This window comes from Diplotaxodon limnothrissa, linkage group LG11 (genome assembly GCF_057381915.1).
Source record: "Diplotaxodon limnothrissa isolate DT_005_m linkage group LG11, D_limnothrissa_male_GT1.1, whole genome shotgun sequence".
NCBI lineage: Eukaryota > Metazoa > Chordata > Actinopteri > Cichliformes > Cichlidae > Diplotaxodon > Diplotaxodon limnothrissa.
The window spans coordinates 19,210,432-19,354,610 of NC_140606.1; the positions used below are offsets into that span (position 1 = coordinate 19,210,432).

At 41.7% G+C, this 144,179-nt stretch overlaps 5 protein-coding genes across 6 annotated transcripts; 2 read left to right on the forward strand and 3 right to left on the reverse strand.

Moving 5' to 3' along the window:
• Positions 1 to 13,824: 13,824 nt before the first annotated feature.
• Positions 13,825 to 15,723, reverse strand: LOC146622616 (endothelin-2). The gene is made up of 5 exons (XM_085365281.1): positions 15,606 to 15,723; positions 15,018 to 15,174; positions 14,688 to 14,801; positions 14,015 to 14,068; positions 13,825 to 13,903 (listed from the first exon to the last, which is right to left on the reverse strand). The coding sequence occupies exons 1-5, from the start codon at positions 15,721 to 15,723 to the stop codon at positions 13,825 to 13,827; spliced, it is 522 nt and encodes a 173-aa protein (XP_085221407.1).
• Positions 15,724 to 21,328: 5,605 nt separating this feature from the next.
• Positions 21,329 to 58,141, reverse strand: hivep3b (HIVEP zinc finger 3b). Of its 2 annotated transcripts, XM_085366300.1 has the most exons (10): positions 57,903 to 58,141; positions 44,179 to 44,349; positions 31,626 to 33,975; positions 31,000 to 31,286; positions 28,835 to 30,868; positions 28,352 to 28,500; positions 23,955 to 24,130; positions 23,697 to 23,798; positions 22,267 to 22,934; positions 21,329 to 22,082 (listed from the first exon to the last, which is right to left on the reverse strand). In XM_085366300.1, exons 3-10 carry the CDS (start codon positions 33,622 to 33,624, stop codon positions 21,423 to 21,425), a joined length of 6,075 nt encoding a protein of 2,024 aa, XP_085222426.1. In that variant the 5' UTR covers positions 33,625 to 33,975; positions 44,179 to 44,349; positions 57,903 to 58,141; the 3' UTR covers positions 21,329 to 21,422. The 2 variants fall into 2 exon arrangements, with proteins under 2 accessions (XP_085222426.1, XP_085222427.1); XM_085366301.1 differs by lacking the exon at positions 44,179 to 44,349.
• A 3,930-nt stretch (positions 58,142 to 62,071) lies between these two features.
• serinc2l (serine incorporator 2, like) lies at positions 62,072 to 73,345 on the reverse strand. Its single transcript, XM_085366302.1, has 10 exons — positions 73,228 to 73,345; positions 72,320 to 72,481; positions 68,521 to 68,708; positions 68,320 to 68,399; positions 68,050 to 68,184; positions 67,641 to 67,810; positions 65,820 to 65,910; positions 64,588 to 64,738; positions 64,296 to 64,505; positions 62,072 to 63,808 (listed from the first exon to the last, which is right to left on the reverse strand). Exons 1-10 carry the CDS (start codon positions 73,264 to 73,266, stop codon positions 63,670 to 63,672), a joined length of 1,365 nt encoding a protein of 454 aa, XP_085222428.1. The 5' UTR covers positions 73,267 to 73,345; the 3' UTR covers positions 62,072 to 63,669.
• Positions 73,346 to 79,735: 6,390 nt separating this feature from the next.
• stmn1b (stathmin 1b) lies at positions 79,736 to 81,652 on the forward strand. The gene is made up of 5 exons (XM_085365282.1): positions 79,736 to 79,785; positions 80,831 to 80,874; positions 81,042 to 81,214; positions 81,320 to 81,511; positions 81,593 to 81,652. The coding sequence occupies exons 2-5, from the start codon at positions 80,859 to 80,861 to the stop codon at positions 81,650 to 81,652; spliced, it is 441 nt and encodes a 146-aa protein (XP_085221408.1). The 5' UTR covers positions 79,736 to 79,785; positions 80,831 to 80,858.
• An 8,203-nt stretch (positions 81,653 to 89,855) lies between these two features.
• Positions 89,856 to 90,914, forward strand: paqr7b (progestin and adipoQ receptor family member VII, b). The gene has a single exon (XM_085365283.1). It carries the CDS (start codon positions 89,856 to 89,858, stop codon positions 90,912 to 90,914), a length of 1,059 nt encoding a protein of 352 aa, XP_085221409.1.
• The last annotated feature ends 53,265 nt before the right edge of the window (positions 90,915 to 144,179 follow it).

Below are 144,179 nucleotides of genomic sequence, written 5' to 3' on the forward strand. Positions count from 1 at the left end.
CTCCTGAGCAGAGCATCAGCGGGGAAAATGGAGTTCCAGGGTGTGAAACAATTGCAGCAGGAGCAAAGATGTGTGCTGACCCTGTGGCACTCGCTTTGTGCAGAAACACAGCACTTTCACGCGCAGCATCGCACTGTGAACGTGCAAATCGCTTTCTGAAAACGGCTGCTTCGCACTGACCAACTTGAGAGCGCAACTTGCAGGTTATTGTCTGTGCAGACATCTCTGCAGCAAACTCACCGTGTTGTACTCGCTGCTCGGGAATCAGCAGCCCTACATCCCTCCTGACGAACGTCCCTCCTCCGCCGCCTCCTCTTTTGAAAGTACTTACAGCCGACTTAAAAATAGCAGCCCGGTCATTTCCTCACCTCACACTTTCCCCTTCTTCCAGTGCCCGGTCCAAACATTTTGCGCACTTACCGGAAACCATCGCGAGCTGCGCATCTCGGTACCGGTAGTCCTCAGTGGGAGCGACAGCGCCGCATTAGCCGTTGAGAATACGGCTTCTCTCTTTGTTGTGAAGACTTCAATACCCACCAGGCTTTGCAGTCCACAGCTCTGGGGTGGGAAGGGGGTGGAGGGGCATACCGTTATGTTGTCCAGCTTCACACTCTCAGGATGAAGACCCTCTCTTCCCTTCCTTAAAAATAACAAAATAATAAAGGCAGCCCTGACGTACAGATTGAGCCTGCTATCATTTTAACCCCCATATGACATTTTATTAAACACACACCCTGAGTTATAACGCTGTAAGAATGAGACTGATGCCGAAAATAAAATACAACCATTTAAACATTTAATAATAATAACAGTGACAACAACAACAACTATAATAATAATAATAATAAACTACATTAAGTTATTGATGGGATTGTTGTAAAGCAATAATCTCAGTGTATTATATGCTCTGTGAAATTCTGTATTGTTCTTGTTTTTCCAGTATCTCTTCATAGAGACCATTCTCACTAAATCGATTGGCTGCTTCCATTTTGGGGGCGCTTATGTTTGATGCTTTTTGAATTATTTGATGATTTGTCACAAAAAAATATCAAAAAATCTTCTTTAGTTGAGTAAATGGGAGGAGTAAAGCGGACCAATTAACCAACAGTGTGGGAAAAAAATCTTCAAAATTTTACTCCCAAGTCATAAAAAAAGAAAACGAAAGAAAAGAGCATTCTTTAAACAATGTATTCCTCTGAGCTAACAGATGTATCCTTTTTATTCCTGCTCTTTTGGCCCCATAGTGAAAATTCAGAATCAACTTTACTTAACTCTGTTTCAGCAGTAATAAGGATATGAAATTACAGTCAATTCTCTACTGAAAACGGGGGACTGTGTATAAAATGATAGTAAATAAACACTTCATTCAAAATTCATGTCAAATTCCTTAAATAAAAGCTTAAAGTCTTCACTTTGCTCAAATATTGATTTTTTTGATCAGTTGTGAACAGAGTCCAGCAAATTATGGACCCAGCTGAATGGCAGTCTGACAGCAGCTGTTCAAACTCTGAAACAATGACGCCTGCATCATGCAGAGGAACTGGACACACTCTTTCAATTTCAAGGATTTATCAGAAAATTTAAAAAAAAAAATGATTTAAAAGCTTGTAGATCCACCCTAAGCAGCAATAACCTGAAGTAACTGCAGAGTTGCTATTGTCTTTCCTCCTTGTTGATGACCAGTTAATGAAACATTTAACTAGAAGCACCTGGCTGCTACTTACCCTCTTAATTACTATGGGAGCAATAAGGGTACCCTTCATTTTCCACACACTGCTTTTCGGCTTAGTTGTTATAAAATAGATAATGATATGGTGCAACACATCACATATACTTTCAACATCAGATTATTTTTTGTCCTGATAAGTAAAACCTTAGAATTGAAAGCAGCTATACTTTCTTTTTCACATGACTTCATACACATTTCGATATAAAACAGCAGGCATGTTGAGGGATGAAAAAAGTTCTGGGAATGGGAACATTTTCTTCCAGTATTGAAAAATGGCCGTTACACCTTATTCTAGTTTCTCAGGCATCTGGGGAAGTCCTGTTCTCTGACTGCAATTTTACCACAGACCTCAAACTACACAAAGAGAATAAACATAAATTTCTGCTCATGGAGAAGTGAAAAAGGCTTACCATATTGCTAATAAAGTGTCCATGAGAGGATCTAGATCAGTTGACCTGTCAGTATCATTAAAACTGTACTTGCTAACTTTCATGCATTCCATCTGGATAAACTTTGAATTGCGTTTAAAAATCAGAAAAGACTGCAGGGTAACACCTGCTCATGGCACACCCACCAAACTGAGGGTAGAGAAGGCTGTGAATGCATATAACAACACCTCATCATTTGCTGGCAGCAGTAAACACACAGCATGGGTCATTTAAACAGCTTCCCCAGAATTTCCACAAACTGTCTTTTTCAAACCTTTGGGTATCACAGGTTACATCCCCAGATCAAATCTCTATCTGAGTGAGCGGACCAGCATGTTCTGCTGACAGTGAATCAGATAAGAACACTGTTGTTTCCCTAGAGGAGGCACCAAGTTCACAAACTACCCTCAAACAAAGTTAGACATGAGATTGCGCTCAGTTGCTCAACTGTAACTGAATAAGTACACTTGGCAGATGTATGTGCATTTGTTCTCTTTTGAATGTAGCTAGTGCCACATATGTAAAGATAGGTCCACACAGCCACAGCATAATGCAGTCTGGGCCCTCATGCTAACTGTCTGATGAAAACAGATAAATTAGTATAAAGTATAAAGTAGTGAATTCGAGAATTAATTCCTTAACAAATCTTTCAGTTTTAACTGTTTATGTACTGTGTATAAAAGCTGTCTGTGTAATGGGAGCATTTTAGTATATAGTGCATATATATTTCTCGAGGTGGGATAGAACTGTTATCAGTTATCTCTTAACATCCACAACCTCACCAATACAGTTGCTTTACTTGTTAAGGACATTTTTTTTCTTTTAAAAAACTAGATACTTTTACCTTTAAAAAATGCTCTGAAATATTTGTATTAATGGGACCTTTCACTTCTTTTGTTTTGTTTTTCATTTTGGGTGTGCCAAATGGATAAACATAACCCTACCCTTAACCATAAACCTTAACCTCTAACAATGCTTCTCTAACATATGGGGTCCCACAAGGGTTAGTTTTGGGACCATTATTATTTTCTTGCTTGCTTGCTTCCATTAACTGTCATTATTTATTGTTTTAATGACATTTCTTATCAGTTATATGCCGATGACATTCAGTTGTATATGTCTTTTAAGCCTCATAAGCTGGATAGGCTGTTGACCCTAGTCCACTAAAAATCCAGGTTACTAACTGGATCTGTTACCTTTTTTCAACAAGATGGAGACCACGGTGGTAGCTCCTCTTGAACTGCCAAAAAGCTGATTCAGTTCATCTGGACGTAGCGTTTTCAGTGGGAGATACATTTCGTCACTCATCCAACTGACTTCTTCAGTCTCAGCTGACTGCAGGTTTCCTCAGCCTTATAAACAGTACGTTTGCACAATGAATGAAACTAACACCACTGATGAACAATGGTCAGTTTCTTGATCATTAATATGCAAACTGTCATGACGATTGATCATAGTCCTACCCTGGAACACCACCAAGTCATTGGTTCAGGTATGTGGATAACACCTGGGTGAAAATCAGATCTCAGGATGTACCACTATTCGCTATTCACATTAAGTCGGTGGACCAACACATCAAATTCATCAGGGAGGATAATGAAAAGGCAGGTTAGCCTTCTTAGACTGTGAGATTTCCATCAGTAATGGGGCACATTTAAAAGTCGATGTTCACCGTAAACCTACGGGTGTCATCAGGACGCTACAACACAGAGTAAACACCATCCCCACAGATACAGCGACCAGGGAAGTAGAAGAATCATATCAAGAAGGCCCTGAGTAAATGAGGTTATCCCAGCTTTGTCAAAGCTAGGAAGGCACCTACAGAAAGCTCCAGACAATCCAGGAGAGAAGGACAACTGTTGTTTAAACGAAAACCCTTAGCGATCCCTTATGTGTCAGGAGTATCGGAACAGCTGAGACGTATTTTTCTCTAAACACAGAGTCTCTGTGGCTTTTAAACCCCAAAGCACATTGAGTCAAAAATTGGTCCACCCCAAGGATCGGGTCTCCTGGCACAAACAGAGTAATGTAGTGTACGCTGTTGATTGCCAGAAGGATTGCCGGGATTTATACATCTGGGAACCTAAACAACCTCTGGCGAAGCGTATGACACAACACAGAAGAGCTAACTCGTCAGGCCAGGACTCCGCAGTCTATTCACACCTACAGGCCAGTGGACACTCTTTCAATGACGAGGATGTGCACATCCTGGACAGGGAGGAACGCTGGTTTGAGTGCGGAGTCAAGGAGGCCATTTAGGTGAAAAGGGAAAGACCATCTCTGAATCGAGGAGGGGGCCTAAGGGTACATCTGTCGCCATCTTACAATGCTGTGATTGCAGCCATTCCCCAACTCTCTGTGAATGGTACTCATGGCCATTGATCATTGATCAATAGTCTTTGATCAGTGGTTGTTGATCAATGGTCATGACATTTTGCATATTAATGATCAAGAAACTGACTTCACAGCCCGTTGCTTGCCAGTGATCTGGTTTCAGTCATTGTGTAATGTACTGTTTATAACGTTGAGGAAACCTGCAGTCAGCTGAGACCGAAAAAGCCACTTGGATGAGTGACGAAATGTTTCTGCCACCAAAAATTCTACATCCAGATGAACAGAATCAACTTTTTGGGATTTCTTTACCTGGATGATTGAGCATCAAGACACTCCTCTTGAACTATATCCTAAATCAATAAGGGTCTTGCTTCTTTTTGTTCAAAAGCTAAATCCAGCCATCAAAATAGAATATTTAATTCTTCTCTAGAGTCTCCTCAGCTGAACTGGAAAATTTTTTTTCATGTTTTTTATATAAATAAGCTAAAATTGATAATTTGAGCCTGGCTACATTTAGCATTGAACATAAATTCTAAAACTTAATATATTGCATAATGTTACCCTCCCCCCAACCCCATTAAAAAATTGTTGAACCCATAGCATCCAAAGCTGCTTTATTTCTTGTTTTCATAACAAACCAACACCAGAGCACATTTTGAATCAATCATGGGCACTTCAGATTTCAACACAGGTTTTGATTGTTACAATGACAATGCCGTGAAGGTGTGTGTAATTAATGTTAAAAATTCTGGTGAAATATACATCCATTTTTTTCATGACAGAGCAGATCTCTGATTATTTCTTAAAATGAGCCACTTCATGTTGTGTTGTTTTCTGGATTTTACTGAACTGAAATGTTTAATTATTCAGGTTAAATCCATTAGGAATCATACAGACCATTTCTACATGCAACATGCATATACTTGCTGCATTTGATGCATTTTAACCATATAGACTACAGAATGTAACACCTGCATACGTGTAAAGAAATGGCTTTGATTTTGCCACCCCACCTGATTTCCATGCCACCCAAAGAAAATTCCTCTAGAGCCGCCCCTGCTCCCAATAGATCTTAGGAATCGTTTCAAATATTTTTTATTTTATTTTAATATCCATTTTACAAAACACACTGCTGCTCACTGCTGCTCTTTGTTCACAGGCTCAGAATTTGTTAGTTGTTCCTCAAACCTGACTAAAGACCAGGGAAGACAGAGCGTTTTAGTCTGTGACACCAAAGCTCTGGAACAGTATACCAGTACATTCAGCTGACTTTGATAATAAATAGTTTAAAACCTTTTTGATTAAACAATCTTTCTGTTGAGAATTTTTATTGGACTATTATTTATTTATTTTAAAAATTATATATCTTCAATATGAATCAAATTATCAGCCAATGTGTGTCCCGGCAGTGTTCAAATACTCTGTGTTTGGGGTGGGGCAGTTTTTTTGTTTTGTTTTGTTTTAATGACAAACTTTTCCAGATTTACTTTCCCCTATTTTTAATTGAAAGCACAAGCTTTAAGTCTGAGCAGTAAGTCTCAATAGTAAGTACCTGTTTCTTATTATTTTCTCAAGTGAAATAATGATAACCAGAGGCCATCTACTGGTCAACTGCAGTGATGACATGCTTCTTCACTCCAATCAACAAATACACAGTTTTCACTTTCACTATAACTTTATCATCACAATGCAACTTGGTTTCCTTGAGCGTATTCTTATGTCTATTTTGTAAAAGTGTGCCAACAATTTAATAACATAACAACAGCACGGTTCAAGGCTGTTATAAACAACAACAAAAAATAACTATATAACTATATTATTATAAATGTCTTAAATCCTCTTTCAGTTGTTTATCTAGTGCGTGCAATCAGCAAAATCCTCACTGTGTAAGATAAGAAAGAAAACGAAAATGAGTACAGTTTAGGAGGGGAGTGTATGAGGTGTTATCTCTAATTAATATAACCCCAGCACTGCACACTTTGTGTGGAAAGTCTGACTGTATACCACTGTGGTCACATCAGCAAATTCTGAACTGTTTATACATCCCAAACACAGGTATTTATGACATCATGATTGCTTTAGATGTTTTAGGTGTTCCTAGTTAAGGGAGTGCTGAGGGCGTATCTACAGCAATAAAGCCTATCAAGAAACAGATGACTAAGAAAAGCCACATTCTGTAATGTTCAAATGATCACTGAGAGATTTCTCAGTGTTTTTCACTGAGAAATCTCTTTAGAGCCTCTGTAGAGGCTTTAATCTGCTAATATTGCTAAGGTCTGCTATCACTGATAAACTGAGCATAAAATAACCAATGGATAACCTTCCTTGAAAATGGCTTTTCTTGGATTTACTCCACAATCATGACAAGATCTCGTAACAACTCAAAGCGAAAGAGTCGTTGAAAAAGTCAACAGAGCACATTTCTGCTTTCATAAAGGATCAGTTTATCCTTCTCTCAAACAGGTCTTTGCATTTTGTCCTTTATCCTAATTTTTTGCTGATTTCTCTGAGCCAAGTTTAAAAAAAACAGCTAGGTACTGCACAGTGTGGAATCCTCCACGGGTTAAGTGGTGCATATGTTGACATGAATGGGACAGGCAGCTGTTTCAGCCAAAATACAGAAAAATGATCCTGTGCTCTGGTGGTAAAGAATGACTGCAGTGCACAATGGAGGGTAAAACTCACACTTGATTTACTGTAAAGGTTATTTTGTGTTTTTGATCGCAAGATTCAGTAAACAGACTGGAAATAAAAACAAAAACAAAACAAAACCATCCCTTATAAAGGAACAGCTGTGTGCATATATGAGCGTAATGTGTATGTGTCTGTACTGTATGTGGCTAACATACTGGGCTATTGCTGTGTATTTTATACATATATGCAAATTGTGCTTTAATGTACTTTTCCCCGTTTTTAAATATATTCTTCTTATTCTTATTATTATTAGTAGTATTAGTATTAATGTATTCCTTAATGTTAAGCACCTTGGTCAGTGCTTGCTGTTTTAAAGCTGTTTATAAATAAAGTTGGCTTGACTTGTCTACATACCCAGAGAACAGTTGTGTATGTGACAACATCAGTCTGTAGTTGTTGATAAGAATTTTTATGAATACCTAATACAGTCCTGTTTAAAAACAACAACAACAAAAACACAATGCAGTTATTTGTAAAATCGTTTAAACTCCAGATTTAATTGAAAAGTGCACAAAAGCAACACATTAAAAGTTGAAACCAAGAAAAACAAGAATATACTCATTCTGAATTTGATGCCTGCAGCACATTAAGAACTTGAGATGGTATACTTCCTATACAATACTTAGTAATGCTTAACACGCTGGAGTATGTGAAAACTAAGTTATTTAATAATGTGATCTGAGAGTGTATCAGGTGAAAAGATGGGAAGAGGTTCACCAAGCTGTGAAATATTTCACGCATGAGTGGTTCAGCAATTTAACAATAACATTTCTCAGTGCTATTTGAAATTGGTGCTTGGGGTTGGAAATACTTCTGAATACAGTTCTTGCACGCTGAAATGCTTCTTTGCGATACATTTTGTAAAATAAGGTTTAAGCAAGAACATAACACGCCACCTTTTGTGTAACAGAGATCATTTAAAGTGGACTGAAGTCCTGTGGTCCAACCAAGTAAATTCAGATTTTCTCCTGAAAATGAAGGAGACTGTGTCCTCTAGACTAAAGAGAAGGGCCACGTGGTGTGTTCTTTGCAAACAGGTTTAAAGCAAACATCTGCAACAGTATTATGGTGAAAGATTTTTACAGGATGGACCAGCATGGCTCAGTCATAAAAAAAAGTTTAGGAGCTAAAGCAGTCAACCATTGACAAAGTATGACAGACGAAACTTGCTACAAGAAGATTTGATGCAACACAGTGACAAACATGCTCCTCTGCCAGCTTTTTCCAAGTGATGCATTCTTTCCAAAATGAAAAATGTCTTATTTTCAACATCTGCCGTCAGCACACAGTTCAGCTTGTTATGTTGTATTTTCAAAGTCTTTAAATGATTTGCAGATGACTACATTCTGTTTTTATTTACACTTTAAACAGAACACTAGCTTTTTCTTTCTTTAACCTCCTAAGACCTGAACTCTTCCATGGCATGCATTTTTAATTTCTCTTTGATATTTGGGCATATTGAGATCCGATGAATGCAAAAACAAAGAATCACCAGATTTTTTTTTTAACTTAATTTTTGTTTCTAAGAAAAATGAGAGCCACATATGAGGATGTTTGTTTTAAATTTTGATGAAACAGAGGCAGTATAATGTCCTCGTAAGTGGATATCAGGCACTTGTAGAGCAAAATTTAGTATTTTGGTCTAGACAACCAAAAATGTGATGTCCACATATGTGGACGCCAGGTCCTAGGAGGTTAAATCAAACTGACAAGGTTGCACTCCTTTATAGTAGCAAACACCATTAAACGCACTTAATGGTGCCCAGGATGAACAGAAGGAGGACAGAGGGCTTTTCAATTCCTATGCAATTATCTTACACATTTAACATGTCCACATTTTCTTGATTTACTGCTGAGCTTTTATTCTTGGTTAAGGATGGGTGATACAGCAGGCTATTTTAAGAGAGGGAACATGCTGTTAACGATCCTGATCAATGCCAGTTGGCTGTGACCCAGAAAATGCCTTCTGAAGTAAAGCGGAGTGCAGAAAGCCAAAGCATTTCAGGAATGTTTACAGAGTGTGCTGAATCAGTAGGGGCTGTGTGTTATGTTATGTGATCATTTGAAGCTAATTAAACTCCAGGGTCACTGCCGGTGCGGTGAATGAGTCATTTGGAGAATTCAGTGTTGTGCAACTGCATCATGCTTACCATATGAATAAACAAGATGGATTTTCAGGAAACCGGTGTTGACTGTATGATGTCTGCCTAGTTGTGAAATATACACAGACAGGTATGAAATATTTCAGCTGACAGGTCAGCGTCTGTGTTTGCTGAGAAAACAACTCTCACGTTACAAAAGCATGAACCCAAACACAATCTGTCACTTACATAACTCATATTAGGAGAGCTGTCAGCTGAAAGTATTGGTATTAGGAGAACACAAGTAATAATTATGACTTTAGAGGGGTTTAACAGCTTCGTCACATACCTGCAGGTGAAGAAATGCTCTGTATCCCAGACATGCATTTATTCTGATCAATTATTGAGTCATCATTCCACGAACTACAGTTCCTCACCAAAACTCTGCATCCCATGAAAGATGATTAAAGGAATAGGCAGGAAATTATATCTGTGGAAAACTATGGCTCTGAGAGGTACTTATGTCAAGCCTGAATTCTGCTGTACGTTGCGTGTTAGTGGAAGGAGCAGCTTCACAGACAAACTGGCTTTTCAGAAAGAAGCACACTGTAGAAACTATTTGTGCTCTTGTGTTTAATTAAAACAACGTTTCAATATAAAGCACAAACGTTGCAGCGCAAGCTAGAATCTCCCACGCCGCCGTGACAGTACGGTCCACATCTTCACCACTTTGTCAAAGGTTAAAACACAGCTGTACTCAATCAATAAACCAGGTGACCATGATATGTAACTCGTACTGACTTTAGGTGTGTGTAGCCTTCAGTCGTCAATGGGCAAATCAGTGCTCATGTATGCAACACAATGCTGAATGTGACACAGAAGGAGTGAAGAACCGGGAGAATAATGGACAATTGGACTTATCACTGAGATAAAGAGAGTTTGTCTGATTGGTAAAGAGGAACTTCCTGCATTGGAGATGGCTGAAGATGGCAGAAGCAAGACCTTGGTATTTGTATTGTATATCTCTGTGCACAGCATAATCATGATCAATAAGTCACAATAAAGGCAGAAGAACTGGCGATAAAATACACGGTACTGCCATCATTTTTCCCTGACCCATCCAGGTCACAAGTGTATAACATCAAACCACCAAGCCTGCAGGCTGCTTCTACAAACATTTGTGCATTGTACTTTACACTTGTTTTACAATCATTTTATATTTTTGACGCTTGAATTCACAGGAGCTTAGTGAATTCAAGCGTGGTACCGTGATAGGATGCAACAAGTCCAGTCATGAAATTTCTTCACCACTAAATATTCCACAGTCAGTTGTTAGTGGCATTATAGCAAAATGGAAGCAACTGGGAACAACAGCAACAAAGCAGTAGTCCACGGAAAAATCACAGAGCCAGCTGCAGTGAGATGTGTTCTCTGGCCTTGAGGCAACTCTTATTGTAATTTGTCAAGATATAAATAAAACTGAATTGAACAGAACTGGAACAACGAATCACGCTGGCAATCCAGGGTTTGGTAATTGCTGGGGGGACAGTATTTGTCTGACTGCACTGTGCCAAGTATAAAGTTTGGTGGAAGGGGGGTTATGGTGTGAGCTTGTGCTTTAGGAGTTGGGCTTGGCCCCTTAGTTCCAGTGAAAGGAACTCTTAATGTTTCAGCGTACCAAGACATTTGGGATGGCCCCTTCCTGTTCCAACATGACTGCGCACCAGTGCGCAAAGTCCATAAAGACATGGATGACCAAGTTTGGTGTGAAAGAACTTCCCAGAGTGTTGACCTCGACCTGATGGAACAGCTTCCGTTCAACATCAGCGTCTGACCTCACAAACAGACTTCAGGTAACATGGTCAGAAATTTCCATAAACACTCCTGCACAGTTTAGGCTGTTATAACTGCAAAGGGGTGAACATCATAATAATCCCACTGGATTAAGAATGGAATGCACATCAAGTTCATATGTGTAGGTGAGCAATGGCAATATAGTGTATTTGCTCAGTGCACTATGAGCTATTACCTATAATTTGATTGATTGTAGATGAATTGTTTCTTCTCTTGCCACAGCTTTAACCACTTTATCTATTTTATTTTAAAAATATTCATAAAATAATTGGAAATGAAGGGCAATCTACCTGCTCACCATTATTAATCCCTGTAGTGTGGCTTTATAGGACTGAAAAAACAGCATCCTGATGTGGTTACAAGTGCAGTGACGCTGTACTAAGACACTGAAGTTGCAGAACAGCTACACAACCACTACAAAGTTTCACAAAATCAAAGGTCAGGTGTTTGTACATCGACACATGATTCTTTTTTAATCATCATTTGACACAAAATTGGAGAAACATTGTTATTGTATTATTATTGTACAGCCACTTGTCTATTACACCTCCCACAAGGTATCTGTAAGACACACCACTGAAACATAACAGCTACACCCAAACGGCTTTTGTCTTTGTGGAAACCAATTAAACACAAAATTGGCAAGTGCATAAAATTCAGTTTAATGTTTGTCAGACTTTCTTTTTTTTTTAGATCAAGAGATAACTCACTCACGTGCAATTTAGGGCATAGTGCATGTCCACTGTTTTGGATTTTTCCAGCCTGTTTTCATACACACATTTCAATTTTACATCTTAATTTACTAACTTTTTTATTTTATGCACCATGCTTTTATTTTCTGTATCTGAATGAAATTGGAAAGCAATTTATATTGAAGGACAAAAGCTGATCATTTAGAAAAGGCCTGAGTAGCGCACTCTCTACTGGCAATGGAGAAATACTGCCAGAGTGTTGGTGGAAACCAGTAAAGCTCATCCATCAGCAGTAACGTGGTTTACTAGAGCCTCTCCTGTTCCAGCACCATGGACAGAGTTCTGCACTGAGACAGCCTGTGCCCTCTCACAGCTTAGCTGACACAGTCATATTTCTTTGTAAGTTAATTATTAATCATGTGAATGTGTTTTTTTAATCATCTTTATCTCTGTATTGCGTTACAGCAGAGTCATTACAGTTGTTTATTACTGCTGTTGGTCCCTCTTGGCAAGCAGAATGAGGAAATGCCCTAATTTAAAATGCATGACCACAACATCAACCCCGAATGAACGTATATAGACTTCCTGTCATTTCCCTGCTCTCACTTCTTCTTTCATGTATTGCAGGTAGCTTGTAAGGCAAGGATAAAGCAGAGTATCAGAGCTGTGTGAAGCGTTGTGAAACTGCATCTGAAGATGTCTGCTATTACTGTGTCCACTGTGGATTCAGGCAGTCTGTTTGTGAGGAAAAGCTGAGACTGTGTTCAGGCCTGTTTGGAAAAGTGGGCTGCAGGGGGTCTCCCCAGAAAGCGTTGAAGGGAAGTTATGACCTGAAAAGAAATGCAGTCAAGCAGGAAATCCTACTCCAGAAATAAAAAGGCATACTATCACTCGTGTGTAGCTGTTAGTGTTTTTTGATTAGAAAGTGAGGGCCGGATAAATCATCTCTGATAATCGCTTCCTTTGGGACTTTGACGCTCATCTGCCCTCTTACATATTCACGTGTGAACGGAGAGTATGTGCTGTACAAACAGTCGGTAAGGAACACGGAGCGAGTGGGAATTTCAAAGCGTGTTCTCACCCTCTGGTTTACAAAAACATGCATTCTTTCCATAGATCCTTATGAAAACAAAGCCTGTGCTGCCTTTGAACAGCAGGTAAACTTATAACTGATGTGAAGCGCAGATTCCTGAACCATTCACCCATGTCAGGCCTCTGTTTGATCTCTGACAATATGTTTGATCCACACACAATTGAATAGCAACAGCTGCTAAATATGGTTCCCTCAGATCAATTTTCCCATGTGATTTATTAAGAGTAATCACCTCTCTGCTTTCCTGAAGCAAACACAGGACGCCACAAAGTGAAACGTAAGAGACATAACATAAGACAACGCACACAACGTCATGTGCATTTTCTTTATTGTTTGATTAAAAGAACTGACAGCTTTATAAATGTATTTACTTTTACACACAATATGCTTTTGTACAGAAATCTTGTAATATCCTTGAAAAAAAAACTTCATTTAACAAAGTCAAAAAAACCCCAATGATAGTGAAAAAGTTAATTTTATAAGCTGTAGTATTAGAGCTCTATAATATAGTAAATAGAGTCTTATGCAACAGCAAAAATATGACTCGTACATACGAAGTACAAGTCTCCTCTTCCTCTTTCTGTCTTCTTAGTCGGTGCTGGCCTGGCCTGTCTGCACAGTCACACAGCTCTGACACACCAAAAGGCAAAAGTCACACATGACCTGATAACTCATATCAGCTGCGATCCTCTTCTTCTGTTTCCATTACGCCTGCAGAACTGGCGGCATATTTTCCGCCCCCTAATTGCAGGTACGAACAGACGATCTTTGTGGCGCTTTGGCTTTTCTCCATGGCCTTTCTGTGTGGGACTCATCTCTCAGCCCTTTGTTTCCCCTCCTCTGTATCAAAGGAGGGTAATTTGTTCAGGTGCTCACTGCTCTCTCTCTCATTTTCCCCCTGCTCCAGTAGCTCCACTGTTTAGCCAGCGCGCTTCACCTGAGCCCACGGAGACTTGCCTCTGTCTGAATCATGTGCACCCTGCGCCCTCTTCACTCTGCTGCACACAAAAAAGACAAACGTCAGCCACCAACTTCAAATATCATCATAATCATCATAATATAACTTATATATCGGTTTTAAAGGCATTTTAAAAACTTTCACAGCTCACCTGAGAATGCTGACTGAGTGCCGTTTTTGTCTTTGCAGAGATTTGATTTCAGGGCTGCAGAGAAAGAGCCAATAAAACACCAATAGTCATGCTTAAGCTGAAGGTTGTCACTTTAAAAACTTTTATTGATCATGATCCAGCGCTGCTTATTTTTTAGCACTCTGTGTTGACCTAAAAGACTCTTATCTTTACAGGCTCACTAAATGTTTTATGTTCCAGGCCCACAATCAGCAGTTATCGTTTCTGTCAAGGTTTGAAGAATGCTGCCATTCAACCATGCCTCTTCTTGTGTTCTCTGTTTAGCGCTTCACTGATATCCAGATCCAGATACATAAATCACAGGACAGGGACCAGGCCGGCTTTATTACACGATCTGTGTAATCTGCACATCTAAGCCGATCAGAAACAACCTGCTTGAACTTTGTACGCTTACTCCACTCCCTCAGCTCCAGCTGCATTGTTTTGACAGTCACACCCTTGGACAAGTGGGACTCAGTGAAAACATATTTAGGCTAATAATAGCACGAGCTGTTTCCTTATACCTACTTCTCCCTGTCATCCTCAAAGGGAAATATTACCTGCCTTTACCTACAGTGAGCTAAACATATATTCTCAGCTTTGCCTTTAATCTAGTGCTTTACATTGAGGTTTTGAGGCTGTATGAGGTGCTCACCTGAGATAGCAGAATTTGGTGCAGGGTTGGTCATCGCGATTGGCACATGTGCAGCGGCCAGTGGATCGTCTGCGTCGAGAAAAAGCACCACCAAGACCATAAACTGTCGTCTTGCTGTAGAGAGAAATACAAAGTCAGTGCCTTGCTCGTGATACAACCAGCCTGCAGACTTTGCTCTTTGATATCTCACTGCTGCCGACTACAGTGATAATGACAGCAAAGTTGTTCTGCAGCGTCTGGGCTGCAAGGCTGTGAGATGTGTCACTACTATACAGGAAAATATGCTCAGAGCCTTCAGGCATTTTTCACGGCGCTTCCTTTTAAGCTCACCTGGGTGTGTTGATCCATATGATGTCCAGGTGGCAGAAATAGTGACACTCTGAGTCCAGCGAGTTAGAGCAGGCACAGCGTTTGGTCCTCAATCGATGTGTTGGGACTCTTTCTTGAACCTCCACCTCCATCTGGTTCATCACTGGTAGACCTAAACCTAGTCAGAGATGGGAAGGGTTAACCAAACACAACATCAGCTCCAGCTAAGTAACAATACCTGTCAGTAGTCTGGCTCACTTTCGTTATTTTCCACATATTTAAAAAGATATATATATAGAGAGAGAGAGAAACACCGATCTAGATTCAAATTGATTCTGATCATTTACAATGACCAAGCAAATGAATCTATGAATACTTTGGCATAATAAGGACTCACAAACACTCCAGTTTCTCTTTGTGATTTTAGGTTTAAAAACAGCAGCAGCTTTAAAGGTGTTACAAACAAGCTGCTGTATGTTGCATATTTAACATGTCACTGCGCACAGTGTGGCTGTGATTAATGCCAGTGTAAATATTTGATTGTAGGCTGCTGTCTTACAAAAAACTGTGCCATGAACACCCCACTGAAAAAGAATATATAGCACTTACCATCTTGCACTGAAGCCCAAAGAGTGACGAGAAGCAGAACGCTGCTCTGAGCAGACATAGTGGACGGATGGAGCTCTGCAGAGACTGTTATCCATACAGTTGCAACTGTGTTCTTCATGTGCCGGCAGTGTCTGGTCTGAAGCTGTCTGAACTGTGCCACTCTTTTTTATACATCTCCTCGCCCCTCTCACTTGATGACACATTGAAAGCTCCACCCACATCTGCCTGTCATGGACTTTCAGTGTAGGACCCCAGGATGTGTGAGCTTGTGGCACATTTTCCAAGTATCTGCTGCTCTGGAAGTCATCTGTAACAGAGGTAAATGTCATTTAGAGATTACATTTGAATGACATTTATGATACCGGTCTGATTTTGAATGAGGGATTGCCTGGCTTTGTGCTGGTGGATAAGGTGAGAGGTGGAAGAAGGGGATGGAGGAAGACGTGAGGTCTGAAGAGTTGTTTATCTAATAAAGCGGAAACACGGGGAGGAGGAACAAGACAATGGATCACTGTGACCACTGTGGGAGGGGAGATGCTGCGATATGCTGGTATGCAATGGAGACATTTTAAATTAAACTAACTTTGTCTTCTCAGTAACAGTTTCTGTATTGTATCAAATGATCAATAGAATAAAGGTTAATTGATTTCCAGAATCCCAGCACAATGCTTTTTGTTTCCAAAGATTAACATGCAGATATATCAGAGACACTGTGACCCTTTTTCTTGAGTAATCAAGGCTGTAACCCTAACCCAAAGAAGTATAACATGAAACCGTGGGTGTGCTTTGAAAACTTGTGACACCAGATCAAAATCACGCCCCTCCATCCTCAATCCGTGGTGAAGTTGAGCACACAGATAGTGTGGCTCATCCCTGCCCACATGCACTTGGTCTCTCGGTCAAGTCAAGCCAAGGCAGGTCAGCCGTGCCAGAGTCACGCAGATAGCCAAATGGCCGCCTTCAAACATGTAAATACATTAAGTACACGTTGGATTATCACTATTGCGCTTCATTGCTGTCATTTCCCAAATGCTCATCAGCTATCTGATAGGAAAATGAAGTAATGAATAGCAAAATTTTGAGTACGTCAAGCTGTTATGATGAAACAATACATTTTAGCCATTGTTTTTTCCCCATTCTAATGACAGAGGAAGCATGCAAAGCTGCCAGTGACAGATGGACATGAGAGGATGACAGAATCTACTGTTTGTTTGCTATAAGAGCTGATGAAAGCTTACGCATGAATGTGCAGAACAAGCAGGAAGCAGACAGCACTTTTCCTCTGTAGGGCAGGCATGCCCGGAAAACACTTGGATATGGAAAGTATGCTGGAAAAAACACAAGACAGCGACTTAAACATAAAATAGGAAGAGGTGAACCTACAGTGGTAGCCACAGACTGACAGAAGCGAGGCTGCCATATCGCGCCAACACCAGTAGGTGGTAGGTGAAGTGTCTTGCCCAAGGACACAACGACCAGGACAGACAGAGCAGGGGATCGAACCAGCAACCTTCCGGTTACAAGACGAGCTTCCCAACCCTCTGAACCACAGTCGCCCCAATACATGGTGCACTCTACGGCTCAGCCTCTTTTACACCAACTTGGCACAAGTCTATCAAGTGTCTAGATGTAATCTGACAGTCTTGTTTAGGGGAGGGGAACACATTTTCCTCTTACATAAAAATGTGGGGATTGTGTGATGTGGTGTGACCGCTATCACTGCTGCTTTGTGATTGGGGGAATTCTTCACATTTGTCTCCCAGAGGTTAGTAGTTCAGCTCCCTGAGAAACACAGATGTGTCCTCCTAAAGCACACCCCCGGGGATCGACGTGTCACATTAGGCAGCCCTCTGCATCACTGCATGCAAAGCAGTGGAAAAGACAGCAAGCAAGAGGAATAGCCAGAGAGTGTCTTTATATTAAACCACACAATGATGTCTTTGCAGGCTTCTGTCCTGGAAGCTGTTTACTTTTAATTAAAAATCCACCCTCCTCAGTTGACTCCTTGATAAAACTTCCTACTATCCCAGCAGGGCTCCGTAAGGCGTTGGCATCTGCAATGTTTCGGAGGAGGAAGACGAATCTGTTGCTTCAGACTGCTTTTGATGGACTAAGTGTCTAAAAATAAAAGTGCCCCACTGCTGCCTGTTTTTTAATACTTTCTGTGCAACATTTTATTCACACCAGCTCTCAGGTTTTTGGCTCCTCGTCAAAAAAACTGGCGTGTAACGGCTGAGTAAGCTTTACGTAATCTCTTGCTGGTTGTGTGATTAAACATTGCTGTGCAAACTAAAAGTAAGACCAAAAACACCGGATGGCCTGAGACGCGATGGGAGAGATACTGTTTATCTGAATATTGCCCTGTGTGTTGATCTTGTTTTACACTGCCCGACGCACACCGAGAGTTGCGCGTGCCAGCGTGATCAGAAGATTGTGAGGCTTGATAAAGCTGATCTTCATAATCTCAAACTAATTCTTTAGAAGTGATAAATATATGTGCTTTCATAATAAAAAAAATGGGAGTAACAGAATGACACATATAGACAGTCACAGTTCTTGGAACTTATAACTTCTGGTTAAGAATTAGAAGGTGTGTCACCTGCTGACCCCAATGAAATCTAAAGCCAGTGAGACCAGGAAGCAGACTTGCTCCAGTGGTTCTGAGCTGAGGCTTAGGAGTACGCCCTGATTCTAGCATAGCAGCTTCATGGAAGAGAAATATATTTTTCATCTGAAACTGGTGACATCTAGTGGGGGTGCTGAAGCTGTACAGCTGCCTGGCTCGCTGACAGAAACATCTCGAACACTCAGTTTGATTGTGATTACTGTGCTTGCTGCTTTACAGGCACGAGAGCTCAAAGGATAATCTGCACGAACATATTGTGAACAAACCCTAGATCTTAACACACCTTAACACATATTGAACTGTGCAAAAGTCTTGAGCTTTCTGAAGGTTTTTTCAGTGGTTTTCTTTGGAAGTTGGCTGCTTTTTCACTCATTTTCAGTTTTAAATATAATCTTTACCTGTTAAGAGGAGACTGTCATAAAAAAAAACATCATTTGTTCCCATTTGTTTAGTTAAATCTGTGGCACATGCCATAGGTTATCTCAGCACAGTGTGCTCCATTGAAACTTGAGGACACTTGATAAGTGCAAGGCAAACACGGGTTTCAGGTCTAAAAAACAACCTTCCGCAGATGAACAGTATCTTAAGTCATGTCATTATAAAACAGAAGAAAACTGGAGGAGATCCTAAGTGGGCCAGACCAGTGAAATTCCCCTTTCTGTCAGTATAAAAATGTTTAACTACACATTTACTCACCACATCCTCATCTAGGTTTGACTGCATTTCTAATAGATAATGGCACATGGTTTGAGCACAGATTAAAAATGCAGTTTGGGGAAGGCCAGGCAGATCCCCACATATTAAAGAGAGGTGAATGAATGTTTATTTAAAAAAGGAGGTAAGGTAGGGCATTAAAAACGAGAAGAAACGGCTAGTGGTGCAGGGGACATGCATGAGGTGTGGGCCTTCTGTCTGACACCCCTGGGCTAAAGCATCTGTGCTGAAGGTCTATGCTCTATACTTACAGAAATTACAAGCTTGCCTAAGAGCGTCCAGCATGTCTTGATGAATAAAGGTTAGATTGTACAAGCTCTGTTTGTGCCTCATGCACTGCATGTTCCAATAAATCACTGCATCCATTTCCCATTTTCCCATCAAAATAACTTCAATTGCATTTTATTTATATAGCACCAAATGACAACAACAGTCACCTCAAGGCGCTTTTGTATTGTAAGGTAAAGACCCTACAATAGTACAAAGCTAAAATCCCAGACAATCATATGACCCCCTCTGAGTAAGCACTTTGGCAACAGTAGATATTTATCATATGATTTTAACGTTTTGTCTGCTTTTCAACTGAAGCCAATGCTGATAATGTTAAGAAATCATCAAATGTGTGAAAACAATTTGTCCTAAACTTGACAAACTGTTCTGTTCAAAATGTTCCGCTAAGGCCAAAAAGAAGAAAGTCACGACCTCAGAGTCTGGTGCATTTTTTGTTTTTATTTCTTTAATGACTAGAAATTTTGCTGTGTGAAATCCGCAGGGCACTTGATCTTCTGGTACCAGCCGACGACTCGGCGTCTTAACTTTTTGTCACCAGTTCAAGATACAAGAACATCATGAAAAAGACACACAGATGTAATAAAAAGTTTCTTTCCCCCCCCCCCAATAACAAAAAGTTTTAAAAAAAACCCCCAAAAAACAAAAAACCTTGAAACAATAATAATTATCATCAAAGAATAATAAATAAGAAGCACTCTTCCCTGTACAGACATATATTCTAGTCTAAAATCTCTTGTAATAAAAATAGAACTTCAGTGCATTTCCTTTGACACATTTCTGCTGCCCCTTCAGCACGTCTGCGATACAACTCTTAGTTATCCTGGCATTAAAGCAATGGCCTTTACAAAAGAAACAATCAAGGGACAAAGTATTAACCCTCCAGAAGAACATTTTTAAAAAAGCTGATATAAAATTTCACAGCCTTCTCTTTACTATACATCTCAAAAACACAAACCTGGACATAAAAGGCACAAGTAACTACAATTTTCAGTAATACTGGACAAACAAAAATGGAATTCTTTTTGATGAACAATTTTGGTCATTTACAAATGTATTTCTATTCCTTTCACATTGACAGCCCTGTTTCCAACAAAGTCAGGACCTGGATAAAAATGTGCATAAAAACAGAGTGCAGTTAAATGTGCACGTTTTGTACCCTAATATGAGAATAGCAAAACTTTTATTACTTTATATTCTTACTGTGGTTTTTGTTATGCTAGATAAAAGAAATCAACACACAGACAGGCAACCATGACGTGAAAAACTGGTGCTATGGTTCGAATACTCAAAAACTTCTTTAAATTCTTCTGTAAATCATGGATGCTGTGTCCTGCAGGCTAAAGACATATACATCTGGCTTGTGCTAAATCAGGTTTAGGATCAGCATGTGGTGCTATGTGGATTGTCTTTTTTTAGGCATGGTGATATACATTCTGCATATGACCATGAAGGCACCGAGGCTCCATCCAGGTGCCAGCGCTGCCCGCCTCTCACTCAGACTGCTGCAAATATTTTTCTTAAGAAATGTAGAAATAAATATAGCAAAATTATCCCAAAATGTTCTGAGTATTAAAATTGTGTTTAAAGCAAAACTAAGAAAAAAAGGTGCTCTCAGAGTTATAGAACGCGGTGCCCTCCTTTCCACAACACTTGGTGTTTTAAAGGGTTGTGCTGCTGTCCCGAAGTTCTTTAAAGATGGTGCTTAACATGACTTCAACTTAAAAATGTGCATATACAATTCAAAAAATTAATGTTTCTACTTTCAACATTTGTTATATTGTCACCAATTTTCAGTTTAATGTGAGATTTAAATCATTTGCAAATCACTGTATTCTGTTTTTATTTTACCGTACATTTTACAAAGTGTCAAAGTGTACCAGCTTCCTTTGGAAACAGGGTTGTATTTACATTATTACCATATATATATGTATATATACATATACATATACATATACACACACATATATATATATATATATGCACAAACATTGTTTTCATAAAGAAAAAAGTGCATCTTTATAACAAACCTGAATATTGCCAAAACAAACATTTAAATGAACAATAGTATTGAAAATGTATATAAAACCCAAAGCAATTACAAAAAAACAAACAAACAAACAAAACAGACTAGTGTAGCAAACAATAAAGCAAAATGGGATACACGATGCATCGAAGTGTAGACGCTGTCAAGTTCTCTGGTCTCTTGTGGCGGAGTCTCCTTTAGCTCCTCCCGCCACCATATCACTACCAGATGTTCGTTCCTCCCTCTCTGGCTGTTGTCCGATGACACTCGAGGCTACCGGGGGTGTTAGACTAGGGGGTGCTCTTGAACGGTCGTCACTGGCGCAGTGCTCAGTGGTCTCAGTAGAGGACCCGTGGGTGTGGACGGAGCTGTGCGAGCTGCCATATTGCTTTGAGTCTGTGGCCTCCAACTCTGGTTTGGAAAATGTTAGTGCTGTGCTAAGACCTTGCTGCCCTGACTGGCTGGTTCCTGCTGTCTGGTGCTCTGACCAGTGGTCTCCAGGAGTCCTAAGCCCTTGAGTCCTGGGGGTCCCGCCCCAGTATGTTTCAAACCTGGCCAGTGATGGCCCCTCCATTGGGGGTGATGTTGGGGACGTCGGGGTAGTAGCGTGGGACCTTGGTCTTGCCTGTACAATTTGGATCCCTCCTATTGGGATCATCGAATAAGGGACCTTGGCTTGCTGGGAGTGCATGGGAAGATGGCTGAAGATGTTGTCTGTTGTCTGGAGGCCAGGATAACCCTCACAAGTGGAAATGCGAAAAGCAGGTGGAAACAAGCTGGTGTCTGACCATGTTGGCCCTTCTCCTGCTGTTCTGCTTTTCTCCTGTAGGTGGAGCAAAGACTATGTTATTGCTAGCTCATGAGCCTGCTCCTCTAGTACACAAAGTCCTGAGAGCTTTTTGAGAGACAGTGTAGAGAAGACATATGGATTGCTTAATGTTTCTCTGGTTAAAAGTGCAGCCACATATCTGTGACTCGTCTATGAACTAATTAGAAAATCGACTTACCACTCTCATGTGACTACCTGATGTACCAGGGTTCTCCCACGGTAAGTACCCAGGGGTTCTGTGCTGCATCCCCAGGGGCGAGGGAGGCGTTGGAACCTGTGACGATCGGTAGCAGCTGGGTGAAAGGGGAAGGAGAGGAGAAAGGGGTCTGATGGGAGAAGGTCCTCGTTCGGGGGAAGGTGAGACATGTCGGCTGGGTGAGGGGAGCTCTGTCCTCGGAGAGAGGCTCTGGATGGGTGACGAATACTCCAGGCGGGGGGAGAGGCTGCGGCTGGGGGAACAGCTCTCACTGCTTGGGGAGAAGGCTCTTGGAGATGCTTTCCAGCCTCGCCGGGAGAACACTGCTCTCCTGCTCCCCGGCGAGGCAGCTCTTCTGCCAGGCCAAACTCCACGTGGGGAGGGCTCCTGACTGGTGCAGGGAATGGGACCCGGAGGCTCGGGGTCAGGAGTGCCTTGCTTCGAGTGCCTGCTGGAGCTTGAACGCCCCCCTGTTGATGGGTGGGTGTCAGACGATACAGAGGACGGTGGGTTCTCGTGGGACGTGGACTCCTCTTCCTCTTCTTCGTCATCGTCGTCGTCGTTGTCTTCGTCGTCATCCGACTCCTCCACGTCAGAAAACTGATGCTCCTCCTGTTCCTCCGAGCCGCACACACGCTCTTCACTCCCTGCTGTTTGTGCAGACACAGAAAAACACGCAGACTTTAGATATCTATTCATGCCAACACCATGGGCCCTAAAATCTCATTTACTGGATGCGCAAAGTCGTGCAATAAATCCTCACACAAAAGTCACAAAACAGCGATTTACAGGAACAAGCACAAAGCGTGAGGACAGTCAAAGCAAAGGACAAACCAAACCCGGCACCCTTCAAACGCACTTTATAAATAGACTGAGAATGAAAAGGAATTTAATTGAAAAGCGCCATGCCTCTATTCACAAACTATCTCAGCAACCTTGTGAATGGAAAGACAGTTTAAATGGCGCATCCTTGGCTGTGATGAGTGTAGTCTGTTGGCAAGAAAGAGACAGCGAGAGAGAGGAGGGGTTGCAGAGGAAGGTTAGGGAGGAGATCGTGAAGGCTTTGAGGCTTTTTTTCCAGCTTTGACGGGGAGGTGTCAGCTGTGGCAAAAGGGCTCAGCTTTGTTTCGTTATATACCAAGAACTCATCCTTAAGGACAGGTTACAGCAGCCAGACTGTTGCAACAACATCAGGACGCTGTGGCATGTTCTGTATTCTTCATTTATTTATCTTATACTTTTTCAAATTTCTTATGCAAGGCCAGAGGGAGGAGAATAGAACATCGTGTTGCATAAGCTGTCAGTGCTGAACAGCTACTATTCTTCACAGGCAGGAGTTCATCCAGCTGTGTACCAAGATTTCTCCACAGGGGGAAGGCAAGTATGTGAGATTCATCCACCACCTGAAGTACCTGTTTCCTCGCTCTCCGGCTCATCCAATGATGACTCAGATACACCCATTGCCTGGCATTTTTTCCCATGAGCCTTTGACTTCATGTGTTTTGTAAGGTTTCCTAGGAAGAGAAAAAGAAAGAGAGTTTAAGACAAATGAGATGATCATTTTAGCAGCACAGCCAATAATGTGATCACTGGGCAAAAACAGCATTTTTACATTTAGGACCAAAGAGCTCATCACGTTTTAATAAACAGAACCCAAATTTTCCATTCACCTTTGGTTTTGAAGGCAAAGTTGCAGTGTTTGCAAATGTATGGACGGACATCGGTGTGCGTTTTGATGTGCTTTTTCAGCATGCTTGGCTTCTTGCAGCGGATGCCGCACTCTCCGCATATGTACTTTCCCCTGCCGCGACCTCTCACGTAAACATACTCCTCGTTGGACTTATACCTATGAGAAACAGACAGGTAAGAGATCAGAGACAGCAATTTTAAAGCTGCATTTATTAGATTTTAGGTCACTTGAGGAAAACCGGAACAAGCTGTAAGCACAACATTCACATTACCCCATTTGCAAATTTATCACGGTTATGGTGAGCAGATGCAGGGCAACATAACATTTAAGTCCAGTAATACCTCCTCTTTCTGATTTTATGTCTCTGTCTCATCTCGAAAAAACATTTTCCTCTTTATCTTCTAAACTGGTGCAGTCCCTGAATGTGTCGCTTGATGTGAAAGCGACAAGACCGGTTATTTCTGTACTGAAAACAGCACCACTATAAGCATACATTCACTGAATGAGTGTGTGTGTGTTACTGCTAATAAATACTCATAAAGTGAACTTGAGACCAGAACCAACCGAGGCAGATGCAAAATAATCAAACAGGAAGTCGACTTGTTTAGATGTTTGCTTCGACAGTCACACTCTGACAGACAGAAAACACTTAAGCATGGAAGAAATGAATGAGTGAATGAGGCATATTGCATAAAGCGCTATATAAGAACCAATTCATTTACTATTTGCCATTACATAACAACTGGGGACTAAGTAATCAGTGATGAGAGCCATTTTTTCTGAAACTGTGTCCAAATGTTCAGGCATTTCTACAATATATACAAAGGTCCGCTAAGCAGGGTGTGAAAGCATAACAGAAAACAATTATTAGCAAAAATATTAGAATGAGAAGGGTTAGATTAGAATCAGCAGTTAACCTAACCCCACTAACTGCATGTCGTTGAGGTGTGGGAGTACCCGGAGTACGACTGTGGCCTCACAGCAAGAAATACCCATCTTCAAACCTTCTGCTCAACGTTCAGTTTGTGTGTTTTTCCTTCCTGCGTGATTTTAAAAAGCTTTTTTTATTTTTATGTCAATATAATTCAGCTTTGATCGTTGTTCATTAACACTTAAAAAACATAAAAACTTCAGACTGTGTATTTTTTTAACCTTTTAAAGTCGATTTGGCACTTAGTTGTGATGTTTTAGCTTTGCGGTATGGGCCTTGAGATTGCAACAGGGCAACGAATGTATTCACAATGACAACCCATTCAGCACAGAGCAGAACGGCCAACCTGAGGAAAACAAAGGTAATAGAAAACCGCAGATAAAATATGAGACCCGCTCATCCAGATAACCTCAAATTTGGCACTGCACTTACTCGTGTCCTCGGCAGCGCACCTGCCAAGTTTAAAGTGGATCTGATGAATGTTTGACGAGATAGGATGAGATAAGACAGCCAGACACACATACACATATTTCTTGATTTATCTGAGAGACAGAGCATTATGTTCGCCAGCTAGTTTTCAGTTAAACCCTGAAAACAGCTGCTAGGAGCCCAGAAGGTGATAATGAAAGCTGCAAACCCCAAAGCCCAAAATATGCACTCAAAGATACTTGGAGGATTACTGCAGAGTGCAGTCATCATTCTTTCTTCTTTCACATTGCACTGCGAGCAAATTCAGTGATAATAACAAAGATAACTGTGGAAGTTAGTGATTGCAGCACAGATACATGCACAAACACACACACACACACAAAACTGAGAAACAAGGCTTTCTTTATGGTGCAGGTTGGGGAAGCCCCACCAAAACCCCTTCAGCACTGAGTCCCTCCACTACACCCTGGTGCAAAGAATAGCAGCTATTCTGCTCTGAACGGGTGGCCCTGCCAACAACATCAGCGGCTAAAGAGAGGGAAGGGAAGCCTGGCTATGGCCACCAACCTAAAATAGATACTACATATAAAAATCAAGCAACACATTTAGGTCTACTCTATAAAAAACATTGTTTATGCACAAACTTCATGTTTACCAAAAGGCTATTTGTAGACACGGCGTGGCACAGAGGTCTTATATCTGAATGAATTGTCCTCTATGAAAAATCCACTACTCATGGGGAAACTCACAAATCATTCTGAATTGTAAATATCCAATCTGTGCCAACTGTGTCTAATTACAGGATGTCACGACATCTACGAGACACCAGGCTGTGAATGTTCCCCGTTGTATAACAGAACCAGTAACGGCAAATCATAACAAATTGTTACACAACTGTAAAATAGCCTCAACAGTGAGAATGTGTTGTGTTCATTCAGGAGCTGGCTACTGTTTACCTGCCGTGTATTTCTTGCTACTGCTAAAAATATCCACCCACATATCCGAAAAGAAAAAAAAGTAAAGTAAGAGAACTTCACTTCAGTTATCTAGCATTAAATCAGCAGCATATCTCTCGGTACATTCAGTCAAAAATCATGTTTTAGCTTTATGAGAGCCTTGTTGGATGCTGGGAAGAATAATGCTTCTAACCAAAAGGAGCTACTAAAGATGATTAAAACATATTTAATCCTCATTTGAACAGAAAGAAACAGAATAAACTAATATTTTTGTCCTCAGTCTGTCTGAGTGGCACGGGTAAAGTGTTACAGGGTGTAACAAAACATGCATGGTTAACCATTTGCACCAGAGAAAACAATCATGTTTTTCACTGAATCAGTTCAGCTGCTGCCCACATAAACTTCCCCAGACTTTCACCATGACTAGTAAAAAGCATTTATTGTTGCCCATTTCCTGAAATCGATTATTGAGATGACAGTGTGGTACTATTAAACTCCAGAGAAGCCTGGAAGCAGATAAAATCTGGCAAGCCACTGGAACATAAACAAAGCTGCATGATACATATTCATAAAAGACTGCTTTCTAGAATGAAATGAGTGGCACACAGCTATGATTTCAAAGTCTTGACAAAAGGGAGACAGGGATAATGAGTCGGGATGAAAAGCATTCTGTTCTCTTCAAGATTGAGTAGCTGTGACCATTTGCATGCATGGTGGAAACGCAGGAGAACATCAAGGAGCAGGGATGAGAGACAGGAAGGACACAGAGGAGGTTTTGGAGGGAATGAAAACAAAATAATGTGCAGGTAAGTGAAACTGGAAGAGCTGCCAGAGAGAAATGGGCAACACCTCTGGGGTTTTTTTGTGGATGAAAGTGCACTTCCTGAAGTTCAGTGCCTTATCTACTGTTACACGGACAGCTTCTTTACACCTGACATTCATGCACCTAAGCAGGAAATGCAGGGTGTGCCAAGTGTTAACACTCTGGAAGAGAAAAACTCAAAAATAGAAAATTTACCAAAACCAAACCAAACCAAAAAGAATACCAGTATCATAGGAAATTATCCACGTAAGGCAACATTGTATACCTTCCTTTTATTCTTTTCCACTCAATTCAAATTTTAAAAAAACCCACGTTTTTCAAAGTGCTGTACAGAAAACAACAAGGGAATAGATAAGAAGTACATAGATATGAGATATAGTGGGTGCTAAACATGCAGTCACAGTCAAAAAAGGCACGGGAGACACAGTGAGCAAGTAGGCAGACTCGAATGACATTACGTAAAAACAAGTTTTAAGTCTAGCTTTCAAAATCTCAGTGGAGGGAGCAGATTTGACTGCACAGTTTGGGGGCAAACACAGAACATTCCCAGACTCCTCTGAGTTTAAATCTAGACCGAGGGACGGTCATCAGCTGACTGGGGGGACCTGAAAGCTGAATAGGAGTGTAAGGAACGAGTCAAACCATGAAAGGCTTAGTGGACAAACAGGAGGAAATCATAAAATAAAGATTTAATCAGATACATTTAATGGGGAAACTTTAGCTCGGAATACTCAAACCTCGGGAATAAAGCACTTGGTGCTGGAGGAAAAATCACTCAGACATTTGTGGAAAGCATTTATGTGTTATCCTGATCTGGTCTGTAGACAAATATGACAGCCTCGACTGTGACTCTGACTGCTTGCAGACTGCTTCATACTGTGCCTCCGTGTGACTTTTTATAGCCATAAAAATATTAATGAGAGCCTCACAAAGTTGGAGACAACCTTTTCTGCCCTCTCACACACACAAACCCACACATACACACACAGACGCTGCTAGCTCTCCAAATTAACACCTCTAAAACACAGACATTCGTGCCAGCAGTGAGAGGAAAAAGCTTGGCTACAGGTACAAATGAAGTCCCTCTGGACTCATGGCCTCCCATCTGTTATTGTATTTTCTCCATGCACTCTTGTCAGCTCTCCATAGGCTGTTTTGCAGTCAGCGGGCATTGGTTTATGAAGAAGTGTAATGAGGAGCTGCCATATTTTGAAACTATAGAATTAAACAATTCTTACCCTCCTTCAAAGATGCAAACCCGAGAAGGCTCGCTCTGCTTGGAGGTGGATGGTCTCTCCACTTCTCGCATCTCTTTATTTTCTTCCTTCTTTTCAGGCTGCTGCTGTTCCTTTACTTCAGTGAGGGTGCTGGGTGGGGTGGCATGTACCTACACTCAAGACACACATGGGAAAAAAATTCAAAACAACTTATAATAAAATGTTAAGTGCTGTTAAAGCAAGATTCAGTATAATTCCAGTTGTTTATCATTATGTTTTTCTAATGGCACAATTGGTGACCATGTTAGAAAATACTAGCATAGTATGCTACTATGCTAGTATGCTACTATGCTAGCAACCTAAAGAGATGAAGACCGCAGAGCTTTGACTTCTAAGATGTAGAAGTATTCAAGAGAAAAACAGACCGTGAAATGTTCTGATGTAAGCAAATTAAACATGGTCAACATTTAAGTGGAAATGTATGTTTATTGTGTTTATGTTTACCTCTGACACATGCGGCGTCCTGCTGTTTTCAGGGGCCACTTTGACTTCGGCTGGAGTAGGGGCCGTAGCCATGGTATAAATCTCAGAAGTGTGCTTCTGTTTAGAGCAGAGCAGAGACAGGGCGACCTTTGTGCTGATGCCTGGCAAGTTGGGGTTGTGAGCGCTGACGCTCCAGGTTGAATAAACTGAAGTGCGGGGGTCCCTCTGGGCAGATGGGTTGGGTTTAACATACTTCTGGTAGCACCAGTTGACTGAGGTTGAAGTGTGGAGGCTGGGGAACGAAGATGCGCTTGCGCCCACCTCCACAGCTGACACAGCTTCCTTTTTTTGGGTGATCTTCTCAGTTGTTTCCTTCTCTTCCACCTTTTCTTCCCTGTCATTTTTCCTTGGCTGGTCTTCTGGCTGCCCATGCACATCCACACTCGTTACTTCTAATGTATCCGATTTCTTCTTTTCCTTTTCCAGCTTTTTCCCAGTTGCCTTCCTTTCTTCTTCCTGTACTACCTTTGGTTCCACACGGCCCTCCTCCTCTTCTTCCTTATGGTGGCCCTCCTCCTCTTCCTCCTCTTCTTCCTCCTCTTTAACTCTTTTCTGGTGACGCTGGGCTTCTGTGCTGAGCTCAAGACTGGCTGCAGGGGACAGCATGCGCTTACTTCCTCCTGCCCCTAGTGGACCGTATCCATCTCCAGATCCTGAGGCCAGCTCTGATGACAGAGACAGAGGAAGAAGGCTCTTGACATCTGGAGAGGGGACTTTCAAGTAGCTCCTTTGCAGTGTCTCCCGTTCCACCTGGCCCATGATGACCATAGCCGTGCAAGAAACTGGTTCCTGTGAGCGGGTGGAAACCAGAATCTGGGAAAGTGTGGTATACATTGCACTGGCATATGTGGGTATATGAGTCTGGAGGCGTACTGGCACCACGAGAGACACTACTGGTGCAAGCTGTGCCAGGCATGTGGCGATGACCGGCCTCGGGTGGTGGTAGGAGATTGTCACAAGGGACTCCTGAGTCAGTGAAGAAGACACAGAAGAAATGGGGGGTCTGCTTTCTGTAGTTTGAGGAGAAGAAATGTGTGTGGTAAATCTTGGAGGAACGGGCAAGTACATGGCCTGGCTCGATGTATTCCTGGAAGAAAAATGGCGAGGAAAAGGGGGAGGAAGCTGATGGAGGGGTATTCCCAACCTTTCAGCCATGTGGATTTGTACTGGATGTATCTGTACAGGCGGGGATTCTGTGTGTGACTGTAGAAATGCTCTTTGAATGATTTGGGTGGATAGTACTTCCGATATGGCTGTGGTGACCGGGAGGAGCTGGGACAAAGACCCTGGGGGAAATGCTTGATGCCCTCTGGGGTGCAAAGGAAGCACCTCCTGAGAGGATAAAGAAATTTGTGGCTGTAACAGCTGCAAAGCCTTTCCAGTGGCATCGAGGCTAAACTGGGAGCTTACTCCAGTGGAGTACAGAGGAGAAAGATTAGAGTAGGAAGGACCAGGTTGCGGACTCTCTGCTCTGGGCAGCTGACTAGTTCTGCCTCCTACTTCCTGTTCTGGTTCCCCTAATGGAGCATGCTTCACTAGAAGACACTTTCTCCTTTCCTTCCAGGAGGATGCAGACTGCTGAGGAGACAGGGATCCATAGTCAAAGGACTTACTTCTGATCTCTGGGATCTGCTCCGTTTGTTGTGGACTAGCTGGGGCCTGCTCTGAGGCTGAGCGCCTCATCTCCTTGTGGCTTTGGTGGTGTTGGTGAGAAGCAGATGGCACCATCAACATCTGGGAACTTTGGCTACTGGGAGCTCGGGCAGCTTGCTCTGATTGTGCTACATCCTCAAAAGAAACAGAAAAGTTTGAAATGTTGCTTTCTTGACTGGGGCTGCGAGGCAAAGACATAGACTCAAAGCTGGACTCTCCAGAGGACTGGGCAGCTTCTGCCAGCCTGAGTCTTTTCTTCTTTGGTGGCAGCTTCTCTGCAGGGAGCTGGGCCAATGTCTGACTTCGTTGAGGCCAGTGGAACTCCTCTACTCTCTCTGCCTCCTAGGACAGATACATTTTTTTATAAATTTAGTATTTAAGTCAATGGTAATGATGCTAACTTGGACAAATGCATTGTATGAAGACTGTAAACAAGCAAGAAAAAAAAACATAATTCAAAAAGGTACATTTACCTTTGATGAGGATGCTGTCAGCGGGGGTGACACAGGTGGCATTTCAGCATCGGGCTCCACAGTAACAAGTATCTCCGGCACTTGAATATTTGGCTGGCGGATGAGGCGAGATGTAGAGGGTGATGGTTTTGGCTCAGGTTGTGTTTGCTGACTCTCTCTGAGGTCTGGATCTTGACTTTCCATAGATATACTCTCTTGCTTCTCAAAAGAGCTAGTGTGTTGGATGACAGACACACCCTTCCTGTCCTGCTGCTGCTGTTGGTTTGGTTCAGTCTGTAAGGAAACACCTAGACACAAACAGTAGAAAAATTAGCTCCCATTATAGGGCATCAGTATTGTGCTTTTGAGTGATGCAACTTAGCATTTTGTGGATTCTATTCCCATCTACTGTACAGTGCTACGGGTTACATGGTAGTAGTTTTTCCCGCTTTCTGTTTAACTATGTTAAGACAGTGATGTAGTTTTAGATATTCACTGCTTTAACTTTTAGGTATATGATAATCTGCATGTCTCAGATGCTAAAATGGCATAGAAAAGGTCTTCAAGAGAATAGCTGTATCGATTATGCAACTTAACATAATGATTTTAGCTAAAAAAAACATATTTTGTATGTATGAGAGACAAACCTGAGAGGGCCTGCTTCTGCTCTGGTCTGCGTGGTACTGGAATGAGGCCTCCAGAGCTGCCAGACACAGCTACAGATCCAGGACTGGGAGGATCCTCCTCCAGACTCTCCTCTTTCCTCCGCTTCCTCACAGCCATGGCTAACGCTCGAAACTTATGGTGCATCATCAGCGGGCGATCTACACTGCACGCTTTGCTTGCATCCCTGCTCTCTTGCTCCTGCCCTGGGCAGATGCTTCTGTGGGCCTCGAAGACTTCACTCTCTTGAAAGCGGGCCCCACATGTTCCACATTCAAACACGGCGGGACTCTTTTGCTGTTGTTGTTGTTGCTGTGGCTGTCTGGGTAGTTCGGTGCCTCTTGTTGAGGAGGAGGAGGATGTGGTGGGACTGGGCTCCTCCAACATTGACTCGGCTCCCAGGGGAACCTCTATGGCAGGCTGGCGCTTGAGCATACGCTGCGCATGGCCGATCCTCATCTCTGCGACCACTGCTTGCTGCTCATCAAAAGATTGGCAGAGGCGGTAACCTCTGGGTGACATGGTGCCAGAGGCAAAGGGCTCTCCTTGGCTGGTTGATATTGGCATTGAGTGGCTTCTAAGCAGAGGCACTGCTGACTGGTCCTGCGTACCCGGTGGATCAGCGTCAGGATTATGGATGTGCCTCAAACCACTGGGGCCTGCGGCTTCTCCTTTGGGATCAAAGGCATAGGGGTCTTTGGGGGCAGTAAATTTGGGTGACTCCATGCTGCTCTTCCGTGACAGGGAGGAGCGTCGAGGCTTAACGCTGTCAATCTCACTCGTGTCTACTACTGCTTCATTGATAGTGATGAGCTTGGTAATGTGTTCTATTACTTGGGTTTTGGGTACGGCGAAGGAGATGTTCTTCTCCTCGGTTCCTGAGGGTGAGGAATGTGAGGGATGAGGCTGCTGCTGGTGGGGACTCCGCTGCTGCCCTCCCAGCCTTCCATATTTCCCTAAAATAATTTCTGCGTAGGTTTTGGCACTGGAACTAGGAGGGCTAACTTGGCATATGTCAGTACTGCCTGATCCGGAGAAGTAGCCCGACTCTGTGCTGCCTTTACTGCCAGGCCCAATAGAAGAAGATGATGTGGAGAGGGAAGAGGGTGGGTCATCTGGAGAAGCCATGGGCCCACGTTTTCTCTCACTAAGCCTCAGTGCAAGTCTTTGCTTGACAGCGTGGGAGTCTTCAGGCCTCTGGCTCTCCTCTGAGCTTCTCAGGCGCTCCTTACCTCCTTTCCTATGCTGCCCCAGCATCTCTTTAGAGGATTTTCTGTGCTGGCCAGTCTCGTCCTCAGACTCAGTGCTTTCTCCCTCTGTGTGTTCCTCAGGGTCTTCTCCAGCGCCACTGCCTTCTGCACCACTCAAACTGGGCTCATCTCGACTGGATGCCAGACCCGCTTTAATACGATGGGCATGGGACTTGCGGTGTTTGTATAAGTTGCTCTTGGTCTTAAAGGAAAACCCACAGGGCGCACATGGGTAGGGTCTTTCTCCTGTATGTGATCGTATGTGTTTCTGAAGAACGCTTGGCTTGGCACATGGACGGCCACAGTAAGTGCACACATATTTCCCTGGTTTTTGTGGTTTCTTCTCCCCTTTCCTAGGTGAGCTAACCCCTTCTAGGCCCTGTTGACTGGAGTGAGTTGGAACGCCGTGAGCATGCTCACCCTGGGTGGAGGACGTAGAGGGGAGGGATAAGGTTGACGAGGAGCTTGTAGAGAAGAAGCTGCCTCCTGAGGGACCTGGGGTATCTGAACGCTGCCATGCTACTGCTTGCTGCTGCTGTAACCGAAGCAGGTCAGTGCGCTTGGGTTGGCGGTTTTGTAGGCGGCCCAAGGCTCTGTGTACAGGACGAGGATTAGAAGGCTGCTGGGGTTGCTGAGGTGGACAAGAGCCCAATGAAGATTCAGATGTCACATGCTGCTGCGCTTGCCTTCCAGAGCGCTCCCCATCAGCCGGATGGCTGGGCTCAGCCTCCATAGAGTGGGGAGGAGACCTCACAGACTCGTAACGAAAGGCTCTCGGAGCCTCATTGGTCTAACCGCATGGCAGCAGAGAGGTCAGAGGCATAGGAACATTGACAGACTAAGTTGTAAATCAAAATGGAGCACCTTTTTCAGAGTGGGCCAAAAGTTATGCAAGAGGACAAAATGAGGCATCATTAAAAGGTGCCCTGGAGCCACATGGATGCAGGTAAACATGGATCATTTCTCCGTTCAAAGCAGCTCTGCTTCTATCTAGCCTCAGCCATTTTAAAAGTCCTCCCAAGGTCTTTTTTGCATCTTTTTTGTTCGTTGGCAAGACTGTTAGTTGTTCGTCTTTTAAATGGGTCTAGAGAAACAGAAAAAGCAAAGGAAGCAATGAAAGCACTGAATGAGAAAAAGGAAAATTAATCAATCATCAAGCAGATTTCTTTCAAAAAAGGTCCATGTGAAAATACTGTAAACATAACATTTCCCTTCTTCACTTTCCAGCAAAGTTCCTCTAAATAAAACCAACAAAACAAGACAAAGTAGCAATTAAGGTCCTGCTGTTTTGACTGCAGTCAAAAGTAAGAAATCAACAGATCATATTTAGAAACAGAAAACACAGTGGGCCCTGTGAGGAAGACTTAGTGTGCTTTTAAAAACCAAAAGAGTTACACCGATAAAGGGGAAGGTCAAAATCATTGGTGTCTTATTAGCAAATGTCATATTAAAATATACTTCCACATATCATATTATGAGAAATTGGGCTACCTTTCTTGCTACTGAATTGGGTCAGTGTTGTCATGACGACACTGACAAGGTAAGTGCATCAATAAGTTATTGCTCTCATCTGTCCTCACTTAAACTCTTATTAAGATAGTGGGTACTGCAAATCTATATTAAAATGCAAGGTCAAGCTGTTCTACATGGGAAACTGAGCATGTGCTCATCTGATGTATGCACACAACCCCAAGGTGTGTGCACAGCTCTTGAGTTCCTTAGACTGTGACAAATTAGAAATTAAGACTTCTACTCCAAACAGTGGAATCACAATCATATCTAACTGACGGCCTGCTTACTGGGCAGGAGTCTGAGGAGCCCGAGGCCAGAAAGTCAACATCCAAACTACAGGCACCAGAAAAGGAGACCGCAGTGTCAGGGCAAAGAGTCAAAACAAATGTTCGAAATATAGTCCTTGCATATCTGATCTGGCACCGAAGCTCAAGGGTGTAAATGAAGGGGGTTGTTTTCTAGTGGAGAAGAAGAACTTGACAGCAGCTGGGTGTCAGTGTTAGCCTCTCGCACTACACTGCCACCAGGGTGCAGTGTTTATGAGTAGTGTCTTCACACAGAGTCTACAGTGACACGGTCCTGTAAGACCTTTCATCTGCTCTTTCACACTTACACTACTAAAAAGCTGTGTTTATGAGGAGCCAAGTATAGCTCATCAGAGAGTCAGAGATGAGGCTATGATGAAATTTCATATTTTATCAAGATGTATGTACTGCAATATTTCCCCACTTACTGCCAAGCCTGCACTCCATCTCAACTCAAGACACGGGATTCTTGTACCAAAGCCAATCAAAACACACTGTGGGAATGGATTGGGTCAATCATAACATTATTGCTGAGCAGCCGTGCCCAACTGCTTACAGTCCCAGCACAGTCACGTCCAGAGTATCAGTCACCATCTAAGACGCTGATAGTGCTTACAGCTCCCTGTGTCGGAATCTGCGCTTCACTGCTCATTGAAGGAGAACACCACGTGTGTTCACTTCACAGCTGCAGACCTCTGCAACAGTGCAGACAGCATGCACCTAACGTGCCGCACAGATACCGACTGAAAGGGGGTGAAAATGTACCTATTTCCTATTATACATGCATATAAAGTACTAGGAAGGAGAGAGCTGAGGAATGAGGAAGAGAGAAAAGACTGAATCAGTGATCCAGTGGCTGAATAAACAGACCCTGCAGAAGACTGCGGCTTAAGGTGCAAGGGGTGGCAAGGCAGCAATGACAGTTCTTTATAACGAGCTACGCTTTTACTCTCTCCATATGTCTAGAAAAACACAGCACAGTCAGCCTTCATTAGAGCCAGTTTAAAGTGGAATAAAAAGAAAGTGAATCACTCTTCCTCCTGGAAAAAAAGCTCGCCAGATTCTCAGCTCCATTTCCACGTTTCCACACATCTGCTAAGGGCCCATCATCTATCTGTACAGTGTGTGTTTCTCTAAGCAGACTAGTGCTTTGATTACAGCAGACTTTCACCATCAACACTCAGCAATTACACGACATAACAAACCAAAACAGCATTAAAATTCTCCATCTTCACTTTTCTGGCTTCCATATTCTCAGTTTTACGCGAGGACTTTGTCTAGGGTTCAGCAATAGCTTTTGTGTGTTAAGTCATGGGGACACATTACTCCCCAGGCCCAAATTAAAATGAGTTAGATTGTGAGTAAATGAAGAGTTGACAGACTGAAGGGTAAATACCGACACGCTTAAGAAAAGAAAAATGACAAACAAATATAGTGGGTTAAAGAAAAGAGAAAGAAAAGGACAAGGAAAAATGTAGCCAGACAGACAGTTAAAAAGAAAGTGTGTAGAAGGACGATTCTGTGCAGTGAGCATGAGAAAAGCAGACAAATAGCCTTCCTTAACCCTGCCGTAATAAATGTCTCTCTTCATGTAGTCGGCTATCAGGGTGTAATTTTAATGATCCCAAGCATAGCTGTTGATGCAGCCCTTAAACAGGGCAATTAGAAGGCTTTAAGGTTGGGAAGAGCACTGCTTACATTATTCATGGCAGTCTAGACTGCCAGGTTTGAATGGGGAAGCACACAGTTAAGGCCTTCCCAGGAAGACGAGGGAAAGGAATGCAAAAGTCTAGGCGACATTAAACCCTAACACACACACACACACAGACGCACAGACTCTTCCGCTTACAGAGTACATACAGTGAACAGCACTAGCCTCCTCACAGCAATGCCTTATAATACTTAGTAGCCCCAAATCCACTCTGACAGATCTGACCGACCAATCAGCCGCAGCGCCCCGAGGTGACCTACCCCCGTCAACCGATCCTCCTGTAGTTTGATGAGGGGTTTTCCTTCCTCATGATTCTAATACATACACTAGTGTACTTAACAAAAAAAAAAGATCACATTAAGACCTTGTATCATACTGATGAGGGTGAAGCAAGGTCGATCTTTGCTCTATTTCTAGACTGAGGTGCGAGCAGGAAGTTGCCAGCGCAGCTGTCATACAGTGTTATATTCTTTTTATCGGTGATGTCAGATCAAACCCCACCCCCCAAAAAAAAAAAAGATTTCATCTGTCCTGAACCATTGTAGCAGCCTTATGGTGCATTCAGAGATTTGTGGCGTGAACTAGTTTTTTATATCTGCTCCAAAAATGCGATAACCAACCAGCTCAAAAAGACGAGAGGGCAGAATGAGTGAGCAACGAGTGCAGAGTGTGTGTGTGTGTGTGCGTGCAAAAGGGGCTTTGTCAGCAGAAACAGACGTTACTGCAGGTACCCAAGGGAGCCCTGACACACGGAAGAGCTCACACTCCATCTCTTTCACACACACACACACACACACACACACACACACACCCACGTGCTGTCACACACCGTCACACCCTGTCTCCACTCATCATCTCTGCCCAGCAGTTATACTTCTAAAACTGTAAAACCCTCACCAGAAAATGCATGTACTTAGCTGTGGTTACACATTGCAGCTTTACCTTTTTTTTTATCTATATATAAGTAAATGCTAAAATTCCAGAGAAAAACATTATTTCAGATAACTTGTCTTTCAAATAACGCTAAATATCTGCAAAATAATATGTTTGGCTGTTAATTACTTTTTTTTTTCCTGTACTGGTTTCGATTAACATGTACAACAACGCAACTAACTTTCATTCTGACTTTCAGTATATCCGTCACTTAGCTCAATAACCACCACAGGAGCTTTGTCAAAAGTTCAAACTTGACCCACGAGGAGGGTTTTGTGTTCCTTCGTCATATCCTCATCGAGACTCTGACATATTCATGTAGCTGGTTATGACGGATAAGATTAATGCATAGGAATACTTTGCACTCTGATAACTAATAAACCTTTTTACGTGCTGTCTAAAAAAAATCTGCTGTCATACCCTTCAAACACACAAACACACAGATCTCACCCCATCCCATTCTTTCTTACTGGCAGCAGCCTGGTGCAGGTTCCCATGGAAACCAGCCTACTCTGAGCAATGGCAGATGGAGAGGGAGCTGGAGGTCTAAATTTATCTCCCAGCATCCTCTCTGACTACAGACGCACACTGGCAGCAGGAAGTGAGGAGAGGTACTGCTTGGCCTGTGCACGCACTGACAAGTTGGCATGACCCTTGACATCTAACTCCACCCCTCCCACCCCTGACCCACCTCTTTTTAATGACAGCTTGAACCAATAATTGATCATTTTCAGCATTCACAGACGTTTTACTGCATTCCTAAAATTGTAAGGTAACTGGAAAATGAGAAAAGTCCTAATACCCCTGCCATCATCGCCAAAAACTGTCGATCAAACTTGGACCCAAAATGCTACAATAGTCTGAAACGTAGGCAGGAATAGTTTGATTTGATAGACAAGAGGGGGAAAAAAACCCACGGATGCTGAAAATCACACTCGCCAAGGGATATCAGCGCTGTCAGCCGCGTGGTAAGGAAAACGCTGTCTGACAAAACACCACATACCAGAGTCCTCACTCACTCACTCCCTCCCTCGCTGAGCTCTTTGCGGGACGCGCTGGGATCTCCGTACCTCTGGGTGTAAAGAAGGATTTCGCAGGGCTTCAACAAGACTGGCAGTTCACAAACTGTCGCCGTGTTCATTTTGATTAAACACAAGCCAGCGAACTGCAGGTCAATACCGGTCTTTAAATCAAACAAGGGAGAGCTCAGCTGGGTAATGCACACCTCCGTGTTTGAATTACATCTCTGGCAGCACAAAATCTGCCGCTCTGCTCACAAAAATCAACCACAACAATTAACTGACTACAACTTGGGCTAATTGCAGGCTGCCAGGTTTGCATTGTTTTATTTATGGCTGACACCTTCTCGGATTTAAATCATCTGTTTCTTTTGTAGCGACTTAGTTTGAATTATAACCCAGAATTTGACTCAGAAGTCTTCACCTTTAATTGGCGACAACCTACACTTACATCCACTTTTCCACAAAACTTCCTCAGAGACTCAGATGGTGAGGGAGACTCTGACATTAACTAAATCTGTAAGTTGTATCGTAATGTCTGCATACTGTAATTTGCTTAATGAGAAACCACAGAAAAAGACTTATTGACAACTACTTGAATCCTTCAACTAAAAAAAAAAAAACTCTTCTGGTTATTGACTACTCAAAAATAAGAAACTAAACTTTTAAATTTCAATAAAAAATATTTCAAACACAATAACCAACAATGTGACTCTTAATAACTAACTAGCCTGTTTGCTGTGGCTAACAAGTACACTAAAGTAATGATGAGGGAAAGAGAAGGTGAAACGAGGAAGATTAAATGGATTAGATGGATCAAAATAAGAGAGGAAGGCTGGAAGAAAAGGATAGGGTGAGTGGGGTGCAAATAGAGAAAGAGAGAGAGCGTGAGAGGGAAAGAAACAGACAGAGTTTAGATTACCTGACAGAGCAGTCTGGTCTTCCCCCTTAGAGACGCTTCACAGGCACTGTGAGACAGGCTGGGAGAGCCAGAGAGTGAGAGCGGATATGACTGTTTGAGTGGGTGTATTGCAGTGAGAGACGGAGAGAGAGAGAGGGAGAGAGGGAGAGGCTTGGGGTGAAGCAAAAAAGGAGAGATGGAGAAAGAGGGAGCGAGAAAGACACTAAATGAATGTTTCCACTGTACAAATGCAAAGGGAGGAGGAAAAAGATGTGGCGAGAAGAAAGTAAAGGCGACTCACACTCACAGAGCATCTGAAAAAAAAAATCGCCTCATTGCAGTAACATCATTAATTGCCACATTTCTTAGTGCCAACAGAACCGTCACAGTGAAACCAAAACCCTCCGGCTTACACGATCAGGACAGGATCGTCGGCTGCTGTTTCTTTAACTCGTCACATTGCGCGGCTGTGGCACACCTCGACAGACAGGATTACAAACAGGTCTTGCACGGGGTTTTCCCTTCAACGCAGAACCCTGGAGGCGATTCCTTGCAATTATCGCCTCCTTATCTACAAACTTATCTTATTGTAGTGGCAACTGTGCCACAGCAGCAGCCTTCGTTCCTAAGTGACAAATCTTTTGCTGACATGGACGTGTCTCGTTTACGTAAACCTTCCAGTTCCAGCCAGAGTGCCACTGTGCCGCATCTGTAAATGAATTCCAGAGTGGCATCCATTCAAGCAAGCCCCCGCATTACGCAGAACTCGGGCTAGGCCTATCAGCAGTGCAACACGAGGGAGAGAGAAACAGAAAGAGAAAGAGAGAATTTAGAATGAACGGAGGTCCTGCTGTTCCACAGAGCTTTGCCTCACTGGCAGAGCACAGGAAGTGTGAGTCACACACTCTAAAATAAACACACTCGCACGGCGTCGAGCCGGCACACAGAACGAGCGGATGGCTGGCCCGCTGATCAGAAGGCAGGCAGAGAGAACATGGATCCATGCAGGCCAGCAACACGTGCTGACCTGGTTGGGATTCACCGCCTGGAAAAAGATGATTGTCTCCAGCTCTAATTGCTCTCCATATTTCTTTTCATGCTTCTCTTTTCAACCTTCTCTGCCACACACCATCTTTTTATTCCCCTCTTCACGTTTTTTTTTGCTTACGTCACCTCTTCCACATGCACCACGGCTGGATTGTCCACATGTCTCCCCATTCTTCCTCCTCTGGTTCGTGTTTCCTCTCTTGTTTTATTTGGTCGCATTCAATAGCAGTTTTGTTCAGGACTTGGTGATTACCCCTGGCTCTGTGCGGCTGACTGCTGTAAGGGGACTGTGCTAGCCTGATGCTGGGCTACTCTCACAGGCTGCTGGCCGAGGCACTGTATTGTGTCTCCCTGAATGTGCTCATTGTCACCATTTACAGCACGCACCTTCTATACTGTACTTCCCTGTGAGGGACCTTCACCCATCCGTCATCCCTTTGTCCTCTGTTCCTAAGACTGAAGACTTCTGACGGGAAGGTGGGGATGTCGGGGGTGGAGGCTGACGCCTGGGAACAAAACTGCCACTATGGCAGTGATTGACAGGGAAGTCGCTTTACGCAGACCTAATGATTAGTGAGGCCAGGGAACGAGCAGCAGATAAACAGTCGGATTTGGAGCAAGAAAGAAAGCTAGGATGGCTTAAGGAGAACAGGACAGATCATATTTTGAAAAGTAAATTAAAATGGGAAGTGCAGCAACTGTGAAGGTGGGACATAAAGCTTTCATTAGGCTATAATAAATGGTAACTGTATACTACCCACTGGCCCAAAGCAAGCAAGACTTACAGTATGCAAAGCTGCGCTCATTTACAGTAAATGGAAACAAAGGCTCCCCTGTGGTACGGTCACACGAGGCAGCTTCATGTGTACTGCAGACACCTTCATATATAACATAATGCAGGGACAAGAAACACCTAAAATGCAAACATTGTATTATAAGAAACACTGTGCCGTTTTGAATCGGCCACAGACTATAATTTAGACCAAATGAGTGGTTTGCGCATTTACAGACAACCATACAGATGGCATATTTTTGGACTTTCACCTCATAAACTGCAGACATAGGCAGTAAAGTGGGCAAACACGGTAGTATGTAGAGAGGGTTCTCTCTGTTCCACGGGCAGATTATTTCAGACTTGTGGTCTTCCAGTAAACTGAACCCCTCTGTCCATAAAGCTGTGGTATTATGATAGAAATAAGAGTCATTTAAAGAGGGAGCGTACCTAGTCTACAAAAGCTGCAGTGGCTCGGTGTTGATCTACCTGTTTGTTTATATTTGGAAGACAAAAAAACAAAACAAAGAAGAAGAGTGCCTTTTGAGAACTAAACCACTAAATCTGGTCATTAATCAAAAAAATACACTCTGACTGTGTCACTGTTTCATGCTCAGCCTCCACTTCAGAATATAAACTTTGTATGACAAGTTTAATCACAGCAATATCTCTGACAGGCCACACGTCAGGTTATACTCCTGACTGTAGGACTCCAATAAACAGTGAGCACTGCTCAGCTGAGGTCAAATGGAGTCATTTTAAAAGGAAAAAGGATTGCTGGACAATCCCTTGGCTTAGTGTAAACATGCATCCATTCTCTGAACTGCTTATCCCACTAAGGTGGCAGGGGAGTTAAACCTTTCCCAGCTGATGATGGGCCAGGGGTTGGGTACCTCCTGGGCAACGAACACTGGCTCATTATAGAGCAGCACAGTCATTCAGGCTTACATCCACGCGTATGGCCGATTTAGAATCTTCAATTAACCTGAGTTAAATAATGTTATACATGCTTTGTGACGATAATCTGCTGCCTGCCCTGTTCACTGCTCTGACATTCAGGGCTGCATGCAGCGAAAGTAACCTGCATGTCATTAAGCTGGAGGGAAGCAAAGGAAACTGTACCTGGAGAAACTCCACATGCAAAGGCTCCAGCAGTTAATGTGATACCCAAAGTTTAAAATGCAACATCCATTTCTAAATGTCCATCCATCCATCGCAAACTAAGATGCTGATGCGATGTCGAGATGATATTCGGATGTCGAGGTCAGGTTGTAGGCACTTCCTGAAAACGTGAAATTGCTACATTTTAGCACATTTGGTACTATTTTCCAGACGATGGAAGATTGGAGATTTGTGTGCCTTCCACCAGTGGCTGCTAATGTCGCCTGAAGCAGCAAAATAAATGTGTGGTTTAAATCAATAAATATCTGATCGATGAAAAATATCCATAAATCTAAAACAAACTGTCAGCATAACTATTTTGGACATGTTTTTCCCGAGGGTACCTGCTTGTTGGCATTCAACAGGATTAAGGAAATAAACTGTATTGACAGAAGTGCTGCTCCACCTATAGGAGCATGAAAGTCACGCCATGAAGCTCCCTGCACTCAGTTTCTGTTCTGATGTTAATGTCAGAGGAGCTCTGGACGATGGCAAAAGAACAACAAACGCTATATAAATATTGAGAACTCTTGCAGAAATAGCAACTCAAGTCCAAAAAGATCTGTACTTGTGTTTTGATTATGTGAAGCCATAAACATTTGATCAAGTTATTATTAGCTTTGAACGATGATGGAAAAGACCTCAGAATTATGGAGAAGTTTTACTAGGAACAAAGTCCGGCAATCAGAAGCAACAATGAAATTGGAGAATTTGTCAACATCAGAAGAGGTGTACGGCAAGGGTGTGTGCTGCCACCTGGCCTATTTTCTCTGTACAGCGAGCACATCATGTGCAAGATTGAATGAAGCCAGGAATTGTGGTCAGTGGCGCCTAATTAATAACCTGAGGTATGCAGACGACACTGTAATCATTTCAACATCTAAAGAAAACTTGAAGAAAATGATCAGTTTTATGCCACCAATGAACTGAATTGAATCCAATGAGCTCTTTAGATTGACCTATCCTTTCACAAATGTTTGTAAAGACACTCAGTGGCGATGGGACTGAAAACACCTGACTTCAAAGATTAATAGCTGTACTTTTGTCCATATAGTGTAGCAAAGCCAAATTTACAAATCCAAAGCATCAAAAAACCCCATTGATCTTATAATGACCAGTTACAGAAAGGGAACCAAGCGGCCAGCTAATGGAGTTGAACATGCAAGTCTTTTGTTAATGCCGATCGATACATACCCAGAGCAGATGTGATATCTGACCCTGCAAAGCATTCATAGCCTTTTTTTTTTCCACTCAGCACCTCTGCATTTTATTTTTTAAACAAATAATCTAAATATTAAATAATATAATGCTAAATCCCTTTCTTGCTGGCTATTCCTCTAACTTTTCTGAGAAACAAAAGAAGGTAAACTTTAGCCACGCACAGCATACTCATTATCTTTTTCTTTACCACGCTGCTGTAGCATCATTAAGTGCCAGTGTCTATATATCTGACAAAGTAAGCTTTATATTGTGAGGACAGCTACCAGGAAATCGCGTCCGCATGGCTGCAGAGGGTAGTGATTATGGAAAGTAGCTTGGTGCTCATTGGTAAGTGTTACCATATATAGAGGCAATATATCATTTGCAATTTCTAGTGTAACGGCTAAACCCGGTTATTATATATCTGCACAGTATTAGTAAAAGTCTTCTGAGATCATTTTGACTCACACTTCAAAGGCAAAAAGGGTCTTCTGACATGTAACAACTTCAAAGTGAGCAAACGCATTGCAGCTGAATGGGGAGTTACTGTAACAGAAGTGAAACAAACGGAAAAAAAGAAACAAAACCTGTCTTCGGACAGCTCAGTGCCACACATCTGAATGCATAACTTGCAGCATGCAAATGACATACAAGAGTGACAAAGCATTGTGGAGGGAGGGAGGGAGGGGTTAGCTTGAGCAGATAAATATAGAAAGAGGAACTGACATTTTCAAAAGCTGTCCTCCCAGCGCTCGCAAGTTTCAGTGATGCGTAGATGTCAAGATCACAGTGCACAGTCTCCCACGCAGCCCACCGTACCCGCCGTTCACACTTGGCTGCTTTAAATTTGCTCTCTTAGTTGTGGTGCGAACTGAAAAGTGTTGGCTCGAGGCAAACCTGCGATGAGATGAAGGTGTCCAGTTAATTGAAAGGAAAGGGGACAAAGATGCAGCTCTTGGTATTAAAGCCATGTGACGAGCACGTGAAAAGCATCCACCTGAATCTCTTGGCAGGTTACCTGTATAAAAAGGTTAGAAAGTTCTCAGATTACCCAACAATGAGGGGGGAAATATGCTATAGTCAAAGAGCACCCTGATTGCGTTTATAGATTCCCACATCAAGCGATTTTTTATCTTGTGACAGCGATCCCTTGGTGCGGTTACTTTTGTTTTTGCTGAATCGATCTATTTTTCTCGATGAAGTCACCCAAGTGGATTGCTCCCCAGCGATGGAAAAGCCGGTGCTAGTTCCTCTTTTTGCAGCTGCTGTACTGCATCCTGTGTGAAGCTGCAACAGGTACGACTTAGCGCTGGCTGCTTGGTGTGTGACCCGGCATCAAGCTTTATCTGCACATCTAAGTAAGGGGTTATTTTGTTAATTCACGCCGCCATGCTGGAGCTGCTCGTGCTTTTACTGAGGCCTACACAAACACAGACACGGGGGAAGAGTCAACAGGTGGACGCTCACCCTGAGTGTGTTCAAACATGACAGTTGGCCTACAGAAAGTATCAACACAGCAAACCTCGGTCCCCACCTTCCTGTTGCTCGGTTGGCAGAAGGGCATTCTTCTGATCAGGGAGTTTACTCAAAGCTAGCCCAGGCCAAGTAATTGCTACCCACAGTGACAAACAACTCCATTCAGTCTAAGTGTCGGTTTACAGTTTACTCTCCCTCCTCCACTGCGAGGCCCTGCTGACCATTCTGCTTGGTGCCACGCTGCATTAGTGGCCTGTCAACAGAGCCTCTCCTGACGCATCAACGCCTCGTCAGCCTCCAGACCCGATGCGCTTAGATACAAACGCCGTGTGCCACAACCCGTCTGTTTGTGTGTTTATTTCTCTGAAAGTGGAGGTGTGTGTTATGGAGAGAGAAGGAAAGAGTGCGAGACGCAGAATAACAAGACAGAGAAGAACAGAATGTGCAAATGCGTAGGAGAAAGGCAGGGACAGAGAGAGAGAGAAGGCTCTCGCATGTGGTCATTTCGTGTTTTCATAAAGTGCCTACAACCTGTCCTCAATGATCCATTTGCCATCTGAGACCAACTTTAAAAGGCTGTCAAATGCATTTACAATATTCAGCCTCTGTGTCTTGAGACCAATGCCCCCGGTCTGAATGAAACAGTTAGTCAATCACGCACAGAAATCGAAACAAAAAGTCAAACTGCACGTTTTCTTTGTGGAGTCATGAACATGTACAGATGCAGAAAAGTGTTATAAGTTTTTACTTTTCCCTTAAGCAATTATGAATGACAGTGATGAGATTTTTAATTTTCCCAGCTCCGTGAGCATTAACGCTGTCAGCATTGCACCCCATCCTCAACATCTGCGATCAAATGCCACAAACCACCTTTCCAAAACCTGGAAACTGAATGATGCCCACAAACATCCATCAGTCCATCCAGCTTCAGCGTATCCAATTTAAGGTCCGAGGGAGGGTAAAGTTATCATAGGGTGAGACCTTGGGACAGGCTGCCAATCGGCCGCACTCCTTGCACACTAACAAGGTGAAAAACAATTGTCACAATGAATAAATACAGAAATATTTGACCACCGTTGCGCTGAAAGTAAAGAAATGTATTCAGATTGTATTTCAACCAAACCAGAGCATCAAATAAAGCATCTACCTGCCCTGATATGTTTTTATCTCACTATACTGTAAGTTTTCAACTGGAAAGCTTGTCGTTTTTGCTTGATGAAATCATATCCAGTCTGATAACACAAGACGGATGGAATATGGATATACTGAAGGTTTAATGAGAACAAACGTGCATAATCATCGTGCTGCTTTCCCTGCGTTCATCTCGTCTTTCCAGCTGAAAACCCTAGAGAGCTAAAGAAACATAGCTTCACTGTACTGTAAACACGTGGTAGGAAGAATTAAGATGTCAAGATGAGTGTGTCAACACTTGCACGCTGCTTAGAAACAAAGTGCCAGCATTGAGCAAACACTTGCACTTGTCTCTCATTCCAATACCAAAATCCGAGTGCTACTTTACGGAGGTAATTTGCTATTAACAAGTGTGTGAGAGATCCAGAATTTATGTGTGATGCCTTTGTTTACGCTTTAGATGAACCATGGCAAAAACTCCTGCAAACCAAATGCCCCAGACAGACAGAAATGTGTCACTGGCTACACTCACTCACGCTGGGATGTACAGTCTAGTTTGGCCGTTTGGGATGGTAACGCTGCCGTATCACTACAAAGACACGCTGCTCATGAAGTGTCATATTGTGCGTTTACGGTATGTGACACACGCGCTGTAGATGAGCATTATTCTCTCTCCTGACCACCCAAACTAGAGGTAATTGAGCCCAAAGGTCATGTGACCCGCTTTAGGGGTATTAACTGTGCATTCCTCCATTTGTTATCGGCCCGTAAAGATCTCCTCTAAGGGAAACCTGACTCCAAAAGCCAACTCGCCACCTCTTCTCCCTCCTCTCCCTCCATCCCTCCCGTCTCCAGAGTTGCATCCTTCTGCCTGCGAGCCTGATCATTTGAATACAAAGCAGAGAAACAAAGGTGTCCTTAAAATAGAGATGCTGTCTGCAGTGTGCTTTCAAAGAACCACACTGCAGAGAGAGCGAGAAAATAGAGAGAGGATGAGAGGGGGGGGGGAAAGGGAAAGAACAAGAAGGAGAGAAAGACAGCAAAAACAACAGGCATATGGTGAGCAAATGAGACACTGTATTGATGTAGGATAGGTGGACAGACACATTGATTTCCTGCTAGTTCTTCTCTGGTTATGTACGGCTGATTTGTCATCCAATCCAGGTTGAAGCACGGTCTCTGAACTTGCCCTAAGCCGGGCTTCACAGGCTTCTCTGTCTCAGTATACACACAGTGGATCATTATGTTACCGCTCAGAATGTTTTCTGTGAGAATCGAGCATGATAGAGTGCATGACGAAGCAAAAGTATCAATTCTATCACCGATTAATTAAATGCTATCCTAACCAATACTCTTACTGCAGTTTAACACAGGCACAACAACACCTGAAAACAACACCTTGACAATGCAAGTCACAAAACTCAGACTCTTACATCTCCCTGTTTAAATGTGGTACTCCGGTTCCACCGGAGAATTTGGAAGAAACTAGCTGCCTGGCACCATTTGCTTTGCGTACCGTCCACCTTTTAAATAAGTACATAGATACTTAGTGGCATGAACACAGAGGCTTTTCCAACCCTGCAGATTAAATCAAAGTGTTTAGGGACAAAGTCTTATAAATAGCAACCAATCAGAGATCCCCTTGGAGTTTCACAGACCAGGTGAAGGAGCAAAGCTCTGTGCAGCATAAACTGTAGAGACAGCAGTGAGAAATGAAGCAAATAAGGTGGTTAAAATCATCACTGGATGATGGGGAAATCCTGCACGCTCAACAATAATTGGATGGCAGGCTAACTGAGAGGTGAAGCTCAGCGTGATAAGCTGACAGGTGTCTTCCAGACTAAACATGCGGTTAAAGCGGTTTCAGGGAACATGATACCACGCTCATATCTAACCATTGAACATGAGGCTACAGCTTAAAGCCAATCAGCTTAAAAGGGTACGAAGGTCGGATGGGCTGTTTCAGTTTCGGCACCTCTCACAAAGCTCATAAGGCATCTCCTTAAAACAGTGATTTGTTTAACCTGTTTAAAAATCAGGCAGGTTTTTATTACTGGACAGAGCTGTGACTGACTGTGTGTCTGTATTATACTAAAGCATTTTACCATAACAAACGACTCCGACTTTAAATATCCACTGAAGGCTCATAAGTGTGTTTCCAAACTGCTGAACTGCTCTTCTAAGGAAAAGAAAAGCTCTAACTGGATGGCTTCCATGTAACAAGCTTACATGCTAAGCTTTTATATCATAGTTGGACAGGAGGAGATGCCTTTTCATGCACGCTGGACAGATTGTCTGATTTAATTTTCCCCATTCTGGGAGATCGTGGCTCAAGAGTTGGGAGTTCGCCTTGTAATCAGAAGGTTGCCGGTTCGAGCCCCGGCTTGGACAGTCTCGGTCGTTGTGTCCTTGGGCAAGACACTTCACCTGTTACCTACTGGTGGTGGTCAGTTGTCCGGCAGCCTCGCCTCTGTCAGTGCGCCCCAGGGTGGCTGTGGCTACAATGTAGCTTGCCATCACCAGTGTGTGAATGTGTGTGTGACAGGTTGTGTAAAGCGCTTTGGGGTCCTTAGGGACTAGAAAAGCGCTATACAAATACAGGCCATTTATTTACCACTGCTGGACCCAGAGAGCACTTTTAGATGAACCTCTCAGAAAACTCAACAAACTCTAAATTTACAAAACAAATCTGTGCCCTTGATTTGAGGAGGAGCTATTTTTGATATTAGATTTAGATCATCTTTTTTTTTAGTCATCATGCAGCCTTGAAGGTTTACTGCATGGTGTGAAGGTTACTCTTCTAGCTGAATAAAGTATTTACGTATAACGCAGTAAGGCGGTGTTTGCCAGAGTGTCAATATTGTGAGGTAGGAGAACGTGGAACAAAGATTAAAAGATACAGACTTGATTTTCTGTCTTCTTTTCAGTCTGTAACAAAGACAAGTGCAAGTGTTTGCATTCACACTACAAGCTAAACAATCAATAAGTCACTAAAGTCTGTTCATTTTCTAGAAAGCTGAAAAATAAGGGAAACCCTGATGAAGAGCATGTTTGATTCATTGGTTTTTATGGTCAGCTTCTACAGATCCAGTCTAGTTTCAACTAAAAGAAAGCACATGAATTGAGAACAGCACCAGAGTTCAATTAAATGCATTTTTAAAACAAATCAGTTCAACCAAAATAAGGTTTATTTTGGTTGAACTGGACCCGAGTGTTTAATGTCATCGTGAAAAGAGTAAAAGATGAAAACAGGCCGTGTACTCCGGTAACAGATAGACAGAGTTTTCTAAAAGTACGGAAACTTGTTTAGAGACCATGTAAAAAGCTGATGAGCAAGTCATAAGTCTGAACCCACAAAATTCAAACAAATGGCAAGATGTGCCCTCCAGTGAGCCGCTAAACTGAGAGTGAAAATCTAATCTAAAGACAGAAAATCGAATCTGCCGACTCTCAGATAGGATAACTTTCATTACTGTAGCAGTCTGACTCAAAAAAAAGAAAACATCGACTGTGCATACCGTCGAAGTAAAACAGTTTCTCTGCAAAAACGGCGAAATCAAGGAGGCTCTGATTGAGAAGATGGAGCGAAAGACAAGTGGACGAGTGACGACTGATTGAAAGTCAGCGAGAACACTTCCTGTACCGATACCATAAACATAAACTGATAGATTAAAAAAATGAACATCAGTTTGCAGACCTGCCCAGCCTGTGAGTACAGCAACTGTGGTTTGGCATGTGTTGTCAGCTTCGGCATGAATCTTAACTTAAATCTTAACTAAAATGTGAAAAAGATTACTGAATTGGACGGTTTCAGTAACAGGGTGTTAAGCAGTTACAGTAGAAAGTGTGTTACTGCACTCCCACCCATAGAAGAACCTGCTGCATTTTACAACCTTTGGCTTTAAAATGATAACGTCGCTATTTGGGCGCGTTTCGATGACACACAGTCAGCAGGCCTTGGCAAATGAGAGGCAGAATACAATGCAGCACACTAGTCACCATGAAAAACTGCACTGGGGATAATCTGATAACACTGTAGTTACACAGAAAAGCAATAAACTGTGCATTACATAGATTGATGGGGTAAAACACCGGTACCCTCAACAAAACAAACCACAGCTCCTGGGTTTAGTGCTTCATGAGCAAAAAAAAAAAAAAGGAAGAAAGAAAGAAGAAAAAGTTGAGGAGAAGAAAAAAACGTTTTCAACTTCTTGATGAAAACAGCAGTTAACCTATGACACGTGTTTCACCATGCTCCCCGTGAACAGTAGTTACAACTGTAACCAGTGAAAGAGAGTTTCTATCCTTGCAACACGCACAGCTCGCACTCATAAGACAGTGCACGCCATGCACCTAACCATCGAATCCTGCAGAGCAATTTCAGTCCGGGTTTACAATCTCAGTGGAGAATGCAGCTCTCCATTCTACACCCTCCAGCCCCCGTCCTCTCCCAAACCCTCACTAGGGTTTCTCCTGATCTCCTTCTTCTGTGTTATTTAGGCACTCCCACAGTAATGGACACTCTACTTAGGGTGCTGCGAGTGGGAATCCAGCCCCTGCCACTCCAGCTCGTGAATATCAGCTTCTCAGATTTGCTGTGAGCATCCACTAAAACCTGGAGGCTGTTGAGAGAGTGCGAAACAGAGACTGGGCCTGGCGAAACAAAGAGAAAAGGACTCTCCCTCTGTCTTTTACTTCAACGCATGCTTCCAGCCGTGCATCTCAAGCGCTCTCTGTGGAAGCTGGTGTCAGACTGAGCCAGAGGACCCCTGTGACGGTGTAAGACTGCTTTAATGACCCAACTTTTCCTTTAGCTCTGGCCTCTTTCCTGGCTGGGAAACCTGTCATTAAGCAGACATAGAAGGCACGGGGAGGAGAAGGTGGGGGTCCTCAGAGGAAAAGGGCACTACCATTAAGCATATTAGAGTTGCAGAATGTTGATGAGAAAAAACAAAACAGCGTTTGCAGTGACTAAGCTGGGGCTGCTCCCTAGCACTGTGCTGACGGAGCAAAGCTGGGAGAAAAAACAGGGAGGAGGTGGGGGACTACCTGGGTGCAAACATTGGGACTGCTGACTGTTTGAGGTTGTTGAGGACAGCAGGATTACATAATAAAAACCACTGTAACATCTCAGACTTAGGAAGAGCTTCCTACAGCAATCTCTGTCTTTTCCCTCCAAAAATAAACGCTCTCATGTCTCCTGCAGTCGTCTGCTTTTGTTATGGTGGCAAATCCTTAATTATGACTTGACTTATAACACCCAGTTAATTTAATTTCACCGCTGCGTGCCGCTAGCTGAATAGTACTGCAAATCCTTTAAAAGGGGCGAATAAGGAATGGATGGATAGATTTATTTTGCAGGATTTTCAGCCTCCACAGTTTGCCCTGTGTTTTGGGAGGGGTCTCCTCCCAACTTTACCCACATCTCATTCATCTTAGCTCCCGGGAAAGCCAAGACTTTTAGCATCCAGTTGTGGATAAACATCCACATGCTTTTTTTTTTTTTCCCATTTTCTATCATCTGTTTATTTTCCCAATTACACTGGGTGAGTCTGTGTCAGCAGCTCTGGGGTTTTGCACTGGCAGGAGGCGGAGAGAGGGAAGGGAGTATCCTCTCCCAGGGTGAGGAAGTTTCTAGAGGAAGCATGGTACAGACAGTCGTGTGCGTGCGTGTGTGTGTGTGTGTGTGTGTGTGTGTCAAATACCTCGTGGTCATTATGATAAGTGCAGAAAGAAATATATTTACAATTGTGTAACAAAAAAAGAGCCAAAATATAAAAGACAGTTTTCTTCCTTCTTTCCACACATCCCCTAATAATGGGGCTCGTGCTTTGCCTGCTGATCCGCTCAGATTGTGTCACAAATGTGTCATGAGATTACTTCACTAAAGCCACGGCGTGTTGTGGACATCCTTCACATACTTGCAGGCCTTCTGGTTAATTCTGAGGCTGATGGATAAACTCGTCTCAGTAAGGATTTATGAGGCTTTTCACACAGACAACTAAAAAAGCAAACGTGGTTTTGAGACCTGAAATTTAAAATTTAAACTTAAAAAAAAACAAAAACAAAAACAAACAAGAAACTAAAACATTATTTCAGGCTAAGAAGACAAACAGATTTCTGTCACAGCCCAAAGTTTTCAGGGCCAAACTGCATCCGTCTGCTTCTAAAATGAGGCAACAAAATGCAAGCAGTTAGACAATCAGAGTGTCAGAAAGCCCACTGTTTAGCTCCCTCCTCATTTAGAGGCCAAGCCAGAAAGTGAAGCACACCTATAATAACGCTAATTCCTCAATAAACAGGAAAACAAGGGTCTGTGGACTGGTGGAATTTTACAATGACAGCCAAGGTGATAATTTTTCTGTTTGCCTGTGAAAAACACGGGTTTGTTGATCACATGGAGCTATTTTAAAAGCTTAACTCGACTTAGATTGACTATTAAAAACAGTGACTCAAAGCTGTGCTACAAAAACAAGTTTTGTTTTTACATTTTTCTGGATTTATTTCATTTAAAGCCTGACAAAAAACGACATCAGATTAGGGAGACTGCCACAAGTTGGTGAATTATCCGAGTGAAAAAAAAAGTTCCTCTGAATCAGTTCCTGGACATATTTAACAAAATAACCTGTAATCTTTGCAAATTTTAGACCTTGCCTAAATAAATCAAACCTGTTCGACAAAATCAAACCAGGAAGATTTCCCACCCCCCGTATCCCCTGCACTTATTGCAAGCAAGGAAAGACCTTTTGCTTTGGAACGGCACCAATGTAGCGTGAAGAGATACATCTGACAGTGTTACACTGGAATATGACAGGCACTTTGATTTTATTGAAGTACAGCAGTCGCTCTGTCTTCTGTCTAGGTCAAGCTAGGAAAGTTATCTGTAGGAATGCTCATGCAAATATTGACCTTCAATTAGGTGAAACAGACACCCGCGCTTAGGGGCTGCAATATGGAGACATCAGCAAAAACATCGTACAGGCAAACACGTACAGAATACATCTAAGTGTGCAGAGTGTATGTAAACACATCGTGTGTCAATACGCCTCCTTTTAATGCCAGTGTACTGACAACTGCAAAATCTGAAGACTTATAAAGGTAGTTTTAACCTCAAACAGGATGTCAACAAAGCATCTGCAGCATCACAAAACCACAAAAAACACGAGCTATTTGGTGCTAACACAGAACAAACGCAGACCAAAATGTGGGGAGTTTCATGACCTTTAAAGTATAAAGAGAGAATGACCTTCCCAACTGACACCAGTTGACCACACTCTTGCATAATTAACAGCATCTAAAGTGAGGTGTTCTTTGCATGACCTTACCTGACAACGTCAGGGCATAGCTTGCCTAGAAAGACTGTGAGAAACAGCAAATAGATGCACGTGTGCAGCCCACAGCCCACATGTGCATTTTTCAGATTAATTATATTTTTAATACAGCATCGTATTCACCGGTTCGACCGATATATTGGATCACACCGCAGGGCATGGCAAATATATGTAAAGAAATAAATAAATAAGGGCATGCCCCGGAGTTCCCCGTAAGCCAACACAGCTCACATCATGTAAGGCACAGCAAGTAAGAAAGAACGGCGCACTCTCCCTCCCTCCCCACTTCAGTGACAGTGACATGGCTGGGGAGGATTGTGCTGGAGCATCGCCTGCTGTCTTGATTTGCTCGGCAGATCCACGGCAGGGTTGGAAGGATTCTGCCCTCCCAAAGCCCTCTTACCCTCCTGCGGAGCAGAAATCCCCTCCAATCCTCACTTACTGCTCCTGCAGGAGTGCCTTACTCACTGAGACAAAGGACTCCATTAGAGGAGAGGAGAGAAATCAGCTCTAAAGAGAGGAGGGAAAGCTAGTATGAGGACATGCACACACACATATAAATATAACTATATAAGTGTTCAGCACTGTGTCTGCATCGCCTGCATAGTTTACACACTCTCATGGGACTGATATAAGATGAGACAGATTGAGAGCCTGCATCTGAGGACACAGCAATAGGATTTCAGAGAAGTTAAAGCAGAGGTAAACACTAGTTATCTTTGCAGGTGTCAGTTAATGAACACAGATTAGAGCGGTGAACAGGCATCATCTGGAGATTGCAATCTGTGCAGATGCATTGCACGCTGAGGGGTGTGGTCAGAGCGGTGTCTTGGGAGTCGGCGAGTGAAAGCGAGAGATTTGGAAAGTGGTGGAGATATCTGGTAGTGAAATATAATAACTTGCCTGCACCATCGATCAATACGCACACTGGGTGCGTTCTCTTTCTTTCAAGCCAACAGATGCAAAAAAAAAACAAACAAACTGGAGGATTATATGCCTGACCTCCAAAAAGTGCGATTTAATTCTTTCACATAACTGCTAACTCTAAAGCTGAAACTTTATCGTGCGTGTTATCACTTTTGCTTTTGTGTTTTTTCAAGCACTGATCAGCCTCGCCCCCAGTATTACACAAAGCTCAGCAGTGATATCCTGGCGGAGCCCCCTTTCAGACATACCTGTGGTGTGGAGCACAGAGGCTTACAATCATACTACAACAATAAGTATTGCAAAATGCCGGCCGCTGCAGACAGCGAACCCCGTGCACAAAAATGCCCTCCGTGTTGATATAAGGAGAAAACACACAGATTGTTGCATATCCTAAAGACGACAACAGAAAATACAAATCTGGTGATAATGGCAATTTATTGGGTCTCGAGAAAAGTTGGGAGTTAGGATGTAATCAACTTGTCGCCTATTTTCGAAGAAGGATTGTCATTACGTGCAGCAAACCTCTCGACATTCCACTTGGCTACCAATGGTGCTCGAGTGGGTAATGATTAACGCTTACGGAGGGAGTGTTCGAGCGAGTAACCACTTTGTTGCGCTTTCTCTTCCTGTAAGAACCTTCACTGCCTGCACGGACATCACCGTCCAAGATTATCATTGTATAACCTGGACGAGCACACCTGGGAGCGGGCCAGGTGGCGGCACTAACACACATACGGCACAGACTCTGGTCCCTGCCTGGCAAACACAAAGAAACTCCATTTGAAGGGGCCAGCCAATACACAGGCCCGGGTAGGAGGCTGAGTGTAGGCCAGACACTGATAAACAACTGTAACCCCTGCAAACAAACACAAACACACACACTGACCTAAATGACACCAAAGCAGAGTCATGCACTACACAGAAGGCCACAGGGCTAGATAAGTGAAGAAAATGCTTTTTAATATTCAGAATGCATTACAGTGTTACTGAATGCCTGCAAAAGGATTATTGGGCTACTGGGGCATTTGTGAAGTTGCCAGATTGGCACTCCTGACCTCCATTTTACTCTGTGTGCATTTGTGCAATTTGTGTATCCAAGACTTGTTCCTGGTTTACTGTTTACTGCCTCTGAGCACTACAGTGCATCTATTCTTCTCCGGTGCCTCGGAGGAACAGGATTAGTGACCAGCCACAGAGAGATGAAAGATGTGCCCTCTTACCACACATCTTCAACATGTGTTCTTTTTTCCCCCATGAAGATCCCAATAAAACCCCTCAACATCCTCTCGAAGAAAACAAGACTTAAACCTGCTCGCACACACCAACAGCACCAGAGCCAACGCTCGGTTTGAATTTTTGTAGAAAGGTGTGACGCCGTCCGTGAAACATTTCGCGTTAAAGGTTCAGTCTAAACTGCCAAGCTCGCTTTGAAAAAAACCACACATGCTCCCCGACCTTCCTGCTCCGGTGCTACAGTGCTTATCAGACCTTGCTGTCTGCAGGGGATGCATCTGAAGGTTTGAGCAGGAACTCGACAAGACCCCTTGCTGCCAATGGCATTTCATGCAGTAAATCAACACGTTGCCACCTGCAAGGTTGAGTGAGAGTGCGAGAGCTGCAGAGGGTATGCCAGGTGACTGTGGGTGCACGTGAAAGTAGGGACATGGGGTATAAGCTGTTATTAATTGACCAGAACTGGCCTGTTTTCTCAAGTGGTACTCGTGCCAGTGGGAGAGACACCAAGACATAGAGCAGAGTCGAAGTTCTTTAGTAATCACTGTTACTCCTGACACTTATATTTGCTCTTATTGTGCCTGATCAAACTTATTGCTCAAGACTTCAGCTACGACACTGAATATTTTTTATATAGTGAACTGGCATTGCTAATCCGTTGACTTGTGTGTATATATACACACACACACACACACACATATATATAAAAACAGGTTCTGCAAGACCTTCGTTTCCAACTTTAAGACGTAGTAATCTCTGACAGCAGGTATTTTGTCCAATGACCAAATCCTCCACGACGCGAACAGTCTTGGAATTCTGCAAGGAAATGGAGCGGCGCTCTCCTCAGGTGCCTGCTGAGCTAGCGCCTTCCTTCAGCCAGCAACACCACAAACTGGTCTTGATCCAGGCCAGAGTGGAGCACCGTAAGTTCGCCACTTTCTGCTGATTCACTAAGAAATAATTGCATATAGGCCTCTCTCCCTTTTCACCCCACACCACCTTTACCACTATGGTGTGACATCTTACTGTATCTTTGTGGTGGGACTTAAAAGAGTACAGCTGGCAGACGTCGCCAAGGACGCTGCAGCATAGAGGCTGCTGTGTTTGTTTCCTTTTCAAATGCTTGCACTGATGAGGTACTGAACCTCATCTCCTATGTAAAACACAACAAAACAAAACAAAAACGAGACAGCATCAGCTGGCTGTGGTCTTCATCTACACAGAACAACAGATTTCAAGTGCTATGATTTCAGATTTCAATGCTTTCCTCCCCACTGCTGTCAGACTCCATAATAAAGACTTTAACTGATCAAGCACACACATCCATACATATGCAATAATACTAAGTGCAATAATCCTTTCTGTCATCGTTGTATTTTTACTCAGTTGTATATAGTACTTGTATTTGTATTCTATTTTTATCTTATTGTATATTTATTTTATTTTATTCTACTGTATATAGTATTTTATTTTATTCTATTCTGTACAGTTGTGTACTGTATTTATTCTTATTGTATTCTAATTTTTGCCTCATAACTTTTGCACTGTCCACTTCCTGCTGTGACAAAACAAATTTCCCACGTGTGGGACTAATAAAGGTTATCTTATCTTATCTTATCTATCCATATCTCACTTCCTGTAAAAGTAACATCAGAGGTGCAAAACCATGACTTTGCCTTATGCCAACTTCTGATTTTACACAGACAGAGTTACACTAAAACTCAATGACACAACTTCAAGTAGATGAAAAGACCAACAAAAAAAAACCTGTTTTGTTAACTGAGCCCATCTATCATATAAAAGCAGATCAACAGAGTACAAAAGCATGATGTCATCGTCCAAAAATCTGCCAAGTGTAGGTGTAGCTCATTACAAATAACTTCACAGGCCTGATCGTGAATCGCGTGTTTATGCGTAGCGTGCGTGTGCTAGCCCCCCATCCCCACCACTCCTGCTCTCCTCAGCCGGTTAGCTATTGAGGACAGCCGGGGTGAGTGAAGGTGCATGATGAAGCATATGCTGTCAGCTGTATATGTGCAGCGCCCCTGCCGCTACTTCAGCGTACAGTACTTTGGTGAAAAGGGGGGGAAAAAACTCGCTCTGCTGCTCGGGTCCGCTACACGCAACACATCTTTAATCATTTATCACCAAAACGCATCGCTCAACTTCATATCACACTCACGCTTTTCAAAATAAATAAACACCAAAAATAAAATAAAATACGGCCGGGATCAGCTGTCAACTTCACACCGTGTACCCCTCCCCTCTCTGTCTCTCTCGCGCTTTCTTTCTGACGAGCACCACAAGCCAAATGAAAGTAAGTAACAAACAGCCGACACGGTTCATATTTACCAGCTTGCTACAGTGCTGGCGCTGCAGCCATTTATCCCGTTGCGAAGGAGCCAGAAGTCCGCATTTCCTGGATTGTGATGCGCCGGGATCAGCTGCTGTGCGCCCGGGTTTCTGTGCAGGGAGGACCGGAGGGGCTGGTTGTGCTTCCCACTGTTGTGTCAGACCGGACAGCGATGCCAAGTTCAGCAGATCGCCACAAAAAAACAACATCTCGCCCTACGCAAGACACACTCCGCGGTTCCGCACCACCCCGCGCGGTAGGTCCGGTGGGCACCGCCCTCCCGTCAGCCTCCACCAGTGGGCTGGCGCGCCGAGCCCCGCCTCATGAATAATCATAAGCTGTAGAAGGACGCCATTGGTTGAGAGGAGCGGTTCCTGGTTAATGCTGTTAATTCTAATTAGCTAGACAAGCTCGCGCAGTGAGCGTGAGAGTTCTGGAGCCGTTTATCCACTTTGTTTTCCTCCGTGGACCTACACCATCACCGCACACCTCCATCCTGTACCACAACAGTCTACTTGAACGAGTGACTGAGATGACATCACACAAAAGATCTTAACAATGATTTGTTATGAGCTGAAACCATAAATGAATTAACTTCAATTGCGCAAGGGTGCTGTGCCATTCTGCAGTTTTAGGACCCGATACCAAGTAAATACAGGGCCAATGTAACGATATCCCTAAGGATACTTTTAACCTTTAAAAGGGAGCTTATGTAGGGAACCGTGTTATGTTTATGAGATGAATGATCATCAGTTAGCCAAAGTTGAACCCATTTTAATGGCCAATTGATTACTGATTTTTACTTTCCACAATAATTGCTTGATATAACGTTATAACAGGCCTGGTATGTAAATGTGTCTGTCTCTAAATCATATTGGGTATGATTCAGAGACAGACACATAAGTATTAAGCCTATCCTGCTATCGTGCTAGTACCGTTCCAATATCAATACAAGTTTAGGGATGGACACTATCGATATTTGGATCGATCTGCTCACTTCTAGTTTGCAGTTTTTGGCAGACACCTGGCTGCAATGGGTGCTGATCTGTTGACCATGGCTCTCTGACCTTCTCCTATTTGTGGGCCCATAAGTAGGGACTTATGGGAGGTAGATGCAAAAGGTCAATGAGAAAGGCATTCCTGGAGATCAAATGGTAATCAAAGGCCAGTGGACATCAGAGTGCACGAGTTGTGGTAACTGGCAGCCGGAGCTTATCTCTTCACCTGACTCACCCATCGTCACTGCCAAGGCATCCAGCAACTGAATTGCACATGTCCTGATGTTTCACTGGAGAATGCACTTGTGAGCGTACAGTTAGTCCTGCTCTTTTGTGTCTCATATTTTCTGAGCTGTCTGTGCATCTGCATCCAGCACAAAAACTCTTTGTTCTCGTGGCTGAGAACAGCTCTGCAGCGGAGAGGGGAAAAGGAAAGGAAAAGTGCGAGGGAGGTTGAGAGGGAGGGGTGGGTGCGAGGAGAGGTGTAGAAACGAGAGGATGGGAAAGCAAAGAAAAACGGCGTTAGGAAGTGAGAGACGGAGGAAGAGACAGTGAAAGGAGCGGGGACACGCTGTGGTGTGAGCGCTCCGGAGTGCTACAATATGACTCTGACGAGTTTATGTAACCAGACCGGCCTGGCATTTGGCTCACAGCAGACGCCGGGTGCGCTAACTATTATATAACTGCATTAGCTGCTCCTCTGAGCTGAGGGAGAGCATGCGCACACACTCAGACTTGTAGACTTCCAGCTTAGAGCAGAGGGACTGCTTTGCACTGTAGCCTGTGCTGTGCGAGAACGTGGAAATACAGAGGAAGTTCATCAGTTCAACAGGAACGAGCAGAGCTGTTAGCGGACCATACATATTTAGTGGAGAGAAACTGCACAGCGCAGTCTGTCGGGCATCAGCATCTTCCCATCATCCAGCAACAAGTTTCCAATCCCGAAAAGCCTAATTGGGGCTTAATGTTGGGTAAATGTTTCCAGTGCTCGTGCAGTATGCCAGCAGGGTCCAAACTCAATTAGCTCCCCTGCATGCAGTGCATAATCCAATGGGCCTGGATTCCACTCTTAAAACCCAATTACACCTCAGACAGGCATTTCCAGTCATTCCGTCAAAGAGGTGGTCAGGGATGCATAACCCCTAACAAAAACGGTACTTATCTAAATCAGCATCAGGAGAAGTCAACACCGCTCACTGTTCAATATTTGCAATATGAAAGTGCGAAACAAAACTGAAATAGTCTCATGCTTTAGTGCGGAGGCGGAACTCGTTCTTGACTAAAATGCGGCCAAACACTGACATTTGCAAGCCGAGATTAAGGTCAGGGCTAACACTGCAAGTGATAACGATTGTCTGAATCAATCTAAAATTAAAAATCCCAGCAGGCCTAACTAAGCATGGCTGCAGAGCTACACTAAGTGGCTCATAATCAGCACATTACAGCTCCCGATTATTACGGCGACAAATTGCATCTGATGATAACAGAGGAAATGAAAGTGAGATTTATGACGCTGGAGCCAATGGCCGAAGACGAGGAGAGTCTTAAATCTACTCAATGAGAAAACCAGATCTCACATTTGTACACCTGATGATAGCAGGGGAAATAAAAGTGAAATTTATGACGTCTGGCTAATTTGTTCTCGGGTGCTGGTGCTGCCTGAATTCAGAGGCTGTTACATTTCAGATGGGGCTAATGAACGAAGAGTGTTTGTTTAATAAGTCTGATTGTTTTATAATGTAAACGCTCCAGTCAGTGAGGGAGAAATGAAGAAATAGGAGATAAAACAGTTTTGTGGGGTCAAAGCGTCAGAGATTTGGAGGATGTGCTGCAAGCCTGCTCCTGTCAGAGGACAGACATGGCTTCTTTCAGTTTTGGTAGTTTACTACAAATGCCTGTGCGTTTGACAGTGATTACACAAGACTTGACATGCACTCTGTTTCTCCATGAAGTGAAGTCACATGTCAGGCACAAGTATGCAGACAAAAACTGCAAAAAGCCAAAAGGAAAGGCTGGCAAACATGCATGCAATGCGCAGTGTTCCAGCATCACCACATCACAACAAGCCAAATGCAGAAACAGAGCATTGGATATCACGCCTGCAGCTGCAGTTAAAAATTGTTCAGTTTTTCAGTAAAGTCCTTTACGCAGATGTTGCAGCCACACAACTGCTGTCCTCTCCTGTGGCAGTTGTGTTTTCCCGGCTTGTCCAAATTTAAATCTGTTGAATAGTCATAATTGGACTCCAACAAGTAACGTACATGTTTACAGAAATGGAAGAATGCACTTTGCACACCATAATATTTTCAGAGCTGTTTTCTTTAAGGATTTAGTGAAGTGTTGTCATCTTCCCCACAGTGTTTAGGAAGTCTTTGTTTCCTCAGCTTAAAGTGAAATAAATCAGATTTCAGTCTGTCAAACAGGCACAATCCATCAACTCAGGATTGAAATGGATAGGCTGTTGGAGGGGTGTTGCTGCAGGAGGGTGGAGGTCCACAGGAGGCAGTATGTCCTGAATATTTCCACATTCAGAGCCGACTGGATTGAGTGAGTGCAGCAGCCAAAACCAACATGTCCTGTCTACCAGCCAGGCAAGGAGGAAATAACACAGCGGAGATTGGCACACACTGTGCTGTCTCTGTACCAGCAGAGAGGAGCGATTGCACACATTTTGCTGCTTTGATTTCGAGTTAAGAACAAATGTGTAAAACATGGTGAGAGCTGAACCCTTTTATAGACTGGAAATGGTTCACTTTCAGTTTAGCGTTGTACTCGTGTGACAACAAGATAACTACAAGTACAATCAGCAAAGCATTAGCAGCTGATGAGTGTCCCCCAATCACACAACTGATGGACAGATAAAAATCAGCACATTAGCGCCTGTGAGCTCCTTCTCAGTCCCAGACTCTGGTGCCTCATCACTTTAATCTACATGTTAGGAAAAGAGTGCAATCAGCCTGCGTCCACCATTAGCACCCATAAGCATGAAGGATTCATGTCCAATCTATAACACGAAACCTGAATAGCCCTACAATGGCAAAGCCACCAAAGAAACAAGCACAGCTCTGCCCACAAACAGGTTTTGGTGTAAAACTCCACGTTTGTAGTTGTGATTTATTTATTTAATCCAAAGTTTGTATTGAGACTCATTTAAAACAATGAGTGGAGAAGCGTTTCATCTTTATTAAAAACTGAGTCTATACATAAATTACGTTTACAGTTTATGTTACAGACCAGTGCTTTATGGCATGCAATGACCAGATCGCCACGATGTAAGGCAAGGTGTAGTAAGCACATCAGCATTAGTGATCTATTAGGATACTTTTTGAAAAGTGGAACTACAGAAAGGCACTTAATAGTGTTATGAAATTTTAAATCATGATCCAACATGAAATTTATCTGTAATATTCCCCTTAATGTGACAAAATATATAAACAACGTTAAAAAAAGTTAAATCAATCAGAAAACTTTTGAAAAACTGCATTCACTACACTCATATGCAGCCAAAGAAACACAACATCCGATTCATGTGTGTGTCCAGCGAAATGTCTGAAAATGACAACTGCAAATCAGGATTGTACCAAAAACTTTTTCCACAATTACAAAATATACTCACCTTATTTCAACTCATTCCAGTCAGACTGAAATTGAGGTAACAACTATATAATGCATATGTAAGAGTACTGTATCACCATTACAGCCATCGAATCACTACGAAAGTCAATACCAGCAATAAAAATCAATAACAGCAATTTGAAAATGCATTATTATTGTTTTGTACATTGAGACATTTAAAAATCCAGTTTTTAGCCTAATAATTCACGGTGCAACCTCCTTACTATAATGGCATTTGTAAATGCAGGTAGGGTGGGATTTATGCTTCACCTCCTGAACCATACCACTGCACACTGCATGACGCTGACTGCTACGGATCAATACAAGAATCCTTGCTGCAAACAGTTTGCTATACATGACATAAACACTGTTGTCTGTGGCTGTCAGAGGCATGGAAAAGCTTAGCACCGGAGAAAAATCATCTTAGCTTGGAGCAGACGAGGAAGAGCTGAGATTAGACTGGCTGTCTATTAGGACACTCTTGCTCAAGGTGCAATCACATGTATTTGCTTGCAGCCTAGTAGCCGCGAGGAAGCCCTGTTATGATCTGAAGGGCGTGCCATATTAGTCTTATCTAGTTTTCACAGTCACCTCATTCTGAGGCTCCCGATCAGGGCTCTCCTCGGTGCCCCCTGCAGTAAAGGAGTACAGCTAATCAGGGGTATTCCAGATTGAGCCAATCAGAGAGCTCTGATCTGAAAGACCTTTAAAAGGGAATCTAACTGAAATGTCTGAGGTATTGAGAAAGTGCCTTGTTGCTGAGTCGTTGTTATGGAATTTAAAACTTAGAACGGAGGTACTGGTGCTTATATGCTCACACTACAGAAGGTAGGGCGGCAAGCCTATTAATGTGAGTCACTGGAAAATGAAAAATTCCCATGGGTAAGTAAAGACTCTAAACTTACCAAACATTTAAAATCTTCTTAAACAATATCTGTTTTAATTATTACACCAAATAAGCCAACCAAGAGGTGTAAACCAACACAAACACAATAACAACACATACAAATGTAAAAACAAAAACAAAACAGAAACATCAAGAAATAAAAATTCTTAATAACATTCTTTCTGTTTCCTTCTTAGCAACTTGACTTCACCAGCCGCCAAAAAACAGAAAACAAATAATCAAATATAAGTGAAAGATGATGCACGCTCAGCTGAAATCCCTGTCAGGGAAAATAAGAGGGGCAATGAGGGTCCAAAGGTAAAGCCCGAGGCCCAGCCAGCTGGAACTCATCTTCACCCAAACAGCTGGCATAGTGCTCTGCATGACCTGGGTGTTGGTTTCTGGTCTGTTGGAGGACACAGAGTGAAAAGCAGCAATTTAGTTTACACCAACTCAACCTACCACATGTTTGGAAATTCATCCACACTTCCTCTACATACATGAATTGGTCACAAAAGAAAGAAAAAACAAAGATACTCTGGTGGTGGGTGAGGTTCATCTAAACCGAGATGATTCAAGAGGCTGCCATTCAATCTGTGCTGAAAGAATGAAGAACTTTCAGGTGAACTAGTCTGCCCTCTGGTGGTTCGATTGGAGGGTGTCAGAACTTTAAACCGCCACATAAACATTGAAACATGTTTTATCCTTTGTTTTGTTTTTTATCTTTAAATGTTTTACCAAGGAGCTCCACTGCTACTGTGCCGCGATCACAAGTAGCTGTATGTAAGTAACTGATAAAGGTGAAAATTATGGATTTTAAATTCACCGTCAGGGTCAAAAGTCTCATATCGTACCTGTTGCTTCATGTCTGTCAGTCTGCTGTGAGTACTTACTTGTACCAGTTGGTAAGAGTCATCATGATGTACAGAGAGGCCAGACAGAGGTGGAAATGGAAAAAGGAGTAGTTGTAAGTGACACTCTCCTCTTCATTGTCAACAGCCCTGCGGATACCATCCTCTCCAACCACACCCTCTCCACCTGACCCTCCCCCCTCCTCTGTCTGCATCAGCTTGTTTACCTGGGTGTTGCTGGATGAACGGATACTGAGGGAGAGACAGAATGAGGAAGTTTAACAAAAGCAAATAAAACAGAACATATATTATTTTCCGGCACTGCTAATCCTACCTGGCATAGAGAGTACAAAAGAGGAAGATGATCAATCCCACAATGCCCTGAGCATCCCACCACTGCACCTGTCCTGTAGGGCTGCCACCAGACGGTTGAGTGGTGTTGACGTTTGACACTAGACTCAACAGGCTGGGGTTACACTTACGATCTGTGCACAGAAGACCACAAAGAAATTGTACACACCAATTATAAAATGATTTGAAAAGCACATTATTATACAGTGAGAAGGTCTGCAAAATGACATATTAATGAATTAAAGTCTCTGACTTCCATCTTGACTATAATGGCAATACACATTTTTTAATGTTTTTTTTCCTCTTCTGTAACTAACAGCACTGAAGATGCAACTTTAAAGTATCAAAAATCCATGAATACACCTTTTTCCCTTTACTGTTAAACTTCTAACATTTAATTATTTATTCAATGTTTTTCATCTCAACAGTGTCTTTCACACTAGTGCTTCACTGGTGTGAAAGTTGCTTCACAACTCAACTTCAATTTTATTTATATAGTAGCAAATCACAAGAGTCAGGCACTTTAATATTGTAAGTTAAAGACTCGACAATATTACAGAGAAAACCTCAACAATCACACAAAACTCCTATAAGCAAGCACTTGGCAACAGTAGGAATGAAAAACTCCCTTTTAACAGGAAGACACCTCCAGCAGAACCAGGCTCAGGGATGGGCAGCCATTTGCCAGTACTGATAAAGTGTGAGCAGAACAATAGGGAAAAAAAACCTGACCTCTGACCTTGAGGTTGAAGTCACTCACATTCAAACTCGTCTGAGATTTTTAGCAAATACACCTATCGTATTCATTTGAAAATCTGACGTCACCTCGTTCTCCAGTTATTGTATTCACTAAATTGGTCATCCACAGCTTTGAGATGACGAGTCATTACATCTTCAGCGTCACGTCAGTGGGACTAAGATGACTACATCTTAACATGAATGTAACTAGTCAGCACAACACTGCCCATTGTGACTACTCACAGGGGACATGCAACTCACATGAAAATGAGACACAGAGGGTGTGCTAACTATTAGCAAAAAGCAGCTCTTTGTTTATTTAGAGTCCCAGGGAAAAACTCACCTTTCAAATAAAAATGCTGCGACAAATAAACAGCAAGTACATATAATAAATGACAACAGTCAGGAAACAGGAAAAAAAAAAGCATGCAGGTAAAACCGAAGGTAGACTTAGGATTAAGAAGTCAGAAGACTCACTGGGATTGTTGGTCATCGCAGACCAGGTGACATACATGGTGTAGAGGGAAATAATAGAAGCCTGAAGCAGACCAGAGTACGGTTGAGTTGCCTGTAAATAGAAAAAGTAAAAATATTTAACAAAATAATAATAAAATAAAATGTTCAGCTGCTTTGAAAGGAAGGTTTATTTAACAGTGTTTGAATGTGCTGCTTGTTTGCATCACAAACTCAACAGAGCCTATGAAAAAATACTCATTCATAAAGACTTGGGGAAGAATATTGACAAAACACTCAGAAAACCTGACCTCTGACCTTGAGGTTTAGGCCACAGAGACTTTAACTCATCTGAGACTGAAATAAATATCATAGTTTGATCTACCAATAAAGTCCTACGTTGCATGTTTTTTGAGTTATCACATTTACAATCTTTTGGGTGCACGCCATTCGCCCGCCCATAGGTTGACAATACCCCATCAACCTTTTACAACTAAGTGGTAAAAAGTACTTAAAAGGATTTAAAGGTACTTAAAACTAAAAAGTACTTAAACCATCAAAAGTTAACTAAAGCCATTAACAGAATGCAAAGAAACAACTGCCATGAGTTTCTATACAAAACATGGGGGAAAAGAAAATAAGAAATAAAAAAAGAGACATTAAGTGAACTTAAAAATAGGTGTAGTGTACTTTTGTGATACACCAATTTGTATCACAAGATAGTGTAGCAACCAGTCTGCCCTAAGTCCAATGTGAGAGGAAGAGGAAATGCTGATGGCAAGGCAGATATGAAAGGTTTTAGTTATCAGGGCAGCAAACATTGCCTGAAGGACCTGGAAAGCAGCCCTTATTACTACCAGCACTAATTCCTGGAAAGAAACCAGAGAAAAAAAAAATACAAACAGCAGCAAAACGCAAACATCCGGGTTTCTTTCAAGCACTGGTATCTGCCAGAAAACAAGTTCAGTCCGCTGACTGCGACAGGGAGGGTGGCAGGCTTTCTGCTGCAGCCGATGAATGTACTGCTGTCTGTTAGCTATGAAGCTAAAGTGTATGAAACAAATGAAGTAGCTGCAAAGGTACAGCTGCCATGTCGCTACCAACCCAGGAGGTGAGAGAAAAGGAGATCAGTTAGAGAGCACTGAATAATGCTTACACGAGTTCACACACAGCAAACGAGGATATAGCCTATTGTAATTAATTAGGTATTAGGTTGGCTGAACAAGTTATTACAATTTTCTTAGAGCTTCTCAGATTTTCTAAGCTGTTTACATTAAAAGTTACACTTTTTGACTATAAAAATAAAAACCTCACTCTGCTTAAGCTAATAATAACAATGTGTTTGCTGTATGTGAATAACAGCTATGTACCAAATCATTAACCAGGGTATTGTTTGCATTTACCAACCTCCTCCATATAAGGAGGCTGTATTCTATTCCAACTGTAAGAGTAACAGACGAGGTACTTCTGAGCAGGTCACATGTGTGTCACACAGGGATAACGCAGACCATTTACTGTCACATCCACACCTAAGACTAATTTGGACACACCAGTTAACCTAACAAACACGTTTTTGTACTGTGATTACTGTTACTGCAGAACATGCAAACTACACTCAGAAAGCCAGCTGACCAGGAAGTTGTTGCACTGCCCCAAACTTAGACAACATTCAGTTTTTCTGTTTCTGGTAAGAGAGTTGGGCTACAACACAAAACATTTGCCTAGCTCTGGTAGACACCGTTCCCTAGTGGTTCACATTTTACAAATCCAGTAAATACCTTTAACCTCTTGCAATCGCTCCTGTGCGGTATCCAACATGAAGAAATACAGTTTCCATGTTTGTACCTGTATCTTTGGTAAGACGGAAACAATGGAGACGATGACGCAGAAGATAAGGTTGAGGCTGATGAAGACTTTGTGCTCTGTGCAGTTATCTGGCATTGTATAGTAAATGTAGAAAAGCACCACAGCAGCGATAGCCAGTGCATAGTGGAGGACAGTGAAAGACAGCAGCCCTGGAATTGAAATGAATACACAATAACATTAATGATGGTATAACAGGATTATTATTTTAAGAAAAATGATGAAATTGACTCGGGCAGCAGAGAAGCTCTGCTTCATCCTGTGTCAATGCCAGAAATGTCACATACCAATATAACTCAATGCTAAATCAGATTTTGTGCGCTATCATTATTTTAAAAAGTCATTACAGTATCAAATATGGAGTCTATCACGAAACTCTTGAATACGTTACCTGCAAACCAGCATTTGTTCCCATTTTCAGCATTTTCTACCCAGGCTTTGTTCCAGGAGTGGGCAAAGTCAATGAGGAGTATGAGTTGGATTATAATGAAGATAAAGGATCCCACCAATCCGAAGTAAAACCACACTGTGAAATGAAAAGGAAAAGATACAGCATCCTCAATCTGCTGAACAGGTATGTGTATATTCTCATTATCATTTCTCAAGAAAAGGATATAGTACAGTTGCTGTTTCTTGTAATTCAGCAAACAGATATTCATACCATCGTGAAATGTCCCATCAGGGATGAAAAAGGCTCCCACTGTAATCCCGACCAGGATCAGAAACTTAAAGAACCAGAACCTGAAGATTTACAAACTTACAATTAGTACAGAAGAAATACAGAAGTAGTACAGTACACATACCTCCCTCCCTGAACCCATTCTTCTGCAATTAAAAAAAAAAAAAAAAAAAAGGTTCTCACCCATTTTGAATAGCTGCACGTGGGTCTTTACTGCTACGGACACGAATCATGATGACACAGAACAGAAAGAAGAAGCAGGTCATGGCAAAGCACATTCGATACACAGACTTGTACCCCACGATGACATTACAGTCAACCTGGTTTTCAATACCAGGTATTGAAGTTCCGCCCTTGCAAAATCCTGGGATCTGTGGAACAGATGAAAGTCAAATCAAACAAGCTTGCAGTTAAACTTAACTAAAAAAGTAAACCATGTATCAAATAGCAATTCAATTACTACTGGTTTTCAGAGGCACTGCAATACAAGTCGTGACTTAGACGTATCACTGTTTCCAGCTTAATTGTTACAAAAAACACAATGTTACGGTACAGGGTGGGCCATTTATATGGATACACCGTAATAACATGGGAATGGCTGGTGATATTAAAGTCCTGTTTGTGGCACATTAGTATAGGTGAGGGGGCAAACTCCTCAAGATGGGTGGTGACCATGGTGGTCATGGTGCGCTTACCTGCTGCTCTCTGGCAGGTAGCTCCATGCCCTCCTGGGTTTTAAATGCACCTTAGAACACACATGCATCAACACTACAATGAGCGGGTGGAGGGAGGTTTGGAGTCTTCTTTCACCCCCGTTCTCTGCGGCCTGCTGGAGCGGGGGGGCTAGGAGGAGGAGTTGGCCGTCCGACTGCGGTCTGGAGTGTGGGGCCTCCCTGCTGCTGCGGAGTCGGGGCGGTCTGCCTCTCCCCACCGCAGGGAAAAGGGTAACACCACCTGGGTCTGGGTGCACTTCCCCCCTCCAGGGGCAAGGGTACCTAGACCCGGTTCGTAGAGTACGCTTGGGGAGTGTGATCGTGTGTACAGCGTCTCTTCATGTCTGTCTCCACGTTGGTTGAGTGTGGAGTAAGTGCATATGAGAGCATGAGGGTGGGAATGGATGTTTGTGTCTGTGTGTGCCTGTATGTCTGTGTCTATATGTCAGGTTAGGTGTCAGGCGCCACCTCTCTGGGGACATCTCAGGCCCTCCAAGGTTTGGAGGCCTATCACCCCCCCCACCACTTCCCCTGCCAGTGGCGGACTCCCTCAGACGTCGGTGCGTTGGTGGTTCTTTGTGTCTGGGGATGGGCGTCCAGGTACACACCGGCTCACTCCTTGGCGGCCGCTTATCGGGGCCTGGAGCCTGGGGCTCGCTCGGGCCACTTCGGAGGTGGGGTGCCCCCGGCCTCTCGGCCTGGGGCTCGGTCACTCAGGCACAGCTGGCTGCCGGCGGAGCTCACGGGCGCGTCACTGCAACCCCCCCTGGCTTCTGCTCCGCGGCTGCTGAGTGAACCCTCATCTGGGACTCTCCTCAGCTCTTTCTGGGACAGTGGCGCGGCTGCCCCTCTGTTGGTCTTTCTTGGTCTCTTGTGTTCTGGGGGCCTCTGGATGTCTGGAGTTTTGATCTCCTCCATACCTGCTTCATACCCTGGAGGACGGGGCTGTGGCCCCCCCACACCCTCTAGCAGATCATTACATGAAGGAACCTTTTAAAAAAAACAAGCGCGTCCATGCTCACAGGTGTACACACGGGTGATCACACCCACAAACTACACCCTTTGTGGCTCCTACCTCAAAGCACACTGTGTTCTGTTGATCTTATGTGCTGCACAATAATGTTTAATATTTAGTATTTACTGTCATATTCCCATATATCATTGTGATGTTGTTTATTCTATTACTCTTGTTCTCTTCTGCTTGTTTTCTTTTTTCTTTCTCAACAGGTGATCCAGGTGATCGATAGATGCATTTTTTTTCTTTTTTTTTTTTCTGCTCATTCTGTTGGTTTTTGTTTTTTGCCCTTCTCCCCCGTCCCTCTTCTCAGCTGTTTCTCTTTCACTCCCCTTCTTTCCCCCAGTCAAGTCTGTTCCGTATTCAGCAAGTGAAAATAAAATAAACAATAAAAGGTGAATCAAATGGACCATTACAGCAAGGCTGGGATGGTCAATTTGGTAAAGTAAATCCGTTGGGCATCTTTCTTTGCCTTTAGACAATAATTCTGATGCAAAAGAGCCAAACGGGACAGGCAAAAAAAACAACAAAAAAAACAAACCAATATACAATGACCTTTTCTATTTTTCTAGTTTGTAACAACACTGTAAAAGCTGTTGTTGCAGCTAATTTTGTGCACTACAATCAGGATATGACTTCTCAGGTAACATTACTTAAATGGAGATATGAGAACTTTACAATAAATTATTTAGAGATAAAGTAGCTACAAGAAAAGGATCCAACATTAGATCTGCATTATTTTACATACTTGAGTAAGGCTTTGGTCACATAAACCCAGAGACTGGTTGGTGACCCACCTGGCAACCTCCAGTCTCTAGGAAAAAAAAAAGCGCATTTCCCAGCAGGTTACTGAGTGGCTGTTGGAAGTTTCTGGGTGTTGCCAGGTGAAGTCAGTCATCAAGAGGGTGCTGCAAAAACTTTCTTGTGACTATGTTGTTTGCTACCAGATTGTCACGGTCGCCCATAGTCTGCATGGATACAATGATTTGCCTGCAAACACTTTTCTACTGTGGTGAAACTTGAAAAGTGTGACGCAAACCAGAAACTTCTCCTTTGCAGGCAAATGTGCTGTCTTTCTTGTTTGCATCATTTTTCAGTTTCACTACCACTGTGACAGCAGTTGACAGGGCTCGCAAAATCGCTAGCCCGACGTCCTGGGGCTAGCGATTTTTCCAGTTGGGCTACCAAAATCTCTCTCTTCCCTGCCCGTTGGGCTATCAGAGGAAGGAAAAATATATGTCAGTGCTTTTGCATTCTTTCGGAAATGTAGCTGGGTAATTATGTCATTGGCATCGGTGAGCCACTGTCAATATGTGACATATTGAAATCGCGTTTGAATTTGCGCTTGTTTTTTGCTTTCACTTTGCAATTGCGCGAACTGTGTATAGAGAGCGACAGCACTGATTGGTGAGTGATGATAATTTGCGCACCAATTCCTCTGACATGGTCAGCTTACTATGCAAACATGACAAGTGAAATCTCCTGCAGCAACCTTAAACATGTGAAAGGTTGATCGCGCAGAGAATCGCTGAGCGTTATGTGAGTCCGTGTGTAAAAGCAGCAGGATATATATTTTAGTTCTGCTGAGCCAAATAAGACAGGTCTGGGTGAAGAGGCGACCACAAAATGGAAAAGTTATGACAAATCAGACTATAAGGCAAAAAGAAAGTGCAGCTTTATGGTTTCATGGACAAAAGAATTTCTGTGGCTGCAATATGACGAGCTAAATAACCAGGGCTGCACATAAGTGGTCCGCAGGTGCGCATTCGCTGTCAAAATAAAACACGTGCACAAGATAAGAAGTTGCAACGCGTGTTTGCGTACATAAGATTTTCTGGAGGACAGACATTTGTTTAGAACTCTTAAAGATGTCGAAGAAGCTCCTTTAAGCAATTACTTTGGTGTTCCTCCACCTCCAAAGAAATGTCAGAAGGAGTCCGAACCACAAAAGAAGCGTGTATTCTCGGAGAAGTGGTTGCAGGAGGTGAGCTGGCTTCAAACAAATGATGAACGCACAGAGAGGTGGTGCAGAAAATCCCACTCTAGCGGACAAAAACAGTGCTTTTTATATGGACGCAAACGCGCGTTGCAACTTCTTATCTGGTGCACGTCTTTTATTTTGACAGCGAATGCGCACATGCGGACCACTTACATGGTGTATGGACTATATGGTGTATATTATGAGTAGTTGTATGTTAAATACTATTGCATATCATTATATACATAAATATGACAATAAGAACAAAGGTCTTACCTTGCGAAGCTGCGTTTCCATTCCAGGAAGGATCATGATAACAGACACAAAGGTTCCCATCAGCAAGAAGAAGGAGAAAACCAAGCGGGTGATGGTGGAGTTATTTGAAGAGGGACAGCAACCACACAAAAGACATGGTGCTGAGCCACACAGACATGAGGCCTGCCGAGGATGGAGGGGTAGGAGGAGAGAGCGATAAAGAGCGTGAGAGTTGAAGATGAGGACAGCCACAAAAATATATCACCTGCTTAGGTGTGATGGCACTCATAAATAGGTTAGCTGAACTACTGTGTGGGTAAATTTTAAACATGGCAGTTCCAAGGGTTGATGTTTAGATACAAGTAACATGAAATTCGCGCCTCTCACTTAAATGCTTAATTACAAACAAAAAAAAAAAAACATTAGAGCGCAAGGTTCCTCCATGTATTTTATTTCATCAACGAAAAACACTCCACCTTTACAGATACCCTAGTTCCCATATATAAACGGTTGAACACACCCTGCACTTGTTAAGCCGGTCTAAAAATGAGCTGGTTTCCTACGAAGGCAATCAAAATCACATGCCTTACATCTGGTGTCAGTAACTCGTCAGCTTTAAACATCAAACGTCACTAACTTTCCATTTTATTAACAACGCGATGAAAATGGCCTGTTCACTTCTGACTAGCTTGCTACGCTAACTGCCCTAAATCTAACGTCGAGTATTGGCAGATTTCCCAAGTAACAGTAATGATCAGCTATTTATAAATGGTCTCACATTTGTTGAAGCTATCACATGCCTAACGTCACAACTAACACTTAAACCTGACACCAATTACTAATGTTATCCTTAGTTTAACCTAACAGTGGGAGAATAAACAAAAGCCTTCCGGAAATATCTAAAACAGACATTCATATGCGATACTTACACAGCTGGCTAAAGAGCACAAAGCCAAGCAAGCCCCCATTTTCACATAAATGTGATGAAATGTATGTATTTATGTTCCGACGCCTTTCGTGTTCCTTCACTAACCCGTTAAAAGCTGCTATGTCTAACACTCGGAAGTTACTGGAGTTTTTCAAAATAAAAGCATACTTCAAACGTCATCAATCAACCCCATAGCTACAGACTACGCTATGTTCTCTATATGAAAAAACTCAAATCATAGATTCTTAGTGTGAGAAGAAGAGTTTATATATAGTCTGAAGCATTTTGAAGAGTTCTGTCAACCAAGAAACATTTTGCAGAGCAGAACCAGACAGTAAATACACGGACTCTGAAACCTACACAGCAAAATCTCCAGTGTTAAATTAACACTAGAGAGTGTCTATATGGGTCCACACCTCTGAGTGTTAATTTAACACTCAACAGTGTTGTATTTAACACTTTTGACAGTGTTATATGTTTAAAAGTAACCTAGTCAGTTTTGAAGATTAACAATGGCTAACACTGAGCAGTGCTGATTTTCTAACACTGGAAAATAACTCAAAGTGTTAGAAATATTCCAGTGTTAGAAAATCAGCACTGCTCAGTGTTAGCCATTGTTAATCTTCAAAACTGACTAGGTTACTTTTAAACATATAACACTGTCAAAAGTGTTAATTTAACACTCAACAGTGTTGTATTTAACACTCAGAGGTGTGGACCCATATAGACACTCTCTAGTGTTAATTTAACACTGGAGATTTTGCTGTGTACCATCTGTCCTCTCCCTCAGCAAGAGATCATTATCTGCTGTTTAAAAGTAGATGCAAAAAGAGAGCCAGTCAGGTGCTGGCAGAAGAAGCCTCGTTAAAGTCCCTGCTGTTGTCGTATTGCTAGTTCATGAGCACAGTAGGGAGCCAACAGGGATGGGGTTATTAATAGTCCTTTTAATATAACCTGTAACGTGGAAAAAACTTAATGAAATCTGTGTGATTACTGAGAAATAGAAGATGGTTTTTTTCCCAAGTAACTACTTCAAACATTTCTCAACTCACCGAACATTAAAAACATACTTGTCAAAAATGTACTTATAGTAACAATACACAGCCAATAAATCACCTTTCAGAGACCTCAGCTGTGAAACTGCACTTACTGCATGATTATTTGTTATCTAGTCATCGCATTTGCAAACTTAGGTGTCCACGCTGCCCGTCTGCCCGGTGGGGTGACGGCAATAACCCATCAGTCATTTACAAGTGAGGCGTAAAAAGCATTGCTTGCTTAAAAACACGTTTCATAGCATCACCACACTGAACTGGCACTGCTCCTAACACTACTGAAAAGTTAATTTCTATATCCAACACTAGGTTGCAGTATTAACCAGCAGTTTATGCTACTTTCTCTCAGCTAAAGAAGCTCCTGTGACATAATCCCCACTTGTTCTTTTTTTTTTTTTTTCTTTTTTTTGTGTCCCGTTTGGATCTTTAGCCATCAGAATTGTTGTCTTAAGGCCAAGAAAGATGCCAAGCGGATTTATTTTACCAAGTGGATCATCATGGCCTTGCCATATTGGTCCATTTGATTGACCTTTATTATAATTATGAATTTATTTTATTTACAGTTGCTACAAACGGGACAGACATGACTGGGGGATAGGACAGGGAGAAAGAATGAAAGAAAGAGAGGGAGAGAAAGAAAACCAAAGGGGAGAAGAGACGGTGAGAAGGGGGGGGAAGAAAGAAAAAAAAAAAAAAAAACACCTGGGTCACCTGTATGGAGAAAAAAAACAGAAGAGAAAGCAAACAACAAAGAGCAACATAATAAAAAAAAAACAAAAAAACGGCACCATCACAATAAACTAGCTAGCAGTAGATATCAATAGTTACTAAATAATAAACAATATTGTGCAGCATGCAAGATAGACAGCGCACAATGTGCTTTGAGGCAGCAGCCAAGAAAGCTGTAGTCCGCGTCTGTGAATACCCGTGTGTACACCTGTGTGCATACCTGTGTGGATCAGCATGCTTGCATTCCAAAGGTTTCTCCATGTAACGATCTGCTAGGGAGTGTGGGGAGCCACAGCCCCGTCCTCCAGGGCATGAAGCAGGTATGGAGGAGATCAAAACTCCAGACATCCAGAGGCCCCCAGAACACAAGAGACCAAGGAAGACCAACAGAGGGGCAGCCGCGCCACTGTCCCAGAAAGAGCTGAGGAGAGTCCCAGATGAGGGTTCACTCAGCAGCCGCGGAGCAGAAGCCAGGGGGGGTTGCAGTGACGCGCCCGTGAGCTCCGCCGGCAGCCAGCTGTGCCTGAGTGACCGAGCCCCAGGCCAAGAGGCCGGGGGCACCCCACCTCCGAAGTGGCCCGAGCGAGCCCCAGGCTCCAGGCCCCGATAAGCGGCCGCCAAGGAGTGAGCCGGTGTGTACCCGGACGCCCATCCCCAGACACAAAGAACCACCAACGCACCGACACCTGAGGGAGTCCGCCACTGGCAGGGGAAGTGGTGGTGGGTGGAGATAGGCCTCCATACCTTGGAGGGCCTGAGATGTCCCCAGAGAGGTGGCGTCTGATACCCAACCTGACATATAGACACAGACATACAGGCACACACAGACACAAACATCCATTCCCACCCTCATGCTCTCATATACACTTACTCCACACTCAACCAACGTGGAGACAGACATAAAGAGACGCTGTACACACGATCACACTCCCCAAGCGTACTCTACGAACCGGGTCTAGGTACCCTTACCCCTGGAGGGGGGAACTGCACCCAGACCCAGGTGGTGTTACCCTTTTCCCTGCGGTGGGGAGAGGCAGACCGCCCCGACTCCGCAGCAGCAGGGAGGCCCCACACTCCAGACCGCAGTCGGACGGCCAACTCCTCCTAGCCCCCCCGCTCCAGCAGGCCGCAGAGAACGGGGGTGAGAGAAGACTCTAAACCTCCCTCCACCCGCTCATTGTAGTGTTGATGCATGTGTGTTTTAAGGTGCAATTAAAACCCAGGAGGGCATGGAGCTACCTGCCAGAGAGCAGCAGGTAAGCGCATAGTCCCTCCTGCTAGCCCTCAATGTCTACGTGTATTCAAAATTGAGAGGTGGGCAACGACGCCAGGGGTGAGGTGTACACCCTGATGGTAATTTGGACTCCGTGTATCGTGCCCACCCCCAAGATCCTATATGTATGTGTAATGAGAGTGTGAGTAATGTGAATGTCTAAGTTGTGGGATAAAATTGAGGCAGAGGCAGCCAGAAGGGGACAGAGGGGGGGGTAGCCTCCTCTGCACCATGGTGACATACCCCTACTCCAAGGCCCTGCATGTGTGGGTGGTTGTGGTGGAGCGGGAAGAGGGAGGCAGCTGGAGATGGGGAGGGAAGGAAGGGAGGGGCAAGTGACCCCTCCCTGGGGCCAGCTCCCCCGCTGACCCCAGTAGGCACCCCCATACTCCGCGACCCGCCAGGGAAAGGGGGCCCAGGCCCATCCAGACCGGGGCCCAGTGCAGCAGCGCCTCCCGGCCCCACAGAGCCCGGGACAGTCCACCCAACCCCACCACAGAGAAAACTGCACCCACCCCACCATCCACTCATCTTCCAGACTACATAAGACAATAGACGCCCAGGCTGAGATCTTCCTCCACCTCTCCTGTATCTCCCCCTCCTGCAGAGAGTTCCTGAGGAGAGGAAAGCTCCTGTTCCCCACTTGTTCTTGCACAGTGTACACAGATTTCATTATGTAAGTAAAGTCTGAAGCTACAAGTGACATTTCACATTTATAGATGGAGACATTTTACACAGAGGCATGAAATAGCACAAGTAGAGAAAAATCTATCAACTAGTTTAGGATGAAAAAAATAATATAATAACAATGTATACTTTATTGATCCGCATGGGGAAATTCCTCTCTGCAGTCGCACCCCAAACCTTCCAAACAGGGGGCCACCACTCTACCTACTGAGCTATCCCTGCCAAGCATATGTAGCTAACACATATGTTTCTGAAATCTATACTGAAATGAATGTTTATAGCTGCAAAATGTCTTTTTTTAGGACCTTTCAAGCCTCTGACAAGATGAATCACAGTTGGAGAGAGCTAATAAACAAAGAAGAAAAAGATTTATCCATTTACTCTTGACTAGGTGGTGTAATTTTAGTTATTTTAAAAGTGTCACAAGAAAATATAAAAACAGACATTAAGACCAAATCTATCAAATGTCAGAATGTTTATTCTCCTAATGCGCCACCTGGGAACTGTTTCCGATTAGGAATCAGTCGCTTCATTTTCAACTTTAAAAACGCAGGTGGGTGATTGGGTACTTCTCTGTGTAAAACCTTTGTCAGCTGCTGGGAATAGCAACTTACCCCTGTTACTCCTCTATAATGACATCTTTGTTCTGTCTCACTTTGTTTGCAGCTTATGTCTGTCTCTCTATTTTATTTTCCATAGGAAGCAGCTGCCAAGATTGCAACTTCCCTCTCGTCCATCACTTCTTCTTCATCACTCACTCAGAAGTCTTTTCTTTAAAGGAGGAGCTGTAAGAGACACAAGAGCAGAAAAACATTCATGTCAGTTTTCATAAAAGTTTCGCTGTTGTGCCTTGTAAGATGAAATGCAAATGAATGTGAAGGCGGTACAGTAAATGAATGAATATATTTGCTGTGTTATAACACTACTATATTAGACACAGAGGTTGAAGAAAGAAAAAGAGCAAAGCACTGTGAGGTTGTCTGGAAACAGCAGATACCTTATAGTTCATAAAGAGTCCATTACTAGTTAAATGACCCTTGAACTTTAATATTCTTTTGAGCTATGATGAAAGTCTCCATATATTTTCAGCTACCATTAACGGTGACAGAAAAAATAGGTCCTCTCAAATGGCCCATAGCCTGTTTTTCCAGAAATGAATTACTATATTTGATTTCATGCTCTGCATCCCTGAGCAACTAATCAGTTTTTTTTATATATTTTTTGCCAAAGTGACAAAATCAAACATACAGAGGGCTTTATGCATTATCTCAGGATAGATAGAGTTTAGGGTTAACTGACCCAAAATATAAATAATGACTTTTATGCAAGCAGTAACTATTATTTAACCCAATATGGAGCCTCAACATATGTTGACACCTCAACAACTTTCTATTAGAGTTGAGCGGATCAATTTAAATATTTATAGTATCGATACCAACACTGTTATTGGTATCAGATAAATACCAGCATGATCATATTGATACTTTGTTTCTAGCCTCCAAGTTAAGTTTGTAGTGCACTGAATCATGTTGAAATCATATTTTTTTGAAAGTGGAAAAATACACCTAACACGTGCACTGTGAAAATTGCCTGAACCTTTTTGCATTAACTGTCATGTCTATTTTATATATAGCCTATAGCACATTTAAACACCAGAAGCTGACCCAGTGCTTTGGAAACAGGTACATTTACATTTTAAGTGTTCCAAAACACTGGTAGTATTGGAAAACTGGTAGCCACCTGTGCTACCCCTCTGCCTCCTATCAGATGCACCTATGGTATAAATTTGAAAATCCTAGGTGACTTTTATAAAAGTTGACCTCTGTCCTTGAGATTTTGAACTCGTCTGAGATTTTAAGATTATGCACGTATTATATAAATCCTAGGTAACTTCCTTCTTTATTTATCACATTCACAAGATTTTCAGATAACATGACCTCTGACCTTGAGGTCACTGACCTCTGAGATCTTTAGTAGATACACCTATGTTATCGGTTTGAAAATCTTACATTTCCTTGTTCTCGAGTTATTGCATTCAAAAACTTGGGTGTCCACCTCATCCATCCGAAAACCCAGCAATAGCCCCAATCAGCCTTTTACAGCTGTGGGGTAAAAAACAGTTTCAAAATATGAGAAAAGCTAACAGGAGTTTTTTTTTGTTGTGTTTAAAAACCCACAGTGATTTATTGGCTTTAATATATCTTGTCATAGCATGCTGGTCTCCCTTACATAAGCTGCATTTATAAGTTAAAAGTATCAGTATTGGTATGGGCACTACTGGCCCTGTATTTACTTGGTAAAGGCTTGATACAAAGATCTGCAGTCACAACGCTATTTTCTATCAGTGAGATTTTTTTAGCCTAAAAAAGAGAAAATAACCTTAATATGAGTATGCCAATGAAACACTTTTTTTAAAACTTATTACTGTTTTATTGTACCGTAAAACCCACACCACTTATTTAGCTGTACCCTTTGAGCTTACCGTTAGCTTTATTTAGACTCCTATTTACTTTGCTGCACATTTATCCTGACATATTCCGTTTATATAATCATTTAACTGACAGCTGTACAGCTTTAAGTTACCCACAGAGCCAGCTTTTCTGTGTCTGTTGTTTTTTTTTCACCTCTTCCTTTTCCTGGCGCGCGCGCTTGCAAATACTCGCTATGATTGGCGGACTCAGACCAATGAACGCAAACCTCACTGATGACGTATGGGGTCGGTGGGTTTTGTGCGCCAAGGTGCAGATGTTAGCAGTTTGAATAGAGGGAAGAATAAGGTGGTGGAGGTCTGCTTTTCAAGACGAAGCACTTGACGGTGAGGACAATGGTCTCATGTATGTGTTTAACCAGCCGTTCAGACCACTGCTGGCAGACTTTTAAGCGGGTTTTGAACATTTTTTTGAGTAGTTTGAGGTTCAGATTCACAGCACTGAAGTAGTTATTAATGGAGTTAATTGCTATGGCCGCTGTGCAGAAATTATGGATTTTTATTGCATTAAAGTAGATGAAAAATATAGATTTTTAAATTTCAAATGTTTTGACAAGTATAGTCGAGAAAATGTTCTGCTAACATGTATCCATACTTTCAGAGTAAATTAATTATTTTGCACTAACATTTTTTGTTGTTGTTGATGTTATTGTTATGATGCAACGTCTATCGGTCGTTACATTTTGCTAGCAAACCTGGGGGTTTCGTTTTCTTTCGTTTTTTATTTTTCCAGACAACTTTTCAAGTGCAGTTTTGTGTCTTTGTTTTCACTGCACCGTCTAATCAACGAGGTCTTGGCCCGCCCCCGCCTTTATGTAAGTTCCTGTAAAAGAAAAAAAAAGGCAGCAGTCTCCACCTGTGGGCAGGCGGGGGTCTTATAGCATGGCTTATTCACACAGTTTTGTTCTGTGCTCTGTTGAGCTGAGAATACCTGGGGCATCATAGAGGTGCAGAACTTGTTTTGCTAGACAATTAAATTAAAGTCATGTTGTGACTGGTAAGTTAACGTATTATATAACGTTGTTTATAACTGAATATGCAGTTGGTGCCTGTTTTATAATTAGAGTTAATGAGAAAACTCATTTTATCCACATGCAAACCCACTTTTTAAAAAAGGAAATAAATCAATTCACACCAGCATAGTTGACAGATTTTAAGTTTACACCTGGGAGCCCACACTGATGATGATCCACTGTGTGTGTTTGTATTTTTCCAAAGACATTCATGACAGTGAAATGCCAAAACATGAGCTGCTACCATCAGCTCTATACATTGGGAAAGTACATGAAAAGTTCTGCATCCTTCAAAGTGTCATTGATGCTCTCCCAGTTGATACTAATTAATGTTTTTTTTTTTAAATATCTTCTTACAGTGGTATTAAAGGCAGCACTTCTGATAAAATGGCGAGTTCTGGAGGTAGGTATAAATTGTGTGCAATGGTTTGCTCTGTTCTAGCAGCTTTTACACTTTATTTGCTTTTAAATTTTACAGTGTGTTGCTGTGTGGAGCTGATATTTGAAGTTCAGTGTTACCCTGCAGCTCCATCTTTCTTCCTGGCAACTCTAGTATTTCCTGTTTTACAGATATCCAAGTGAAAGAGCTGAATAAGCGTGCATCGGGTCAAGCGTTTGAGGTCATCCTAAGCCCCTCGACCCCAGACGCTAAGGTGGATTTTCTGTTGTCCCCGTTGAAGAAAAAGGAAACCTCACTGGATGAGATTAAGAGGAAACTGGATGCTGCTGAAGAAAGACGCAGGGTATCTAGATTGACAGCTGGCTTTATAAGCAGACACAAGGAAAAAAGTGTAGCCCGTGTGTTTAGAATTCTATAAAGTGCAACAGTTGTTTTGTCTGTCTGTCAGAGCCACGAAGCTGAAGTGCTGAAACATCTCGCCGAGAAGCGAGAGCACGAGAAGGAGGTCATCCAGAAGGCCATTGAGGAAAGCTGCAACTTTAGCAAGCAGGCCCAGGAGAAACTGAATCAGAAGATGGAGGCGAACAAAGAGAACCGCACTGCCAGGTTGGCAGCCCTCAATGAGAAGTTTAAGGAGAAGGTAGGCTCTCAGTGGTGCACCAACATCAGCTTGTGTAACATTAAAAATAATAATGTTGTGTTTCTTCTTATTTTTTAACAGGACAAGAAGCTTGAAGAAGTGAGAAAGAACAAGGAGGCAATGAAAGAGCGAGAGAATTAATCCCCTTTCGATCTCTAACGCAGTTTTCACACCTCCAAAGATAAGCTGTATTTTCATGACTGACGTTTAAACGCAGTTTTGTGCTCTTTTTTTGTTCGGATTATGCTGTTCTGATTAAGTTGGTTAGATTGAGTCAGGATGCAGTCTGGCTTTCTTGCTGTAGATTTCACTTTGGCAGCTGGTTATATTACCTTCTTTAAAGAAGCATTTGCTGGTAATAAATTGGTCCTTCTACTTCTTAATGTTAATACATCACATGCTGTTGTAAACTCTTGCTGGCAATGCTGGATGTTATTGTAGACTGTCCAGTACAGTCCCATTGTTACACCATTAAAGTTTTTATCCTTTTTCAACTTTCTGTACTGTGATGATTCATCTACTAATTATAATGAAGATGTTATAGCTTCATGCTGTATGGTTTCAGGACTCTTCTGACACCTGCTGACAGTTTTACATTTTAAGGGTTTTGCTCATTTTTGCTGTTTTGACCCTTCTGGCATATATGAATGGGAAAAAGTGGAGTGGAATCTCCCCAATTCAACTGGTTGCAAACTTAAGCTAACAGTGAGACTGCAAACTGATAGCAATGTTAGAGTCAAGAATTTTTATTTAAAAGGTCATGAACCAAATTCTGTAGTTGTGCAGGTATGATCACAGCTAAGACTTAAACAGTAATGTATCTTCTTGATATTGCACAAGCTTCTGCTATACTAAGTTACCAGTAGCCTCTGTACTTGACTAGATATAGTGTATTGAATGAAAGACACTGTCTCACGCCACTGATATGGTATCACGGGTCAATAAAGCATTTCTAAATCCATCCATCCATCCATTCGCTTCTCCTTTTGGGGGGCGCTGGAGCCTATCCCAGCTGTCATAGGGCGAGAGGCGGGGTACACCCTGGACAGGTCGCCAGTCTGTCGCAGGGCCAACACACAGGGACAGACAACCATTCGCGCTCACATTCACTCGCACATTCACACCTAATGGCAATTTGGATTATCAAATTAACCTATCCCCACAAGCTGCATGTCTTTGGACGGTGGGAGGAAGCCGGAGTACCCGGAGGGAACCCACACAAACACGGGGAGAACATGCAAACTCCACACAGAAAGACCCCGGCCTGATGGTGGAATTTAACTCAGGACCTTCTTGCTGTGCGGCAACAGTGCTAACCACCGTGCTGCCAGCAATTCTAAATACAAAAATAATTTGATACAAGACGTGAAAAGAATTATACTTTATATCAACAAGGCAATTTCCACATCAGCTACATGTTGTCTGGGAAAACATGACAAAACTTTGTCACTAGAAGTGCTTTTTAGCGCAGATGAAAGGATGTATTTTCTGCATGTGCTCATCTCTAACTTATGCAGATTGCTGCCAACAAAAATCTCATGATGAATTCGTTATGCACGCGATGCCCTTCTTTAGATGACTGGAAAATCTGGGGGAAAATACACTGAATTACACTTAGGTCCAGTGGATTTTAAATTAAACTATCAAACTGTGACTGAAGTGCATTGTACTCTGAGTCAAAGCTGCTGGAGAACACCCAATCCATTCTCTTAAAACCACCCAGGTGGAACAGTAGAAATAAACTCACTGAAAAAAAACAGCCTAGAGCTCCCTGATACCTCAGCTTTTAGATCGGGGATTAGCCACGTTTGTTGATATCAAATGCTGGATGGTGTTTTAAAATATTGCTCTATTTCTTTTTAATGATGTAATATCTGTAAATTACGTGAAACTCTCTGAATGAAACAAATAATTCTTTAAGTGGTCAAAATGCCAAAGAGTAAAACTCGTGTATCCGAGCACCTTTACATATACTGTAATGCCATTTTAAATGCAGTGGCATAAACTGCACGGTGGAGTTAGAAAATGTCATAAAGTAGCATTCTTGTGCGGGAGATGAGCTCAGGGAGTGTCAAATGCTCTCTTAGCTGCTAGATCTGAAAAAAATTATGTGAAATTTTAGAGGCTTATATTTATTTAATGTTTTTTCTTATTTACGGCTGACTTTACATTTTCCTAAAGAACCTGTGGCTGTGGACTTTTTCAGGTTGATGTAAGGTAGCACCTGCTTGCCAAATAATGTTGTTTACCTTTGCTTCAACTTGCACAGAATTGCAGTCAGTGTGTAACCGGTTGCCAAGTGGCACTGGGTAAGTGCTGATTGTGTTCAGTGACCTGCTTGACATGTCTGATTATTGAAGTCTTAGAGTTTTAAGAGCTTCAAGTTTTGGTGTATAACATATTTTATTCCCTTAATTGGTATATTAGGATGTTTTTTTTTTCCTATTTTCCCCTATTTTTGTTTTCTTTTTGGAATCTTATTCACATTGTGAAATACAGTTCATTCTCTGTTTATTGCTTGGTTATTTACAGAATGTAATGAACATGAAATTAAAATTTCTTCTGTAGAATAAATTATAGTGTCTGTTAATAGTTTAATGATTGGCACTGGTCTAGCTTCATGGGTATTAGACTTGTGTGCTGTGTAAGGATTAACCTTTTTTCCCCAATTTACGTCAGCTCTTCATCTTCCAGTTTGTCCCATTAGAAGTCAACACATTTTTCTTTTCCTGTCCTTTTAATCTTTATGCATCACAGCAGCTACCTGTATTCTCCTTCACCACCTCCATCCTTTAGGGTCCCATCTTTTCATTATTGGCACCATTTCCAGTCCATTTAACATAGTAGCTGCTCTCACTACCATTGTGTAAACCTTTGTCTTCACTCTTGCTAGTATGCCCATCTGTGGTAAATCATTTCTGACACATGCACTCCACCGTACCTCTCACCTCTCGTTCACGCATCAGTCACTTGACCCCTCAACCGTTGCCACCTCAGCTAACCAATCCTCTCACCTGTCCTCTCTCTCATTCATGCACTGTCCTGACTTTCATGGGGTTTTTTCCCCCAGAGGATATACTCTCCAGGATCTTCCTGACTTGCTCTGTACTCTTGAAGCAGATCACAATGTCATCTGCAAACAGCATAGACCACAGACGCTCTTGTGGGATCTTGTCTGCCAGCGTGTCCTTCAAGGAAAGGGCTGAACATCGACTCTGTGTGTAATCCATCCTCCAACTTGAACCTATCTGTCACTTCTACTGCAAACCTCACTACCATCTCTCTTCCCTCATCAATCACCCTCACATTTCTGTCTCTCTTAACTTCCTCATACAGCACCGCACTTCTACTTCTATGCAGTTCCTCATTATTTGTCTGCAAATAAAAAAAAGAAGCTTTCAGACCTCGTATTAAACATCACATCTGTGGTGTTTGTTTTGCTGCTCATTAATCATTAGATCTCTTCTTAACCTATCTTCCCCTAATATTTACCGTGACTTCATTGCTACATGGATTTATTTGCCTTTTGTTACTTTATCAGTAACATGCTTCTTCTCTGCTCACACACACATTGTGTCAAACATCCCTGATCAAACATCCCTCAAACCATCCCCCATGAAAATCCTCATACCTTTCATCCTCATGAACGTTCTGATCTACAATCTCCACACGATCCAACCTTTTCTTTCTCTCTCCTTCTTTGCTTCAGAGCACTGCTTTCAGTCTCTCGATCCTTTTTCTTTTCAGCATATTTTCATCCTAATCCTTCACAACCCTTATCTTTTACATATCCTATATGGCAGTCAGTGTAAGACCTTTTCTCCATCCTAAGCGTTCAACCATGGCTACAACTGTCATCTAACAGAAAGATATAAAATATCTTTTTCTAAAATATTTAAGATATAAAAAGAAAAAGAACAGGACCAGACCAGAAGAAAAATCTTACCAAGCTAAAATCCAATAAACAGTATGAATGTTACTATTTTTGAGAACTACACCTGAAACAGTACCATCCATTTGACTATATGATAAACTTTTTTCCATTCAGATCACATTCTAAATTGCCCTATGAATCATCAATTAGCCTAATATCGCTAGCTGCATGTCTCTGAACTGTAAACAGAGGGAGAACATGCAATCTCCACACAGAGAGACCCCATCCAGATGGTGGAATTGAACTCAGGCCCTTCACCTGTGAGGCAACAGTGCTGAACGCTGCACCACCATGCTGCACTGTCTTACAGGTTTTCTTTGGAAGTTTAATACTCTGTGTGCACCATACGCTGCAAAAATGTTTATATAAGAGTGTTTGTGTTGGAGTCTTGCGCGCAGTTCTGTACAATCCCTCTTTGTCATGTGTTTGGAAAAACAGCTGAACTCATCAGCCTGGAACTATGTCCTATAGTGCACTGCTCCTACCCTGTCTGACCACACGGGGGACAAAAGCTGGCCTGACTTCAAGAATCGTTTCTCAGTATTTTCTGGATTTCTCTGGATTGCTGGACAGACTTTTTTTTTTTTTTTTTTTTTGCTACACAAAGATGTGTGTTCAGCTCATGTTCCCCCGAGCTGACATTAAGATACAGAGAGGATAAATACCCAAAAGACCAACACATTATTATTTCTGTTTTAGGCACGCCTCTTAAATCCGTCTGGGAATATAGACTGAGTAGGGTGGTTGGTTGCAGTTAAATGAAACTTTGTTAAAGAATAGAAAGACTATAGGCTGTAAACGTAATCTGACCACCACTAAGAAGCAGGGAAATTGCCTGTTTTGATAAGCAAATTAGACCCAGTGGAGTTGGCATTGTGTTATGAAAGGTATCTCTGAAGCTGAGACACTGAAGAAGCAGTGCCGTCCAGTTTTATGGGCTTCACGATATCGTGTTTTAGTGCTTTGTCACAGTACTCAGGAAGAACTGTGTGGCAACTGTGCAACTCATTTGCACAAGTGGTGACAGTGGCTCTCGTGTTTAAAACGATTGATTTGAAAAACTTTTAAATCTTTATCAGGGCTACTGAAAGATTCATCAGCCTGTTCCCACAGAGGGTAAACTACATGCAGGTGAGTGTGTAAACAAGAGGGGAAATGCAGCATTGCATTTGCATTTTGTGGTGCTGGAACAACGAAACGGTCATTAGACTGAGGAATAACTAAATATATTAAATTCTTCTTTTCTCTTATTAACATAAACTTCAAACTATTTTAGAACAGGTGTTAACACTTAGCTAACAGCGACTGGACGTATAAAGCTCTTATATATACATATGACAGTGGAAGATTTTCTGTGGGGGAGTGGGCTCGTTTGCCGGCGTTAGCTATCATTGGTCGAATGGATTTGCAGAAGAAGCCTTGTGTTTGCTGATTGGCTAGAACATCAGTCCGTTCACCAAGCGATGTCCGCCCTCCCAGCGATTGAGCCGTGAGAGCCGCCAGGCGCCGCTCCCGTCACGTTTCTCCGCTGCATGTTCACCGCCGTCAGATAATGTTATCCATGATCTCCACGGCTCTAACTCGTCCATCCTCTCCTGTATCTTCGGCTCTGGATTGATTCTCCCGTCGAACAGGTATGTGTATTTATTTTGCCATTAGCCTCAATCTATGAATTATCTAGAACGTTCGTTGCATCAGTGGAAGGATGCGCCTCGAACGCAAAGCCCTGTCATTTTCTATCATCGTGCAGCGGCATTTCTCGGGCTCATTCAGCACTAATGCCTAACTGCAGAGTTATGTGGCGTCCACGGGGAATCGAAGCGAGACGATGGTCGGTGGAGAGGTACATGCAAATTCATCCCGGCCACTGGGTGTCAAGTTTAAAGCAGACCGATGGTGATCAGGTGCAGGCTTGCTCGGGGGGAATTGGCTGCATCAGGCCCGTAAAGGCCCGCGTTTAATACCCACTAGCACTCTCTCCTCTCTCTCTCTCACACACACACACTAGCGCGCTTTTTCAGTATTTTCGAGAATTTTTCTTTCATCCATAAATATTTCAACGTGCATCGCAATTGTTGGAAGCGGAGGGTGTGGACGCCGGATGGGGTTATGTTACGTAATCCCCCCCTCATTCATCACTCCACGCCATCCCTCCTGATCGCCGGCCCTTGTTCATCCCACACAGAATGATCTCTGCAACGCTGCTGCCTCCGCTCTCTGCCTTTCCTAGTCCCTTCTCCACATGTTAATCAAAAGAAGTATTGATGAATTAAATGACCTTTTTTAGGGTCCCTTACGCACACGTGACTCAGCATTCTGAGCGTAGTTTACAAAATCTGATTTAATTGGCCCAACAGAACACAAAGAATGTCTTTACAGGAAGATTTATAGAAACTTTGTATTTTCCCACATCGTGCTCCAAACTGAGCTTTATTTGAAAAGGAGGAGCTAAACTACTGTGTGGTACTTTGGCTGCTTAGTAGGCACAGATCATGCCTACTACTAGCTAGTTATACTGTGATATCGGTGTCTTTTTGGATAACTGTGTAGCACACTGTAGGTAGATTACCGTCGTCAGTTTGCTTTACCCATTAGTACTTTCTATGTCAATAGCAACACTTTTTCAGCTGCAGGTCTTTTAGATCAAACCCCATTTTCAAACCCATCGTGCATTTTTTAAGTTAGCCGAGTAGCAAACATTCACTGTGTGTCAAGTGCTGCACTTTGTGGGAAGCAATTTCTCCCCATTTTCAATCAGTGCAGAATTTATGAGCTGAGGTGAGAGCTTTATTGTACCCGAGGTCCCGTGGTGTGCATCCACCCTTCAAAGTGATGCATTATGGTGAGTGGAGCGTAGAGGCTTCAGGACACTTTCAGACACACAAATCAGCTCATTAAATTTTGGATGTTACCTTTGGTCCCAGCAGCTGGCTTCACCTCTCTGAGCCTGGTTCTGCCTGAGGTTTCTTCCTGTTAAAAAGGAGTTTTTACGTCCCACTGTCACCTAGTGCTTGCTCGAAGAGGCCGTTTGAGTGCTGGGGTTTTCTCTGTATTGCTTTTGTCACGGTCCGGGGCAGCGGCCGTGTGGAGAGCAGAAGGAGGACTCAAAACGCAGCACTTATTCAGGTGTGAGGGTGATTTATTGATAATATCCAATATAAAGTGGGGATGGTAAAACAGAACTAAGGATGAACTAACTGGGAGAAACTACACAAAGAAATAGCAAACCTGAGCATGAAGGGAGAACAGCAGGGAGAGCACGCAGGGGATTACACCAGGTATGAACACAGACGAGGAGCAGAGGAAATCACACACTATAAGTACACAGAGAGACACTGGGAAATCACACACAGGTGGGGGAAACAGCTGGACCTGATTAACCTGACGAGACAGGGGAACACTAACACCAGGGACCAACAGAGGGAGCACAAACCCAGAACCCAGTGTCTAAAATCCCAAACACAAACCATCCCAAAACAGCCATGAATAATAATGAAAGTAATAACAATAAAGAACATAAACATAAAGTCACTGAGTCATGGTCGCAGGACCATGACAGCTTTAGAGTCTTAACCTTACAATATAAAGTACCTTGAGGCATCTGCTTTTATTATAAATACAATTTAATTTAATTTCAGACGGGAAACACTTAAAGCTGCGCTGAGCCATAATGTTTTGTTACCAACAGTGGATCAGAAAGGCTGTGGGGGAGCTTAAACTGTTTCTCTCTGCAGACAATAACAACTAGTTGGTCATCTTTATTGGAGCCGTTTAAACTACCGATTTATAGATCACTGCTGTTTATATCTAGACTCTTATCAACCCCACTTTTAGCCAGAGGAAGCCGTGTTATTTTTAGCAGAAAGCTTTTCAAGATAAAACCCACTGCACACCACCAGCAGGGCCTCCAACAGAAGAAACACAGTTGCATAATTAGCTGCCAAGAAGTCGGAAATGTTCTGACGTTTGACATGTGACAGATGTAATATTAAGTCAAGTTGTCACATAGTTTCACTGCCCCCCGGTGGCCAACAAATTCATTAGATTAAATTAATTAATTTAGTTTATAATTTTTCATTTAATTTCATGTTGCATCTGATGGCTTTTACATTCAGTCAATCTGCTGATTGTTTTTAAATAATAAAAGCAGTGAACAATGAAAAAGATGTCAAGTCCTCCAGTGCCCACGGTGAACTGTGTGACGATTAAACCCCCCCACCCAAAATGACCTAAAATCATAACCTGTGCTGTTTTTGGGTGTCATTCTGCTCAGTGATCCAATGACCGCTGCTCAGATTTGCTTTGTGATATCAGTAGTATTGCAGTTTATAAATGTGTTCATACATGTTGACACAAGTGTGGCTCAAAGGCAGGTATTGACTAACCCTCCTCTTTGGTCTACAGTTCGCCATGGCAACGGTGGTGATGGAACAGATCGGTCGCCTGTTTATCAACGTGCAGCAGCTGCGGCAGATCCCTCAGCTGCTCGAGTCGGCCTTTCCAACCCTGCCTTGCACTGTAAAGCTGTCCGACGTTCCGTGGGTGTTCCGCGAGCGCCACATCCACACGGGGTACAGACAGCCGGACCTGAGCTGGCGGTACTACTTTCTCACCCTCTTCCAAAGGCACAACGAGACCCTCAACGTGTGGACCCATCTGCTGGCTGCCCTCATCATCTTGGTGAAGTGGCAGGAGATCTCGGAGACGGTGGACTTCTTGCGAGATCCTCACGCTCAGCCCCTCTTCATCGTGCTCCTGGCAGCTTTCACCTACCTCTCATTCAGTGCTCTCGCTCATCTCCTCTCTGCCAAGTCGGAGCTCTCCTACTACACCTTCTACTTCCTCGACTACGTGGGGGTTGCCGTTTACCAGTACGGGAGCGCTCTGGCACACTACTACTACGCTATAGAGAAAGAGTTGCACACTACTGTGCAAGGGATCTTTTTGCCCGCTGCGGCATTCCTGGCTTGGCTCACGTGCTTCGGCTGCTGCTATGGCAAATATGCCAGTCCCGAGCTGCCCAAGCTGGTCCTCAAGCTCTTTCAAGTGGTGCCCTCAGCCTTGGCTTACTGCTTAGACATCAGCCCCGTAGTCCATCGCATTTACAGGTGCTACCAGGAGGGCTGCTCCGACCCGATGGTGACGTACCACTTCTACCACGTGCTCTTTTTCTTAATCAGCGCCTATTTCTTCTGCTGCCCTCACCCAGAGAGCTTGTTCCCTGGGAAGTGTGACTTCATCGGGCAGGGCCACCAGATCTTTCACGTGTTTGTGGTGGTTTGCACCCTGGTGCAGATTGAAGCGCTGCGAACAGACTTCACAGTGCGCCGCCCCTTGTACGAGCGTCTTCACGGGGATCTCGCGCACGACGCCGTGGCGCTCTTCATCTTCACTGCCTGCTGCAGCGCCCTCACCGCGTTTTACGTGCGCCAGCGCGTGCGGGCCTCTCTCCACGAGAAGGAAGAGTGAGAGTTTAGACTATTTAAAAAAAACAAAACAAACAAGTCAAACAAAGTCTCATTTATTTTACTCTATAGTGACTGTTCTAAAATAACTTAAATGTTTTTGTCAAGGAAAGTTATCAGCTCGTGATAGTGACTTCTGATTATTTCTTCTCTGTGTTCTGCCAAACAACAGTGAACTAAATATTGACTGAGGCGGTGTTGTTGTGACTTAAAGGGGGGGGGGAAAGGGGGCTCCTGCAGCTCATCTGTAGCAATGCGGACCCTGCAACAAACCCTTACATCCTAACTTCTCTTTATTTATTTATCTTTTCTAGACGGTCTGAAGGAATGTTTTACTTTACGAAAGAAAAAAAGTCTTTGTGCACAGATTAGCAAAAAAATTGAGAGGCTAGTTTCTTCAGTTGCCTTCTTAATTGTATTTGGAAAAAATCTGACTGTCTTAATCAAATTGTAGCATTTGAATTTAGTATTTATAGTCCCTCAGACTAACTTTTAGCTCCTGTTAAGTTTTACACTGGTGCTTTTCTCAATGTCCTGATATTCTTTTGTGTTTCTTTGGGTTTTGGTTAGGTTTGGATATCAAAGCAGGGATTATTTTTCCATTTCCCAAGGCGCTAACACTAGGCCACGCTAATGTTTCAACACAGTCCACAAAGATGGAAACCCAATTTGAAAACCAAATATTTTACCTCCTTATGAAAAGCAGACCCTTTTCCTTGGATTCGATGACACTCTGTTGAAAAGGAGGCTGGCACTCTACACTGGTTAAAAGATGAGCGGAAGATTACTGATGTCTCCTTGTTGTTGTGACAATGTTAATCTTTCTCTATTTTCTTTAATTCAAAGGGCTGGAACTTCAGCTTTTGCCTTTTCACGTCCTGTGATGTCAGTGCTTTGCGTGAATCATTTTCATTGTTGGTCGATTCGAGTCGTGGAAAAAGGAAAAAGCTGCGTCTGACCTGCTTTTAGTATGGTTTTTTTTTTTGTATGATGAATATGTATGTGCCTCTACGCATGTCTTTTGGTATATACCGTGGATAATAAGTGTGTGAATGTCTATGAAAGCTTAGCCTTGCACTTCTTTCTTACCCTGTAAATAGCTGTATTTCTCTTGAAATTTTCTTTGCATCCCATTTTCTCCCCACCTGATGGCATTCGGAGGTGAATGCACAATATTTTTCTGTGGAATACAGCACATTACTCTTTTGCTGCTTCCTTTCAGAGCGTGTTTTGTGTCCTCCTGCCCATCAGACTGTAATGGGTATGAATATTGTAATTTCATACTGCCTCACTCTGAAGAGTCCTCTGGTTTATCTCTTTGGTTAATGGCAGTTCTTATAAAAATATCTCACAAATATGGCTTCTGTGATAACGCCGCTTGGATTTTTATCTCACAAAATCTCAAATGCCAGAAATGATCTATATTAATGACTGCACTCCTTGTTCATGACAGTGCTGTAATGTGCCAATGAATTTGTTATTGCTTCAGGGATGGCTTTACTGAAAGATGAATGAACAGACAGAATGCAAGACATCGATTTGAGTGGAGATTTAACCATAATTCTCTTGATTATAAACCTAATTATAAATTGGTCTCATCATGCACTGTCTAAATCCACACTATATATATATATATATATATATATATATATATATATATATATATATATATATATATATATATATATATATATATATATATATTGTAGCTGACAGCACTGGCTGTGTTTACATGCATGGAGGCTGATAATGCGGTTATTCTGGTTTTCTCCTCAAATGTCATAAATCAGAATAACGTGGTTAAGTCTGTACTCCTGCTGAGAGAAATTATGTTGTGAAGCTCTTGTGTATAAAACAGATTTTCTGCACACAGTCTTCACAGTCTTCACTGAAATGATCCATTATGGGCTAATCATTTCTAATTGGCAACCAATGTCTCCTAAACCTCTGCCCAGCCCTATCTGTAACATAAGGGTGTTGTTGTGACCATCAAAGGGACCAAAACAACTACTTTATAGATTATAATGTCTTTTCTGTGTGTTAGAGAGAACGTAACTTTCTTGAAACTGGAGGGGAACAGTTACAAAGTAACAAGTATTTCTTTGCTTAACTGATTATTTGTGGCAACAAAGACACTCTGTCACAGGTTGTCTGCGATACGTGCCGATTAAACCGGAGATCTTAACTGGAATAAGGCCAGCACTCCATGCAAGCGTGTGTGTGTGTGTGGGTGTGTGTATGTTCAAACGTAGCCTCTGATACTACTGAGGGTTTCCCTTTATCCCGTTCAGAAAAGTAGGTTGAAAGGGACGAGAATGTCTTCTGCCTCTAAAAATACGTGTAACTGACTGTACTAATATTCTGTTGTATTTAAGAAAATAAAGTGTTACGGTACATTCAGAAATTCTCCTATGTTGTTTGTACTGATTCTAAAGAAACTGAAATATCCAGTTTGCCAATTCTGCACCAGCCGAACAGCTGTGAAACATTTTCCTTGGGAAAGAAGCCGTGTGAATATGTTTGAGGTCACGTCTGAATTTTACCTGCCAAATTTAATTTCAATGTGATGGCTGCACTTACAGCCACACAGGGGTGATATCCACCATAATAGTGTAGAGCCTTATACACAACATTGCATTCACATTTGTCTTTAAATATAGGAATTAATTTACAGGACAATTAATAACTGGTTTTGGTTTAGAATTAATTCACATATCCACATGACATTGCTTTCTAAAATAAGTGTGCACATTTTAGTTTACACTGTTATGTATGATTAATCTTTTGTTTTCTGAGTTACCTTAGTTGCAGCTGCTCCAGTCCCTTGATTGAGGAGCCGAGAGGTGGAAAAGGGGCGGAGCAAGCTTTGATGGAAAACTGCAAATTGGCTCATTCCATAACTCGGGACCATGGGGGGGATTGGAGTTCATTTTGTTAGTTTCAGTTAGGTTTTGTGTTTTACCCCTCTGTGTTTTTGTGGGCTGATCAGCCACTATTTAAGTTTCCCCTTTGTCTCTTTAAGTTAGTTTGTCTGAGTTATCGGTGGCGCCTGTGTCCGGCAGCCTCGCCTCTGTCAGTGCGCCCCAGGGCAGCTGTAGCTACAGTGTAGCTGCCATCACCAGTGTGTGATTGTGTGTGTGAATGGGTGGATGACTGAATGTGTAAAGCACTTTGGGGGTCCTTAGGGACTAGTAAAGTGCTATACAAATACAGGCCATTTACCATTTTACCATTTATCAGTATTGTTGTCAACTTTGAGAAGAGTTCTGTTATTTTGACCTCTTTTATGGGCCCAAGATTTGGATTCTTTTTGCATGATTTAACCAATTATGTTTAAACTGTGCCTAAGTTTCCTTCGCTGCTCGGTCCATCACTTTCAGACATTTGATTTAAATATTTTAAAGAATCATAAATGACTGAAAACTGTTTTTCTCTCACTCACTCATCGAAATATTGCAAGGTTGTTACTTTCTGTAACATGACCCAAGAAACTGACTCCAGTTCCTATTTTTATTTGTAGAATTAAGCTCTTTGTGAGTATATACTCACGGCCACGCCAGATATTAACAACTGGCCAATCACATGGCAGCAATTCAACATGTCACATGTAGGCATTGTGAAGATTACCTGCTGAAATTTAAACAAGCATCAGAATTGTGACAAAAGGTAATTTGCGTGACTCTGAACGCAGCGTGGCTGCTTGGTTTGAGTATTTCTGAAACTGCTGATCTGCTGGGATTTTCACGCACAGCCATCTCTGGGGTTTTACAGAGGATGGTCTGAAAAAGAGAAACTGTCCAGTGAGAGGTCAGAGGAGAATGCACAGGTTGCTTTGAGATGATAAGAAGAATAAGTAACCCAAATAAACACTTGTTACTACTAAGGTATGCAGCAAAGCATGTTCAACCGTGAAGCAGATGGTCTACAGCAGCAGGAAGTGGAAACTGAGGCTACAGTTTGCATGGGTTCACCAAATATTGGACAACAAAGGATTGAAAAAACATGGCCTCGTTCTGAAGTCTTGATTTCTGATTGGACTACAGGTCCTGATGGTGAATTTGGCCTAAAGATGAAAGCAGGGAAGCATCCTGCCTTGTATTTAACAGTTTGTTGGCTGGTGATGGCAGCGTAATGGCATGGGGGATATTTTCCTGGCAAACAACAACTGAGTATCGTTAAAAAGCCACAACCTCTCTGACATGCACTAAAGACATAATAATATAATAATATAACATAGGAAGTATAATGAAACTGAACTACAGCTGTTGCGACTGTGAAAATAAATAACATGCACTCAAGGATAGTCATTTCTCAGACACACTGTACCTGCTGTCACCAGCAGAGGGCAGCCTTGTCGTTTGGTGAAAGCGGCAGTAGCCCTACAGCACACCGACTTATCTCAGGTAAAAAACCCTGAAGATGTATTGTGAGGTAACAAAATAAGCAAAAGCAAATGTTGTATTTATCATGGTTCGTGTTTTCATAGTAGGTTTTCTTTCCGCTGAAAATACTTTTCATCCCAATAACTGTAAAATAGACAGAGTTGTCCACATGAAGGTATACAGTAAAGACTGGAAAACAAATGAAAAACCCCCACTTAACTTAAAATGGCTCTTTTGTAATAAATGTAATAAATGCATGAAGACCGAAGTAATGCCGAATGGAAATTAGCTGATTAAAAACTGTTAGTAGGATTAAGAAAAACTATTGTGAGATTATAGAGTAGCTTTTTAGGCTAATACAGAACATGCTGTGGTAGAAATATGGCAATAATATCAAACAGGTGTTTTTCCTCATCTGTCCAGGGTACAGTCAAATAGGAGTAGCACACAATAACTTTCATCTTGGACACAGAGCTCTGACTGGTATCTAACTAGAAAACATTTACCAAAAAACCCCAAAATCTTTTAAGAACTGTTTTGTTATTTTCGTTACACAAGAAAAATAAATCTTTCCATTAGGGGGCACAAATGGTCTGCATATCTATTTACATCATGGATGTATAACTCCACTTTAAAATGAAATCCATCAAGGCAAGTTTTTCTTTGTTTCTTTTGAATAATTTTTGTAGATAGTGATACCCACTGTTGTAATGAAACACAAAACTCATTACAGGCCATCTGCAGCCAGGATTACTGAACAACAGTCTATGCTACCCCCTTTTGTTGAATTAAACCTTCTGTGAAAATGAATAAAACTTAATTATTGCTGCAAACATTTGCTTAATAGACTAAGAATAATATTACACGAGCAAATCTAATGTCTTACATGTAACTGTTCATCTGGAAGCAACGGCTGGAGCGGCTTCCTGCTAAGATTGGATGTGGGTGGCACATTATGGTTTATATATGCATATGTACGTTCTGTACGTGTGGATTCAGTCTCTCGGGTGTTAACACTTGTATTTATTTACATGTCTGTATTCCAGTTTTTTTTCCCACATAAGTTTGTGTGGGTTTGCATCGCATCGTCCTTTTGCTATTTGTCAGTAGCTTTGGTTTATGATGATTAAGCTGCATTGTACATCGTGCATTCATATGAGGGAACTATCTCATCAGGCGCATCCTTCTGTCTCTCGTCTGCCTACATGCTCACATGCATAACATTTGTACCCTGCATGAGTGGAAATTCATATCGTGAGATAATTAGAACATCTCTAAACTACGTTTTCCAGTAATGGAAAAGAATCATTGGAATTTAAGGCTGAAATGGGCTCTTGATATATCTCCCTTGGATGTGATTAATTCACAGTATTACACACTCAGACGGTCCTAAATCAAATGGCAGAGATAGTGATAATTGCCTTACAGCCTGCTTCCTGTCCTCTAACTATCAATTGCTTCCTCAGACTCCATCAATTTTCATATGCCTGCTTCTGGAGCAGCTCACCGTCTCTCTCCCGGCTTCACTCTTCTCCATTGCCTGTCTCTTTTTCTGTCTGCGAGTTGAGCTACAAAGCTATTTCTTCTCTTCTTTCCTTTTTAAATGCTTCATTTGCTTTATATGATTTGTATCAAGGTTACCAAGGCAATATGAGGTGGCCTTGGTCTCACATCATGTTTTGTAATTAAAGGTTTGACTTGCTAGAGGGAATGGCTTTGTTCAGAGTTATTAAATCGCCTTCTCTTTTTGCCAGGTGACAGACAGCCAACTTCTCTCCCATCTCTCTTTTTTGATGAACCTCTTCTGTGCCGCCAGGTATTTTGTTCCCACATCCTTTGTTATTGTGGCATTTTCATATGGTCTCCTGCTTTTGTTATTACTTGGAGAAAAGCTTAGGGAAACTCACTGTGTTATGAAGGATGTAATCATATAAAGAATGGAACAATGCATTATCAGACTGTGAATTAGAAATGAGTCAAAATGGAAAATGTAATACCTGTTCTCCAGTCCCTCTAATGTACTCATAAGTAATAATGGCACGGTGCCACTGCATGTAGACGCTGCACAAGTGTCAAATATTTCTCCTCTAAAACCTAGTTTCATCATAGGTGTGTGTTTACAGTATAACCAATGGTTTATTTGAAATCATAAAAGTCTATTAAAACAAATGAAAAAAGACTTGAAATATTTAATCCGTCTTAGGCAGCGATGAGTTATTGATTTTTATCAGGAGGCCAAATGATAAACTCAGACTGTTGTGGAGGGCTGTACCAGTGAACTTAATATTAAGCAGATATTAGTTCAGCTTATTAGTGTAGCCTTCCACAACAGTTTATCATATGGCCTCCTATTAAAATGACTAACCCATCACTTTTTAGACCAATTAAATATTTCGAGTCTTTTTTTCAGTCTTTTTAATAAAGTGAAATAAGACCTGCTTAAAATTTGTTTTATTGGTACGGCTCTCAACAACAGTCCCGGTTTCTTTTTTTTTTTTTATTACTTGGTTTTTAATAAAGGTTTTACATATTTTTACAACAGAAAAGGAAAACAACAAACAACCAAAAACAACAATAACAAAACAAGCAGTCGACTGAAAAGCACAGCTTTTCCCCACAAAGCCAGTCCCGGTTTCTATTGTGGGAAAATTGATTTCCCATCCCTGTTCTAAAGGGAACAAGAAACACACTCTTTTGCATTCTAAAGTTCATTATTCTACCTTGTTTATGTTTTTAATTGTTTTAAATCAACACAATTGCATACTTGGTAAACATCCTCAATTTAATTAATGAGGGTTGCATCAGGAACGGCATCCCACGTATCCAGCATAAGGCACTGTGACAAATCAAATATCATAAAGCTAGCAAGACGTTAGCCTAGCTTAAAGACCGGAAACAGAGAAACTGCTCCGTCTCCTTCTTTGGGAGGTCACCAAATTGGCTTGCCAGTAGCTCTAAATCTTACAGCTAAAGTGTTTCATTTTATTAATTTAATCAGTACTTTTTTATACGTTTGCAGGTTAAACAAGATATAGTTTAAGGTTCTTGTAGGTGGCTTTTATTGTACCTTTGAGTAGTGCAGGTTAACTGGTTTCCCTGCACCACTGCGACTGAAAAAAACTGGTTCAAGTTTCACATGACGGATGGGAGCACTATTCCTCATCCTATAGCTCAAAATAAACAAATCAGCATTTTTCCCATAATGTTTTTGGCTTAAATTGTGCAGTCACTCATCAGATGGTCACATCTGGAAACAGACGTGGACAGAGAAAATGTGCCATAGCATAGTTTTATTACTCATAAGCAGGTTACTACAGCAACATGTTCTCACTCCCAAAGCGTAATATGTTACGCAATGTGCCAAATCGTTGGTATGTTATGCTTTCGGCCACTCAACACATTCCTATGTTATGCGTGGGGAAATAGGAGGAAACATGAGAACTGAACTGAATCGCTTTGGAAAACACTGTCTAACACTGTCTAACACGATTAGGACTGTGGTTAAGGTTAGGGATTAAGGTTATGTATAGGGTTAGGTTTTAGCTTAGGGTTAGGGAGAGAATACACGGCTGGAACATGTGTCATTCTATTGGATTCCATCCACAATCGGGCACGTATCAGGACGGGTACCTTTCGCGTTCCTATGGGACTCCTCGGGACCTGACAAATCGTTGGTATGTTTCGTGTATCCAATCTAGATTACACCACCAAAAGACTACAACCTACTGCCATTTAAAATATGGAGCTTTACAAAGAACCCAAAGGCAGTGTACACACAGTGATAGACTGATGAGACCACTCTGTAATTGGCTAACGACATCATTTATAAGTTGTAAGTTCAGAAAGCTGTTTTCCCTTAGACTTCTAAAGGACCCAGAGTCTTTTTCCAACAACAGCTTTCTCCATCTGATGGCCTTCAGATAAAGTGCAAGTTTAAAACACTTGCGCATCGCCTGCTGTGTCAAAGCATAAATTTGCACCGTTAGTCAGATATTTACTTTAATAATAATAATAATAATGGATTGGATCCATTACTTTACTCTCATATGTTTTTATATATAGTGTCACAAAAAATTGACTACTATATACTGTACTTTGAGTACCATGATGATGAAATCATTTTCTGGGTTTTTAAAGATTAGTCTGGATGCGGATTAGAAAATTTCTTTTTTTTTTTTTTTTACATTACTTTACTTTAGCCCAGTATGCACAGCTCTATTCTTGTCCTTAATAGCGCTTTCTGCACTGTGTTGAATGTCACTGTGTTCCAGCGTTCAGCAATTTAATGTACTTTACAGTGTTTATTCTGGTATTTCTAAGAATGTCTGCCGTTTTTCCTCATCAGTCACCCTACTGTGTATTGGTAAGCAGACTGTGGTAGACAGATAAAGACTGTAAGAATAAAAAGCATACAATATAGATAACAGAGTTGATGAAGCAAGCTTTAAAAGCAATTGTGAGGCTGATGATCCTTCTAAAGTTACACAGTGACTATGTAACTGGCAATGAGAGGCACTGGCTCATTGTGTACTTAAATGCTAATACACTCACCACTAAAACAGAATCCAAAAATAAGTCTCTTTATTTTAATAATCACACAGACACTGCATTGTCCTTGCTAACACTGATAGATATATATTGGAGCACCTCTTCTCCAACACTGTCAGAATATAATATTAGCCTCATAGATTCTGTCTCTTCTAAATGAGACACTTCTTACCTCCTCTTCATCTTTGCAGTTGCCTTGATGCTACTTGCTTCACCAATCAGCTCGCCCACTGATCGGGCCTATTCATCATGAGCTAGTTGAGGAGATACTGGGGGCTGGGAGAGGTGAGGAAGAAGCACGTATGTCCTATCTGAAGGTCTCTCCTTCTCTTGCCAGAATCCGGAGCCGCTCAAGGATAATGAATTCCCCCCTTCGACCCTTTAACCTCTCTGTATACAGCTGGGTTACAGACTCCAAACACATTATACCCAGATAACCAGCAAGTGGGAAACTTTGAGATGCCTGGACTCTGTGTTTTTGCTCACAGCGGGCTTGCGCTAGAGCTGCTTAGGGGGTATATAGACTTATTTTGTGGGTGTTATTGTTTGAATAACCTTTTGCTCAGAGTGGAGTTGAGATATGACAGCCCATACTTCATGCTTCTGCAGCGCAATTACTTTACTGCAACCTAAATCGTGCCGTCCGATATTGGCTGTAATGTTTGCAATACCTTTGCGGTGTCACAATTATAATCACTTGATTTGTTACTTTTGGAGGTTGTCAGCTCGCGGTAAAGGCTGTACGCACAACACTGGAATGTGGCCACAGTGTGTGTCAGCGTGGCTTATTTAAATGATGAATAGAATATGCAGTTGCTTATGTTTCAAACTAGATATCAAACACACACTTAATGTATCTTCTCACTTCTTATTTTCCCACCAGAGAGTCTATATGTTCCATTTCTGAAAACCCATCACCTGCCAAAGAGTCCTCCCTTCCTCTTCCTCCCCATCACAGCCAAAGTATGAATTTTCTCAAAAGACTCCAGATGGCTCGGGATCATTTTGTTGTGGCCCATCTGCATGCTTCCTCTGCCGATCTCTGTTCCTTCATACGCGGTATTTAATTACACATGCACCTGCAGCGCTGGTTTCAATTTTCAGACGGAAGTACGAACAGGCTTTTCACGCTTGTTGCTATAGAAAATGAGAAGCCATTTCAAGTTTCTCTGCAGTCGCTGCTGTTAATATCTTTAGGGTTTTCTATACTGTAAATTACTGTTGAAGAGTTCTTATGATGGATTGGTTAAAATGACTTCCTTTTTCCTCTCAGTGAATGATGAAAGTCTCGGGCAAGACAGAGCAATGCTCTTTCTGTAGATGATTGGAGTTATCTGTTTTCAGCGATAACTTGAAATGTAATTCTTGGATTATGCAACTGGATGGGCTCAGTTATTGTTGTGACTTTTTCAGGGATTACATCCACACTGAGGATTAGTAGCAAAATTGTTAAATTGAATTTTGGGAAGGTACAGAGATGATAAAGGCAAATATTGCTATGTGGCACATTGCCTCAGCATTGCTAAATACACTCGCTCTTGTTCAAAGAGCAGGAGACCCAAGAGCCGCTTGAAACTGGGAACCTTCTCTTATCCCCCTTTTTACAGTCTTAACCGGCTTAGTCAGCAACAGCTGAGCAACCAAAGAATGACGGATGTTGTGTTTTCGATTGTTAGGCCTTGCATTAAATATATACGTAAAGCTTACAAGGATGCACTGCACTGTTGGACTGTCAAACTCATCAGCAGCTCTGTGTTTTCAGGCTTTGTAATAACCATGGATCCGGTGACTCACCAGCGACACAGAATCTGAGGAGTTCTTTAGCCTCTGTTGTTCTGGTTTCATGCCATTTTTCTAATACTTTGCTCTCATTTACCTATTCGTCAAACCATTTCCATATATGCATTAAAAAGGAGACACATCAGCGAAAGACAAGCTTGGGTATAAATGAAAAGATTGTTGCTGTCATAAGGTATGATGTGTCAGAGACTTAGTTGGTTCAAAAGTATATCTTTTTTGCATGTTAAAGCATCAATACTGCAATTTCTTGTTCTCATAAATTCAAATTTTGGAGACCAGAAGAAATAAAAAAAGCAAAAAACAGTTGTTTTTATTTTACTTAAATATGTTGGCCAGCAACACAACTCCAGATGAATATTGTGTTATAGGTTTGGCTGCAGAGCAACAAAGATGGAGAAAACAAATAACCAGGCAGGGCTCACAAAACGTTTCTGCCTGTTGTTACCTAACATCAGTGATCCTGGATAATAGATACAGGCAAGAGTCGTGTAATAGAAAGTCTATAATAATGCAGTTTTTCTTTTAAAAAGTGATTAAATGTGAATTTAATGATCTTGATTTCCAATGACAAAGATTACTTTTCTTTGAAGTGGATTAGTGTAACAAAGTATCTGCCTTTGATTCAACTTCCTGTTTTGACCTGCCCTGAAGATGAGGTGATTAATCCCGGTTATGTGCCCTTATCCCAGCTCCTATTTTCTCAAAACTGATTGCAAATCTTTAGTTTGAGTTTTGTCCATATGTGTTGCTGTTTTTGTTAAAAAAAATATGTTCTTTGTAAATCGCTATGACAAAGAAACGACTACATCAGAGGGCCCGGTGGCGCCAATGTCCGGCAGCCTCGCCTCTGTCAGTGCGCCCCAGGGCAGCTGTGGCTACAATGTAGCTGCCATCACCAGTGTGTGAATGTGTGTGTGAATGGATGAATGATTGAATGTAGTGTAAAGCGCTTTGGGGTCCTTAGGGACTATGTAAAGGCCATTTACCATTTTACATACATCAGAGTAAAACAGCAAAACACCATGTAAGGGGAAATTTGGGGTTTTATTTACAGATCCATAATAGTTTTGTTATTCAAACCTTAGGATATCAGAAATTAAGACCTTTCTTTGTTGAAGGACCCACAATAGTCTAAACCCCCAAGTCCCTGCGTACATGTAAGATGTTCACTTTCTTATCTGTCGAGGAGTCGAGCTGGGAGTATTAACGAAACGATTGTGACGATATAGGAAAGAAGAGAACCTCCCTGCCCATCAGTCTGAAACAATACATATAATGCGATGAGTGTATCTTGACAAAATCTAAATAGAAATGTCTGTGGGAAAACAAGAAATGGTTGGAGGCAGTGGCTGTGGTTTGGAACTCCCAGCTCTGTGAGGCTGATAGATGGCTCTCAGCCCAACAACACTGCCACAATGACTAAATCACAGGGAGGAGGGACACGGCTGATAAAAACTCTGGGACTGTCACACTGTTTCTGATTAAGGTTTTCTTCCAGCCCCTCTGTTGTGTGAAAGCAGTACTTTTACACTTGCTGTGAGACTTTTTAGAGAGATGCCCGGGGGTCGTGAAGAACCTCCTTCTGATCCTAATTAACATGAGCAGTAGTTCTGTGAGAGTATGACAAAGTGGGGAACGTGACCTGTATTTAACATGTTTTTTAGGCGAATATCAATGTCGAGTGTGTACAAAGGATTTTAGGTAAAAGTATTGATACGACCACCTAGTTTCATCTAATTTCTCTTTTGTTAAGGGGCTAAATATAAACACATAAAAACAGGAGTTAGCCTTTTAAGGTCTGTAATAAACATGTTGTGTAATTGCTGATAGATGTATGTAAAGTTTGGCCGCATTCCATTTGCAACCAATCTGAAGATTAGAGATGTTGAGTGGAATTGATGCCAGTCCACAGAAACGCAAAAGAAAAAACCCCATCTGTAGATCTTCTGAAAGGCAGATGATATGCTCACTTCAAATAAATTCCTGCTCTGAAGATAACAGCGGTTTGCATTTTTTGTTGGAAACTCAGGTGTACTTTATAAGAAAATGCCCTTGAAAAGGACCACCAATGTATTTTAGGCTACATGAAGTGCGACTCTTTGTGGTTTAAGAAGCGCACACCCACATGCACTTGTGAGTCAGCCCGCTTTGCTAAAGCAGTCAGTTAAATTAAACTTGGCAGCAACAATTTTAAGATTATGTAGATTTTAAAAAACCTAGTATCTGTGTTTAAAAAAAAAAGTTTTTTTGTTGTCCCTCCAAAATGAGCATGAAGAATATAAACACTACATACAAATTATACACTCTTGCTGGCAAGAAAATGCCCTGCAATTTAAAATAAAGTTGTCTGCTATATGTAGACAGACATCGGTTCCTACTTTGAGTTAGCTACTTTTTTTAATGCTTGAAGGATTCATAGATCAGTGTTGAGTGACCTATGAAATCAGTTGGCTTAACAAGCAAAAAACATTTCTCACAACTGAACATAAAAACATGAAAAAACAGCAAATGTCCAAAGAAAAATGATAAAAAGACCTTCAGGATGCCTTGAGAACTATCATTAAATACCACTTTTAAAACAATTACAAGAAAGTCTGGGTCCTGAGATGCAAAGTTACTGTTGCACAGTACTATAATTAAATATAACAAATGCTCAATGTAAAATCTTTCAAATAGATTGAATAGCAAACCAAAAAAAGATGTTTTCTCTCTATAGTGCATTACATTGGAAGTCTCTAGTGAAATGTTATTCAGATTCCTTTATATGTAGGACATAAGCTTGTGTCCTTGTGTGAGTTCAGTCTTACAGATCTGCCGAGCAGCTAAATCTGAAAACACTATACCTCACAGTGTAAGCGATCACTATAACGGATGAAGGTCATAGTTTCCAAGAACACTAAATGGATGCACATGCTGAGCATGGATTTTGAGCTATCACAGAGTTGTAAACAAAGACTGGCTCCAAAACGAATCTGTAATGCTTTCAATTTCTTTAAACGGACAAACTACTGATATCAAGACCAGTTTAATCAGCACATGAGAGCAGTTTTCAAAAACTCTTATGTTTCTGAGCTCTGAGGGGAGCTTTTCAAGATGATGCAACAGTGACGGCATCGGGGTTATCTCAGCTTGGACTTAAGAACTGATATTTTAAGAGTCAGACACTTGAGGAGTTGTTTTGAAACATGCATACACCTGTTGATCTACATTGTTGCACATGTAAAATAGTGAAATTCAGATTTACACTAATTTAGAGGTGATTTTTTTGGATGCATGAGCTGCCAAAAATTGTTGGAATACCATTTTCCTTTTGCTCACCCAGCTGCAAGATAATAAAGACATACATTCAGAGATATTCAGAGTCGGTGTCTGGCAATCTTTCGATTTGGCTCCTGTCTTTCTTTTGATTCACAATAAAAGCTCCTGAGTTTACAGCTGTGAGAACAACAGGCTTGGTCAATTCTATTTTTCATGGCTTAAATCTGGATGTTGTAAATGATCAGATTGCGGTGTAGTTCAGACGTGCCCGTCACACCCGTGGCCGCCACCCAAAAGCCCAAACTCGAGTATATGTAAGCACAGATGGTAATGCAGTTGGAACACATATACAGAGCAAATATAAGCATATTAAACCAAGTGAATGAGAGGAAGAACAGATGCTGTATTAATTTACTTGCTGTTAATCCAATACTCAGTGGCATGCCACACACTCCCCTCAGCACGAAGGTCTGCTGACACAGAATTGGTATTCTTCTGCAGGCACAACTTTCAGGGCTAAATATTTATAGAGGGGACTGGCATGAGGTGATAAGGAGTAGGGGTTCATTCATGATAACGCGGGGGGAATTTACACAGAATATTTAATCAAGCACTAGTTTATATCTCGGGGACAATAATGTTTCAAAGCTTTTAAAGGCCTACCTTGAAGCGTTTTGGCAAAGGTCAAGGAGGATTTCTACAAAGTTTTATTCACCCTGGAGTTCAGTGCTATTTAGGGGCTGCATTCATAGTCTTGTAATAATCACGGACAAAAAAAAAGAAAAACGCAGAATATTTGTCCCAGAATACATTGTGCTGTGGGCTTACTGCTGAGCATAAAAAGCTATCTGAATGCACACAACATGGAAAATAAAAAGCAAACTTGCAGCTGCATATTCTGATATGGAAATATCACAGAAAGAGTTGTATTATGTTTGCTCCTACCTCATTCCTTCAAAACAACAATTTTGCCTGTTTTTGACTTTGGCCCTGAGCTACTGTGTGCAAAAGGATGATTAAAAAAAACCCCGTCATGCTAACAACAGCAATTTCCAAACTGCTGGTACTGTGACTCCATCCTCTGTGCAATGCTTAACTTGTGAATCTTTGTTTGCCATTTCAGTTACCATTTCTAATACCTCTCCTAATATGATACTCATCTTCAAGGTGTGACAGAGAACACAGAGCTTATGCAGGAACAGGAATCAATACATAATTCAGACAACAAGGCCTGAAGCGCTTATATTCACATCTGAATGAGACTTCAGTTAATAGTTTTACTTCTAAGAGCAAAAACGAAGTCCTGGTGTGAGCACAGAAGCTATTCAAGTGGCTGGCTCTCAGTAGGTCAAATTGCAGCCTCTCTTTCAAAACTCGGAATAAATTGTTTGCAACACAATATGTTTATACGCTAAAATAATCTGTTATCTGAACGTATAAAAACAACCTGACGGGTCAGATAATGAGCAAATAGGTTGTTTGATGAAGCTGTTATGTGGTGACAAATGTTGCTACATTTTAAAGTTAAGCAACCCCCAATGGGAGTGTGAATAATTGCATATAAAATATGCACTGGCTATATCACCTTCTGATGGGCTCAGAAATCTGGAAGCCCGAAATAAAGCTTCTAACACTGCTGGTGTCATATATTTTAAACAAATGTGTAATCAGATTACAGTTATTAATCAAGTGATATTGTTATGTCAAACATAACAAGCATAAGAAGAAACATGTTTTGTGCAGCAGTTGCTTGACCTCATATCTTGCAGGTTATAGGACAAAATGCACTTTTTATTGATTACCCAGAAAGAAGGGCATGAGAAAGAGAAGAGACAACAATTCACCCGTCCCTTTGGCACCCTAACCATTACTTCTATGCCTAAATCTCACCTAACACCAAATAGATACGAAGCAAACAGTAACTGGAAGCAAATGTGTAGTCTCAGACAGGAACTCAACTCAAAGATACTAATTTTGCAGGTCTTTTTAATCACTAATGTATGTCATTCCAAGGCTCTGACATCAGTTGTGATAGTAGTAATATGATCGATTAATTGGTGGAAATGCAGTCTGTGGAAAAAGCAACCTAGGGTAGGCTTACACAATGTTTTGCTTCAATATAAACAACTTAACAGAATATTGATACTCAATCAACTGTAGCCCATAGAGCCAAGAACTGTTTATCTAATGATACTCTAAATCTATAATGAATTATTCCATAGGACAGCAGGGTGGTGCGGTGGTCAGTACCGTCTCCTCACAGCAAGAAGGCTCTGGGTTTGAATCTGACCACATGTGCCCCACATTTCATGCCAGTAATAAGGCCCACAGTGACTGCTTGCACTGGCATGAGATGGCATGACTCTATTCCTAACTCTGTTGGAATACTGGAAGTAGGCATACTATATACACGTTAGACATACTGAAGCAGTGTATCTAATCACAGTTAAGCTATGATACCTTTTCAGTGCATTGGTGATGTTCTTTTACACATAGTTCTGTATGTAAGGAGTGTGCTGCACCTTACTGTAAAGACAACCACAAATACAACAAAAAGCCTGTGCTTTCAGTTACAGCACACCACAATAACTCTGTATAGCCATGAGTGTATCTGCTGCTGTATTACCGGGGCTTCCAAAAGTTGTTCAACTAACTGAAAAATAGTTTAACCAGGAAAATGTTAAGTGTGAGGCAGAATGAGCTTTAAAATCTTTTCAAAGGAGATGCTTGGCAGCAAGGACCTCAATGTGACAGATGGCTGAGGGAGGTGAGGGAATAGAGGAGAGCACCAGATCAGACCTGATTCAGGATTGCAGGATTGGAGAGAGTTGGAGTTGGAGAGCGAGTTCTTGGCTCTCAGGATGAAAAATAGGCGATGAGAGGAGGGACGGCAGGACTGGCTCCAAACATGAATCATGTAACTTTAATGACAGTTTGGAGCATCATGACACAGCGAAGTCTTTCTAGTGCTTTCAACGACTTTCCACAATCACGAGGCATTGCATTAAGATGCACTCAGTGAAGTGCATTGTTACGCTTAATTTCGTTCTCATGTTGAGCCTTGTGATGAGTAGAATTTTTTCCTTCACATCTTGAACTTGGGTCATTCTTATTTGCATGCAATTAAGAATTTAGATGTGCAAAGAACATGGCTGCTTGATGTCGTACGCGCTTACAGGAGGCTTCCCACAAATGTTATGGGCAGACCTAGCAAAGTGAAGCCTTTTTGGCGACTTAATTAACCCTAATCATGCTTGTATTGTGCCCTGGTTAGTGTAAATGGCACTGCTTGGGGAGAAGCATGCAAGTGCAAATGAGTTGGTAAAAGCCTCACGATGAGCCACAATTTGGATCACAGTAATGGATAATTATAAAAATGCAGGTTGGAGTGAAAATGTCGAGCGTTGAAACACGCTTCGTTAATAGTCGTGCTCGCATAGTCGGTCGTAAATGGTCTTATTTTTTACTAAAGCTGTAAAATTATACTTTGTTAACTGCAAGGCTTCAAACATCTTTTAACAGCAGGAGGAACAAACACTGATCTAAACTGTTCCCTCTGCAGATTTCTTGGTTTGGGGCAGCATTCTCTCTTCTTCTTGGCATGGCGCTCTTGACCCAGGAGCCAGGCTTAATGAGCGTAGTGGTTCATCTGTTTTTCAACATTCAACACTTAACACCATCTGTTGTGCTTAAGTACTACCCACCCGCAGGTCCAAACCCACCACCTGATTTTCTAACAGCGCCGCGCTGCCCACCCCCCCATCCTCTCATCCTCTCGCTGCTCCTGAGGGAGTCTGTGTTTCAGGCTCCAAGTTGGTGGATAGAATGTGTCCAATCTTTCTGGTGCACTGGGTATTCAATCTTGTCTTTTTTTTCTCCATCTCTCTTTCTCCCACTCTGATTATCTCGGCAGCCTCTCCGAGCTTTATCTTTTAGAGGGAAGCAGCTATCTGCATCATCATCCTCCCTTTGTAAATTGTTTTTTTTTTCTCCCCACACCTCCTCTGACTTGTTGTAAGCCATCAGTATGATTTAGTGAGCGATGCTTCACTGGCTTTAGTATCGCTGTAGTGAATCAAAAGAAAACTAACAAGGAGGGCAGCAATGTGAATATGTCTTTCTTCTCTGCTAAAATATGAGGTGTCATGCAAGTTTTAGGGCGAAGATGGGAACAAAGGTGTACTTAGTGTGCATCCAGCAAGTGTGAATATGGCAAAGTACCAAAAAAGATGAAAACACCCATGTGTTTATTGGTAAAGGCATGACAATATTTGGAGCATTATATACAGAACAGACCTTCACGTATAGTTTTAAACTCTTGTTGTTCGTCACTGAGACGTTTACTGGTGAGGTCAACAGTCATACATATAAGGATGATTAATTTAATCTAACTGTTGTAATTTCATTCATGTCAGGCACGACCTGGGGTGTATAGGTCATAATGGTTGAGCTCATTCATCCTAACAGAGTGCAAAATTTTACTTTAGATGACTTAGTGAATATAAATATGAGCGATGTACTGAAAGTGCCTGCTTGGAAGTATAATGAAGCCTCTTCTGTACCGCTGCAAGACAGACCTGCATCATCTCAGTGCAACAACTTCATCATCTGCTGCATCTGAAGCTGAAATACTTAATAGGCAGTGTAGAGATATATGCAAATACTCTTCCCAAAACTCCAAACTCCTGTTTCTACATTATAGTACATTATATACTATAGTATAGAAGTGATCATATACTACATTGCCGTGGATTTCCACTAATTGCGGTGCCAGTTTGTTCTTTTTTTTAATATGCATATGATATCTGGCCTTCATTTAGCCTCAAACCTGTAAAGTTTTGTGATCAACAGAGTCTGTCCAGGTGCCATATACCATCAGCCAACACATTAAAACCACTGATATGTGAAGTGAACTGATCATCATCATATGCAATGTTCTGCTGGGAAACCTTTCCACTTATATTGATGGTATTGTGACATTTGAAACATTACTGTAGACCAAGCACAGCCCTTCCATTGCAGTGCCAATCCACCATCAGGAGCATAAAAAACATCCTTAGGTGTTGACTTGGCCTCCAAACTCCTCAGATTCCAATTCAGAGCATTCACAGGGGTTCTGCATCAAGCCTGATCCATAAAAGACCCCCTGCAAAACCCACAAGACCTAAAATGTCTATGCACACACAGGGCAATATGAGGGAGACCTACATTATTAAGCAGGTGGCTTTAAGTGTACATAGACACCTGTTAAAGTGCTTAAATCCAGCTTTGTTATAGACCTTCTGCAGCATGTGTCTCATTTAGCCACAGTAGCACACACACACACACACACACACACACACACACACACACACACACACACACACACACACACACACACACACAAGATGAAAATAATACTAGCCCTGCTGTCCCAGCTGGTAACTAGCTGACAGATAAGAAGTTGTCTTTCAATCACACAACATATCAAAAAGTTACCCAGTTGGCATGGAAACAGAGAATTTCTGTTTTTCCGAGCGCTTCCACAGACTTCTTGTCCAGGTTATCTGAAAAGTTGGGATTGACATCAGCTAGCAAAGACATGTTACTTTTGGAGTTTCTGATTCTTTCCATGTAAAAACACTGTAAAAATTGAAAACTTTACTTTTAACTTTATCAAACAGTCAATGGTAACTATGCTTGTTTGGGTCAGTTTAACTGTGGTCCTTAGTCACACTGAAATGTGGCTCAAACAACAAATGTTACATGATAATACACCCTCTCAGTCCATGTAAACCTTACTTCACAGTCATGCTGGCACTTTCCACTTCATGGTAGTCTTGAGTCTGGCTGGTTCCTGAGTTGGTCCTGAAGATCCTAACCAATTTCCTTTCATCTGAGGGAGACAGTTTGGGTCTTCTTCCAGAACTTGGTAAAGTGGTGACACATCTGAACACCTTGTGCTTGAGTACAGTTGTTTGAGCCAATGATCTTGGAGTCTGCAGTTGTTTAGGTGGAATTATGGACTCAAATGCAGATTTGAAGAGTAGAGAGGAATAACATGGAAACTAACTTTCATTTTGGCAAACAGAAAATCCAAATAACTGTGAATAACTAAAGTCCAGCTAGCGGGCAAGCAGAAAAAACAGTATGACCCAACAAAGGCCAAAGGCAAACTGAGGGCTTAATACAGGCAGTCAACTGCCTAAACAAAAAACTTAACAAAAACTAGATAGCAAAACTAATGAAACTCAAAATGTAGAAATAATTATATAAATAATAAACTATAAATAAAAACACTTGGGATAATGCATGAAAATAAACTAAGACTCGACAGAGAACAGTAAATAAAAGTCCAAAACTCGAACAGTCTGGGTTAAAATAACACAGCAACACGAGATAACTAAAGATTAAGATGAAATCAGAAAACCACTCAAGTATAAAGTAAACTTAAACCCAAAAACAAAGTAAGAAAACTCAAAACCACGGACCAGGGACCGTGACACTTGTTAATGCACAGTCCTCCTTAGATTTTCACTGAGCTCCTCTCAGATTTAGCCATTCTTATATTTTGCTTGTTCTTATGTTATTGTATTTTTGCACACCTCTGTTGCTTGTGAAGCTCGCACACAAGAATGTCACTGGCATGTACTGTACCAGTGTACCTCCACATGTGATGTGACAATAAAAGTGATTTGATTTGATTTTACTGTCTCATATTTCATGATCACTAACAAGTTAACAGGCCTTGGATGCACATGAGCCTGGAAATCGTCTTTTCTACATTGATTTTATTCTGATTTCCTGCTGCTGTGTTCTTGGTCCCCCCCTGTGCCACCCCTTTTAAAGCATCCTGCCCCGTCACTGATTACGGTAATGTTAACTTCTGTATTACATTGCAGCACTACAACGTGTACTATCTGAACGACAGCACAAATGTTCCAGAAAGCTAAAAACATGCACCCTGTTTTTATATTCATATTTTTGCCTCATACAAGAGTACAGAGTACAGTCACGTACACCTGGCTGGTTTATAGCAACAGGAGGTCTGTTGTGTGCTGGAGTTCTGCTCTGGGTCTCTGCCACTGATGTTACATTGAGACTAACTTTTCTCACCTCTCTTTTTTCTTAATACCTTTCCCTTTCAAGGACCTCATTTAGTTCTTCTGTAATTATTCTTGACAACAACTTGCATAAATTAGCATAATTTCCTTCCAAAGCATTTATGCCTCTTGTTAGTGTTGTGCTGCAGTGCCAAAGCAATGCAGAGGTCATCCTTTTCTCACAAGTGGTCTGTGTCTTCCCCCTGCAAGAGCCTGAGAGTATACATTTGTGTTTTAAATATTTCATGTTGAAGCTGGAAGAAAGGATAAAGCTGCCTCTTTTATGCTTTTATCTTTATCCATATTATTATATTGCTATTATTATTGTCATCTCCCATTGTTTTTTACCACTTGTCCAATTCAGTGTTATGGGGCCATCCTGAAATCATGGCTGATTCAGTGCTTTAAAGCTTCAACATATCCAAAAGAAATGTATCTCTGCATTTAAGAAACTAGAAATGCAATTCAAACATGGTCACTAGTCTAAAGAAATGATGAAATATTTTACAGTCATGCATCCTAGCTATGCATGGATCCTTTGGAATAACCAGGATTTCTGATGCTAATGTGAAATCTCAAGAAACCTCCATTAGTAGTAAAAACATCCCTGCTGATAGCAAAGGGTTCAGAAACTTTTTCTATTTACCCCACTCTCTCTTCCCACACCTCTTCTCCACCTACGTCCTTCCCACACACACTGGTTTGCCACTCTCAGTTTGTCATCCACCTTTTTCCACTACCGACATCTAGATTTTTCACAGTAGGGGAAGAGCAGATTAATGCATTCCACTTACATCTTTGTGCAAGGTGTTTTACTGCATATTAAAACACAGAGCCTGCTTTATTTTCTCCGGGCTTTCCACACTGTAACAAGTCTGCTGTCAAAAAAAGGTCTTTCGCCTTTGCGCTCAACAGCACTGCAGTCCAGTGTTTTGTAGTTTGTTTGTTTTTTGCTCCCTGACTGTTATTTTGCGGTCTTGGTCCAATTTATTAGATTTTTATTTAATTCTTAGTGTTTATTTCATGTTTGAGCTTAATTCTGGTTATGCTTGAAGTTTGATAATATTTGTTGTCCAGTGTCATGAATCTGAGTTTTAATATCCTTAATCTGTTAACTCTTTTTGGGTGATTGGCTTGATTTTCATGTATTTACCAGCATTCCTTCGGCTTTGTGTTGGCTTCTGCGTTTAGAGCTCAAATTCTTTAAAAAGTTGTGTAAAATGTAAATAAAACCAAAATGCAATGATTTGCAAATCCACAAACCCATGTTTTATTCACAATAGACAAAAGAAAACATTTCAAATGTTTAAACTGATGAAACGCAAATTTAAAGAAAAGAAAAAGTTCAGTTTGAATTTGATGTAAACATAAAAAATGGAACAGGGCAACAAAATGCTGGAAAAGTAACTGGTACTTAAAAGAAACAGCTGGAGGAAGATTTTGCAGGTCAGTAACATTGCACCAGGTGCTACTACCTAAAAAAACATGATACATATTGTGGAAGGACTGAGATAATCTGGAGAAATCTCCACATGAAAGGGAATCATTATTGGATACCACCCTCAGACGGCATGACACAACTGCATGGGCTCAGAAACACAGTCTGCTGTACTGTCCATAAATTCATGTTAAAGTTAACAAAGTTAAAGAAACCCACAGTGTCTGTGAACATGACACAGAAACAGAGCTTCTTCCCTGGAAGCTCATTTCAAATGGACTGAGGCAACATAGAAAATTTTCCTGTGGTCCAACAGACAAAATATGAAATTATTTTCAGAAAACATCGATGGTGTGTCCTCCAGACTAAAAAGGGACCAGGGACCGTCCACCTTGTTATCAGCACTCAGTTCAATACCCTGAAACTGATGTTATTGAAATATGTCAGTCACTATGGAATTTACAGCCTGCACATCTGCACAGGTTTTAGGCCAACATATGATCCCATCCATGTGACATCTTTTCAGGGAAGGCCTTGCACAGTTCAACAATTCAACATCATTCTGCATCTGTTACAACAGCATGACTGTCTGCACTCCACACCTGGAGTCCACGCCTTCAGAGAAGCAGGTAAGAACCAACTAAAAACATCTGGAGCATCATGAAACTAAAAGCTGAGCAGACCCAGGACTGTTGAGCAGCCAGAATCCTATATCAGACCTGTAAAGGCTAAGCTTATGCTTGAAGCCATTGAGGTGTTCGTTGACGGGGGTGACGCGATGTCACTGGTATGCATGAATTTATTAAATAACTGCAGTCCAATAACTGCAGCCTTACTCATCTTGTCATTCAGATTCTTTATTTCCACGATTTAGCATAGCAGCACAGCTGCTTGTCTTTTTCCGATCAACAACACACCTGCCGCTAATTACATGTGTCTACCTTAAATACATTCACCAAAACTCAAAAAGTGACCTCTAGCAGCATACATAATGTATAAATCCAAAAATGGCTCCTACAAGACCAGAATGGAAATATTTTCTCTCCCAAAAGTCCAGCAGCTGCTGTCCTCAGTGCTGAGACGTTTAGGGAGGAGGGGATGCTACACAGTGGTAAACACCGACCTGTCCTAACTTTTTTGTCATGTGTTGCTGCCACCAAATTGAAAATGAGCCAATATTTTTCTCTTAAAACGGTCCATTATCTCAGTTTGAACATTTGATATATTTTCTGTTATACTGTGAATAAAATATAGGTTTATGAAATCTGCAAATCATTGCATTCTGATTTTATTTTCATTTTTCGCAGCAGCCCAACATTTTGGAATTGGGGTTGTATTTATAGGGTTTATTAGTTCTGTCATATTTTCCTCCATTTCATCCTGTTATCCTTCCCGTTCCTGTGTTTCCTTCTGTCGGCTGTTTTTCACTTTCTGTTTTACTTTAGCAGTTATCTCATGTCTGTTTTTACTTCCTCCTCCGTCTCATGTCTGGGTGGGTTCACTGATATCTTTTTACCCTGTGTCCAATTCTGTGATTCACCTTTTGTGTATATGAAGTGTGGTGTTGTCCCCTGAGCTTCCTTGGATTTTTGTCTTGTTGTTTTGGATTTTGTTTTTTCACTTTTTAGACTTTGATCAGCTGGAATAAAAGTCTTGCTTTTATTTTAACCTGCACCTACACTTGGGTCTTTTTACTCCACACTTCAATTTTGTCTCTACCTGAACGCCTTCTCGCCTGTTTCTTCTTACAGCTGATGTCTGTGCTTTGGTTTCTTTAGCCACATTCACCGTTTTGTTAGACACAGTACAATTACATGACTGAAAGCTGTGAACCCATTTTGGCTCACATACTGTGGCCCATTATATGTAGATCTCTCCACATGACTTGTGGAAAGAGGACAATGAAAACTTGTTGGCTTAGAAGCAAATAGGACTCAGTGTGACCGATTTACTGTGTCTATTTAGAGCCAAAAGGGGAAAAAAGTCTAAGCATACTATGTAACAAAGACATATTTGTGACTGAAAAGCTGAAAGAATGAAAACATTTCTGTCCACAACCAATTCTCAAGGCTGCTTTAGTCTTAATGTCTTTAGGAAAAAAAGAAGATCAGAATTATCTATCTGCAAATCGCAGCTAGATAACTGAAAAGCTAACTGGTGTCAGTTCAAAATGCTATCCAATGTTAACAAAAGCTTCAAATTACAAGCAGGAAAGGTTTTGTTTCTTTTTTAATATCATCCAGGAGTGGAGTCGGGTGGTGGGTCAAATACGAATCACTCAAGCCCCACTTATTACAGACAGTAAGGAGACCAATTTCTACTTGGGCAGTGAGAACAGAAGGATCGAGTACTTAAAAAAAGATGAGGGATAGCAGAAGAGGGTCGTGTGCTGAGAAAATTGGGAAGAAAATGAAGGGGTGAAAGTAGTAAGACAGATTTTAAGAAATGTCGAGAGATAATTTGATAGCCTCCACTGACAGAAAATCCAACTTTATTGTCACGGGAGTGGAACGGACTCAGGCGCAGACTGAGGTAGCACAGTTCAACGACACTTTATTAATCACACTGGTGCACTATATACACGTGAAGGGGGGGGGGAAACACCAGGGTCCCGGGGATCACTTGGCTGGGGAGACACACTTCTTCGCACTCGCTCTGCTCCTCGTCCAAACAGTCTCCACACAAGCAGCTCAGCTCACTCTCCTACTCACGGGGTCCAGGGGTCACAAAAGGGCTGATCCAGGTAAACCTGTTTACACAGACGAGGGTAAGTCGGAGGCAAACACGGGAACAGTAGAATCGCAAGGAAGCCAGGCAATACTAACGAGAGTTACTCAATATTCCAGCGACGAACAGCTCAGAGCCCCAGCCTTAAGAGCCAGAGAACTGCAATCCGCTCGAGATCAGCTGCAGGTGCGTGGGCCAAGGGCAGGAGCCCAATCAGAGCTCCGCCCAGGCAGACAGGTAGGAGAGACAGAGTGAGAGAAAAACAACAAACACTTGTGGCCACACTGGGCTGGCCGGGGAGGCACAGGGACCATGACATTTATAGAAAGACAGGCAGGGTATTTTGGTAGTTAAGGGACATCTTTTCATCTTGAAGAGTTTGAATTTGAGACTGATGGCTTGGTATAAAATCTTCATGTCAGCAGGTATCCATCCTGCTGCAGCATTATTGACCAAAACACTGAAAGCCTCGTCCCAGGGGTTCTGTTTTCTAATGTTTTTATAGAGGCGGAGAAAGAGAGATTTTTCCCCTTAAAGCAAACACCAAACGATCACAAACAAAATTGCTACTTATTTTCCAATTCTCAGTAATTTCCTGTGTGGCAGCATACTGGGTTAAAAATAATTAGGGTCCTCAGTGTGTTCAGGAAAAGCTTTCCTGCTCTATAAGTGTGCACAGATATATAGCCAGCTGGTAGGGACTGCAATAAATATGTTTGAACTGTAGCCCCAGGAAAAAAAATCAAAGAAGGCCTGCAAACACTTTTCCAGATGAACTGCAGTGACCCCGCACATCAACTACTGAAACGAAGAAGAAACAGTCTAGAAAAAAAAGATTTCCATTAGCAGGTGTTCAAGACTGCGTGACATTCCTTTCAGGAGGACTAGTTAAGCTTTCTTTGACTGTGTATTTTTTTAAATGAATGCTAGAACATCTTTGTATGTGACATTTAAAAGATTAAAAGCCAAAACAAATGTGACCTATAAAGATTATTATGTTCAGAGGACGACGTGTTAAAGTTATTGCAAGACTTTTCTTCACACTTCTTTGGTTATTACGCTGTCAGGGAGGACTCATCCTGTTTGCTGCACTTGATGAATCCTTCTTGTGCCACTGTTTTCCAGGCCCAGTTCACTGTGGGTATTTTTACAGCTCAGACTTTGATAATGCATATGGTCAGGTTATTTGGTTTCCATAGAACAATATTCTGTGATGAACAGTCTTGGTTTCCGGCCCACATTCACATCACATCCCCTCACTTTTTTAGCTGTGCTGCTGCACTGTGGATGAAAATGTCTGACAGTTGGTCAGTCCACCGCTTCAGTTCCAGCTGAAATATTTAAAGTAGTTCAGCTATGTGTTATAAATACTGAAATGGTTTGCCTTGAAATTCCAATAAAATGTTGCATAAAGAGACGATAAATCTGGTGTTCCCCTGACATTTTTTAATTAGTCAAGCTTGACAGAATGTCAGATTATTTCAGATTTGTGATGTTTTGCTTTGACCGCTAAAGACTGGAAAAACAGAAGTTTCCTCAGCTAACAGAGATGGTACAAACTGTTATCTGCTTGTACACAGTGTTGGGAAGGTTACTTTTAAAATGTATTCCACTACAGATTACAGAATACATGCCCCAAAATGTATTTTGGGGCATGTTAAGATAAACAGGTTAAGATAAACAGTGTTAAGATAAACACTGAGAGAGGGAGAACTAAGATCACTGAGAAAGACATAACAGAACCAAAACCAAGAATAAAAGTAATAAAAGAATATTAATTAATCAACAAACACAAAACACTGGGTCACAGACTCAGTACCGTGAGAGCATACAGCCAAACACAAATGCTTTACAACTTGCCTCATCCTCTGTATCACAGCCCTTTCATTTGCTACTATTATTCCTCAGTTAGTATTGTACATTACCTTGTAGTGTCACATTAACCTAAACCTTTCCTAAACCAAGCTTGCCCAGGTGGGAAGCGTATTCTGTGTCCTAAAGTATACTTTTTTATAATTAGATGCAGTGGCACACAGTGGTGCATAATAACAGAGCAGTGCATCTGTTTTCTTCTTCTTTCTATTCGATTCAGCATTGCGGTTAGGCTGAAGAGTACTCCAGCTGGTATCCCAGAGGCGGGATTAACTCAGTGACGTCACTTCCTGGCCAATCAGTGGCATGCAGTCTGTTTACTGCATGATTTTGTTTTATTTAATCAAATTTATGTGCTGATTTTGGGATATTCATGTTGGATATGAAGAACTCAACATGGAAGTTACCTAAAAAGATCTTCTGATTCATCGTTTTGACTCAATCATATTCTTTCTCTAAGCCTAACTACATAACTATACTGTGAGGAAAAAGGAATAAACTACCAAAAATAAAAATAAGATAATAAGATGCAAACAAATTCTAAAAAAATTCTAAAAAAAACCCAACCCCAAAAGGAGATGATCTCATCATCCAAATTGTCACTAGGTGTGAATGTGAGTGTGAATGGTTGTCTGTCCCTGTGTGTTGGCCCTGCGACAGACTGGCGACCTGTCCAGGGTGTACCCCGCCCTTCGCCCTATGACAGCTGGGATAGGCTCCAGCGCCCCCCGCGACCCTGAAAAGGATAAGCGGAAGCGAATGGATGGAGGGATGGATATCATCTTACTTAACTTGCAAAGTGCTTTTCTGCTGAAGCATCAGTGGCAAACTTCTCCTAAATTTGTGGGAATATGTAAAACATCCATGGATCTCTTTGAGGAAGCTTGCAAAGTCTTTTCAGTGCACATGCCACTGAGCAATTTTGGTTTTGAATGAATGAGATGTCGTCTTGTAATCCATCTCGTAGACAGTTTTCCACAGTAACTCCATAGCTAGCATGACTCCATGCTACTTCTACTGTGCTGTGAAACTTTCTTCAGAAGCTAATAGACGTGTTAAAAAAGAGAGAAGGCTGAGTGCAGTCTTTTACTCTGCTTAGCCACAGGGCTCAAGGATAATGCATGTTTTACCAACCTTGCTCTCAGTGCTGTTCCCTTCAGAGGCTCTCATTATGACATACTGTTCGGGTGTTGGTGCAGTGGAGGACACTTTCTGGTAAATTGCTGTGGAAAGGAGCTTTAGCAAGTTGACATTAACACACTCCGCTCTCGGTTGCATCACTCGGCAGCTAAAAGCTGACTGCCTTTTGCAAAGCATTTATCTTGTTAGCTTTGGCTAGAGCATAGTGGTGCTTTGAAGGAGATAGACGGGTGTGAAATGCTGCATTTAAGGGTGGATGTCCTCTTCCTCAGCAAAAGTTTGCCTCAAGATAAATAGCTGCCCATTCTGCTGGTCGACATTGCCAGAGTGAGAACAAAGACAAAGGCTTCAAAAGACTCTCTGAAAAAATGGGCTAATGCAAATAAAACCACAAATCATATTTGTTGTCTTTGCTTACAAGGCAGCAGATGCAGAGGGGACTACGAGGATCACTTTACCTTCCAGATGGTTTGTTCTCAGACAAATCCTTCATTATATGTTTTAAACCTGCTATCTATCACACCATCCTCCCCACCAGCCTTCAAAGTACTTGTTACGTTTATACTGATTTCAACAAAGCAGTAGTTCCCCAATTAAGCTTGCATTTAGAGTTATTACCATCTCATCTAAAAAGTAAAACAAGAAAGATTTAAGTGGCACAACTACAGTAACGAGTTATGAGTTAATTAGCCATTATTTTGTTTTTTACTTAACATAACAGTGTTTTGCTTTAAACACAAACATACATGAACGCATGGTTGATCAGTTGATCCTGTACAGGTGATGAGAGCACAGAAAATATGCATCTCTACAGCTAAATGTAAATTACAATGAGCTCCAGCACTGTATCACGCGGCTGTTGGTGTGCAGGCAATCAAACAGTCTCCACAATAATTCCAAGTGAATCTTGTTTCATGTGCAAAACTGCAAGTTGACAGACTACAAATCACCAAACATCTACTCAAACATTTTTATAAGTCTGGGGTCTGACTCAGGTCTGCATTTGCATAATGAAATCTTTTGTTTATCATAAACTTGTGCATTCATTTCACCAAGGACCATTAAACAAGCACAAAGTAGTTAAAACTGTGGATGCTATGGTGTGGAATATAAAATTAATATGCAAATGTGGCTCAGTCCTGATATCTAGTCCTCCGTGGCCCAATATAACACCAGCGAAACAGGTAGCGCGTACTCGATCTGTGGTGTTTCTCCACAGCGACTGACAGAGAGCAGAGGACCCAGAGGAACGGAGCCAAAGCAAGATGTGGATGATGACACTTGATTTCCTTTGATGAACGAGACTCAGGTGGATACTAAGAGTGTGCAGAGGGAGACTGTGGGGGAATGGGGGAGGACAGGATGGTATGAACAAGCAGCAGATCAGCTCCACACTATTGTGCCATTAGTAACTTCCTGCGCAGAGATGTTTGAACAGCTACTTGTGAACTTGTTGTGAAGGCAGACAAACAGACACAATTAAAGGTCAGGTCACTGAGGATTAGCTTGTTCATTCCGCATAAATATTTATCAGATTGTATGTGTCCTTGTTCTGTTTTTTTACATCTACTTCCACATGTTTATACACGCACACAGAGAAGAGGATAAGGTTACATTTTGTGGCAGAATGATCTTCTTTCAGCTACAAAGCAACGTGCTGTTGCTTCTGGGCAAGTTGCCAAGACAACATGACTGGATCTGAAGTATGTGGCAAGCTTACATAACCACAAATCTATGTCTAAGCTGTGGCAATGCCATGTACTAGCTCCATAAGAAAGGCAGCCAAATTAGGCTACTGTCAATCGCGTCTTTTCTTCACAGTGTTTTGGAAGCTTTGCTTCATACCGATCAGCTTCATGAAGATTGTAATGATTTTCTACAGAACAAGAATGAAAGAGCTGAGGTTAAACTTGCCTTATGCTGCACACACTGTAACAAGGGGAGGAAACAGATAAGTGAAAACAGAGTACAGCAGTAGGTTTACTGTTCATATGGTGCTTGTTTAGTTTGCTGCTAAATTAGAACATGAAGGAACAATCCAAATAAAAGAACCAGATTTTATCATCATTTGCTTTCAAGAGAGTACAGTACAGCTATCTCATTACCAAAGGTAGGCTACAATTGCTGCGTAAGCTAATGACTTTTGTAATTATTTTATTACTTAGTAATGGAAACTGTTGCTATTGCTGAAGTCTTCTTCACTACTGGGAGCATGAAATGATGCCTGCAGCCCATTCACATTTGACAGTTCCAGCTCCTTCATGATGGCACACCCATACATGCCACTGTAAGTATGCTGTGTCTCCCAGCACATTCTCAAGAACGTGAAGGAGATACCAGGAAATTGGCTGTTACATGACGAGAGCAGGATTCAGTTCAATTCAGTTCAGTTTTATGTATATAGCACCAGAAAATAGAGAAAACCTCCAGAATCAGACAACTCGACCTGAGCTTTGGTGGCAGGGGAAGAGAAGGAAAAAACTCCCTTTTAACAGGAAGAAACCTTGGGTAGAAACAGGCTGACGGACGGGCAGCCATCTGCCATGACAGATTGGGGGTGAGGGGAGGGAGACAGGACAAAGACATACTGTGGAAGAGAGCCAGAGATTAATAATAATTAATAATTAAATGTAGAGTGGTGTAAAAACACATGGTGAGTGAAAAAGGTGAGTGAAGAAGAAACACTCAATGCATCATAGACAGACCCTAACAACCTAGACCTCTTGCAGCGTAACTAAGGGAGGATTCAGGGTCAACTGATCCAGCCCCATCTATCAAAACATTTTAAGCCTAATCTTAAAAGTAGAGAGGGTGTCTGTTTCTTGAATTCAAACTGGAAGCTTGTTCCACAGGAGAGGGGCCTGAAGCTGAAGCCTCTACTCTTAAATACTAGGAAGTAAAGCAGTAGCCTGAGAGCAAAGCGCTCTAATTTGGTGATATGGTACTATGGGGTCTGTAAGGTAATATGGGGCTGGATATTCCATGACCTCTTATGTGATAAGAAGGATTTTAAATTCAGCTCGGGATTTAACAGGGAATCACTGAAGAGAAGCCAGTATAGGAGAAATATGCTCTCTCTAGTCCCTGTCACTATTCTTGGGTCAACAAAAGGCTTTCCAAAATGACCTCCAGCAGACCACTGGTTTGACCGTCTCTGACCAAACTCTCAGAAACATGAGGGAGGAATGAGGGCATAAGACCTGTGCTCACAGCCCAGTGCTGTGCAACTAATTTAGCACGTACTAGAGAATACCAGAACTGGGGGTTCCAGCTCTGGTGCCCATTCTTTAAATAGAATACAGAGCATATTTCTCCTGTTTTGGCTTCCCTTCATTGGCTTCCTGTTAAATCCAGAATTGAATTCAAAATCCTGCTCCTTACTTACAAGGTCTTAAATAATCAGGCCCCATCTTATCTTAATGACCTTGTAGTACCATATCCCCCCATTAGAGCACTTCGCTCTCGCACTGCAGGCTTACTTGTTGTTCAGATTCAGATTCAGAAGACTTTATTTATCACCAAGGGGCAATTAGACTAAACTAAACTAGACTAAACTTGCCAACCGTACATACAATACGGTTGTTCCTAGAGTATTTAAAAGTAGAATGGGAGGCAGAGCCTTCAGTTTTCAGGCCCCTCTTCTGTGGAACCAGCTTCCAGTTTGGATTCAGGAGACAGACACTATCTCTACTTTCAAGATTAGGCTTCAAACTTTCCTTTTTGCTAAAGCATATAGTTAGGGCTGGACCAGGTGACCCTGAATCCTCCCTTAGTTATGCTGCAATAGGTGTAGGCTGCCGGGGATTCCCATGATGCATTGAGTTTTTCCTTTCCAGTCACCTTTCTCACTCACTATGTATTAACAGACCTCTCTGCATTGAATCATATCTGTTATTAATCTCTGTCTCTCTTCCACAGCATGTCTTTTATCCTGTCTTCCTTCTCTCACCCCAACCTGTCGCAGCAGATGGCCCCGCCCCTCCCTGAGCCTGGTTCTGCCGGAGGTTTCTTCCTGTTAAAAGGGAGTTTTTCCTTCCCACTGTCACCAAAGTGCTTGCTCATAGGGGGTCATATGATTGTTGTTTTTTTTTCTCTTTATGTATTATTGTAGGGTCTACCTTACAATATAAAGCGCCTTGAGGTGACTGTTGTTGTGATTTGGCGCTATATAAATAAAATGGAATTGGATTGAATTGAATTGAAAAACAGCAGATCATCTGCCTCTCACCCTATCCCCAATATCCTCTTCTGTCACACCCACCCTCTGCAGGTCCTCCTTCACTACACCCAAGAACTTCTCTGTAGTTTTTCTGCTGCATCATTGCATTCATCCTTTCTCTACCACGTGTTCTTATCTTATCACATGTCTAAAACATTGCAACCTTGCCTCTCTAACTGTGTCACCAACTTACTCATTTCTAATCGTATCCTTCTTGGTCATTCTCGGTGAAAATCTTCAACTATGACACCTCCAGTTCTGCCTCTTATCTTTTTGTCTCTAAACTATTAATCTTGTAAACATTTCCATGCACAGACTCTCCTTTTGTCACATCATCACATGTTCAATAATGAATAATTAATGAATAAATAAGGGTCTGACTGCAAGGTTTGTATTCCAGTGCAGTGTTTGGCTGCCTTAAAGGGAACTACAAAGAGTTTGTAATTCAGTTTCTCCAGTAAATACATTTTATTTTATGTTTTCTCATTTTGGGGAGTTAGGTAATCTCACGTACAGGCCCATCACACAGGAAAACACTGGATATTGCAGCCCAAGGAACATGAAAATGGTGCACAAACTAAACTTCAGGCTCTCAAGTTCCCAGTCAAATGGAGAATCTGTTGGGTTACCTGAAATAAACACGATGCACAGTGACTCCACACAAAAACTCAGAGCAGCCAAAGAATCTACCAATGTCACACACACACACACACACACACACACACACACACACACACACACACACACACACACACACACACACACACACACACACACGACAAGATGGAAACAATACCAGCCATGCTGTCCTGGCTGGTAACTAGCTGACTGACAGCCTTGTCTCAAGAAGCTGTCCTGGAGCTTTCAATCATACCAAACATCAGACCTCAAGAGGAAAACTCACTCAGCAACTGGAAAATCTTTCTTAAAGGTGTTCATATATACACAGTGACTACATATAAAAGCCTTTATGATTGACATTAGAGAGTCTATATATTAATATTTGCCTTATAGCATAAGTGAGTCATTAAGAGTGCACAAATGAGCAACTCAAACAGGTATGTGCCTGGGATGTGTTGGACCACCTTTGCAGTTGACAAAAAAGACTGAGTCTATAACTAAAAGTCACGTTTTCCCCCCCATAACACATTTCAGCTAACACTGACAGTCAGTCCAGCTGCTGTGATCTTGGTAATGCTTCCAGTCGGTTATTTCAGTTCAACAAGACCAAAGAATCACCGGAGTGATCAGGATTCAATGTCTCAGCATCATGTTTGTCTAAACTGTTGTTTGCTAAAATTATTATTTTGCTAAATATTTTCAGTTTTAGGGCAAAATATTCGACAAACCAGCCAGCACTGCCACCTTTCAAGGCAGATGATGTCACGGAAAGCTTGTTTTTACATACTGCCCTGCAAATGTGTTTTCCCCACCATCATCTGACAGTCCCCTCCCCTAAAACCATCCATGCTCTGTGTAGAGGATGTTAATATTGCTTCTCAGGACGGGTTCCAGGTGTGTACCTGTGCAGTATGCGCACTGCTCTTTCGTTATCCAATGTGTCTCCTCCCCATGTTTGTTGAGGATTTTCTGGTTGTGCCAGCTACACACTCCTCGCTGTACTTCACTGCATCTGTGGCTCCAGTGATGTGCAGGTATATCATCCCTTGGGTAAAGTAAGTGTTACCTCAGTGTGTTGGCAGGTTTGTCAAAAACATGCTACCTGCTGTGGTTTTAGACATTTTTGTGGCATTTGTCAAAGAAGGTGGATTAAAACAGAAAAACTGGCAACCACGATGGTCGAGGTTTGCACTCCATGTGGGAGCTTTGCTTTTACCCACCTTTTAGCTTTTCCTTTCACTGTTCTTTGGGTCAGTCAAGGAACCCCAACTCATGAAGATATAACACCAAGGGGTCCTTTCCAAGAGTCTGTACGTGATGAGTCTGGAGTGAGATTGAGCTGCTTTTAAAAAGTGCAGCAGAACCAGCAGCTTGGAGCTTCAATCACCAGGATGCACCCAGTGCTTATTTCTTCATTTCCTGCATGCTGTGGGGTACACTGACGAGGCTGTGACAAAGCCAATATGAAAGGAACTTTGAAGTGTGAATACTCCTTCAACCAGTCTGGGCTTAGCTGAATTCTGAGCCTCTGCCATTGTTACTGTTTCCACTGCTTCCTTTGTTGGAATACATATAAACATTATTATTTTGTTATACTGTTATTTTATCTGATGTTGCATTATTTCCTAGACATATTTCACAAAAGAGTCATCTATTCAGTCCTAATTAGAGGTTTTAAGACAGCGGCTTGGCATATGGATATATTTCCAAAGTTGCAGCTGGGTGGAGGAAACTTTACATTTCTAGAAATAAAGTTTGTAAATGTGAACTAAAAATGAAAACAGACAAATTTCTGTTTCCACACTGTGAACAGCCCCTAATCGCATTCTTTCTGAGTGTTTTCTTCATTGATATTCAAATGTGTCTTTGCTCGCGCGTCTGCTATCAGTTCTTCTCCAGTAACGTTTCATTTAAGCTGCTCGCCACGGAGAGCATTTATTTTACACCGTCCACATTTGTCCATTTGTGCATTGGGAGTGTGTTTGTCTCTCTGCGGTGAGCAAGGACAGGGCATATTACTGACCTGTGACAGCGACAGCACACTCAATCAAGGGCAAAGAGTAGGAGGAAAAAGAAAAAAGGGTCTGCATAAATTTCCATCGCATTTGATTTGTGACTTTGAGCGGCTGCGGACAGGTGAGCAACTTATCATCCATGAAGAATGAATTTTAGCACCTGTCGATGCTTTTAATGTGTTTGTACAAGTTCTACGATTTAAGACAACTACTTTAATACAACCACCGAGTCACTACAGACAGAATTGTGCTGTAAAGCCAGAAGATCAAGAGAGGAATTCAAATTTGATTTCCAGTGGGATTTTTACCGTGAAAATGCGACTCCTTCAACACCCCCATCCTCTCGTCACATTGTCATCTCCTTTGAAGTCAAACAAATCTGTTTCAAAATCCTCCCAAACATTGGACTCTCTGGCACTGTTGCCATGGAGGCCACTTCAATATCAAGTTCCCCTCCTCCTTGTGAACAACACATTTCGTTATGGCCCCCCAAACCAGATTAAAGCTGGTTTGCCCTGGAACAACCAAAGGCCTAAACCAGCTGTCATAGTTTATTAGATGATAGCGCTGCTATAAAAGAGCTGGAATCCTCTAATATCACTCTGTTGTTTTATTGCATGTTTCATTGTAATTATGGACATGTGGTATTTCATGGGTGTGAACACTTTTTCTTTTTGCAGTTCAGAAAAAACTTTGATACTAATATTTCTTTCACTTAAGTAGAACAACAGCAGATTTATAAGCTACACTCACATTCTGAAGCTATTCCAAAAAGCACGAGGCATTACAAGCCCTCTATATCGTGACTTTCCACCAGCATGTCCTCCTCTCGCTGCCTCGTCTCGTCAGCTAAAACTGACAAAACATAAAGCTTGCAGAAACAAAAGCTTAACTGTCTAACATTGCCAAAATGAGCTCCCACACACTAAACAATGTCTTAGTCTGTGTGTGCGCTGCACACTGTTGAATAGCCAAATAAGCTATGCGCAGTGCTGGCATTCCAGTAGGCGGGCAAAGTACAATCTACTATAGTGGGCGGCTCTAATGGAATTCAAATATTTCGCACCTCGCAGATTAAAACGGGAGCTGATAATTCCAGTTTAGAGGGAGACGTTTAGATTAAGCCTCTTCTCGTTCGCTCTGTCTCCGTCTCCCTTTGGCGCTTTGCGTTTTGCTGTGTGTTACTGGAGCCTGAGGAAAAACACAACTGCCACTGATGGAACTCATGCTAGGTGTGAAATTCACAGTGGAAGAGCTTTTAAATGTGCAAAAAACAATAAAACAAACAAGAACAAGAACAAAAAATAAATTAATCATCATTCTCTATTGTCTGCTTTGGGCTGAATCGATATGGGGCACATACTCGCAACTGCCATAGAGGTTCTCATCTAATTTATCACAGTCTGCAGAGAATTGCTAATCAATAAGCCCATCAAGCCTCTTATGCTTCAAGGTCAAAGGTGTCTACAATATAACACATTTCCCACCCCTCATCACGTGTTTGTCGTCACCGTTAGTGTAATTGTGTTTCTTAAACCTTGAGAAGGTGACGTTCACAGGACCCAGTGAAGGTAATCTGCATTCAGCAGCATCTCTGGCTGCCTGTGCAGATGGTTTTCAAATGTTTTCGTACTTGTGAGCGAGACACTAAATCCGACAAATGAACTGGGGGTCATTTAAATTTTATTCAGATTTAATGGCTTGTGAGCCGTGGAATTATCTTCTGAATGTTTTTGATGAATATTCCACGTCAGTACATGCATTTATTCTTTCAGTCATCATTTTTCTGCAGCTCTGAATGAGGAGGGGTGGAGTATACCTTGTTGTTCTCTAGTAGACCCGCTGAGTAGTATCACCTGCTGCATTAATTTGCAAAGCAGATGGATTTTTGGGGTGAAAAATAGACTGTTGCGAAGGCACAAAATAAATGCACTTGCAAAGACCCTCAATCTCCCTCATCTGACAGCAGGGGGCGCTAGTAGGCCGTTAACTGAGTTGGGAAGTTGGTTTCTTGTGAACTGAGAGCAGGAGCTGGGGGTTTTTCTCCTCAGATGTGGTATATGGGCTCTTCAGCTACACAAACACAGCTCCTCTTTTCTGCTGCGAAGTGCGCATATTGCACGGAAAATACTTAAAGAAAAGAAAAAAAAAATCAATTCCACCACATTCTTTTTCTTCTTTCTTTTGCTTTGACAGATAAAGCGTGAACTTGAATGACTTATCATCACCACCCCTGCCTCTTTGTACACACACCAAAAATGTTGTGTCACACTTTTAAAATATTGCCTGCTTTGTATCGCGCGAGGAATAACCCACAAGATACGCCGCTACTCTGCTGTCGTGAAAATGGGAACTCGGTAGCTGAACAATAAAGCTAAACAGTTCATTTGGGAGTGATTTACAAAAATAAGCCACTGTCTGGAAGTATGAAAAACATTCTTCACTTCGCCGGCAAAGATAAACACTGCAGCGACATTGCACAGTCTATTGTTATGCCTCTCTTTCTGGAGGGTGGTGCAGTAGCTCTCATTACACATTACACAAAGTGCTTCGATACTAACGCACCTCTTATGACAAGGAGCTCACATTTGGTTTGATTCTCCTCCCTTTTCCCGTCTTCCTCTCTCTCCTTCTGAGTGTGTCGCTGTGCTCTCCAGATCTCCCACCAAAGAGCTGCGTTCATGAAACAGTGCAGTCTATCTCTGGATATACTCCATTGTTCCTCGCACATTTAAGTGTCTGAGTCTATCACTCCTTTCTTCCCCTCAAAGATTTTCCTTGAGAACTTGACTGACTATAAATTAGGCAGCTAATGTGTTTTTAATGTTTAGGGCAATCTCACCCTTTTTAAAAAAATATTCTAAGGAGTCTTTAGGGAAACGCTGCTATTGGAAGTTGTCCAAGTGAGTGAGATTTGGTCTAGCTGTCTCTTCTAATGTTAATTGGTCCCTGTGAAGGTCTGTTATTAAATAAACACTGGATAGATTCAAATTACATTAAGAAACAGCTAATGCACTGCACATTTTCTTATCTATTATCACAGAACGAGGGTGGGGAAAATAAGTTGAAATGGTAATTCTTCAAACTGTCATATGAGACATGATTCTAATCAAAGGAACTGGTGGCCAACAACAGTAGCTCAGAGAAGTGTTTCGGGCTTTAAATAAAACATTTTTCACCGAATTTCCATCCCAACACCACTTTTTGAATTCCACCATCTTCAGTTTATAACACAGGGTTTCTATTATCATTTTAACATCTAAAACTCACATTTGCCAGTACCACAGGAGTTATTTTTTCCTTAGCAGGGTATGTAGTGTTATCTTCCATGCGTTTTAGATGTGATGTTCAAAAATCACATTGCGCGAGTGCACTCTGGGCTTTGACCATCTGGTTCTTAAGTACTACTGTGCTCCTTAGTGACTTTGGTTTCCATAGCTGAACTATCCCCGAACAGCTATTGACAACCAAGAATGGCAGCTTCATGAGGCAGGAAGTTTGTTCCTTTCTTCTCATTGGCTGTAAAGAGAAAAGAATAGATATCATTATGAGATGTGCTTCATTAAAAAGGGTGCTAATGGCTGCTCTTTAACGCCGAGCCCAGGCTGCCTCTGCAGACATTAGTGCTCTATAGTGATTGCCACTGCAGCCTCAGCATCACTTCACATTAAATCTGCCTGTGCTCTGTCTTCTTTGAGCTAGGAAAGGGAGGAAAAAGGAAGACGCCAGTCAGCGGATTAATGAAGGCAGAAGGACCTATTCGCTTTTCCTTCCCTTAGTGAGAGGAAATGAAAGGCACTTTATCGTGTGAAGAATAGAGACTAAACACGAGACGACCCTTGTGGAGAGAATGGAGAAAGCAAAAGGGGACGAATTACTTTATCCCAGGAACCCTGTGACTCATGATTTCTCCTTGCTGCACTTTCTCTCTGTGCTGCTACACTTTTGTGAGACATTGAATACGGTGCAAATATGTTTTGAGCTAAAAGTAAAGATTGCCTTCAGAAACAAAGGCTATGATTTGGTTTTATTCATCAAGTAACTTAAAACAAAGCGCGCAGCAAACAGAGAATATCTAAGAAAAATCGATATTTGGTGCATCCACCCATCTCCTTGAAACAGTAAATCTCCCACATTCGCCTGCACACAATTTTTCAAGGGGCTTGGCAGCCGTATATTTCCAAGGATCTCGGATATGACTCAATTTCTTCTCTCTCTTCATGTAATCCCAGACTGACTCCTTGAAGTTGAGATGAGACTCTGTGGGGGCCACACCACCTGTTCGAGGAGTTCTTGTTCTTGCTGTTCAAAATAATGCTTCATGACTCTGCCTATATGTTTGGGGTCTGTGCCTTACCGCAGCATGAATTTGGGACAAGAATATAAACATCTACAGCAGCTAAAACTTTTCCCTCTTGCTGTATATTTGTCACGTAGAACCATTATGCCGTTAGCCTGGCTTTTAATGGAGAGATCTGTGTGAAAACCCCGTTTCCCCCATAAATACTTCTAATGAGCATAACAGCATGTGTCACTATATAAATTGCATACATAGAGCTTCTCAGCATTTCCATTTGGATAGGCTCATAAAATGCTAATATGCTCTGAATTTTAAGTCAAACTCAGGCTCAAATCAAGCTTTTAACTGAGGCAACGATAGGACATGTGAGTCTTGGAATCAATTTATACACATTGCAGCCAAAATGAAATAAATGTTGTTGTTTTTTTGCTTTTTTAAAAGATGGCAATTCGAACATCAAGAGAGCACAGAAAAATACTCATGACTCATGATTTTTCTAGACACAACTTGGCGTGGATAAACAGGAATAGAAGAGCTCACTCGATGACAGCTACTAAACCCTTCTAGACATCACTGTCTGTCTTATTCACCATAGCCGTGGTCTCAGGATTGCTTATCAGGAACACTGCTGTTTTTTGTTATAAGATGAGGATTTTTGGAATATTTCACTGGACCTTTATGTTTCTGGGTTTCACTTATTATATCTACTAAAATAATAAAAAAGGTAAGGTGTATTAAATCTATGGAAAAATACAGACAGTATGTTTTGTGTAAGAGGGTTTGCTTGAAGTAGATGCAGTGATCTTTGTGAATGCCCTCGTGTATGACAGCTGACATAAACCCCCTGAATCCCATTGCCACAGATGGACAGAGGGGATGTAGCCCATGCATACCCTTTGCACTGACATGCAGCCCCCCGCTGGGTGATGCTGAGGTACCAGTGTTCAGCCAGTAGTCCAGTGCATATTAATGCTGACAACAGTGCTTAAACAAGGCTAGAAAATGAATGCTTGGCAACACGAGGGAAGGAGCACTAAGACATGATAATCAAGTGTCATTGTGACAAATGCCTATTTCTCAAAAGCGGGTGGTGAAACTAATTTTATTCAAATGAACTTGCCATCACCAGCTTGGGAGCTCATCTCCATACAGTGGGTCATTCGGCTTCATATGGTTTCCCTACTGTGAAATTCTCACACTGTCTTTATTGCAAGAAAATAAGGTGTAAACTTCAAAGGCACTGCATGGAAAAAGCTACACGGTGCTAAACTCATTGCGGATCTGTTTGGGGTTTTTAATGCTCATCTTGTTACTCATTTTGTTACAGTAACTAAGCTGCTTGTTATTGGCTTTGGTCATTCTGCTAATAGCATCTCCAGAGAGTTGATAAAGATCTTCCACCAATACTCTGTGGATGAAGTAGAAACTCAGGCCATCCGGGTTAACGTTGCAGTAATGAGCTTTTCCATCCTTTGAAGCGTCTACAGTAATCTACAAAAGTCTCATTTCTTTATATTTAGCTAGCGTAATGGGAAATAGGCGCAATGATTTATTGAAACATGTGCAAACATACATTGAAATACAGTATATGAGGCAAAAACAGAGTTGGTACAATTCTAACAAGTATAAAAGTCAGTATTTGGTATGACCGCCTTTATTCTTCAACACAGCCAGAACCCTTGGGCAAGCTTTCTCATATTTTCTTTAAGTAGTATTTAGGAATAGTACTCCAGGCTTCTTGAAGGACACTCAAAGCCCTTCTTGGGATGATTGCTGCCTTTTGTTGTGTTCTCCATCAGGATGATCACACATCACTTTAATAACGTTGAAGATTGGGCTCTAGGGAGGCCAGTCCATGACTGATTGTGCTCCATTGTGTGTTTATCTAATCAGATAGGATTTTACTGCATTGGAATTGTGTTTTGGATCATTGTCATGGTGATAAATTAATCAGTTGCCAATCAGATGCTTTTCAGATGGTGTTGGATGGTGGATAAAAATCTGTCAGTTCTTTTCTGTGTTTACATCTGTCAGTTTAGACAATATTTCCAACACCACTTGCTGAAATACAGCCACAGACGCTCCAATCTGTTCTACAGATGGCTGTAGACAACTGTCTCCTGACCTCCTCAATACATACTGAACCAACTAATTCAAATTTGGATTTATCAATCTATAAAACCTGTTGCCACTGATGATTTCAGTCCAGTTCCTGTGTACACCAGAGTGTAGTCTATTGGTTTACACATCTGCATTGTAAAACCTAATATTGTGCTTAATCAAAAATAAAAATTGGACTCAGTTTTGGCTTAAAGTTGTTAGAGTTGGCTTAAATTAGAAAAAACTAAGTAAGCTGGAAATTTTTCTTCAATGGTAGAATGTAACATTTCCTCTATATTGTACTCAAGTAGGTTACAACTCACAGGTAGCCTGCTTTACCTATCCTTGCTTCACTATATTTTATTATTTCACTTCATTATCTGGCAGTTTATGTTACTGTTGGACTTTTGTGTATTTTTTTTAGACAAAAACAAAGAACTAGATTGAGAGACTGCTTCTTAGGTCATACAAATGCCCCCGTAACTTTAAATAAACCTTATGAAATGGTCATTTTATTTTGTTTTATTTCATTATCAGATGATTTTGCAGAGAAACAGACAAAAGACCGTCACCCTTCAGCAGAAGGACAAAACGACATGGTTTGAAAATGCCCTGTCACTGCTTTCCTCCTCCCTCGCACAGATCAGTCCGCATGGTTGGCACTAGTTTTTTCTAGAACATATTGAGCAAATGTGGGTGCTTTATTAAGTGTTTTACTAAGAATCTCTTGCATTCAATGATGATAAAACATAATGTGATTTAGTTGCATTAGTAATTTAGTAAGAAAAAATTAAAAACAGTAAGTTACAACAAATATTTTTTTAATTTAATGGAACTTGAAATGTTTGTCGGTGGGTAAACAGTTAGTATCTATGGAAGCGTAGAGCTGCCACCCAGGCAAAAGAAAAATAGAAGTATATCACATTATAACGTGAAAAATTTATCATTCTAACAATATACTTTTCATGTTTATATAATATAATATCACGTTATTACAATATACATAATTATCACGTTCATACAATATAATATTTATACTGTACAAACGTGATAATTATGTGTATTGTAATAACGTGATATACTTCTATTTTTCTTTTGCCTGGGTGGCAGCTCTACGCTTCCGTAAGCATTACTAGTAAAAATCAAGTTATTCTTAGTGCATCATTTTTACTAGTGATGCTTATCACTTGCAATGAATAAGTTGTCCAAACATAGTTCGCTTGGTTTTTTTGAGGCAACACGTTTGTAAAAAGTTCTGGACCTAATTAGATTTTATAGTGTACCTGATGAGTGAAAGAACCGGGCTTGATCCAAAGAGGGGACACAAATCCTTTTGCGGTTTTTATCATGAAGGGCATCTGATGTGAAAATCAACCATGCAGAGCTAGCTGGAAGTAGCTCTATCGTGTAATTTGTCATATCTCAACCTTTTATCCCTGACAGAGAATGGCTTCTTGACAGCCACCCTTCCAGCAAGACTGTTTCTGATGCTGCTCTAGTGAGTAGCCGATGGATCAACTGAAGGGCCAGTTGTACCTGTCAGATCTTTGTTGGTTCATTTCTTAAGAATGTGGTTTTCAAATATTGTTCATCTGCTTTAGATTGTGTTTACACCTGTAACTACTTATTCTGTCCTCCACTTATCCAGTTTCCTCAAAACTTTTAAGGAGACAGTGCACACCATGTAGAGATCTGACAAAGTTTTGGTTATTAGTTCTTTGCTAGTCCTAAAATACTATTTTATTTCTTTCAAACTGTCTTATATTGGGGATTTGTCTTAGATTCAGCTGAAGAAATGGGAACAAATTATGTATTTATATTGTCTGTTATGTGTAGATGCAGACTGGTTCGTCCCTTGAATTAGGTGACTTTTTGATTAATGATTCATAGGTTAGTGTTGTTAAGTGGTTTAATAAATAATAACAACAACAACAAAACTTTCTAAAAACATCAGGTAGCAGGACTGATTCGAAAATGAGTGAAAAAGCAATCAGAGTCCACAGAAAAGTCTGGAAAACTGTCGCTCAAGACGTCTTGATCCATGCTTAATCATCATGGCAATGACAATTTGCATATTAATGGTCAAGAAACTAATCTCACAGCACATTGTTTGCCAGTGGTGCTAGTTTCATTCATCATACAAATGTACTGTTTATAAGGTTGGGGAAACCTGCAGTCAGCTGAGACTGAAGAAGTCACTTCAATTCATGAATTCATTTCACCAAATGTTTCTCCCACTGAAAACGCTACGTCCAGATGAACAGAATCAACTTTTGGGACATTACTCAAAACTAAGGCTGGGTATCATCGTCACTGATTTCTATAACTGATTCTATTCTGAGGTCCAGATTCGATTCGCTTCACGATTCCATTTGATTCAATTCAATTTTGACTCAGACAGTCAGAAATATTAACATTCTGATCATTTATCAGTACGTATCCATATTTTTATATTTCTGAATAAAAACAAAGCTGACACTTGTGAGACTTCATCAGAGGTGCAAGCATCACAGCAGATGCCTTTGTGTCAAAGTAACTGAGGATAAAAAAGAAAAATATGAAGGAGATTTCCCTTCCCTGGCTTTTTATAGCAGATAACTGCCGTAAAAATATTCTGCAGTAGATGAAAAACTAGAGAGAACCATGAATCAACATATGAACATTACCTGATGCTGCTGAAGTGAAGCAGAGCAAACTTACAGAGGTTTATTAGAGACACAGCTAAGTGTTTTGCAATTTGGCATAATTTGCAAAAGTTTAAATTTCTTTGGTATTGAAACAGCAGAAATGAAGCTTCCTTGTCTTTTTTTTTTTTAAAACTACCGCCAACAGTGCTGGACACAACAGTAGACTGCTGCATAATAAGCAAGCGAATAATGCAGAAAATTGAGATTTATCATGGGAAACTGTTCCTGAAGTACACTGACAGAGAGAGAGCTGTGCAGGAAGTGCGATTTTATCATGGTGAAAGTAAAACTGCCAAAGTGAGAGGGAATTAATGACGATATTTATCAAATGTGAAGCGTAGTTTTTGGTCAGAGAGTGACGAAACCTGCAGCTTCAGTATCTGAGAGATGTCGTCTCTTAGCACTCGATGGCATGTCCGTACATGCTGTCGGGTCGCGCTTTGTGTTTACATCTTTTTGCGGACTCGGGGCCTGTTCTTCGTACCGCGCTAAGTGAGTTAGCTGGATGAGATTGTTGACGATTTCGCGTGATCCTGGATCGTTCGGTTCCCCGAAGCCCATCCGGGACTTGCTGTCATAGCAACAGAGCCGTAAGCGTAAACCTGCTGGGGAGCAGGTTTACTTTATGTAAACAGGATTAGATCGCGGCCACGCAGGTATGTCCGCGTCATTCATACGAAAGCAACAGCGATATTCCACCACTGTTTCACCATAAATAAATAACATCAATGTAACTAAAGATAATGCAGCACTTGATCCTTTTATTGATTTCACACAGATACATACAGGTCATTCCCTAAAAAAGGGAAATGTACTATTAACATTCTATTACATGTATGTGATTATTACAGATGTAATTCATATTTCAGAGTAGTAATTGTAAATTACTTCGTGTAATCAAGATGAGAGACCACGGCTATAAAAGCGAAGGTGGATTTGGGAAGTCTGTCGCAGTCATATCCTGTCCATTTACGCGAGCAACCCATTGCGGAAGGTGCAAGATTGATAAGGAGAGTTTTCAGAATTCAGCGTATATTGCGGGACAGACAGGATCCTTTAGCTCAGCGCGACAGTGTGCTCATAGAGAGATATCGATTTTCCCGTGAGGGTATTATTCACTTAACCAACTTGTTGACGAGGGGGTGCAGGACCACCACCTGTCTTTTTTTTTGCTCTGCCCTTTTCTTGGTTGCTGTTATGAACAAACAAACAGATTATTCCAGGGTCTCTTTCCAAGAGACGACAAGCAATATAAGTGATAAATATTACCATTCTGTAGAATATTCTTATATTTCACTTTTACTTGTTCCCATGTTCTAGTGGGTCCTGTTGTGGCTCTAATGTGAAAGGGGATATAATATAACATATTATAATATAATATAATGTAATATAATATTGGGTAATATAGTGTGATATGATAAATCTACCCTACCGCCTACTTGTGTTGGCCAGAGGGGCCGATGGCGCAATATGGCAGCCTGGCTTCTGTCAGTCTGCCCCAGGGCAGCTGTGGCTACAACTGTAGCTGCCTCCACCAGTGTGTGAATGTGAGAGTGATTGAATAGTGGCATTGTAAAGCGCTTTGGGTGCCTTGAAAAGCGCTATATAAATCCACTCCATTATTATTGTTATTATTGAATTACTTACGAGTTTGATTTGTCAGCAACTTTCTGCCAGCCCTCTCTCCTTGCTTTTGCAGCCTTTGCAGTGTTCCCTTGCGTTTTAATTAAACTCTGAAACTCCTGAAATCCCTCACTCAAGAGTTCTTGCTCTGCTGCCGAAAAATACCGAGCGCGCTCCTTCGACATTTTCGCCGACCAATCAGAGGGTTGCCAATCAATGTTTCTACTATCGATGCGTAGCCCCTGTTGGGCCACCCAGTGATCTCACATTACTTCATCCAGCTATACTAATCGTCAACAACAGGTGTGTTCGGGGAACCGGAATAGCGAGCTCAGAGTCAGCGCGATGATTTGGTCTTGGATGTTTCATTTGATCTTGGATGTAGTAAGCGACGTACGAAGCACAGGGCCTCTGTTTATCCGCTCTTTCAACTTTAATTGCTGTTTTAACTGTTTGGCATCTGATGAAATAGTTTACACTTCACACTGAGATTCCGGGGTTTCAGGCAAAATACACTGAAAAAAAGGCCATGTTGGATTTACTTAACTCAATAGTGGATATTGGTTGCACACAAATGTTTTGCTTTGGCAGAAACTTAAACAACTGAGTTAAATCAACACAACTTATTCATATTCAATAAACTTGTGCATTTTGTGTTGATAAAACGCGATTAAAACATGTTTAGATGAAGTAAGTTGAGCTCTTGGAATATTTTAATCCAGGGGTGCCCAGTCCCGGTCCTCGAGAGCTACCGTCCTGCAGCTTTTAGATGCATCCTTGTTCCCACACACCTGAATCAAATGAATGGCTTGTTATCAGGCCTTTGCCAAACATGATGGCATGCTGAAGAGGTAATCAAACCATTTGATTCAGCTGTGTTGGAGTAGGGATGCATCTAAAAGCTGCAGGATAGTAGCTCTCGAGGACTGGGATTGGGCAGCCCTGTTTTAATCCTTCACAATTTTGTCATTTTATTTCGACACTATTCAATAACTTCTACCTCAATACTACTTGGTCACTTAAATACTACATATTGTCTTCATATTACATAATGTTCAGTCTGGGTACCATAAAAAGTGAATGGATCTACAACAACTACCACCCTCCTATCTTTATCCTGGTTGCAGAATAAACCTAAAGTGGCAGGTCACACTGTGGACAGCTCACCGGACAAACAACCATTTGCACTTACATTCACAGGTAATTTAGAACCACCAATTAACATAACTCCAATAACTGCATGACTTTCAACTGTGGGAGAACACCAGAACACCCAGAGAGAAACCACTGTAAGCTAGCCAGGTTGTGGATTTGAACCAAGGACCTTCTTGCTGTGAGACAATAGCACTAACCACCATGCCATCAATCCAGGCTTAACAAAAGTAGGAAAGTTCAAGGCTTGATGCAGAATTTTCTGTACATTTTTGTCCTTGACAGGTTAGACCAGAGGTCCCCAACCTTTTTTGCGCCACGGACCGGTTTATGCCCGACAATATTTTCATGGACCGGCCTTTAAGGTGTCGCGGATAAATACAACAAAATAAAACTAGCACCGGTACCGAAAAAAAGAACATTTATTCATAACACACGTGAAAAGACCCAGGAAAACCGAGTTAACGATAAAAACGATAACAAAATAACGCTGAAAACCGATAAAAACCCTGAAAACTATACATTTCACACCTGAGCCTCAACTCTCGCGGCCCGGTATCAAACAACTCACGGACCGGTACTGGTCCGAGGCCCGGGGGTTGGGGACCACTGGGTTAGACTACAATAAATAGCGATAGCATATACGTGGTGTTTGTGTGTAGTTGTCTGCCTCTTACAACTCCAGTGATTTTCCTGCAGTTTGAAATCTCGTGCGATCTTGTGAATTTCACCAGTCCAGCAACTAACCACTCGTATTAGATTGCATCATGTCATCTCAACAAGAACAAATTAAGTTGTTGAATTTCATACAAATTCTACATGATTTAATTATGTTTAAGATAGAAACATGAAATTTTTGTGTTCAAATTACAAGGTAATTGTAACTTTTTTGGACTTTTTTAATGTAACAACCCCCTCTACTTTTTTCGGTGTACCAAAAAAAGTAGAGGGGGTTGCTTGACTTGACTAAGATGGATGCCTTCCTCAAACCACAATCCAAAGCGTGCGAGACTGAAATCCCATGCAGTGTCGTGAGATTTAACATTGCTATATTATTGACTTACTTCACATATTAACATGATATGAACAATTTAATCTACCCTCTCTGCATATAATGTAGTTTCTACACTATATAGTTACACTTAACTTTAAAGCACGAGGCAATTGTGTTAAATACAAGCAAGATGCTTACATAAATCTAAGAGATGGCCAATCACTTTTTTTCAGTGTACATTTATATAAAAAAAATTGATTTAGGACTTAACAAATCGATATTGCATTATTCAAACTAAAATTGATTTGAATTGGGAAATCAATTTTTTTTTAAACCCACCCCTACTCGAGACCAATTACAAAAATAACATGAAAGTTTGGGTCCTCATATAAAGGATAGAGGAGTAGCACAAGACTTTTGCACAGTACGGTAACACTTCCTAAAGATGTTAATGTAGTGAACTTTTTCAACTCTTAAAACACACTTCAGCTGTCCTGGGATTTGAGAAGTCTACATGGCTGTGATGTGGTCTGCAGTGACAATGACATAAAGGAATCGCACAAAGAACCACAAAGACTCAAGCAAACATACAGACATCCACATAGCTCTGGGTACACCAGTGGTATCAAACTGTCTATGACCAAATGCAAAGACAGTATATGTATGTGTGTGTTTATATGTGTCAGGTGGGGGTGTTGGTAAGGTAATGAAGGGGACTGTGATGTATGTATAAAAATGCCTGTGGGGATTTGTTTTTCTGTTTGCAGTGCCGTCGAGCTCTTGTTGCATGAATTTCTTTTACATTATTCCATCAATTGTTATCAAGCTTGTCTCTGGGGACCACATTGGGTTAGTTAACTACCCAATATCTGGCATAGCATATGCACTGACAGCACAATCATTTTGCCTTAACAATCTTGCAACAATGAATATAGTTTCCTTCAGGAAACAACAAAAACCTTGTTCACACAGAGAGTCTTCAGGATGTCTTTTGTGTGAATGGCCCAGGCTGTGCACAGTGTTCTGCCCGTTGGCAGAAAAAGCCATTTCTCAACAGCTTCCCCAAGCAAGATGTCCGTAGGTTGTATGCCTCCTGACCCCACTGTATCAACAAGCAAATTAATATCAATTTGTGTCACTTCATTACACTCTGCCATTATTTAACATCACAGTTGCAAATTCTTTACATCCCCTTTGCTGCGAGACTGAGATTAAAGCTCTAACGGACACTCCCTGTTCTCATTAGAAAGCTTTCCCAGATACACTTTTCATCTGAGCCTGTCACACACAGACCCGCCTGTCAGCCAAATGATGATAGAGGGACCCTTAGAAAGCTTTGTTGTTTTGCTGAAGTGTTTGGGTTGTTTTCTCGTGTGTATTGCTGTTTTTTTTTTTCTTCTTCTGCATCTTAGGCCTCATTTTATACTCACAAATCTGGTTATACATTCATGTAGATGATTGTCTTGGATAATCTGGTGCAGCAATGCTGATGCAAATAATTGGTGACTTGACCCTTTAGCCGTCATGTCTTCTTGTCTATATGTGACATATGCAATAAGAAAACTGGTTTTAATTTAATAGGAGGATGTCTATGGGAATGGAATAACTACACTACTATTGTGTTGTCAGCTGTTAATGGCCTGATGAAACTGTGGCAAAACAACAGCAGTGCAGTCCCATTAAACATGTGCACGCTATGGTTCTGTTGCTAAAATTCATCCCTGTTCTTTGGTTTGGGTGGCTTCATATTGAAGTCTCCTATCAGATTGCTCTGCAGTGCAAAGCATCATGAAACCATAAACAAACATCACTCAGAGGCATCAGCTGTGCTGGGTTTTCCGGATAATGATCAGAGTTTTTAAGCCGATGCGACTGCAAGTGCTGAGTCCAACTGGACTGCCTTCTTGTGTTTGTGTATACAGAGAAGTGTGAGTGTATTTACGGCATCTCCTCTGACACAATTTTTAATAACTCAGTGATTGCCATATGTAAATTATTCTGTGGAACCGGCTCTTCCCAACAGGAGGAGCAATTTGAGAGATGAAGCTGCTACAGGCATTTTAAGATGAACAACAATTCTAGTACAAGAACAATATGCAGAGGTGTTAAAATATTCAACATAGCCTGCAAACAGTCTTTGCCCCTCCCTGGGTTATTGTGCACTGAAATATGTAGCTGATATTGGTGAAGGGGCAGCTGTGAAATGGCAGCTCTGTCTGGTTTCTGTGCCTCTGTGAGTCACTAATATTGTTCAGTAACGTCCAGTATGCACTGATGAACTTTCGATTGAGCATGTAAAGCTGGAGAAGCAGGGGCATACACTTACATCACATATCCCCCCGAAGTTTCCAGCACAGGAGGGCGTTTTAATTCTCTATTTTGCTTTGCTGGGTTTTGTAATGAATCACAATTCAGAGACCTCTGCCTTGAATCGATACAAAGCGCCACCACAGCACTATCTCTGCCTTATTACAATATGGTTAGAGTCATTGGAAATTAGTTCCCAGCAAGCATCCCACTAGTTCTTTAAAAATGCATAGGATTAAGAAGGAATGGTGCGCTGCAGTATCAATCAAGCTCAACCAAGTGAGTAAAAGGACAGAGGGGATAGAAAAACTGACACTTGACAGTTTCCACAGAAGCTGCTTTCTGGTATTTTCTTTCTTAGATGTTCTGTACCGAGTGTTGGTGATCAGAGGGTGGCAAGGTTATTATTTATTGCTAAAGCAGAATTTTCAGTGTGAATTCAGCCAAGTGTGGGCTGAAATACACTATAAATGAATTTGTCATTATAGGCTTTTTAACTTTTTTTCAGTACGCTTACTTGGCCAGTTACTCAGTCGACTCAGCTACTTGTGATACAAACCAAAGCCCTGATGGATACATGGCAGTGCTGGTGGAGTAAAAATGCTCAAACATGCTTTTTATGTTATCTGCAGCACCGGCTGACACCTTGGTCATGAAACATGGCCAATGATTTACATCTGTACCTGCAAAGAAACTGAAATCAAAATGCTTATGCACAATTATGGGTTTGATACTCACAATGTACAAACATGGCGATGGTATCAATGAGTTCAGGTCCTTTAGAGCAAAGCAACACATGAAAATATTTACTTATGTCGGGCCATTTCTTGAAAGTACTGAAGAAGGTGTGAGGAAGGCAGAGGAGAAAGGGGCTGAGGTAGTTCTCAAAGGTTGGTGTGTTTTGTGGTGGAACCTTTCAGTTCAAGTTATATTTCACAAAGTGAGTGTGTCAGCAGTGATATTCAAAAATGCTTTATTTCTCCAAAGGTGAAGAAGAGCCAAAGGCATCTCAACGAACCTGAAGTCCTCAAAGAGAAACACATGGAGTGAATTGCTAAAATCCTTCTGAATATCTTTTGTGCTGTGACACTCTCGTGACACCACGGATATTGTGTGCCTTTTCCTAGGTGGAAAGTAATTCTGAACCAGGAAAGATACAGGTGACAGGAAAGAAGGAGGCCAGAAAAAATACCAAATTAAAAAGAGGGTCGTAAACACTATCAGCTTCACAGAAGCAGGACAAAAGGCTCTATGTGGAAATCCCAATGAGAGCGAGCCCAGAAACTGGCAGAGAAAACTCCAGTTTCCTCAAGCACCAAAGAATTTGATAGAAGGCACTTAACTCTTACATACTGTTCAGGTCAAATTTGACCTGTTTTGATATTGACAGCTCAGTAGGTAGCGAATATAATTTCAGAATTATAAAAAAAGGCCTTTTTCAGGGAACACAAAATGTGTTAACAAGCTGTTCTGCAGCAAAGGAGGTTGGTCAAGCCTTGAAAGCTGGTGCTACTTCTACAGGTGTTCCAACTTTTCTGGATTACTTACAACCCCCCGGTCTGCGTAAAAGCAGTGTTGGAGCACACTGTGGTACCATACTCTCCAGTTGAACAGTATTGTACTGCAGAAAGTAGCGTGCTGCTACAAAAAGAGTGGCATCATATAGAGGAGGAAGTGTGATGGTCTGGGGCTGTTTTGCTGGATCCAGGGTCGGTGAATTGCACAGAGTGAGAGGCACCCTGAACCAAAACGACTACCACAGCATTTTGGGGCGCCATGCAATATCCTCTGGTATACACCTAGTTGGTCAGGGGTTCATCTTACAGCAAGATAATGACCTAAAACATAAGTCCAAGCTATGTAAGAAATACCTCAGGAACAATGAACATGATGGTAAACTTGAAAACATGAAGTGGCCACCACAGTCTCCAGACTTAAACCCCATGGAGCTGGTCTGGGATGAACTGGACAGAAGAGTGAAAGCAAAGCAACCTAGAAGTGCCACATTTTTGGGAAGGTCTGAAACAGATATGAACTTTTCTGGAGAATATTTGATTTCTATTGTAGAAAGAATGCCACGTATGAGTTCAGCTGTTATGTCTACCAAAGGTGGCTACTTTGATTAGTCAAAAGTTTAGAACACATTTTGGTCCATAAATGTATTCTCTGATTTCTTTTTTTTAACTCCATTGCTTATGTGTACTACGCTTTCATTTAAGAGTGCAATGAGATATTAAACTGCACAATTTTCAATAAATAACTGGGGTGTTTTAAAACTTTTGACCAGTAGTGTAAACAATAATAATATTGAATTAATATCACACATCATAGATGGTAGTTATGAGGATTTCTTTATGATGTATAAGTGAGGTTGTGCTCTGTAAAACAGTAATTGAGTATTAATCATCCATTTATAAATGTCAGACGGGCTGTTTATGTATTCTAAATAGATTTGTAGTTGAGAATTTGCTATACACACTTACTATGAGGGAATTATTGGTCTGGGTCAAAACTGATCCAACGTATACAGTGACGGCATGAAATATGAAGAGTGTGTTTGTCATGACAGATTGGAGGAGAAGAAGCAGCAGAGTTAAGGACTAACAGGTCATCCAAGCATGGTTGCTCACACTGGAGGTGGGCTGCTGGAGTTTTCAAACTCAAAAAGCATGATGTCTTCTTACTAAAGTGTATGGGAGAAATTAGGCTAAAAGCTGTGAAGGAGCTGATAATATTAGCTATTTGTTGTTGTTCTATTCGCTGTTTTAAGATATACCGTATACAGTCACATCCATCTGCTTCTGCTGATCCTTTTCAGGGTCGTGGGGGGCGCTGGAGCCTATCCCAGCTGTGATAGGGCAAGAGGTGGGGTACACCCTGGACAGGTCGCCAGCCTGTCGCAGAGCTAACACACAACCATTTGCGCTCACATTCACACCTATGGGCAATTTGGATGAATCAATTAACCTATCCCTACAAACTGCATGTCTTTGGACGGGTAGAG

Bases quoted from the DNA above. Each gene is read 5' to 3' on its own strand.
- stmn1b (XM_085365282.1), top strand. The intron at 81,215-81,319 runs GTATCTAGATTG...TCTGTCTGTCAG, and splicing joins CTGCTGAAGAAAGACGCAGG to AGCCACGAAGCTGAAGTGCT. The intron at 81,512-81,592 runs GTAGGCTCTCAG...ATTTTTTAACAG, and splicing joins ATGAGAAGTTTAAGGAGAAG to GACAAGAAGCTTGAAGAAGT.
- LOC146622616 (XM_085365281.1), bottom strand. From the start codon at position 15,723: ATGAAGAACACAGTTGCAACTGTATGGATAACAGTCTCTGCAGAGCTC. The intron at 14,802-15,017 runs GTGAGCTTAAAA...TTCTCTCTACAG, and splicing joins ATATGGATCAACACACCCAG to CAAGACGACAGTTTATGGTC. The intron at 13,904-14,014 runs GTGAGCTGTGAA...TTTTGTGTGCAG, and splicing joins CACTCAGTCAGCATTCTCAG to CAGAGTGAAGAGGGCGCAGG.
- paqr7b (XM_085365283.1), top strand. From the start codon at position 89,856: ATGGCAACGGTGGTGATGGAACAGATCGGTCGCCTGTTTATCAACGTG.
- hivep3b (XM_085366301.1), bottom strand. From the start codon at position 33,624: ATGGAGGCTGAGCCCAGCCATCCGGCTGATGGGGAGCGCTCTGGAAGG. The intron at 28,501-28,834 runs GTAAACATAAAC...TCTTGAGTGTAG, and splicing joins GGACGCCGCATGTGTCAGAG to GTACATGCCACCCCACCCAG. The intron at 24,131-28,351 runs GTAAGAATTGTT...TGTTTCTCATAG, and splicing joins GTTTGCATCTTTGAAGGAGG to GTATAAGTCCAACGAGGAGT.
- serinc2l (XM_085366302.1), bottom strand. From the start codon at position 73,266: ATGGGGGCTTGCTTGGCTTTGTGCTCTTTAGCCAGCTGT. The intron at 72,482-73,227 runs GTAAGTATCGCA...CATCCTCGGCAG, and splicing joins TGTGCTCTTTAGCCAGCTGT to GCCTCATGTCTGTGTGGCTC. The intron at 64,739-65,819 runs GTGAGTCTTCTG...TTCTGTGCACAG, and splicing joins TGCGATGACCAACAATCCCA to ATCGTAAGTGTAACCCCAGC.